The sequence below is a fragment of the Gigantopelta aegis genome, chromosome 10 (genome assembly GCF_016097555.1).
Source record: "Gigantopelta aegis isolate Gae_Host chromosome 10, Gae_host_genome, whole genome shotgun sequence".
Taxonomy (NCBI): domain Eukaryota; kingdom Metazoa; phylum Mollusca; class Gastropoda; order Neomphalida; family Peltospiridae; genus Gigantopelta; species Gigantopelta aegis.
Genome location: NC_054708.1, coordinates 85,219,010 through 85,347,315, shown reverse-complemented (window position 1 = coordinate 85,347,315; position 128,306 = coordinate 85,219,010). Strand labels below are relative to the sequence as shown.

At 37.8% G+C, this 128,306-nt stretch overlaps 2 protein-coding genes and 1 long non-coding RNA gene across 3 annotated transcripts; 1 reads left to right on the top strand and 2 right to left on the bottom strand.

Moving 5' to 3' along the window:
* Positions 1–17,774: 17,774 nt before the first annotated feature.
* Positions 17,775–83,842, bottom strand: LOC121383115 (tetraspanin-18-like). Its single transcript, XM_041512906.1, has 7 exons — positions 83,729–83,842; positions 67,367–67,576; positions 50,198–50,272; positions 43,103–43,213; positions 39,382–39,600; positions 28,664–28,747; positions 17,775–18,043 (listed from the first exon to the last, which is right to left on the bottom strand). Exons 1-7 carry the CDS (start codon positions 83,786–83,788, stop codon positions 17,963–17,965), a joined length of 840 nt encoding a protein of 279 aa, XP_041368840.1. The 5' UTR covers positions 83,789–83,842; the 3' UTR covers positions 17,775–17,962.
* Positions 83,843–109,903: 26,061 nt separating this feature from the next.
* On the top strand, positions 109,904–116,062 carry LOC121384246. Its single transcript, XR_005959365.1, has 4 exons — positions 109,904–110,509; positions 113,568–113,609; positions 114,024–114,072; positions 114,770–116,062. It is a non-coding gene; the product is annotated as an uncharacterized LOC121384246 (long non-coding RNA).
* A 300-nt stretch (positions 116,063–116,362) lies between these two features.
* LOC121383878 (putative nuclease HARBI1) lies at positions 116,363–120,894 on the bottom strand. The gene is made up of 4 exons (XM_041513975.1): positions 120,673–120,894; positions 118,900–119,267; positions 117,877–118,134; positions 116,363–117,026 (listed from the first exon to the last, which is right to left on the bottom strand). Exons 1-4 carry the CDS (start codon positions 120,892–120,894, stop codon positions 116,810–116,812), a joined length of 1,065 nt encoding a protein of 354 aa, XP_041369909.1. The 3' UTR covers positions 116,363–116,809.
* Positions 120,895–128,306: the final 7,412 nt, after the last annotated feature.

Sequence of the window (128,306 nt, the reverse complement as noted above, 5' to 3'; positions counted from 1 at the left end):
TTATGGAATATTTTGTATAATAATGAATTTGACAAGGTGGAAAATGACAGTGTTTGTGATCCAGATTTTTTTAGTTTTTCGCGTACGACTAACGATAATTTTACCTATAGATGCAAAGGCCTAACTAGTCGGGATTGTCGACGTGTAATATTCATCTGTTACTAGAATAAATTAATGTATAAGCTTATTATCATTCAGTACATGTTTTTATTATTTTTTAATAACTTATTTTCACTGGGTTTTTTTCTTCTATTTACCCTACGTCGCAGAGGACGGTCAAGCGTTCTCGTTACACGAGCTAGGTAAATCATTTTGGCACTGCGGTTATTCGGGGAATGCCCATCACGTGACTCAAAATAATACATCACACCTCTGCTCTCCAAATAGCCATTATTTTTCTCAAAATTATGGACCGTACCCATAATTCAATTAATTTTTTTTTATATATATCAATAATAAGTGTGATATGGTGGTTATGTAGATGGTTCAATAAAGTACTTTTAGGTACAAATCAAATGTATATATTATCATATAATACCTTGTTGGGTCAACAATTAGGTCAACCATCTGCGAGAGAGCGCGTTTAAAAACTAATGTAACCTCATGTTCCATAGAATATTGAATAGAAAACCAAACAAAAACATTGTTACTCTGATCCTGCCTGATCAACTGGGATAATAGTTATGGCAAGGAATGCTACTTAGAGTGATAATTTTGATGGCTATGCTGCTCTGATCTATGCATTAAACAAACCAATTGCAAACACATTTGTCAACATAGTTTTGGGAAATATTGATGGTTTCCCTATAGTTTGCATGTAAACAGGGGTCTACACGGCGAGTACAACACCCGCAATTGCGAGTAACTTTAGTTCATAGACGAATCTTTCTTTTAAAAAAAGTAGCCAACTGGCGACTACAAAATAATGGACCTAGTAAGCATAAACAAGTTGAAGATGCCTATGAAATCATCAGTTATTAATATCAGATTCTTAGTAATTTAATTATTAGTATAACAGGATTTCGAAACAAATCATATTTACTTCCTATATTACTTCACAAAACTCCGGCTTAGATCATCAGAATTCGTTGTAGATGCATTTATGTTTTTCACCTGAGCGCTTGCGGTATGATATTACGTACAGGAAGTTTACTGGGGACATAAAATATTATTTTATACAATTATATATTAGGTAAAACTGTGGCGAGTGGATGAAGAGATTTGACTAGTGAATATATGTCATTTACTAGCCAGCAGTAAGTGAAATAAAACTTCTGCTTTGATCCCTGGTAAATTGTAATATATGATGATCCATTATAATCTTTTTATGAAAAGCGAACTTTAAGTAGCGTATTTGTAAAATGCCCTACCCGCAAAGATCAGAAAAATGTTTAAAAACGTAATTTTTCCTAATATGACCCTAAATGACCTTAAATGACCCCAAACTGATCCCTAAGAGTCAATTTCGCATGGGTACCACCCCTCGCCATAAACTGTACCTACACTCACCATGTAAAGACCTCATTAAGCATGGGTACCCATTGCTAACAAACCATGACTAAAATGTGGACAAAATCCATTCGGAAATTATTCTCTTTGATTAAATTCTCTATCTGCTCCAGAAAGACATCATTTTGAGATCAGTCATGTTTCCCTATAGTTTGCATGTAAATTGTAATATATAATGATCCATTATAATCATATTTATGAAAAGCAAATTTGTAAAAAGCCCAACTCGCAAAGATAAGAAAAACAAAAAAACCCTCAACTTCCACTAATTTGATCCTAAATGACCTTAAATGACCCCCAAAATGACCTTTAAAGGTCACCTATGTGTGGGGACCTACCATCACCGTAAATCGCACCTACCCTCACCATAAACCATACCATGTACAGACCTCAGTAAGCATTGGTACCCATTTCTAACAAACCATGCCCCAAAATGTGGATGTAATAATTTCCTAAATTTCGTTAAATTATGGACCTGTACCTGAAATTCAATAAGGAAGCAACCCCTACTAGATGTGTAATGAATATATTTATAAACCAAAGTCATAATATGACCATTATTGATCAATATTATTGGAAAGAATGAAAAGAAACCAATGATTTGTGTCATTTACAGCATATTATATATTCAGAAACAATGACCTTCATCTGACCTTGAAAATGTAGGTCAAATTGACCAATTATGAAAATCAAGCAAATCAAATTGAAAAGTTTGGAAATTTACTGTCACAAAAAACGTTTTTAAAGAGTTTAATCTCCACTATAACTGAAATTTGGAGTCTGTCCCGTGGACTGTTGTTTGTGGGTAGCAGCAGATCGAACACAAATTGACTTTGACGTACCATTAAAACTATGCAAAATCCCAATTAACGTCCAGGTTTAGGCAAGTAAGAGTTGCAGATCTGTTACATAAGAATCAAGGTTCAGACTTTCCTGACTCTCTGACATAGATAAATCGACCTGGCCCCCGTACTATGACGTTGTGTCTCCAGTCCTAGCTCAGACTGTGTATTTGAAATATGACGTCATCTCCTAGTTGTGGCTGAAACATTTCGAGTTGGGTCTTGTTATTCATAAAGACAACAACAATAATAATATGGATAATAAAGAAATCATTACACTCGCGTGTGAGTCGTACTGATTTTACGAAACTCGTGTCAGGATTCATGTATTGCTCTCGCTCGGGCAATATAGAAATCCTGACACTCGTTTTGTAAAATCAGTACAACACACAAACTCGTATAATAATCTGTATTAATTAACCCGGTTAATAATGGTATGCAAATGTGCAAGATCTCTCGGTAATGTGGGTCATTTGCTTACAAGCCAACAAATCTTGTATACCTGAGCGTAGATTTAGTTAAAACGAGTGATGTTAAAGTAATGTGTGTTAATCGTACCGATGGCAGCGACTTTAGTACTGTGATTTACTAAAAATTGAATTAAATGTTATTTTAGAAGTGTTATAGGATAAATAGAATTTGCTACTAGTGTTTGTTTGTTTTGTTTGTTTTTTAATATGTAATACCGTTGACACACTAAATACGGTTCTGTCCAATGCGTTTCGATGAGTTTGCATACTGGTCCGCATTAGGAATCGCCACTGACACACCGCCGCTCAGTGCAGATCAAATTTACGTCAGGATTGTGGGAAACTGGGGAGTTTTATGAAAAAAACTTACGTCACTACAAATATACTGAACAAACTATTTAATGCCTATCTAAACTTTGATGAAACATATACACATAGAGTACCCCCCCCCCCCCCCCCCCCCCCCCCCCCCCCCCCCCAGTAAACTCCCAATTCACATACCAAATACCAATATACTAACTGCAGTTTAAAACAATCAAATATATTGGGGAAAAAACTGCATCAACATAAAGACGAAGGTGAAGGTTGACCTACTTGTAGGTCAACCGGTGTTAACGATATTTCACTTCCGGTGCAAAGGGAATATGTTCCTCATATATTTGCGTGACTACAGTTTATGAGAAAAATAACTAACGTCACTACAGATATACTAAACAAAATATTTATTGCCTACCTAGAGAGAATAAAACTAGTAAAATATGAATCATAGGTGACACATGTACAGGTATAGGCTGAAATAAAAATCAGCAACACAAAAAAAAGCTTGTACAGACTGGCCAATATTGGACTAAGAGTAAGAACCAAATTCAAGATCGATGGAACGACTAATGATTAAGCCCTCAAACCTGAACACATCTTTCGCATAGGATTCCTGTACCACGGGATATATATATATATATGTATGTATGTATGTATGTATGTATATATGTATATATATATATATGTATATATATATGTATATGTATATATGTATATATGTATATATATATATATATATATATATATATATATATATATATATATATATATATATATATATATATACTGTTCCCTAAAAACTTTATTTGTTTTTCAACGACCAACTATCGGGATTAGTGTTACATTTTATTGTGGCTGTGGCACCAGTAGGGCAGAAAGATCTAGGTGTGAACCTTGACCACTTAAGCCACTTAAGTTTATGGCATCCTGCAGAATACTTGCACCCTAAATAGCATGGTACGGTTTACGTAAGGTCAACAACACTGGAGTTTTACCACACTCTAAACGATGAGCTGAAGTCTCATGAATATAGGCCTTTAAGGCTCCCACAGGATCCGAGACAGATCATCTATACCCAGAATTATAGTAACTTGGAATCCAGATATGTCTGAATTATTCTTAATGCCAAAACATATAACTGTCGAATGATTATTGTCACCAAACGCAATCTGATCAATTGAGGAAACAAAGTGATCCATTTCCTGTGAAATAGGGTCGAAATAAAAACCTTTTGATGCCAAATTGGATGAACGAGCCATAAAACATAAAGCTAATAGTGTCACTGCACGTAATCGCAGCTGCTGAACCGATAAAGTCTGTGATGCCCATTTACGAAACGAGTTGTAAAATTGTAAACACGGCATTATAGGAGTTCTCAGCGATGGACTCACAGTTTCTGATTTTACCAAACCTTGTTTCAGTAGCACATCATGATTCGTTGAAGTTTGTAGTCCTAAACCTGCATATAAACATGACATTGCAGCAGACATGTTCTGAAGTATAGAAGCTGGTCTATTTGAAGCATCTGCTACCTCACAGAAAAACTCTGCTAAATGATTTGGTTAAACTAACTAGATCGAAATCTGTTGTGCATCACAAAACAATCTAAACTGAGCAATTAGACGGTTATACAAATCTAATGATTAGACCACTGTTGATCAGTCAACCGATTTCTCCACAAATTATACAAATCTAATGATTAGACCACTGTTGATCAGTCAACCGATTTCTCCACAAATTATACAAATCTAATGATTAGACCACTGTTGATCAGTCAACCGATTTCTCCACAAATTCTCCAAGCATAAATTGTCCACCTTGTAAGTACTGAAGTGTGCCATAAACTGTTTCGCGGTAGTCGAATTGGAGGAAGAATACACAACTTGCGAAGTTTTTGGGTCTATGTCTGACCTGGCCACCATGGGCCAATTACTGTTGCTGTTGCTATCTGAGACACAATTGTGTTCAGTACTTGAGGAATAAGACGGAAAAGAGGATTCACATAATTGTTGTGAGCATTCCAATTGTTTTGTGCCAATGCATCGATCCCTGAAGTAGGCCATCGGTCTACAGGCTGGTAGGTACTGGGATCGGATCCCAGTCGAGGCATGGGATTTTTAATCCAGATACCGACTCCAAACCCTGAGTGAGTGTTCCGCAAGGCTCAGTGGGTAGGTGTAAACCACTTGCACCGACCAGTGATCCATAACTGGTTCAACAAAGGCCATGGTTTGTGCTATCCTGCCTGTGGGAAGCGCAAATAAAAGATCCCTTGCTGCTAATCGGAAGAGTAGCCCATGTAGTGGCGACAGCGGGTTTCCTCTCAAAATCTGTGTGGTGCTTAACCATATGTCTGATGCCATATAACCGTAAATAAAATGTGTTGAGTGCGTCGTTAAATAAAACATTTCTTTCTTTCTTTTCGATCCCTGAAGAAAATGGGTCCATGAACCGGAATACATGGTCAAAAGAACAGCCATAATGTCTTGCACATTTGATAGTTGGTGAGCCATCTTGGTGTTCCAGAATCCTTGAGCAATCAACTGATTTGAAACTATACTCTTCAAAAGAAGAAACGCAAAACCACATTGTCGTAACATTTGGAGAATTGATTTAATTATTGAATGGTGAGTCCGATAATTACCAAATGTTGCAGGATTGTTCACAATTCACTCTAGTCCATTGTGAGTAAGTGATAGGACACACCACCAAGGTCAAGGTCATCTGGAGTCAATACCGGGTGTGGCCTCCGCGTGTGTTGACAACTGCCTGGCACCGCCTGCCCATTGAAGCAACCAGAGTACGGATGACGTCCCAGGGGATGGTGGCCCACTCGGCCTGCAAGGCTGCTGCCAGCTCGGGCAGGGTCTGGGGCTGTGGTTGTCGCTGTCGGAGGCGTCGGTCCAACTCGTCCCATAGATGCTCAATTGGGTTCAAATCCGGTGATGTCGATGGCCAAGGAAGGACATTAATGTTGTTGTTCTGTAGGAAAGCCGTTGTGAGACGTGCTGTGTGAGGCCTGGCGTTGTCATGTTGGAACACTGCGTTGGCGTTGGCCATAACTGGAACGATGTGTGGCCGGAGGATCTGGTCAATGTAGCCCTGTGCATTCAGGTTGCCCTGCACGTGGACCAGGTCAGTTCTGCCAGTGTGTGAGATGGCTGCCCACACCATGACACTACCCCCGCCGAATCTGTCCACTTCCTGCACGCAGTTTGCCGCATAACGTTCACCACGACCCCTATACACGCGACATCTTCCATCATGACGTCGGAGCAGAAATCGGGACTCGTCACTGAATCACACCTGTCTCCATCGCAGTTGAGGCCATTGTCGATGAATCTGGCACCACTGCAGTCGGAGTCGACGGTGTTGTGGTGTTAAGATGACACCTCGAACTGGACGTCTGGCACGAATTCCTACCTCACGTAGGCGGTTCCGTACGGTCTGGTCGGATATCCTGCGCAAACCTGGTATTGCTGCGGCTGTGGAGGTGGCAGTAGTCAATCGTTCCCGAAGGTGGCGTACCCGGATGTAGCGGTCCTGCCCGGGGGTAGTGACCCGTGGTCGACCGGATCTAGGGAGGTCACGTGTTGATCCATGTTGCTGGTAACGGTCCCACAGTCTGGAGATGGTGCTTGGGGACACATGGAATGCCCTGGCAACGGCCGTTCTGGATTCGCCTGCGTCTAGTCGGCCGATGGCATTGTTTCTCTCCGGTTCACTGAGACGTGGCATGTCCTGGATTGTCAACTGTCGGCCAGATACAGAGGCCAGGCAAGCGAACACCCTGCACTTTTATACTGTCGGTGTTCATGTTGCACGTGCAGACAACGCACGTGCAGTGGTGACATGGTTTGCACGTGGCTGCGTTTTTGCGAATATTCACATTTTGGAACTTTATTGTACAGTAGCTGCGTTTTATCGAATGTAACCGTGGGAATGTGTTTGGGACATGCAATGACCTTATATTCACAAAGCATGAACCGGTAGGAAACATAAAATCGGAGTTATAACCCATTTGTACCCTTTTGCGTTTCTTTTTTTGAAGAGTATATATAGCCACCCCAGCCTATTGGACTTGCATCACTTATTGTTTGAATATCAGTCAAACTATTCCATGAATTCAGTGACTCGAGTCACCATTTGAGATCTAAAACAGTGCCACTGTCTAAAAGAAGTTTGACGGTCCATCCTGACCTTGAAGATAATAATATTAACATAAGCTTTGCTGGCAAAATCATTTAGCCATAGAAATGCACAAATGAATGTCTAGATAGAGTCCAAGTAATATCATGTTTACGTTTTTGGATAAGAGGTTTAGGTATACATATCCACACATTGTTGTCTCTGAGTTTTTTGTGTGGACATTATATAACCTATATATTCCTTGGACGTACTAGGAACCAAATCAGATCTATCAAAATTAACAACAAATCCTAATTCAGACAAAACCAATAACAAAAATTCTTTGTCAACCTCAATGGATTTGCTTTTGAGAATAAAATATGCAGAAACCCACAACAACTTCTCACGGAAATAGGTTACAACACATCTAATAAGGTTACAAATATAATACGGGCTTATTGATAAACCAAAGGGTAAACCAGTAAAATCATAAGAGACATTATCCCAAGTAAAACAGAGGTAATCTCTATAGTTAACATATGCAGAAACATGGTAGAACTCATTTTTAATATCCAAAGTCACCAGGTTATTATCAGCAAAAATGTTTTCTAAAACAGTTTCAATGTCCTCATATAAAAAATGTGGGGCAGTTATACAATCATTTATGTGTCTCAAAACAATAATAAGTCTGAAAGATTTGTTCTTTTTTGGAACATGTAGAGGTGAAATACATCTGGGAGTGTCAGTTTCCTCTATCACCGTGAGCTTCAGTAATTCACAAATCTCAGAATCCAGACAATCGTGCTCCTGTTGAGAAAAATACCTGTTATTCAATTTATAATGTTCAATTGATTTGGTGAATGGTAAAGTTATGTCATCTTTCAACCAAGTGATAAGCATGTCATTTGCACCAATTTGTTTTCCAAAACTTAACTTTATCTGGTAGTTTATCAAAACAAAATCAAACTGAATCCTAGTCCTGACCATCTGAACTTCCAACATTTGGTAATGAGCTCTCATCGGCCTTTGGTTATGCGTTTTGAAATTGTCAAAAGCATCCGACGGTCTTGAAAATCCAAAACCACGTCTTGGAAAGTAACTACGAGTGCGTAGTTTGTTTTGTTTAATGACACTATTGGAACACATTGCTTAATTGATCATTGGCTATTGAATGTCTAACATTGGGTAATTCTGACACGTAGTCATAAGAGGAAACCCGCTACATTTTTCCTAATGCAGCAAGGGGTCTTTTATATGCACTCTCCCACAGACAGGAAAGAACATACCATGGATTTTGTCCAGTTGTGGAAAGAGAAAACCCAATCAGTGGGCAAGCACCTCAAGCACACAATCAACTGAGTTAAATGCCCCCGCCAACCCCACTTATTACAGTTGGCAGAAACTTATACTTAGTATAATACGGAAGCAATATAAAACTGTATGTTAAGAGAAAGCGGTACCATGGTGGAATAGGGTCTGGATTTAGCTCAGTCGGTTGAGTGCTCGCTTGAGATACTTGCGTCGCAGGATCGAACCCCCTCGATGGATCCATTCAACTGATTGGTTTTGTTTCTTGTTCCAACCATTGCACAACAACTGGTATGTGCTTTCCTGTCTGTTTGAAAGTGTGTATAAAAGACCCCTTTCTGTATTAGGAAAAATGTAGTAGGTTTCCTCTGATGACTACGTGTCAGAATTACCAAATGTTTGACATCAAATATACGTTTATATTAATCAATGTGCTCTAGTGGTGTCATTAAACAAAATTCTGCATAGTCCACGGATTTGTGTCACTGTGGTTGTTACTGTTGTGGTTCGATTTGGAAATTGACACACCCAGATGTATCGATCTAGAGTGGCGATGGTTACACTGGGGCGACCTGACCTTGGCCTGGCATTAACATTGTGAGTGGTGTTGTACCGCGCCCATAAAGCAGAGATGGTCTGTCTAGAGACGCCAAAGTGCCTTGCCACAGCTTGTTGAGTTGCCCCTACTTGCATTATTGCGTTGAGCTGACGTCATTCTTGGCATTATTGCGTTATAAACAGTGTCGTTATAGGTCTGTTTGAATCCCCGCTGATGTGGCCGTTTATGCCCCACCAATGGATGGTTCGGCATGCAAAGTTACAGAACTTCACGATGCACGAGCTTCTCTGAGGATTGCGCTTTTGCGTTTCAGTACAATTGTTGACCATGGCTACGTTTATGCGAATCGAACGTGTTTTATGTTTTTGCATCACCATTCGCTCACTTACTTGATTGTCTTTACGATGTCTTTGATTCTGTAAAAAGAATCCTATAGCATTATTTTTACCAATTTTGTTTCTTTTTTTGAAGAGTATATAAACCAAATTTCGTTCTTTTATCATCAAATAGATGATTACACCATTAAAATTACTATAAACGTTATTTTCGGTTATAAACGATAGGTTCTTCATTTTATAGTAAATGCTTCTTGTGGTATTAGTTTTTAAGACTGACAACAACAATAACGAGCAAGCACATGTAAACGCACAAAATGAAGTTTATTGCAACAAACCTCTGTTTAACATGAACTAATAATACATTTCACATGGCTGGTCAGGGCCGGTGAAACACGTGTATTTATGTTAACCTAAGTTAAAGGGACATTCCTGAGTTTGCTGCATTGTAAGATATTTCTGACTAATAAAATATTTCTACGATTAAAGTTACACATGAAATATCTTTTGTTATTTAAAAAAATTTTTTTAGGAAATAATATGAAATTTACCCCAGTACCAATATTAGAACGATCAGAAACACGTTGAATATAAAGCCACTAATATTTTATGCAGAAAAATATATTTGATATGTAATTACAATCGTTAAAAAGTATGTGTTAGTCGATAATATGTTAAAAATTGCAGCAAACTCAGGAATGTCCCTTAATATATTCATATAATTAATGTATTCTGGCTCGGATCCAGGATTTTTTACAGGGTGGGGTTGGGGGTCCAAAATTACTTATACACGAGAACAAACGGAAAAAAACAACGTTTTGCGCTACAGATAAGCACTTTACCCCCCCCCCCCCCCCCCCCCCCCCCCCCCCCCGTACTCTAAAGGCTAGGAAATTAATGGATATCTTTTTTTTTCAAAAATAATATTTCCATAGATAATAGTAAGAGATTTGCTTTTCAAAAATTGTTAAAGCACATGGAATGCATTGTCAAAACATTCAAAGTCATAACCACCTAGTAGAGGCACTTATAGCCTGTTTTGTTTGTATTATGTGCCCTCAAATTATTTTCTGGCAAAATTTGAGACCCCCGAACTACCCTCAGGCCTGGATCGATGCCTGCTATCACATTCACATGCTATACAACAAGTAGTACAACTAAAAACTTTATCAATATCTAAACAGAAAAATATTACAAACAGATATTAAATTCCGAAATGTACAGTATTTTTACACATCAGGATGAAAAACTAATAAGTTATACCCTTTATTTACAAATGCACATTAGACTAATAATTTAGCGGTTTGTAATAGAACCCAAGAAAACCTCATTTACATATATGGATATTGGGTTTTGTTTGTCAGTTAATACTAATATACATTTTACACTTATACGAGAGAGGGATGAAATGTTTTTAGCCTAACTATGATAGAGTGCTGCTAGAGCGATGAAACTTGGTAGGCATATAATTCAGCTCTTCTGATGACTAATTACCCATTTTGTTTCAAGTTCACAACATCTTTGGTAACTACAGCAGGACTTTGAAGTTCAGAGGCATCAACTTTTCGTGAAAATGGAGAAACTGAGTACCGGGCCGTCATCAAGTATATGAATTTGAAAGGGTAAATTTCCACGCAAATCCATGCCGACATTGATCATGTGCACCAAATGGTGAAGGATGATAGACGATTGACTATTTGCTCCATAGCTGCTGCCATTGGCATCTCCCATGAGCCAGTCGAGAACATTCTAACCAAAGAACTTGGAATGTCAAAGGTTTCTGCTCGATGGGTACCACGCCTTTTGAACCCTGATCAAAAGCACACCAGACTGACCATGTCTATGAAAAACGTGGCACTTTTTGAAGCAGATCTGGCTGATTTCATTGAACGTTATTTGACTTAGGATGAGTGTTAGGTCCATCACTTTGAACCAGAGACCAAGAAACAGTCCATGCAGTGGAAAACCCCGGCGTCACCTCCTCCGAAGAAGGCAAAGGTCGTATCATCTGCTGGAACAGTTATGTCCTGTTGTTTTGGATGCCAAGGGGGTTGTGTTTGTGGACTACCTTCCAAAGGGCCAGACCATCAATGGGGAGTACTATGTCAACTTGCTAAGGCAGCTGTGTGAAGCTATCAAGAAGAAATGACCGGGGAAGTTGACTAAAAAGGTGTCTTGTTCCACCAGGACAACACCCCTTCTCACAAGTCCGTCATTGCAATGGCGCTGTGTCCATAAACGTGGGCTTCGGCCTCATTCAGTATCCACCATACTCCTCTTATCTGACACCCTCGGACTTCCATCTCTTCCCAAACATGAGGAAACACTTAGCTGGCAAGCATTTTCATGCTGATGATGAGGTTAAAACCGCCGTTCAAGACTTTTTTTGAGGAGCAAGAGGAAACCTTTTACAAAGCAGGGATCTAGGTGCTGCAGCACCGCTGGCAGAAATATGTGGACCGTCAAGGGGACTACGTTGAAAAATAACTAGTAAAGAAACTCATTCCAAAAATGCAGACTTCTGTACTGACTCTCGAACAATGAAGTTGTGTTCCGAGAACGTGGTGATTTGTCTCTCCCCCCCCCCCCCCCCACCCTAGGGGCTGTGCTGCGTACGCTTGGGCCTTTGTCCAAGTATCGCATTGAGCACAATGGCGACTCAGCGACTATCACGCTACTCTACGGCGCTGATAGGAAACGACTCTCACCCAGCAGAAGACGGAGGAGGCGACCTAAGACTACGCAGGGGGGGGGGGGTCTAACTTGGCGTCTCAACCGCCAGGGGCGGCCCCACCTGTTCCGAAGAGGAGGACGAGACCCACAGGGGCAGTGCAGGGTGACCCAATCCCGGTGGCTAAACCACCGGGGGCGATTCATTCTGCACGGCCGCACCCACCTACTCGACTGAAGCACTCGCCAGGACCGGCCCAGGGGGGACCAAAGCTGTCAGCTCCACTGACAGTGAAGCTGTCAGCTCCACTGACAGTGGCGGTCCCTCCTGTAGACGTACCAGCGGAGATGGAGACGGGACATGTGGTCATTACTGACCCCCCAGCCAGCCCATCAGCACCTCCGGCAGTTGTTGCTGTTCCAGCGGCGGTCCAACGGGAGCCCAAGAGGAGGAAGGTGTCTGCGGCTACCGTACCAAAGACATCCGACCATCCCGACTGGACTCTCATTTGCGACCAGCTGTCATCAAGGTACCGGGGAGCGGTCATCGGCGATTTCACCGACTGCACGCACCTTAAGGGACCTTGGGCTGACATGCACTGGTGCCATCTTCAAACTGGACAAGGGAAGTACCAGATCCAGACAGCCCTACACTCAAATCAACTCTACGTAACGGCACAGCAGGACGGACTGTACAGGCAGGGACTCCTGATGCAATCAATGTCCAACGCCACCATTCACCGCATCTTGAAGATGGTACTGCGGGACATATATCCAGGAGCCATCGACAGAAACATCAAGCTGTTGACTGAAGGACTCCCCAACTTCAGGCCTGAACAGTCCATCACTTCGCCATGAGTCCTGCTACGCCAACCTTATCTAGGGATTTTTTGGGCTTAGTTGGACTTAAAAACATTTTGGCCGTGGCTCAAAATTCTTATGTTTATTTTTTTAATTGCTCAAATCACCTTAAAAATATTTAGGCCGAGCTGTCAAACTTACTTTTGGATTTAACTTCTTGGTCCGAACATGATTGGGATGCAGTTATTCTCCTTAGACTTAGGTTTTCCCACAGGTAGAACCAAGGAATCGAACATCAGCCAATTACATCGCAGCTTTTACTTGGTGTCTACTTGTCAGTCCGCGCACTCGCTGGACCTTTACTAAATGGTTTTATTCCAAATTCTACCCACTTCAAACTTACCTGACTTCTGTACTGACTCTCGAACAATGAAGTTGTTCTGAGAACGTGGTGATTCCCCCACCCCCGCCCGCCCCAGGGGCTGTGCTGCGTACGCTTGGGCCATTGTCCAAGTATCGCATTGAGTACAATGGCGTTCTCGGCTACTATCACGCTACTCTACAGCGCTGATAGGAAGCGACGTTCACGGAGCAGAAGACGGAGGCGACCTAAGACTACACGGGGGGGGGGGGGGGGGGGGGGGGGGGGGGGGGGGGGGGGGGGGGGGGGGGGGCGGGGGGCAGTACCAGCTACAGACAGCCCTCCACCCAAATCAACTCTACGTGACAGCACAGCAGGACAGACTGTACAGGCAGGGACTCCTGATGCCATCGATGTCCGACGCGACCATTCATCGCATCCTAAAGATGGTACTCCGGGACATCTATCCAGGAGCCATCGACAGAAACATCAAGCTGTTGACTCCCCAACTTCAGGCCTGAACAGTGCATCACTTCGCCATGAGTCCTGCTGCGCCAACCTTAACTAGGACAGGTAACCTCCTTTTCTGGGCTTAGTTGGACTTAAAATTTTTCGGCCGAGCTTCAAAATTTTTATGTTTAGTTTTTTTATAAATAGTCCAACGCACTTCATTTTGGCGCCCATTCAATTGATCAAATCACCTTAAAACCTTTTAGACCGAGCAGTCAAACTTATCTTTGGATTTAAATTATTAGTCCGAACATAATTGGGATGCAGTTATTCTCCATAGACTTAGGTTTTTTACAGGTAGACCCAAGGAATCGAACTTCAGCCAATTACATCGCGGCTATTACTTGGTGTCTACTTGTCGGTCCGCGCACTCGCTGGACCTTTACTAAATCATTCCCAGTCTGGAGCTCCACGCGGTAAGACGTGTTTGTTTCACTTGTGCACACTGCACATGCTTTCGTGTGCTCGACTTGGGGGTCCTTCATTTCGTTGTTTTTGTCAGCGAAATGAAGTTTACTACTGGGATGTATGCGGCCATTGGAACTGATTGAACGCTGGAACGCTCCTCGTTTCGACAGTCTGCACCACCAGGATGGATTCTTTTTTAGCGAGATTCCTTGCCTCCACGTCATTTCTCCATCTGACTGTCGACTTGTTTTTTTTCGTAACTCGTATGACGGCCATTCTGCAGAACGCCACGGTTATTCGCGTTTAGTCTCTACATGTCCGAGCCTGTCCTAGCAGCACTGGAATATTGACCGCCCCACTCTAAGAAGAAATAGGAAGCGGGGTCGGCCCCTACTACTCTTTTTCTAGACTTTACCTTGCTTTATAGTGATACCATCTCATATCCTCCGGAGTCGGGCCCGTCCGCACCACTATACCAACCCATGACGACTGGACTATACCCTAGTCTGATACTCTGTCTCGTTCAGACGGATCCGGATTTTCAAGATCTGTATTTCAGCACAGCACTAAACCTTCAACGTCTATCGACTGTCAATCTAGTGGTTTTCTTGACGGGATGCAACCCATCTCGTCCCTTTAAGCTGTGCACCCAAACGGCCTTATCGAGGCCACTCACATGGACATATTGATCAGACTTTATACTTTTAGATCTGCGTTCAAAATTTTATGTCAAAATTACTTCTTTTTTTAAAAATATTATTAAATAGTCCGATCCTCTCTTCTTTCTCTTATTTAGTTTTGGACTGTCCTTCTAAAATGCTCCAAATTATGTAAATATTCGGCCGAGTAGTCAATTCTTTTTATTTTTGGCTTGTAACCTTTTCCTTTTTTTTTGATTTATTCTATTAACTTTTTTACTAATTGCTATTTTCAAAATTCTGCCCATTTTCACCCCCCCCCCCCCCCCCCCCCCCCCTTCATCCCGAGTCAGGCCACCGATCTTATCGGAGGTCGGACTCGGGATGGGCGTTTTCGAAACCCTAGTGGTATATGGGCACGTTAAACTAGTTATCATCATCATCATTTACTAAATGGCTTTATTCCAAATTCTGTACACCTCAAACTTACCCCCCCCCCCCCCCCCGCCCCCTTCCTGTCCTGGACTCAGTCACTGGCGAAGTCAGAGATTAAGCCCATGATAGGCGTGCGTGAAACCTTCGTGGTATATGTGCACGTAAATCCTTATTACCTACCTACCTATCAAACTTACCACCCCCCCCCCCCCCCGTCACTGGCGAAGTCAGAGATTAAGCCCATGATAGGCGTGCGTGAAACCTTCGTGGTATATATGCACGTAAATTCGTATCAATCAATCAACCAAAAATGCACGATAGTTAGGCTCAAAAGGTTTCATCCAACCCTCGTACAATGACCGACTAAATGAAAATGAATTAAAGATCAATATAACAAATAAAAACAATCAACGTCTTTGATCGTAATACAATAATATTATGATTTTACAAACCACTGAACAGGCGCGGGTCCAGAAATGTTTTGTGCTAGAGTGTGTGTGTGCGCATGCGCGCGTGTGTGTCTGTCTACATACAGCTACTTAAATGGAAGTTGTATATTATTAGTGAATGCTCTTTAAAATAAGAGAGAAAAACTATTATTTCCTTCTGAACAGGGGTTGAGACCCCCTGGATCCGCGCCTGCTGAAATATGAAGCACACAGAGTGTATTTGTAAATCCGTGACCATGCTTACCACCCTAAATAACATCGTGGCTGATGCCCATTGCTAAACACAAAATAATTAAAATTTAATCTCCTTTTATATTTTATAAGGGGGGGGGGGGGGGGGGGACACAGCACATACTGTCCTGTGTATGCTATATCAATAATTTTTAAATGGTTATATTTATTTGTATTTTGTTATGTTGTATATATATATTAATAAGTAATAATACACACCAAAAACTAAACACACAAAACAATATCTCTTGAAGTTAACTAATGAGAGTTTGGTTTTGTTCATTATGACTGATGACTGCCACTCAAATGTTATGTTTGGTCGATTATTTATGCAAACAAGCATCGGTAGTCTGATCGTAGACGTGGTGATATTTTAAAGGTGAGACACAAAACTTGGCTTATTGAATAGCTGGCAATCTTCACAGGGGAATCTTCTCCATTACTGGTTGTCTTCATACAACTACGAATCTTCAATTATTAAGGATATCCAAGTGTCTTGTTAAGTGATTGTATTTTTGGATTATATGATTTTGACCAAAAAAGAAAAGGAAAAGAAGATAAACAATGGACATAAAGGTATAATACGATTTAGTTCAAAAAAGTCTGCATAATATGCATTTTATTGCTTGACATATTCTAATACCTATGTATTAAATATAGCAGAAATATAGAAGTTTGACAAGACACTGCATTAATGATACTAATATATCTCAAATACGAATTACATATAAAATGACAAAGATAATTATATATTAAGGGCTTTAACTAATTTTAATATGTTAAAGCTGCAGTCTTCGTCGTTTGATTACAATACATTATCAATAAGTGTATAGCGCAAGAGACAGCCTGAGTGAATCTGTTAATGACCCACCTGTTCGGACCGATGCGGTCATATAGCAAACAACTGAGACGGAAATGTTCTAAATTTTGGAGTGAAAATAAATTCTTATACAATGTATGTTCGTAATGGTGTATGTTGTCAGTGCCAACGAGAACCCGTTCTACTGGTAATGTTCTTTTGAAGTTGGGCAATTTAACATGAATTTCAGTGTCAGATGAGATCTGTGTAGTGAGACCTTAATGAAAAACATAGAATTACTGTTTATCCCGAAAAACATGTTTAGCAAGCCAAAATCAGAATGTACTAGTGTAGCATCCTTATAAAAGGTCATTTCATTGCTTTTGTTTTTAACCAAGCTTATGGGGGCCCTCTTATTATTATTTGTTTTGTTTGTTTTTTGTTGTTTTTTTTGGTAGGGGGGGGGGGGGGGGGGGGGGGGGGGGGGGGGGTCAATAATTGATATGCTAGTGTTCTTACATGTAATATATAAATAGACCTAAGTGTCTAACACTGAGTTTCTCATTGTATGAGGTCAAAGTTCAAGTTACAAAGTCAATATCCAAATTCACCCTAATGTCTGTGATTTTATGCATAATGCATTTTTTGGAATGTAGGCCTACAGTCATAGTGACAGTTTTGATGGTATTGTGAATACATAACATAGTATTCTACTATCAAAGTAGAATTCGTATCCGCCATTAATAATGTGTGAATCTTCAGGCTGAAATATACAGAACCCCCCCCCCCCCCCACCAGGATTTCAACACTTCATTGTGAAATGAATGTTGCCCATAGCAACCATTGATGAAAACTAATATTTTTAATGAACTAACTAGATAATTAGCTTCTTTGTATGTTCCTTATATCAGAACTACCAAAAAGGTCATACATTACCATGTAGTGGCTGTTTGTTTGATGGCCATCTATTGAGTGGATGATCAAGGAGTAACAATGTGATATGAAGTTTTATTGGATGGTATGGTGCATCTATCTTTTAATGTATTGTTTAGAATTTTTAAATGCAACTTTTAATTCTATAATATAATGGTTCAACACATAACTGATTGCCAATTTGCTCGAATAGTTGCGTTGCTGACAATCGAAAAGGACGGTTCCCGCAAAATATTGAACCCCTTTTTGTTGTAATTACTATTCTCTCATTATATAAAAATCTTCTGGAGACTTTTTGACTTTCGGGAAGAGGAAACAAGCAGCAATCATAGAAAACAACTGAAACGAAAACAAAATAATATCCATTCAATTTCTGTGGAAAATAAAACAAATATGCATGTAGTAGTAATCTGCCGTCCTATGTTTCAATCAAATTATTTTTGTTAAAACACCATTACAATAATTCATTAAACCATGGGGTGGGACGTAGCACAAAAATAAAGCGCCCGCTTGATGTGTGGTCGGTCTGGGATCGATCCTCGTCAGTGGACCCATTGTGCTATTTCACATTCCATCCAGTGCACCACAATTGGTATATTAAAGGCCGTGGTATGTGCTATCCTGTCTGGGATGGTGCATGCAAAAGATCCCTTGCTACTAATGGAAACATTTGAGTTGGTTTCCTCTCTAACACTATATGTTGAAATGTTTGAAATCCATTAGCCGATGATTAATAAATCAATATACTCTAGTGTTGTCGTTAAACAAAAAACATAAAATCATTAAAACATAAACTAAACATAAAACATAATATAGTAACTTGAAAAATTGTATTATCACAATTTTTACCCAAAAATAATTTGCAAGTTTTTTTTTCCTCATTGGATGGCACTGTTGTCATTAAGCAAGTTTGGCAAATGTTTTTCACGTGCCACATAGGAAAAGTAAAAGTGTCACAAGCCCCCACAGTTACAAATAAAATACACTTAATCTCTGTTACAGTATGTTCCAAAACATTAGACATTAGATCTGAGCCCCAGTCCACGAAGCGATCTTAGCAGTACTGTCGCCGTAAATACCTACCATATGTTCATATTATAGACCGGGAGCCAAGTGAGATTTAATTGTTGCGAGAGTTCCAAAAGGTTTGAGGTGGTTGAGGTGTAGAGGGACCCCAACTGACTACAGAAACCCAATTCTTAAGTAAATATAGTGCGGGAGTAAATAGGGGGCTCTACTGAAATTACCCCCAAAATGGGATTTAATTGTTGTGAAAGTTCCATCCAAAATTCCTTTGCTACTTATTACAGGACATCTCACTGAGCCCAAATCCACAACTTAAGAAAAAATATTTTGCGGGAAAGGCTACTTAAGAAAGACTCTAATTGCTGCTAATTAGGGATTTAATTGTTGTGAAAGTTCCATCCAAAATTCCTTTGCTACTTATTAGAGGATATGTCACTGAGCCCAAATCCACAACTTAAGAACAAATATTTTCCGGGAAAGGCTACTTAAGAAAGACTCTAATTAGTGCTAATTAGGGATTTAATTGTTGTGAAAGTTCCATCCTTGGAACCAAATGTAAAATGTAGAGTATGCTCACCCGATTCAGAATTACCAATTTAAGATAAAAAATATTGCGGAAAAATGCACTTAAGAAGAGGTCAAATGCTAATTAGTGCTAATTAGGGATTTAATGGTTGTGAAAGTCCCATCCTTGGAACCAAATGTGAAATATAGAGTATGCTCACCCGATTCAGAATTACCAATTTAAAAAAACTATATTGCGGGAAAGACAAGATAATGACTTATAGCATCACTGTGAAAGGTGGGGTTTTTTCTTTAGAACATGGATGTAGTATATCAATGGATAGCTTTTGGTGAGTATTGTACAGATAAGTCAATATTATGCATGAATATGGTATACAGAGTCATAAAACATGTTAATAGCCATTTTCTAAAATTAAATATAGTTTTAAAAGGTCTCTATTTTTCCTTCTAAAAACCTATGCGGATTTAGTTGATATTACCCGGTATACAATTTATACATGCCTAAATTATCTCTATTTCTTAGGTAAATTAAGAGAATATACGACATTTTGTATTATAGTGAGCATACTATATTACCTGCCCATAAATATTATGTGTGCATTTCAACTAAAAGGTTTCACTCAATATTAACATCATCATCCAATTCATCATCATCAAGGACAAACGTGTGTCTTTGATGATAGAAACATGCCATTTTACATTTTAGGACATATCTTAGGAAATATTTTTGAAATAGCAACATTGGAGGTTTATTCGGTGATTGTTGTGGCAGCCATTTTCAGAATGGTCATTTTGGCTGCCATGGAAGCCAGTGTAGGTGTCAGAATTGAACATACGAGTATTTATTGCTATATACACACTTAATAACACAGATTTGCATATATAAGTCCGTTACACATCTTGTAGTTTACTGCTTAATGACAATTTCATGTTGTTTTTTCTTTAAATAGCTAACATAGTTTATACTAGACTAGTATTTCAAGGGCAGCATCAGAATTAACGCCATCAAACACTGATTATTGGAGAGCACCTCTTGGTCAATACCGATGCACTTTAGAAACTATCTATGGGGAACCAAATGTGAACACCACACAATTCATCAGGAACATACAAATCCTGATCTAAATTAAGAGCCGTAACCAACAGTGTTTGAACGCAGAAGAAGAAGAAGAGAAGTGTTATGTCCACCATATCTCTTTGGGGAAAGTGACTTACATATTTAATTGTGTTGCGAACATCGCAGGATTCATATTACACTGGTTAGTACATATGCCCAATGCACATATTGCAGGTATGAACCTCGTAGGTCACATGAGTCAATGTACCAGGAATAATTTTTGAATGGTATGGTTTTGACGAAGATGAGATTATTTCGTGGCTATATTCCACGATAACCATCAGCCAGGGAGTACCACCCCTGAGAGGAATGTGCCTATCGTTTCTCTTGTATTCCTGTTTTTTGTAACGCTGCCTATTCATCACTCAATGTGTGTAGTGAAAACGGAAGTTCGCATTCTGAATCCCAACCAAATATTCATAATTATCCTGGACCACCTTTTGAATGCCAATGACAAACGTATTGAATGTATATGTCTATGAAGTTATAGTGAATATCACTTAACTGTGTTTCTCACTTGCCTTCATATGAAGATGGCAGCATTCAAAGTGGTAGCAGATCTATATTATTGATGGTAGTGAATTAGTGGATGTCCTAGTATATATATAGACTCCTTTCCCAAAAGTCACCAATGTGACGCATCCCCACCCTCCTACAGTAGAAGACATGTATGATTTATACTTCATCAGTCAAAGACTGCTGCAATGATAGAGCCGAATCATGAACCCTGTTCCAATTTTGTTTTTCAGTTCTGCAGTTGGAAATAAAAATAATGCTCTTTCTTTAAGCATTTGAAAAGCAAACTTCATTTTGCATACAAGTATTTTATCAGTATTGGTTTCTTGAAACAACACAAACTAGGTGACTTTCAGTGCATTTGCAAGATTTGGCGACACTTAATGAATAAAATGTTGATGTATATGCTGAATTTTGGCAGGGTGCTTCACAATTAAAAAACCCCATGATAACCATTCTTTGCTGTTGCTATTGACCAGGAACATGAGGAGAATAATGCTTCTATGAAAGGTGGTAGCAGAGCTGGAGTCATCTATGAAGATTAGTCAAAAGTTGAAATATCTCAGACACAATGAATAGACCAAATACACACAGAAGACATTTCTAAGAAATAGCAGATTTGGACATATGGAAAATATATTTAAAGAAAGCAGCAAATAGATGAGGCATTGAAGTCCAAGCTTTCAATGATATGATGAACAGACTTATTAAGATGGGCAATGACAAGTATGGTATATTTATGAAGGAATGGCTTGTTTCTTAGATCGTTTCGAGATTAATAATTTTTTCTTCAAATGACTTCTAGTTTATAATAAATCCAAAGAACAACAGCATCTGTCTTGAAGGAAGACTGTTCCAGGCTTTATTACATTTCTTGTCAAATACAGACACATTTTGCTTTAAGTAGGTGATGCTGTCAGTGAAGGACATTCTAATATCCAAATACACACAATGGACAGTTTTCTTGGTTCTGCCTTGGAGTAACATAGAGCTAGAAAGTTTGTTTTCTTCAATGACTGGCTAGTGCATGTCAAACATTTGGTCATATAATCTAAGAGGAAACCACTATAAGTTTTCGTTTTGGGTACCAGGCGCGGGGCACTGGCTGAGGCAGGAAAAACCATTCAAAGCTTGGGTTCACCTAAGGGATTCAATCCTTTCGACTCAAGCATCTCAGGTGAACGCTGTACTTACTGAGTTAGATCCTGCCCCCAAGGAGAGGTAGAAGTCAGTGTGGACAATTCTACTGTAGGCCATTAATGCATGTCAAAAATTAAATTTATGTCGCTGCAAGAAATGGTGTTGAAATGTTTCAAGGCTTTTCTATTATGCAGAAATATGTGAAGTATGTTACACCAGCAGATCCTGGTGGTACTGGGTGTGTAACCACTTTTATGACATACTAGTATTTGCTTTATTGTGACAGGCTGCACGGTCGAAAACTATTTGTTATTAACTCTTTTAAAAAAATCTTTAATATATTTTGCCTTGCAACAAGGGGCCATCTATAAAGTACATTTGCCCAGAAAGGGGGGGGGGGGGGGGGGGGGGGGGTTAAAAGGGGGGGGGGCTCGGGCATTACATGGGGAGGGGTACATACGTCAAAATGTATTATTTTATTGGTGTCAGATGGATGCAGTCCATGCTCCTAATTGTGTCCGATGTACTTTTCAGCATTGATGACAAACATCTCAAAATGGCTATTAACATGTTTTATGACTCTGTATACCATATTCATACATAATATTGACTTATCTGTACAATACTCACCAAAAGCTATCCATTGGTATACTACATGTCCATGTTCTAAAGAAAAAACCCCACCTTTCACATTGATGCTATAAGTCATTATCCTGTCTGAATCGGGTGAGCATTTCACATTTGGTTCCAAGGATGGAACTTTCACAACCATTAAATCCCTAATTAGCATTAATTAGAGTCTTTCTTAAGTAGCTTTTCCCACTAAATATTTTTTCTTAAGTAGTGGATTGGGGCTCAGTGAGATGTCCTCTACCAAATAGCAAAGGAATTTCGAATGGAACTTACTTTTACAAGAATTAAATCCATAATTAGCACTAATTAGCATTTGACCTCTTCTTAAGTGCACTTTCCCCACATTTTTTTTTTCTTCTTAAATTGGTAATTCTGAATCGGGTGAGCATACTCTACATTTTACATTTGGTTCCAAGGATGGAACTTTCACAACAATTAAATCCCTAATTAGCACTAATTAGTCTTTCTTAAGAAGCCTTTCCCGCTAAAAAAAAAAAAATTCTTAAGTTGTGGATTTGGGCTCAGTGAGATGTCCTCTAATAAGTAGCAAAGGAATTTTGGATGGAACTTTCACAACAATTAAATCCCATTTTGGGGGTAATTTCAGTAGCGCCCCCTATTTACTCCCGCACTACATTTACTTAAGAATTGGGTTTCTGTAGTCATTTGGGGTCCCTCTACACCTCAACCACCTCAAACCTTTTGGAACTCTCGCAACAATTAAATCTCACTTGACTCCCAGTCTATTACAATAAACCAGGGAACTAAGAAAAAGATGACACTGGTGAAGAAAAATTTTAAACAAAGAAACTAAGAAATTGAAAACACTAATTGAAAATCTACCACGAGAACTGTATTTTAAAAAAGTGGGAGACTTAAAATTATAAATGACATCAAATGTGAAAATGGGAGGTTTTCCTTACGAGAAAATGAACCATAAGATATATGTATTGATATGTGCCATTTTCTTTCACTCAAACATCAATTGTACATTTTAATTTGTTTGATAAGTAATGCAATGTGTACCTGTTTTAAGTTGAGACTCACAATACTAGTATTTATCATCCATTAAAGGCTTTTGTAGGAGATATAGCTGCACTACAATTTGCGATATCGCCTGCGATATTCTCCGAGGAGATATCGCTTCTTATAATCTTGATTGGTCAAATTTTAATCACAAGACAATATTTTGGTACATCACTGTGTATATTTCAGCGCTAAACTATCATTAGTGACGTCACGCCACTGTCGTTTTGCTAGTTAACGAATAGTTTGCTAGCTGCAAAATATAGTGACATTCAACCCACATTACTGACATTGTTTACAATTGTCGCAAATGAAAAGAATGATAATGAATGATAAAGAGAATACCTCCCTCGTGTCTTGTGATATCATACTTTATCAGCACTTGTTGATAAAAGTATAAAAATCCTCGCCAAGCCTCGGGGAGTATCCTCTATTTATCCTATACCTTACCAATACTATCTATGTCATAAACCCATGGGATAATTTAGTGTATTAACCCAGTTAATAATGGTATGCAAATTTGAAAGGTCTTTAGGTAATAATGTTTGCTGGCAATGGGTCTTTTGTTTACAAGCCAAGCAGACCTGTATACCAGAGCGTTTTCATAAGATTTAGTTCAAATGTGTGACGTCAAACTAATTTGTGATAATCGTGGTGACATCATATTACTGATGGAGTGGACTTTAGTACTGTAATTTACTAAATATCGAATGAAAATGATATTTTAGAATTGTTATAGGATAAATAGAATTCGCTACTCGTGCTTTTTAATATGTAAAATATCAACCTGATCTAGTTAATCGGTATGGTATTTATCTCGGCAGAGCCGCGACAAATACCGACAGATGCACGTACTGCAATGCTGCTATGTTTTAAGTATGAGAAAAGCCTCAAACATCCCATTCTGTGAGTAGAGATGTCAATCTCTCCCTCACAGAATCATGGACAGTTATCGGCATTTCTCGTCTACTTAGAGAGGACTGAAGAACGATTTCAATAATTTATGGATTATTCCAATACTGGAGGCCATGCGCATCTTTGAACCACAGAACTGGGCACAGGAAAAAAAAGAGGCTTTGGATAAATTTGGGGAGGAGAAAGTTGAAAGACTGTTCTGTAATTTTTAGGCCATTCTGGAAAAGAAAGGATATGACAAGTTGGAAGCAGCACTGGAGTGGTCAGTTCTGAAGCAGCATATCCAACGTTTACAACTACTTGAAAATAAGTCATTGCCACACCTCATGCTTTGGCAGAGAATCATGAAACAAGATCAAGGAAACAATAGATTCCGTAATATCCTAGCTCTTGTCGAAGTCCAGCTGGTTGTACCCATCTGCACTGATGAATGTGAAAGATAATTTTCTCTAATGGGTAGGGTCAAGAATGACTGGATAAATCGTCTGAAACCTGTGGCTGGACTCATGTTGATTTCATTGAGTACTGAAACTGTCGACTATAATACAGTTATGCACTTGCACTGTGGTATAATGTAGGGAAGCAACACGACGCCTTGGGGTAAGGCCTTATGGGCCAAGGGCAGTGAAAGACCCCACAGACGGTCAAGATGCATGGGTGTCAGATCATGAAATTGATTAATCATTCAAATATCTATGAGCAACAGACAACATAACTTGCAGACAATAAAGTTCATTTACTTGATATAAGCTTAAAGTAACATAACTGTGAATAACAAAATTGTAATCATGACCAATAAACATTTCCCAGAATGATACATCTTTCTAAGTCTTACACTGCCTGCAGAAGTACTGTGACTTCCAAGACAGATTGCTTTGACAAACAGATTAAATTGATAAAGCCATTATTGTTGTTTCAAAAATGTCTTCAAGTCAAGGAAAAACTCAACACATTAATCATAGCCAGTTTTAATGTCATCATTACAGGTAAGAATGTTCGTTTGCAGGTAGTCATAATGAGCAGGTAGTTAAAACAATGTATTTCGAACACTGCCTGTACAAGGATGACAACACATTATGATGGCAAGACACGTTGCTGGTTTGAGGCATTGATAAACAAATAATTTTAGAGTAAAACAAGTAGTGAGACTACAGGAAGGTGGTCAAGACCAAAACAATGCTATATCTACGGTACAGATGTTGTCACCAACTCAACACGAATGTAAATACACAAGCTTTCGCCCGTCAAATACAAAAACTGTTGACAAGTTCCATATAAATGGTATAACAGGCAAGTGTGTTTAGTATTCTATGTGTGAATGAGATCAACAGTTCAAGATAGGTGAACACCATTTGTGAAGAATAGGTTTGTGTTCTCACCGACAAGGTAGATACTTTAGATTTAAGGGTAGACATTAATTGAATGAATACTAATGAAGTTATACTTTAACCTTCTGACTACTGCAGGCGAGATATCTCGCCCGACGTCACGTCAGTCGATATACTGTACACTGTATACAGTGCATTCCCCAATTCATATTTCCCGCCGTTTTGCACACGACACTCACCGGAAACGGAAATATAATTAAAGAAAAAAGATTTTTTTTTCAAAATGGTGCTTTTGTTTTGATTTTTTCAATTGAAAATACCTTGAAATTTTGAGTTCAAAAAGTGGTTTTCGGCAAGTATTTTCGCTTGACAACAATGGCGGCACGTCGCGGTCATTTTCAGGGATCGATAGCTGATTGTGACAGCTAATTTGATAATAAATTTGATCGTTTTACCAACAACGAAAATTACCAAATACTGCAATATGAATCTTAGTTCGGGTTTAAAAAAAAATTCTGGTCAGAAAACCACTGTTATCGGGAATAATGGACATAAATACTGGACAGCTGGCCACAAATGCCCGTAAGTAAACGCAACTTTTTCAATTTTTTGCCTAATTTTAATCACCATTAGCCGATCTAAAATAATAAAAATTACAAAAAAAGACACGAAAATAATACTTACCGATTAATATATGAACTTTATTTCATGTTTTTATAAAACATATATGTGAGTAAAAATTATAAACTTGTACCCACTCAACGTGGTTTTAGTTAAAAATTAATCCAGTAGTCTAAAGGTTAAGCACCCAATATTTACTGTACACATATAGATGGAGTTTTCAACAATAATATAGTAGTTATTGATCTATAGAAAGATGAAACTGATTCAGAGGTCTTGGAGAATGACATTCCATCTTACCGTAACATGATACAGATGAAAAGAATTTACATGATGTACAGGGCCCGGTTCCATGAAGCGATCTTAGCACTACTGTCGCCGTAAATACCTACGATCGGGACCTTAATTTTTGTCTATGATCGCCAGCCTGTTTCACGCTAGGCGTACCCTACTATTGTTGTAAATTACTGTGAAAATTTAAAATTGGTACGAGGCAGTTGTAAACTACTAACGTAGATGTCAAATGGCAGTTAGACGATGATTTTCTAAGAAGGATGCTAACTGTTTGTGTAAAAATGGATCTAATATAAATCAAATACGTTTTATGAAACTCGGCGTTCTATGAAAAACATTCTAGACCATACCTTCACACGAAAATACGAGAGATAACTCTCATGTTTTATACATTCGGAAATTATCGCTTTGGAAATAAACTGACAAAGTTACTTGATGAATGTCCGATATCAATGAATACATCCAAGATGTTCCGAAATATAACATCAGCAACAGAGTGAGAACACTGATGAACACTGACGAGTGTTCAGTGGGGGAAGGGGGAGAGTACTCAACACTGCAACAAGCATAGCCAAACCACATAAAGATATGATTTCACAACCTGGAATATTTAGGTAACTTGGTATGTGAAACTAAATTATAATCACTTTCAGACAGTCAGAGTTCCTAAAAGGCATTAAGATCCTAAAAGAAAAACCGATAAACGTTCCAGACCTTGCGAAATATTTGTAAAATATTAATATTTATGGTGAAAATGTGTATAGGATACTATTTTACCCCAACATCAAGCGTCTAATGAATAATAGCAGAAGTTTTTTTTTGATGTAGAAATTTATTTAAATGTACTGTTTTCATCTGGCAACGCTCCTCGTGTAACCAATGGTCGACACATTAACAAACATTGCGACGGTGTGTGTGCTCTCGTAATATGTGGGATACGAACCCAGTACCTAACAGCCTTAAATCCGATGACCCAAGGAAGATGTGAAGAATACACCCAAAATGAAGAAACCTTTTCGATTCAAAGTGTGAGACCATGTGCAACTAATTCATCTGAGAAATTAATTCACTGGGGAATATGATGAGAGGTGGTAAGGAGAAACCTTCACCATCAGACAAACCCTACTATGTGGCGGACTACCTCTGTATTGAGTAAAGGACTATGACTTGGGAATAAAAAGTATAATATTATCAATGTCATAAGAAAATTATACAATTGATAAAACGTATAGGTTGGTCACAAAATATTCTCTAGTGTCCGTAACCATACTCACAAATGAACTATTTTAAAATAAATATGTCTAATTGATTTTGTTTCAACACTACCAGCTGATACATCCGGTCATAAACAATCAGATCTGTAGCTGATGAAATAGAAATCATTAATAATCACCTATCTGAAACTTCTCCTTTTTTCTCCAAATAAAGGACATGTTATTAGTTTTGTTTTAAAGAACCTTTATATTGATGTATGAATGCTTTTGTTCATTGTATTAGTGTTTACTTGGTGTTACTCAAATCTTTCAATTTTACAATGATTATTACACCATTACTTTGTTGGAATACATTAAAATAATTAAATAAACAATGATTTAGCTAGCTTTTTTTGTTAACCCCCCCCCCCCCCCCCCCCCCCCCCCCTAAAAAAAAAACCGCAACAAAACATACATTGTGCAATGATGTTATTGTATCAGTACAGTGATGTTATTTGAATGTCACTGGATTTCCATGATTTTCAGTTACAGAAACTGGATTCCCAGATTTCTGTTGGGTATTTTTTTAAAAATAATCCTTGGATATAATTAATGTTATACTAACCTCAACAACAGCCAAGGCAACGCCAACTACAATGAGGTATGCCACGAACTGGTTAATTCTGTTCGTCAAAGCAGCAAAGCAACCCTAAAAATAATATATAGATATAGATATATATATACATATGCGAAATGACACGGATGGTCACAGAGGACATGCACCAAGTCAAAGTTGATGACAAAATAACTGGGATGTGGAGGTGGACAGATTTTAAAAATTGTTTTTATTAAAGATATGAGCTGCCAGATTGGGAAGATATGAGATGGAAATCACAGGAGAGAAAGGAGGCAGTATGGTGTTTTTTTTAAAACAACAACACAAAACAATCAGAAAACAAAAACAAACAAAACATTAACAATGAATATAGAATCACAGCGGTGGTGCAATGTCTGCAAACATTATTTAAAGGGAAACCATATTATTCGGTCAAAATAAGACATTTTATCTTTTAAAAATTTTCACATATAAAGATATCCATTTATTACTGAATTGTCCCAAACCCCCCAAAATGTATAAGTCACCATACACAATGTTTATCAATGGGCCAAGTGTTCTAGCTAACAATAAATATAAGGGTGCTGTGCCATGCCGCATTTTGTGCCGCCCTGTCCCTGATTATTGCTGCCCTGCCCTAATTCATTGCCAAACAAAAGTAAAAATCATGCTTTTCTCTCAAAACGGGTACATAGAGAATACTAAACGCTTCCAGTGTGAGACATTTATATTACAACGAGTGTTTTTAATCTAGTGTAGGGCGCACGTTAGTCAATAATATTCTTATACACCTGACCTGACCTGACCTGGCCACATTTGATTTGAACGCGTTTTTTTTAAAATGCTAAAATGTTATTCCTTTGAATTGAATTCTATGGATGGAATATTCCTTTGATATACCAGTCGTGGTGCACTGACTGGAACGGGAAATAGCTCAATGGGACCGACGGGGATCGATCCCAAACTAACGGCACATCAAGCAAGCGTATTACCACTCGGCTACCAGCCACGTGTAGATCATGTTCAACAACATAAAGGTTTTTCATTTATCATCTTAGAAACAAAGTAAATGTGACTAATGCATGTATGCATATATAAAATATCTTTATTAATCATGTAGGTTACATTGCTGGTTATTTCAGGGTACACGGACAAACTGATGGCCATGCTGTGTGATGGAGTGATATCAAATCCAGCAGAACTTTCCTCTATCTTGGACTCTTTAACATTCTCAGCTTTCTATGTTCCAACTTTAAGTGACCAGACATCGAAGAAACCATAGCTACACGCAGTGCTGTATCCATAATTGTACATTTTCCACAGTTGCACCTAATTACAGAATATTGATGTTTGTGTTCACATTCAGTTTAATTAATTTTATATCACTGAAGAGTTAGAATGCTACATAAAAGGTACTCGTGTGTCAACAACTAAGACTTGCCTGTTTTTTTTTTTCTCCAAAAAGTGTTTATTAAAATACCAAGTGAAATAATATGGAATGACTAAATTGGTACATAGTTTAATTCAATGCTATTGGTGATGTTTCAATGAAGGATTATAACAAAAACATTATATTGTTCTACCAATGTCATAATAGATCCTAAAAATCCAAAATCGATTGTATGGGAAAAATTAATTTTTTATGGCTTTTATTCTGTCCCAAGCACTGCCCCATGGCAGATTTTCTTTCACTGCCAATACAACAAAATATTTTACATCCAACAGACAATGATTAATAGTGTTCAAAATAGGCACTTGTCCTTTTATCCTGACAAGTCAAAATGCAAGGCATGAACAAATGTTAGCAACTTATTTCGAGGGCTGTAGGAATGTGTTCTGACAAAAGTTTTTTTTAGTACAAATAAACACTGACGTGAGCAACGGAACTAATTTCACCTAGATAACACACATATACAGAGTGGAGATGTTAAATGAATCTTTCGTTTAAATAGTTTTAAATATGTCAAGTATTTACTGATAATAAAATCATATCCATTTATTGCTTTGCAGTTGCAGAAATCATTTCTTTATGTACTTTGTCCTTATATAATCAAGTGATAGTTTAATTTTCATATTATATAACAGGGCTAGATCTGGCACTTGCCAAATTCGCCAATTTCTGAGTTTCTTAAACATTTTAAGTTTGATAGATAATTTGGCGAAAGTTTCTGATGGCCAAGAACTAGCCCTGTATACAGTGTGTACCAAGTAATATATAATTATGTAAATAAATATTCCAATAAAACTGTTAAGAATCTTGTCCTGTTTTCTTTTGTACACATTATTATTCATTATAAATAATGAAATCTGCATGCTGTCAAGTTACTTGTATTATTACTACTACAATACTAGGCATATATTCTCAGATGTCACCCACCCAATTGCTAAATTTTGAACAAATTGGCTAAAAATATTTTGTCTTTTGTTGATGGAACTACAATGACCCAAACTAAAATAATCACAAAAAACATTTCCAGGTTTTGAGCGATTGTGGGATAGCAGCCTACATGTTTAAATATCATATACACGAAAATATGTGACCATTGAAAATGTCTAGACTGAGATATTTTGTCTGAAAATATGACCCTATATTGGCAATAAATTAAATATAACGGGGACCAGAAAAATACATTATTTGACAATGTATACCATCTCTATAATTAAGATCAATTCCAAATTTGTCTTACCAACTTTCAAGATCGGTGAGTCGTCTTTCGCCATCTGGGTCTTTTTTGCTTACCACTTCAATACGTAGTAATTTGGCTCGCTGGATCATCGTTGTTGTATTCAGGCTCAAATTGATTAGGAAGTACCTCTAACAAATTTTCTCCTTCTTCCATTAGACTAGATGGACAAATGTGATAAGACCAAAATGTCCAAACTAGCGTTCATTAAGAATCAGCTGTTTGTCGAAAAATCATTCTCTGTTGTCGCCATGTTGACCTACTAACAGAATGAGTGGAATCCGCCGCATGCTATCAACCTGGGCAGTGTTTTTATATCCCAAGGTATTTTATATATATATATATATATACACACACACACACACACACACACACACATACATACACAGTGTGTTAATGCTCCATAAGCCTGGCTCTTTAAACAAACACTACTATAATAATATTGAAAGCTAAACAAAGTTATTAATTATGCTGCTCACATTAATTATAAATTAATTATAAGAATTGACAGCAAGTATTTTTTCGCGTATAAAAATATGAATCGAAAGAACTATGCGCAGTCTGAATTCCCAACTCTCACTCTCTGTCTCTCTCTCTGTCTGTCTCTCTCTCTCTCTCTCTCTCTCTCTCTCTCTCTCTCTCTCTCTCTCTCTCTCTCTCTCTCTCTCTCACCCCCTCTCTCTCTCTGTCTGTCTGTCTCTATCTCTGTGTGTGTGTGAGCGCACGCGTGTGTATGTGTGTGTGTGTGTGTGTATGTGTGTGTGTGTGTGTGTGTATATATATATAATGTATGCTTATAAACTAGAGTACGTCGTATTTATGCCATGAAGAAAGCAGGATCAATCCCAGAAAGTTTGAATAGCTTGCCCATTACGGTATTAATAGAAATAAACATGCAATGATTCATCCCTTTTTAGCGTAATCATTTGGAGAAAACTGAAACTGACGGCAAAGTTCGTTGCTATCACTTCAAAAGATTGTGGTTTCCTCTACTCGACAGGAAACACAGGCGCGGATCCAACGAGGTGTCACAGCGGTCACGTGACCCCTCTGGAACATTTTAAGGCCTGCTGTGACTCCTAAATATTTAAAAAATACATTAGTCTAGGCTCAGCAAATTGAGGAAGCACCTACATAAGGAATCCCATTAAAATGTTCCTAAATATAGGGTGTATACTACCAAATCAAATCCCATAAATCCCTAAAAGTAAATCAGAAAACATGGGGTTCAAGCTGCTCATTTCTGAGATAACGCGTAGCGTCTATGACTACCCTAGTTCCGCACAAAATTCGAGTACGTTTTTGTACAGGTACCCCATACATGTTTCAAACACAAGGCTACTTGACACAGTGGTACTAGATAAAAATAAAATTGCATACATTTTTTTGCCCAGATGAAACTATTTTTTTATTTTTTACAACCAACACACTCACATTTATCACCAATCACAGGACTTGTGGTGTTTATTTCTCTATCAAAAGTTCGGTGCACCTGAAACCTTGACCCAGCCGAAGTTATTTGGTTTAGTACTACTTCTAGGTGGGTTTTTTCATTTATTTTTATTTTTTTATTTGTATAACAAATCATAGTCATTCTCTGATGTAGACAAAATCAATGAAACAGCACCACAACCTAAAGCTTCAGCATGCTAAAGCCATATACCTCAGAACCAATATTGGAGAGACAAAACTGCTGCACTCTACCTTGAAAAGGACAGCACCAAATAATGAAAACTTACAAAACAACAAAATGAGGAAGAATCCCATGGACAGAAGATCACCCTAATGGAGGATGGAAATATACTCACAGGTAAGAAATCTGCTAACCTTTTAACAAAGACCTATGCCAAGGAAAGTGACTCAACTCTGATGAAAGAAGTACAAAGGGAACAACAATAAATGGCAAGTAGAGCTACCGCGAAAGATTCCATGATGAATAGTATAACTCTACCAAAACTTGAAAATGGTATCAAACATAAAAAAAAAAAAAAATTTCCAGGACCGGATGGTATTACTAATGAAATGCTGAAACACCTAGGCAATACTGCGCGATCCAAACTGTTGGAAATTTTCAACCTAAGCTGGTCTGAACGCAAGGTGCCACAAATCTGAAAAGAGGCGGTGACGATACCCATACTGAAAAAAGGTAAAAACAAACAAAGAGGCAAGCAGCTACAGACCCATCAGCCTAACTAGCTGTGTCTGCAAGACCCTAGAGCGCATCATCAACCATCGGCTTCAACAGTTCCTTGACACTGAGAACATCATCACTCAAGAACAGGCAGGATTTAGACAATTGCACAGCGCAGAAGACCAGGCAACCTACCTGTCACAAGTAATCGAAGATGCTTTCCAAGCACAGAAGGTTGTTCTTGCCTCCTTCATTGATCTGCAAAAGGCCTTTGACAAGGTCTGATGGCCAGCTAGCAGAGCTACAAAAACGGTATATGTGGCAACATGTACAGGTGGACCAAGTCTTATCTTCATAACCGAAGGGCGAGAGTAATGGTAGATGGCCAACACAGCAAGAAAGAAGTCATATTCCATGGAGTACCTCAGGGAGGAGTACTGTCACCTACTCTCTTCATCAATGACCTGATCACATAACTACCCAAAGCACTATATGCAGATGACCTAGTTTTGTGGTGCTCGGAGGAGTATGCAACAACAGCAACATATCGCATGCAGCTTGCCCTTGTCAGTGTTACATCTCGTGACTGCTGCATGACAATCAACAAAGACAAGTCAGCTGTCACTCCTCTCACTCTACACAAAGCAGGAAGCAGGCAACCTAAAACTTGATGACACGCCTCTCCAGTATGAGAACCAACAGACATACCTGGGGGTCACTTTTGACAAGAGACAGACCTGGAAAGCACAAATGGAGAAAGCCGAGGCCAAAGCTTGAAGAAAACTTGCCATAATGAGAAAACTAGCTGGCACCAAGTGGGGTGCTGATCATAACATACTGAAAAGTGTCTACTAAGGACCATACGGATCCAGTGCATGGTCAACAGCAGCAAAGTCACATTAACAAAAACTAGACAGGGTTCAAAACCAAGCACTCAGGGTAATAACTGGAGCAATGAGGTCAACCCCCATCGAGAAAATGGAACAGCTCACTGGCATCGTACCACTCAGCAAACGCCGGAACTCCAAGCTCGTGATACAAGCCACTAAGTTCAAGTCACAACACCCAACGAATAACAGAATGAATGGCTATCCCTGCAACAGACTCAAAAGAACTAGCTTTCATAAACAGAGAAAATCACTCCTGAGGCAACATAAGGGACAACTCCCAGATAAAAGCCATCAAGTTAGTACTGTCAGCTGCATCCCACCATGGGAACCACAACTGGACAATGTAAAGATCTGCACAGTGGTCCAAGACTTCACCCCTGGGGAGGAACACAGTAAACCATACAAACGAGCCCTGACACTGGCCATAATTGATGAACAGTACCCAGAGACATCATGGACACAGGTATATACTGATGAGTCTGCAACATGCAGTGTAAAACGAAGGGGCTGGAATATACATCATGGACCCTAGTGGCTACCGAGAGGAGGCACATTTTCCAACAAGGAAACACTGCACAAACTATGCTGCAGAGGTTGAGGCTCTCATTTATTACGTAATCCTCAAAGACTAACAAAACACACCACTTAAAAAATGTTTCATAATTTCTTGTCAAGGAAATTAAAATCGCTGAATATTTCAAATTATAATAATGATAGCATAGCAAATGTAAAAATTAAAAAAGTTGTAAAATTGTTTGAATGGAATTAATGAATTCATTACTCAATAAAATAAAAATGTAAGATCAGATTACAAAGATGTCTCCAAATGTTAGTATATGCGTGTCCCCCACGTGCAGCTATGCAAAACGTACATCTTCTTCTCATAGAGGTGACAAGGTTTTGGATGAATGTCTGTGGAATTCTGTTCCACTCTCGCACCAAAGCGTCCTCTAATTATTGCACAGTCTGTAACTGCTGTCCTCTGGACAATTGCCTCCCAATTTCGCACCACATGTGTTCAATGGATGCCATATCAGGTGACATTGCAGGTCATTGCATGACGTTGATGTGTCTGCGTTGCAAAAACTGCATGCATACACGTACAGTGTGCGAACAAGCATTGTCTTGCTGCAAAATCTGTAATTCTGGATGGGCACGAAAATGGGGGATAACTATCGGCCGCAGAATGTGATCTCTGTAATTCACAGCAGTAACACGTTCTCTCCAAATGTACAGGAGAGTCTGGTGATGGTAGCTGAAACCTCCCCAAACCATTACGCTGCCCCCCCCTCCCCCCCCCCCCCCCCATCTGTTGGATTCCAAAACACAGCAATCTGCAAAACGTCTCGCGCGTCGTCTCCAGACGTGTTGTCGACCGTCAGCATGATAGAGATGGAACTTGCTTTCATCTGTGAAAAGGACATGCCTCCACTGCAATCTACGCCTGTTGTGATGTTATTGTGCCCACTGCATTCGCTGCTGACGGTGCCTTGAAGTACAAATTGGCCGAACGTAAGGTCGTCATGTACGTAGTCCAGCGGCTTGTAATCGACGATGTTCCATGTGGGCTATTGTGATGTTCGAAAATGGCCGCGTAAATGAAGCAGCCCTATATGACAGTCTTGGGCTGGTGTTGTAACGCATTGGGCACCTGGTCTTGGTCGACCCCGGGTAACTCCAGTCTGTCTATACCTTACATCTAAATTAAAACGTCTGGCCATCTCTCTGACAGAAATTCCTGCTGCTAAAAGACCTATTGCTTGGTTGCGTTAGTTTTTAGAAAGTCTAGGCATCGTGGATTTGTTATGGTGAAAGTTAGGTAACCTAACGGCATAGATTCTTGATTGTGTTATTATGTAAAGGAGAATGTTGCACGAGAATCTCGAATTGCCACATGAACTTGACTTTCAAGTGAAAAATACGCGTTTTGCCATTTTGGCATCTAGGATTATTGTCACGTACATTTACATTAAAAACAATTCCGAAACAAATGAAGGTCACGATTATGAATTACTGAAATGCATTTCCAGTTTAATAATTTGCTTAAAACAACATATATGCGCACAAAAATAGGTGGTGCGTTTTCATAGTCTTTGAGATATATATATATATATTGTAAATCTCGATGATGGGGATCTGTACAGTCATACACGCGCCTTAAATTTGGTCTAGTACAAGTTGGATACGTTTTTCAACATCAGTGTCATTGAAAGTACATGAGATATAGTTGGAATTTTGGGGGAAGCCCCTGCAATCCATGGGAATCCACTATGTGATTCTTATGTGGGCTAGCTGGAATCACTCCATGATCCGATCGAAACAAATCGCATGCATTCCCGAGCAGGCGCTGTACAAATTAATAGAAACACTTATTATAAAACCAATGGTGTGCGATATTTGATGCACACGTACCCGCACCGTAGCCGTATTAATGGAAACATAGCTTGATGCACAGTCCTAATCTAAAGTTTTTATACACAGTGTCTGGGGGTTTTCCTGACATCACAACTCCGAACATATCTGAACAAGTTTGAAACGATTCTGTCTAATTTCCAGGATTACATTTTAAACATGTCATGGCTCCCATCACATTCTGATGATCTTCTAGTAAGTATGATATCTCTCATTTCAGGCACTTACCAACTAAGCATTCTTGGAGCTTTTCCCACTGTTCGCCATTCAATTTAACACCGCGACGTGAAGGTTTCAGTTCTTGTCCGAAATCCATTCACTGACGAATGTTCACACCTTTATAACTCGTCTCGACATAGATGATACCGCCGAGATGCTGTGATGTGTTAAAGTCCCGTTTGAATGTCGCTAGTTCCAATCACTGTTTCATCGTCAGAGGGATGCCTTTCTTGGTAGAAAACTGACGAATGTGAATAACGATTTGCCATTCCACGTTTTTGCCACCATGAATATGTAACAACCAAAATCTATCTGACATCTGGTTTCATTGCCTTCTGTAGTGCTTGTTGAATATCCCGATGCCATTTTATATATAACATTATATATTGTGATGAACAAAGTTGTACGTCTTTCCTCTGCAGTTCTGCTGAGTGAATGCCAAGCGCTCTAACTCTGGGATTTTTAAGCACTGATAATGACGTACCCACGCTAACTCGAGGTCAGCATGCGAACATGTCTCAACACATTTAAAGAACTAGTTGAAACCAGATTGTTCTTATTCCCTTTCCCACGCTCACCCCTATAGATGCAAAATCCATTAACCTAGTTTACAATGAGGTCACCTTAGCGGTCAGCATCCCAACCCCAGAAGGTCTGTGCCCCCCACGCTATCTTGACTTCTGAAAAGTCAGATAACCCCTGCATAAGCCACTCTACCCACCCCACAGACAGGATAACACATACCATGGCCTTTGATACACTTTGAACATTTCTTTTACAGTCTTATTAATATGCATTGACCGAACCAGGGTAGAGCATGGGAGCCATGATCTGAGTCACATACCCCCCTCCACCATACACACGCAAACAATATATATCAATAGAGGTTGGTTTATTTGATTCTTTATCAGGACCGTTGAAGTCGGAGTTGGGGTGCGAAAGTATTGGTATAGCGAGGGTTTAGTACTGAGGGGCCACCCACATTGTTTGCGTGTGTATGGGGGGGGGGGGGGGAGTATGTGACTCAGACCATGGCCCCATGCTCTACCCTGGTTCGGTCAATGTATATTAATAAGACTGTAAACATTTTCCAAGTATATCAAAGGCCATGGTATGTGTTATCCTGTCTGTGGGATGGTGCATATAAAAGATTCTTTGCTACTAATGGAAAAATGTAGTGGGTCTCATGTAATCAGAATTACTAAATGATTAACAAATCAAGGTTCTCTATTGGTGTCGTTAAGCAAAACAAACTTTTAACTTTATTTTCATTTAGGTTCAGTCTCATGGCCCCAATTTGTAACATGGCAATTTCAGGTTTGTCACCCTATTAAATCAAGCATTTGTTCATAATTTCATGTGGTTATCCTAAAAAAACATTATGTGAGTTTCTGATGAATATTTAATTATCTAAGTGACATTTATTTCTGTCTTCATACTTTTATCAATTTTAGAGGTGGGTAACGCAATATGACATAATTTGGGAGAATGGCCCTTAAACAAAATAACAGGTTTTATACACTTTATTATTAAAGTGAACAAGATAAACATATGCTTGTTGATAAAACGAGGATACACACTCACATACGCTGAAACACACAGACACAAAATATCTCTCAAATAAACACAAGCACATGCCCACACAAATGTATACACAGATGAACAAAGGAACGCGAGTCCCATTAGGATTTAAAACTTTAGACGAGTTTCAAATTGACCCGTTCAAAAGCTCCGACATATTTGAAACTTTAAAACTGAGTTTCAAATCTGCTATTTAGTTACAAATCTGCGGTTCAAGTCCCATCTAAATTGAAACTGTCCACTACTTTGACGCTAAGCTTCAATTTAGTGGTATCTTAGAGCCAAGGAAGACTATTGTAAACAAACAGTTAGATGTTTGCTAATAGGGTTCCCTCCCCAGGTGATCATACCGGACCAGTTCTCTCTAGCATGTCAACAGTGTTAGAAATTTGTGAATACGTACTTCTGTGTAACTGTCTGTGCGCGACACGGGGCAAGTTGGTGATCAGTCTGTGACCAGTCCTCTCTAGCATGTCAATAGTGTTAGAACAATGTGAATACGTACCTCTGTGTGACTGTCTGTGCGCGACACGGGGCAAGTTGGTGATCAGTCTGTGACCAGTCCTCTCTAGCATGTCAAAAGTGTTAGAACAATGTGAATACGTACCTCTGTGTGACTGTCTGTGCGCGACACGGACACGTTGGTGATACTTATGTGACTAGTCCTCTCTAGCATGTCAATAGTGTTAGAACAATGATAATACACACCTCTGTGTGACTGTCTGTGCGCGACACGGAGTACGTTGGTAATAATTATGTGACTAGTTCTCTCTAGAATGTCAATAGTGTTAGAACAATGTGAATACGTACCTCTGTGTGACTGTCTGTGCGCGACACGGGGCAATTCGGATCTTTAAGAAAGTCCTTTATGATGTGAACTTCCTTCATAGTGATCAGTTCCATTGCCTTTTCAATGCTATTAATCTTGCAGCACGAGAATGGGATTTTTGCGTTTTCTATCTTCCATGGTGTGTCCCACTGACCCATCGTGCTGTAGTCATCTTGACCTGACACACCACAACACTGAAGCTACAACAATAATATAAAACAAATTAAAAATGAAAGAACTCCAAGATGTCCACATGTATACATGGTACTGTAGCAGGGCATAAATGTCATCATGCCACAGCACATATAATGAGATTATTACAAAACCAGAAGTGCCGGACAAAATGTATGATACAAATGGGAATTGCTTTAAACAAAGAGATTGTCCCGAGGTTGCTGCTGCCACTGTAACATGCTTCTGGCTACCTAGGGCTAAACAGGGACCTTCCATTGGTTAAAATTACATTTTAAATACATTTAAAATAATTTTGTTTTAGTATATCAGTGTCTCATGTATATGCAATGTGTTTCAGTAGTGCGTGTGCGTGTGCGTGTGCGTGTGTGTGTGTGGTTATGGTATTTAAGCAAACGTACTAAGGTGACACCCAGTAATTGATATATGCATTAATACCAGATGCACTAGTTTATTTTTATGTAAGGATATTCAAAATAACATCATTCAAGTTTAAAAATGTATGAACATTCACTACATTTTATGAATGGGCCATAAAACATGCAATATTCTTTTAACTAATCACAATCGAACCTGAAATTTGATATCGATGTAAAACATGTATTGATCGTGACTAGTACAATACACATCAATGTTAATTCAGCTTAAATTATATTTTAATTCTCAAACTTACATGTACGTATTTTGCCTTTTGTGACTTGCTATTGAGTTCCCCCTTTCTTTTGTGAAATAGAAAGCGAAATAAATAATTTTATATTTAAAATATATACTCTTCAGTTCAAAATATTTTTAAAGAGTTCGTGGGCTAAATAATGTAGTCGTTTCACTATCATACAAGCAAATGTGGCAATTAATTAAGAGAGCTGCTGTTATGTAATACTGTCCTACTGGTTGATGGTAGAGTTTAGGATTTTTTTTAGTAATCCAAGAACGCTAATTTCAAAATTATTTGGTCAAATATCCACTCGACAGAAACAAGAACCTGCGACATAGCTTTGATGGATTGTTGCTGTTTTGCAGTCAAGCTAGCACCTAGAAACAGGAACCTACGACATAGCTTTGATGAATTGTTGCTGTTTTGCAGTCAAGCTAGCACCTAGAAACAGAAACAATCCTTCCTGTTTTGCAGTCAAGCTAGCACCTAGAAATAGGAACCTGCGACATAGCTTTGTTGAATTGTTGCTGTCTTACAGTCAAGCTAGCACCTAGAAGCAGGAACCTGCGACATAGCTTTGTTGAATTGTTGCTGTTTTGCAGTCAAGCTAGCACCTAGAAGCAGGAACCTGCGACATAGCTTTGTTGAATTGTTGCTGTTTTGCAGTCAAGCTAGCACCTAGAAACCATAACCTGCGACATAGCTTTGTTGAACTGTTGCTATTTTGCAATCAAGCTAGCACCTAGAAACCATAACCTGCGACATAGCTTTGTTGAATTGTTGCTGTTTTGCAGTCAAGCTAGCACCTAGAAACAGGAACCTGCGACATAGCTTTGTAGAATTGTTGCTGTTTTGCAGTCAAATTAGCACCTAGAAACCATAAGCTGCGACATAGCTTTAATGAATTGTTGCTGTTTTGCAGTCAAGCTAGCACCTAGAAACCATAACCTGCGACATAGCTTTGTTGAATTGTTGCTATTTTGCAGTCAAGCTAGCACCTAGAAACCATAACCTGCGACATAGCTTTGTTGAATTGTTGCTGTTTTGCAGTCAAGCTAGCACCTAGAAACAGGAACCTGCGACATAGCTTTGATGGACTGTTGCTGTTTTGCAGTCAAGCTAGCACCTAGAAACCATAACCTGCGACATAGCTTTGTTGAATTGTTGCTGTTTTGCAGTCAAGCTAGCACCTAGAAACCATAACCTGCAACATAGCTTTAATGAATTGTTGCTGTTTTGCAGTCAAGCTAGCACCTAGAAACAGGAACCTGCGACATAGCTTTGTTGAATTGTTGCTGTTTTGCAGTCAAGCTAGCACCTAGAAACCATAACCTGCGACATAGCTTTGTTGAATTGTTGCTGTTTTGCAGTCAAGCTAGCACCTAGAAACCATAACCTGCAACATAGCTTTAATGAATTGTTGCTGTTTTGCAGTCAAGCTAGCACCTAGAAACCATAACCTGCAACATAGCTTTAATGAATTGTTGCTGTTTTGCAGTCAAGCTAGCACCTAGAAACCATAACCTGCAACATAGCTTTAATGAATTGTTGCTGTTTTGCAGTCAAATTAGCACCTAGAAAAGGAACCATATAATGAGGTCTTAGAGGATAGGCTGGCTCACCGTATCTGCAGTAAATATCACCATCAATTGTCGTATGTTCTTAGAGTTCTGGTATTAATCTACTTAACCGTAGCACACCTGCATCATGCCGTTTTCCTTCTATCGGACCATATAGATTTGCTATCATACCACTTGGAGTTTTGATGCTTTGAAACTCAGAACCATATGTACTCTTTTGTGACAATTGTAGGAAATCGTTTGACGATAAATCGGTTGAACGGTGCCATCAACGAATCACCAACATCTGTGAAGGGGAGCACCGATTTGATATAGCGTTAGCAAATTCGTGCATGTGACGTACTGACAACCATTCCTGGTTCATAGTCGATAAGAGGTATTTCTTCTTGTCATAAATGGTGTCCAAAAATGTGTTGAATATGTTTAAAGGTCCTCTACTGGTCTTCCAAACATTGGACTTATGTTAAACTATCTACTCTGGTAGGCCAAACGCCGAAGCAGAAAACATAAGTTTTCAATACCAGGTGCAACAGTGCCGTTGTTACACACTACTCTACTGGGAATTTGTAGTAGGTTTGTCAGATTTGCTAGATCAGCTTTTTTAAATCGAAACATAGATCGACATTCAGCATTAGAAAAATAATTCAAAGAAAACATCGTTTTCAGGTTTAGTCAATAACAAGTTACGGTAATGGTAATCACCATCATTATCGTCACACAGATGTATATCGATCGCATCCATATTGGAAAGCATAAACATTTGTCAAAATTTGATTGATCATTATCAAAATAACTGGTCCAATCATATGCAAGTTGTGTTACACGTACGCGTGCGATCAACGTCGTTTATAAGTAGCGTTTCTACAAGTTCATGCAACATAACGTCACACGTACCCGTACTCGTACACGTAAGCAATCTAAACCTCTCTAATAACAATGCATTTTGCAAAATGACGTTATATTTACGTTCATCGAGAAATGAACAAACTCGAGTTATTACGGCATGGCATTAAATTAATCAATGTAACGGAAATGTAATTGTTATGTTATGATACTAATCCTTGCTCAACAGCAAATCTAAAATTACTACGTCTAAACATTGTATAAGTTACATTAGAGGATATAGCAATGTGAGCTGTTAGTCTAATAACCAATTTCAGTACCCAATAGATTATATTTAGGGTTTTTAAAATTTTGGTGAAGGGTGGGCACACCTGCAACACTTCAATCTACACCTGGTAAGACAGTACAATACTTAAACCTGTTTCTACATACTAAAATTTGTGCTGCATTCCATGCCGTTGATATCTCACTGTCTGTTTTAAATGGCCCAAGGTATCCTTCGGTGATAGCCTTAGTCATAGAATCCTCGCCTTTCTCCTTAAACTAAAACAACACAAATAAATGGTAATCATATTACTGAACTGTTAAATCCATAACCACACTACATAATGATGAAACTAATAGTAAAGCAACGTAAATAAATAAAAATTATATTACTGAAATGTAAAAAACTATAACCATACATGGGCGGATCCAGGAAATATTTTTAGGGGGGGACCAAAAAAGAAGGGCACATTGACTCGTCAAAAGGGAACCTTACTACAAGTTTTGATATTTACAATTAATATGAATTCCTACAGTTCTACGTCATAATATACTAGCAATAATGAAGTAAATTGGCGTCACTCGCGTTAGAACCTCAATGGGGCCCCATTGAGACTCAATAACACAGACACATATCTGCAAGCTTGCGCATGTACACGAAAATCTTGATTTCATTTATCTACAATATAATTATTGTTTACTTAAAAAAAAAAAAATTCTACAAACAAAAAGGGCACTTGGACATTTTGAGGGCACTTGAAAAATTTTTTGGGGGGGACGCGTCCCCCTGGTCCCCCCTCCCCCCCCTTGGATCCGCCCATGCCATACTACATAATTATGAAACTAATGGTAAAACAACATTAATAAATGCAAATCATATTACTGAAATGTAAAAACCATAACCACACTACATAATGATCAAACTAATGGTAAAACAACATTAATAAATGTAAATCATATTACTGAAATGTAAAAACCTAACCATACTATATAATGATCAAACTAAATGTAAAACAACACAAATAAATGTAAATCATATTACTGGAATGTAAAAACCATAAGTGTACTCCATGCAGATCAAACTAATAGTAAAACAATACCAATAAATGTAAATCATATAACTGAAATGTCAACACCATAAATGCACTCCATACCGATCATAACTGGTACAAAAGCAGACATACCACTGAGCTGAGTATAAAACACTACAGACATACCACTGAGTACAAAACACTACAAACATACCACTGAGTACAAAACACTACAAACATACCACGGAGTACAAAATACTACAAACGTACCACCGAGTACAAAACACTACAAACATACGATTGAGTACAAAACACTACAAACATACCACCCAGTGCAAAAACATTACAAACATACCACTGAGTACAAAAACACTACAAACATACCACTGAGTACAAAACACTACAGACACACCACTGAGAACACAAACACTACAGACATACCACTGATAACAAAAACACTACAATCATACCACTGAGTACAAAACACTACAAACATACCACCGAGTACAAAACACTACAAACATACGATGAGTACAAAACACTACAAACATACCACCGAGTACAAAAACAATACAAACATACCACTGAGTACAAAAACACTACAAACATACCACTGAGTACAAAACACTACAATCATACCACTGAGTACAAAACACTACAGACATACCACTGAGTACAAAACACTAGAGACACACCACTGAGAACACAAACACTACAGACATACCACTGATAACAAAAACACTACAGGCACACCACTAATAACACAAACACTACAGGCATACCACTGATAACAAAAACACTACAGACACACCACTGATGAAAAAAAACCCACTACAGATATACCATTGACAATAAAAACACTAGACATACCACTGATAACAAAAACACTACAGACACACCACTGATAACAAACACACTACAGACATACCACTGATAACAAAAACACTACAGACACACCACTGAAAACAAAAACTACAGACATACCACTGATAACAAAAACACTACAGACATACCACTGATAACAAAAACACTACAGACATACCACTGATAACAAAAACACTACAGGCATACCACTCATAAGGAAAACACTACAGACACACCACTGAGAACACAAACACTACAGACATACCACTGATAACAAAAACACTACATGCACACCACTGATAACACAAACACTACAGGCATACCACTGATAACAAAAACACTGCAGACACATCACTGATAACAAAAACACTACAAACATACCACTGATAACATAAACACTACAGACACCCATGAAAACAAAAATACTAGACATACCACTGATAACAAAAACACAACCGACATACCACTGATAACACAAACACTACAGACACACCACTGACAACAAAAACACTACAGGCATACCACTCATAAGGAAAACACTACAGACACACCACTGAGAACACAAACACTACAGACATACCACTGAGAACACAAACACTACAGACATACCACTGATAACAAAAACACTACATGCACACCACTGATAACACAAACACTACAGGCATACCACTGATAACAAAAACACTGCAGACACACCACTGATAACAAAAACACTACAAACATACCACTGATAACATAAACACTACAGACACCCATGAAAACAAAAATACTAGATATACCACTGATAACAAAAACACAACCGACATACCACTGATAACACAAACACTACAGACACACCACTGAGAACAAAAACACTACAGGCATACCACTGATAACAAAAACACTACAGGCATACCACTGATAACAAAAACACTACAGACATACCACTGAGTACAAAACACTACAGACACACCACTGAGAACACAAACACTACAGACACACCACTGAGAACACAAACACTACAGACATACCACTGATAACAAAAACACTACAGGCACACCACTGATAACACAAACACTACAGGCATACCACTGATAACAAAAACACTACAGACATACCACTGATAACAAAAACACTACAGACATACCACATATAAGGAAAACACTACAGACACACCACTGATAACAAAACCATTACAGACATACCACTGATAACACAAACACTACAGACATACCACTGAGAACACAGATATTACAGGCATACCACTGATAACAAAAACACTACAGACACACCACTGAGAAAACAAACACCACAGACATACCACTGATAACAAAAACACTACAGACACACCACTGAGAACACAAACACTACAGACATACCACTGATAAAACAAACCCCACACTACAGACATGACACTGATAACAAAAACACTACAGACATACCACTGATAACAAAAACACTACAGACACACCACTGATGAAAACAAACCCACTACAGATATACCATTGAGAACACAAACACTACAGACATACCACTGATAACAAAAACACTACAGGCACACCACTGATAACACAAACACTACAGCCATACAACTGATAACAAAAACACTACAGACACACCACTGATAACAAACACACTACAAACATACCACTGATAACAAAAACACTACAGACACACCACTGATTACAAAAACACTACAGACACACCACTGATAACAAAAACACTACAGGCATACCACTGATAAGGAAAACATTACAGACACACCACTGAGAACACAAACACTACAGACATACCACTGATAACATAAACACTACAGACACCCCTGAGAACAAAAATACTTAAGACATACCACTGATAACAAAAACACAACAGACATACCACTGATAACACAAACACTACAGACACACCACCGAGAACAAAAATACTACAGACAAACCACTGATAACAAAATCACTACAGGCACACCACTGATAACACAAACACTACAGGCATACCACTGATAACAAAAACATTACAGACATACCACTGAGTACAAAACACTACAGACACACCACTGAGAACACAAACACTACAGACACACCACTGAGAACACAAACACTACAGACATACCACTGATAACAAAAACACTACAGGCACACCACTGATAACACAAACACTACAGGCATAGCACTGATAACAAAAACACTACAGACATACCACTGATAACAAAAACACTACAGACATACCACTGATAAGGAAAACACTACAGACACACCACTGATAACAAAAACATTACAGACATACCACTGATAACACAAACACTACAGACATACCACTGCTAACAAAAACACTACAGACACACCACTGATGAAAAAAAACCACTACAAATATACCATTGACAATAAAAACAGTAGACATACCACTGCTAACAAAAACACTACAGACACACCACTGAGAACACAAACACTATAGACATACCACTGATAACAAAATCACTACAGACATACCACTGATAACACAAACACTACAGATATACCACTGATAACAAAAACATTACAGATACACCACTGATGAAAAAAACCCACTACAAATATACCATTGACAATAAAAACACTAGACATATCACTGATAACAAAAACACTACAGACACACCACTGAGAACACAAACACTACAGACATACCACTGAGAACACAAACACTACAGACACACCACCGAGAACAAAAATACTACAGACATACCACTGATAACAAAATCACTACAGGCACACCACTGATAACACAAACACTACAGGCATACCACTGATAACAAAAACACTACAGACATACCACTGAGTACAAAACACTACAGACACACCACTGAGAACACAAACACTACAGACATACCACTGATAACAAAAACACTACAGGCACACCACTGATAACACAAACACTACAGGCATACCACTGATAACAAAAACATTACAGACATACCACTGATAACACAAACACTACAGACATACCACTGATAACAAAACCGCTACAGACATACCACTGATAACAAAAACGTTAGACATACCACTGATAAGGAAAACATTAGACATACCACTGATAAGGAAAACACTACAGACATACCACTGATAACAAAATCACTACAGACATACCACTGATAACACAAACACTACAGACATACCACTGCTAACAAAAACACTACAGACACACCACTGATGAAAAAAACCCACTACAAATATACCATTGACAATAAAAACACCAGACATACCACTGCTAACAAAAACACTACAGACACACCACTGAGAACACAAACACTACAGACATACCACTGATAACAAAATCACTACAGACATACCACTGATAACACAAACACTACAGACATACCACTGATAACAAAAACACTACAGACACACCACTGATGAAAAAAACCCACTACAAATATACCATTGACAATAAACACACTAGACATACCACTGATAACAAAAACACTACACACACCACTGAGAACACAAACACTACAGACACAACACTTAGAACACAAATACTACAGACACACTACTGAGAACACAGACACTACAGACATACCACTGATAAAAAACCCACTACAGACACACCACTGAGAACACAGATATTACAGACATACCACTGATAAGAAAAACACTACAGACACACCACTGATAAAACAAACACTACAGACATACCACTGATAACAAAAACACTACAGACACACCACTGAGAACACAAACACTACAGACATACCACTGATAAAACAAACCCCACACTACAGACATGCCACTGATAACAAAAACACTACAGACATACCACTGATAACACAAACACTACAGACACACCACTGAGAACAAAAACACTACAGACATACCACTGATAACACAAACACTACAGACATACCACTGATAACAAAAACACTACAGACACATCCATGAGAACAAAAATACTAGACACACCACTGATAACAAAAACACTACAGACATACCACTGATAAGATAAACACTACAGACACCCCTGAGAACAAAAATACTACAGGCATACCACTGATAACAAAACACTACAGACATACCACTGATAACACAAACACTACAGACACACCACTGAGAACAAAAATACTACGGACATACCACTGATAACAAAAACACTACAGGCACACCACTGATAACACAAACACTACAGGCATACCACTGTTATTTGATAACAAAAACACTACAGACATACCACTGAGTACAAAACACTACAGACACACCACTGAGAACACAAACACTACAGACACACCACTGAGAACACAAACACTACAGACATACCACTGATAACAAAAACACTACAGACATACCACTGATAACAAACACTACAGACATACCACTGATAAGGAAAACACTACAGACACACCACTGAGAACACAAACACTACAGACATACCACTGATAACAAAATCACTACAGACATACCACTGATAACAAAAACACTAGACATACCACTGATAACAAAAACACTACAGACACACCACTGATAAAACAAAACCCACTACAAATATACCATTGAGAATAAAAACACTAGACATACCACTGATAACAAAAACACTACAGACACGCCACTGAGAACACAAACACTACAGGCACAACACTGAGAACACAAACAATACAGACATACCACTGATAACAAAAACCCTACAGGCACACCACTGATAACACAAACACTACATGCATACCACTGATAACAAAAACACTACAGACACACCACTGAGAACACAAACACTACAGACACACTACTGAGAACACAGACACTACAGACATACCACTGATAACAAAAACACTACAGACACACCACTGAGAACACATATATTACAGACATACCACTGATAACAAAAACACTACAGACACACCACTGAGAAAACAAACACTACAGACACACCACCGAGAACACAAACACTACAGACATACCACTGATAAAAAAAAACCCACACTAGACATGCCACTGATAACAAAAACACTACAGACATACCACTGATAACACAAACACTACAGACACACCACTGAGAACAAAAACACTACAGACATACCACTGATAACAAAAACACTACAGACATACCACTGATAACACAAACACTACAGACATACCACTGATAACAAAAACACTACAGACACACCACTGAGAACACAAACACTAAAGACATACCACTGATAACAAAATCACTACAGACATACCACTGATAAGACAAACACTACAGACATACCACTAATTACAAAAACACTATAGACATACCACTGATAACAAAAACACTACAGACATACCACTGATAACAAAAACACTATAGACATACCACTGATAACAAAAACACTACAGACATACCACTGATAACAAAAACACGATAGACATACCACTGACAATAAAAACAATACATACATACATACCGATGATTTGTAATGTATTGCCACTGCGACCGCACCACACTGTACCGCCACAATTATCATCATTAGAGCAATATACTGAAAATAAATCCGGGCAAAATCAAATATTAATTCACATTAAATGAAATCATTTATTCTAAATGAATATTGTGGGTTTTTTATATTTTAATACTAACAATTGTAAATAGTGGATTCCTCATGACCGATTTGTAATATATTGTGGAAAATATCAACCGAGTCTATGTTGATCGGTATTTGTCGAAGCTCTGCAGAGACAGATACCAATTAATTTGACGAGGTTGATATTTTACATATTAAAAAACACGAGTAGCAAACCCTTCTAAAATAACGTTTTACTTGATTTTTAGCAATTCAATGTACTAAAGTCACCTCCATAGGTAATATGACGTCATCACAGTCAAATTAGTTTTACGTCACGCATTTTAACTAAATCTTATGATAATGTTACCCACAGGTATACAGGTCGTGTTGGCTTGTAAACAAACGACCGATTCACAGCAACACATTATTACCTAGAGACCTTTCAAAGTTGCATATACCTTTAAATTTGCATACCAGTATTAGCCGGGTAAATACATTAAATTATCACATGGGTTTATGAAATGGATATCATGGTTAAGTTATAGGATAAATAGCGAATTCGTCACGAGTGTTTATCAACCGATTGTATGTTAATCGGTGTCGAGGCTCTACCGAGACAAATACCGATTAACTAAACAAAGTTGATATTTTACATATGTTAAAAAAAACCCACGAGTAGTGAATTCTATTTTCCTATAACACTTCCAAAAAATAACATTTCCATTCGATATTTAGTAAATTACATTACTAAACTAGTGAAGTCACCTCCATCGGTAATATGACGTCATCACAATTAGCACAAATTAGTTTGACGTCACGCATTGTAACTAAATAATACATAGAGGTTATTACCAGAGTGTTTTTCGGTATCGTCAATATCATATAGAGGCTCGCATAATACATTATTTTTATTCCTAATATTTGATATTGACGATACCGAAATACACGAGGGTAATGATCTCTTTATCATATAAGCTCAAGCTTAATACAACGTGTTTTGGTAAACTGTACACCCAACTTTAATTCCAGTCCAGTTCAAATGACGTAAGAATATGTGGCGCGGTGTATTTTTGAATGGAAATGACGTCAAACTCGAATGACGTCATTTTGGATGTCCTTACATCAAAATAAAGTCATGGTAACGTTTTTTGTTTTCTGAAGGCTGGACAGCTTTCAGTGTCAAATTGCCATTGTAATGTTTTTATTTAATGACTATGAATGCATAGGTCAATCATGGAGTGTCACCCAAGTACGTTTGCTTAAATGTCAATAACCCTAGTGCCGAGACCTCGACTAATTTACATCTAATTTGCAAAGTTATCAAATTCTTAAAATATGTGATCTGAAAAATATCACATACTTTGATTGCACTGAAAATGTAAGATATTATATCATAAAAAAACGTTACGCTCAGGTATACAGGTCTTGTTGGTTTGTAAACAAATAACCAATTGACAGCAACTAGAGTTTGAAACATTGCAAATTTGCTTATACCTTTAAATGTGCATACCATTATTAACCGGGTTTTCTTACACACCCATTGGTGAGAACATCATTCGTTATTTTTGATAACACATATTTGTTTACACATGTACGTGTGTTAACAATTTCAAGACATACAACTGGCAGCTCTGAGAGGTCATGACCCAGTAACCAAAGCGATCGAAAGTGGAGTAACTTCACTTTACATTCTGACTCCGGTGGAAATGAAATGGGGTGACGTCACTATACACTCCATACGCCATGACCCAGTTAGGCTACGTTCTGTAACAACATAATTTAGTTCATTATATTGTTTACATTTTCATTTTTTCGAGGTATGTAAGAAATAGAATACTACATTCGTGTCCGTTTGATACCATTTATCTTACAACTCGTTGTTTAAAAACAGATACGTTTTAAAACAACTAGTTGTAAGATAAATGGTATCAAACGGAAACTCATGTATTATTCTCTATAATGCATAGAGAATTCGTCATGAGTATTTTTTAATATGGAACATATTAACAGACTACGTTAATCGGTATTTGTCGAGGCTCTGCGCAGACAAATATCGATGAACTAGACGATGTTGATATTTTACATATTATAAAACACGATTAGCAAATTATATTTATCCTATAACACTTCTAAAATAACATTTTAATTAAATTTTTAGGAAATATAATGTCATCACGATTAGTTTGACGTCACGCATTTTAAATAAATCTTTGAAAACGTTAGCTCAGGTACACAGGTCTTGTTAGCCTGTAAGCAAATGACCCATCCACAGAAACACATTACCTAGAGAACTTACAAATTTGCATACCATTATTAACCGGGTGAATACATTAAATTATTACCCCAGCAGGCAATAGACCTACCAGTGTTTAAAAATACTCTTTTTAGAATTATTATGGGGGAAAGATACAAAAATTATTTACAAATTTATACAGACGGCTCCAAGAACCCCATAAATGGAAGAACTGGTATGGCCTTTGCCGTCAAGGAATTAAATGGATATAGTTATTATAGAGCCAGACTGACTGATAATGTTTCGGTATACACCACGGAGCTGTTGGCTATACAATATGCCCTGGTGTGGGTTTTAAATAACCATAATAAACTGGAGGACCAAAATAAATGTATAATATTATCTGACAGCTTGAGTGCCCTTAATGCCATAGATGGTTCCCACAGTGTCAGGCCCGAAATTGTTAAAAATATTATCAGCTTTTATAATAAAATTGTTCAGGCAGGGGTGGAGGTCGTCTTTGAGTGGGTACCCGCTTATGTGGGTATCCATGGCAATGAAATGGCTGATCAGTGTGCTAAAAGAGCGGTTTTGGATGAGGAAGTTAAGGTTAAAATTAAGTATAATTATAGTGAAATTTATTCAATAATTGTGCCATGCGTTGACCGTCTATGGCAAACAGAGTGGAACTATAGGACGAGAGCATGGCACGCTAATATTAAACCTGTCATCACAGGGTCCTATATCATTTCATATTAAATCTACTAAAATAATTACTAGATTACGTATGGGTGTATCTGTCGCTTTAAACCTAACTAAATTTAAAATGAAAAAAAGTAGCAGTCCTAATTGCACCCATTGTAATGTGGCAGAAGATGTAAATCATTTTTTATTCTTCTGCAATAAATATACAAATAACAGAACTAAATTTAAAAACTTTTTTCATAAAAACAATATTGTTTTTAATCCAAAACATTTATTAAATCCAAATAAACAGTATAAATTAACTATAGATAGGTTATTAATGGCCTATGTGATGGAGATAAAGGTTAATATCTAAATATTTGATTTACCATGTATCATTTATTTGTAATATTTTATCTAATTTTTTGTTTCTATAAATTACATCTGGGCGTCGGGCTCATAAGCTGGTAAACAGCACCGAGCGGCGGTCCTGGAATCGCATTTGGAAAGTTCCCGGGGGTCGGGGGGGGGGGGGGGGGCAATACTTGGTTGTTGCTTCTCTGGTCTTATTATATGCACGTAATGTCCATTAGGGTATGCGTTTTGGGAGTGCTATCTCGCTTAGTCCGGTACCTGGATGAATTAAAACTATTAAAATAAAAATAAAATTAATATTTATTTTTCCTTTCTTACCCCACAGTCGCTCTCCCCGGAATTTAATAATTTATTTAATTTTTTTTTTTTTTAAATTATTAATTAACCTTATTTTCTCATTATAATATTAAGCTAGGGGTAATTCTCACCCTGTTGTTGTACAATTCTAGGGTTATACTTGGGATAACACTGGGTATCTATAGGCTAATCTTTTTGGCTACTTGTTTATTGTAGTTTTTAATATATAATACATTTTAACTGTATATTACTTGGTTTGATTTGTATGCCCGTTGCCTCCCCCCCCCCCCCCCACACACATTTTAGTGGGGGGTGGGGGTGGGGGTGGTGCAGTTAAATATATATATATTTTTTTTTTTTTATAAATTATATTTAAATTGGTTGGGGTTTCTCCGCCTTGCCCCCCGTTTTATTTGGGGGGCCGGGCGGGGTTTTATTTTTAGCCAATTACTTTTAATTTTTGTTTTGTTTTGTTGTGTAATGTATTAGATTGGTTGGGGTTTCTCCGCCTTGCCCCCCCCCCCCCCCCTCCCCGTTTTGTCGGGGGGAGGGGGCGGGCGGGGTTTTATCTTTAGCCAATTACTTCTAATTTTTGTTGTCTTGTTTTGTTGTGTAATGTATATATTATGTTGTTTGATTGAATGTGTGAGTGTTGCTCGGATTATGGGGGGAGGCTTATCTGGCAGTAATCCCCTCCCCGTTCCGGAAACTGCACCTTATACATGTATATAGTTCGTCTTTTTTAATTTGTTTAATATCTATTTTAAAAATAAAATAAAATAAAATATAATGTAGGTTACTGGCATGCTCGCTCATTTAATCTGTTTCATATTTTTTATCATTATTTTAACTATGTTTTAAATTTTTAATTAAACAATTATATAATTCAACAGGGCAGGTAACTGGGTTGGGACACTCTCCTAGTGACCTTCTACTAAAGCTTTAGGTCACTCTACTAGTGACCTTCTACAAATGATTGCCATGACTGGATCGAGCTGCGGTTGGACACGGTGGGGTGGGGGTGTGTGTGTTTTTTGGGGTCATAGGGCGTAGGCGGTTTGGCCGTAGGTTTCTGTGAAAGTTCCTGCCCCCCTTCTCGCCCCTCCCCCCCCCCCCCTTCCTCCTGGTCACACCAAGGCCCGAAATACGACTGGTAATCTTTTTAAATAAATATTAAATTTAATATAACTTTTCTGTGGGCCGGGCTTACCCCCCTACCCTTTCCCTTGCCTCTGGGGACTAAATATTTTTTATTTTTTTTAAATAAGTTATAATTTTTGTATTTTTATTTTTAGACTTCCCCATCTAAATTTGTGTTAATTTTAAATAATTATATAGGTGTAGAGTAGGGATTTCTGTATTTCTTTTGGGAACGCATTCAAAATTATTAATGTCGACATAATATATTTACTCTTTTTGACCTCCAGTTTAAAATTTCAAAATTTTATTATAGTTAGGTTTTTCCTGCCCCGAGTCAGACCACCGATTATATCGGAGGCCGGACTGGGGATAGGCGTGCTCGAAACTATAGAGGTATGTGAGCACATTTAAAACATATCTAATCTAATCTAATCTAAAGCCCAGCAGGCACTCAAAACGGGGAAAATAAAAATCATTTCTCACTGAGAAATTATCATGCATTGGCCTAACGAACAGTACTATTGGCAGTATTGGATGATTTGACGCTTACAAACCAATGACCTTGTCGGTACTAAATATGACGTCATCACGATTTGCTCAGCACAGACAATGACGTCATGTAGTTTAAAGAGTTTGCTTTTATGGCTGTCTGTTTTAGGTGTTAAATTTATAACAAAATGTCATTTTTATGCAATTCGTCATAGACTTTGTACCAGAATAAAGATAAATTTTGTTTTTGAAAATTATCTATGAACATGAGTAAATAACAAAGTTATAGAAATACTCAGAACAGTACCTAAAGTGGTGTATATCGTTTCTATACATGTACGTGCATGTCTGTCGAAAACAAAGGCTTTTAGAGAAACAAAATAGTTCAGGTAATAAATAGAATAACAAACTCGGTACCAATTATTATCAAATTTATGTCCCTCGTGAAATAATTTTCATTTGTCACTGGCTAAAGCTCGTAACAACTCATAATTATTTCACTCGGGACATAAATTTGATAATAACAGGAAACTTGTTTATTATCCTCTATTTATCACATGGGTTTGTGACATGGATATCATGGGTAAGTTATAGGATAAATAGAGGTTATTACCAGAGTGTTTTTCGGTATCATCAATATATATTAGGAATACAAATTGTATTATGCGAGCCGCGAGACGCTGGTGAGTATAATACATTAGTTTTATTCCTAATATATTATATTGACGATACCGAAACACACGAGGGTAATAATCTCTTTATCATATAATCTCTACAACGTGTTTTTGTAAACTGTACACGCAACTTTAATTCCTGTCCGCCTTTACTAGATATTCAAATGAGGTAAGAATATGTGGTGCGATGTAATTTTGAATGGAAATGACGTCAAACTCGACTGTCGTCATTTTGGATGACCTTACATCAAAATAAATTAGAGCTTAACGTTTCTTGTTTTCTGAACGCTGGACAGTTTTCAGTGTAAAATTGCTATTGGGATGTTTTTTATTTGTTGACTATGAATGCATACGTCAATTATTGAGTGTCACGCAAGTACGATTGCTTAAATGTCAATAAACCTAGTGCCTTGACCTCGATTAATTTACATGTAATTTGCAAAGTTATCAAATTGTTAAAATATGTGATCTGAAAAATATCACATACTTTGATTGCACTGAAAATGAAAGAAATTATATGATAAACTAAATTATCACATGGGTTTATGAAATGGATACGGGTAAGACCGTCTATATTACAACAAAAGTATTTTAATCGTACATCACGAGCGAAAGATGCAATATAAACGGTCTCATACAGGGACGAGTATAGTAAATATAGAATACTAAACGAGCTTGCCTGTTATACCTTCTTTTTTTTAAACGAGTGAACAGTTTTGGTATCTAACGAGCGAAATCAAGTCAGATATCAACACTGTTCACGAGTTTCATAAAATGATATGACACGCAAACTAGTTAAGTATTTTATTTATTACAAACCAACTGAAAAAGCCGCAAGGCAGAAGTAAGACAATTTCGACACCTACTACACGTTAATTTTCTACGAATTGGGTCAGAAGTGATCTACGCCACATGTAAATTTAAACGACCTCACAATGGGCAACGAGACGTCAACAATGTACAGTTTAGATTTTGGCGCGAAGTTTGCATTAATTGTTAGTTAATGAGGTGTTGAAATTAGCAATAATGACTGAATTGTTGATCGGACCAGCAAAGACTGAGTTCAATGAATGGGAGTGACTAGATTTGACGCTGACATTTTGTACATACAACGGTAAAAATGTTAAAGTTTGTTTTGTTTAACGACACCACTAGAGCACATTAATTACGTAATCATCGGTTATTTAGCTCGAGTCACACTAGCCTGTTATTGAAATAGATATGTAGGGGAAGGCTATAGAAAACTATGTAATGTGTTGGCAATCGTCGAAAACCAAATGGTCGTAAGCTACTGTGTCTAAAATTCAATTTTTTTCCTAAATCTTATGCCACAAAGCTTTAGTTTGATTATTCTCGAGTCCAGTCATGATATTAAACTTACATGTTGTTAACCAGTGCCAACGTTAAACGAAGAAACCCAACGCCCCTTTACGAAAGGAGCTTGCGCTGTACTTTCTTTTGGTGACGTAGAACAAGGTGTGTACCCACGTGACACGTTGGCTTAGTATTCAATAGAAAACCTCAACTTTAACATCAGTTTTCTGTTCGATAGATTTTTCGATTAAAAAAAAAGAAGATTTAAAATAGAATATCGTTTTACCAGAGAATCAAATGCACCACCATGGTTATTCCATGTATGTTGATGTGTTGCGTCATATTTCAGTGGTAGTCGGCTTTTAAAAGTTTGTGGGGGTTACCAGAGGTGATTAAAGGTCAAGGGGTACAAATTCGAAGAAAACATTAAATTTTCATTTTCTTTTTGTGGGATTACTTTTAAACAAAAAAACTAAACATTGAATTAGCCAAACTGTTTCTTTAAAATTTCGATTTTGCAAAGCATTCAATTCAAAGTCTTTTTGCATTGCACTGCGATATCGTAAAGTTGTGAGAGTTTAGTGAATTAGGTCTCTTTACTCTAAGTACTTGGACGGTGACACCACCAACATGGATTCAATGCCGGGCGGTATTCAAGAGGGATAGTTCAAGTGCTTCCCCGACGGCAGTGAGGTGGCGATCCACGACCCGGACCTGAGTGATGGGACTATCTGCCATGTGGTGACGTTGCGCCACGATGGTCTCTACAGACAAGGGATGCTCTTTAGGGACATGGACAACACCAGTGTTGAAGATTATCGCTGGCGGCCACTACGTCAAACCAGCTAAAATCCTGCTAGGTCACAGGTGGAGAAGCTTGTACCCCAGTTCCATGGCAGACAGTTCATCAAGTCACTTTAGGCGCCAACCTTTTGACGAACTTTCGCCTCCAGGTAAGGGCTTACTCAGACTTTCAATTTTTTGGCTGCAGTTCAAAAATTTATGTTTATTTTCTTTTTATAAATAGTACGACGCACTTAATTTTGAGTGAATCAGGTAATTTTTGGTCTTAGGTCTCTGACCTAACTTCTAAATTTCTATTCCAAATTCCTCCCACATCAAACTTACCCCTACTCCTGTCCCGGACTTAATCACTGGCAAAGTCAGAGTTTAACCCCTAGCCAGGCATGTTCGAATCCAAGCGAAGGGGTGGGGTGGGGGGGGGGGGGTGGGGGGTGGGGTGGGGGTGGGGGGGGGGGGTGGGGGGGTGGGGGTGGGGTGTCTTGTGGTATGTTGGTCAGTACGATTAGGGAGATAGGACAATAAGTACAACCTAAACAAGTAATTATGTTCAACAAGAATACAGCACTCATATTAATTACATCACTATCAACTTACGGTGCACTGACTAATAATAACAATGCACCCGAACACAAATAAACAAAATAATGTCCCATCACGTACTGAAAGGAGCCGGACAAAAAAATACTGGCTCCTAGTACACAATTGCAATCACCCACAGGGGGTTTGGACAGAAGAATACCAAACGGACTGGTTAAAAATGCGCTAAATTTCCTTTTCCCCTTTGGCATTAATCCTACGGGATATTCCAAATTCCATAGTACCAACCCCCCCCCCCCCACACACACACACACACACACACACACACACACACACGCGCGCGCGCGCCTGTTACTGATTTTTCGGACTGCTGGTGCTATCAGTGCAGCGGTCCTTACAACCCTTTCCTGTCCTGGATAGAGTAGCAGGCCGAGGCCGATACCTGTGCCCATGGCAGGCTTGCTCTGAATGTGCACGTTAAACCCTATAACCTGACCTGACCTAAAAATGAGCCTCTCCATCATCCATCACGTCAATTCTCAATATATATATATATATATATATATATATATGTATGTCTATTCAACACATTCAGAAAATGCCTTGAAATCTGGAGATAAAAAGTGTCTGCCAAAGCAACTGGAGAAAGACTCAAGAGGAGGACGATGCAACCATCGCGAGGGAGGCAGCCAGACAAAGAGAACAAAGCAGATAAAGGGATGACAGATAAGGGGACAACGAGGAAGATCTACGAAACAAGCACAAATAGCAAGTACCTTTGACAGTATCGGGGTACATATTCCTCCAAAATTGAGGCGGGAGGGGGGGATATATAGAGCTGAGCATACTCGGCAAAACCAGCCAGGAAATGGAAGCCAGGGGGGGGGGGGGGGGGGGGGGGGGGTAGGCGAGCTTGGGTTTCAGGAGGGTGGGAATAGTAATTAAGAAACAAACACTGAGTGGATAATTTACGTCCAGTCATGCTTGGACCACAAATAGAATGCTGCCCCTAGGAGGCACAACAAATGTTAAAATGTATGAGGGGTATTACAATGTTGGCAATCAGAAGTACGGCATGGCCATGGTACGATGAAAAATAGTGCATAAAAGAGGCTAGACACCAAGACCATTCTTAGGAAGTTATCAGTAATGAACTATGGCTACTCTATATGCCAGGTCGGAGTTAGGGGATGAATGGCAAGGAGGTGTGGCTCAAACAAATGCCAGCGGGCAGTATAACCAGCCCATTCGGACAATCCAAAGGGCAAACCATGAGTGGAATGAATGAATGAATGTTTAACGACACCCCAGCACGAAAAATACATCGGCTATTGGCTGTCAAACTCTGGTAAATGCAAACATATTGATGATCAACATCAATAGAAAAATTCAAGATTTAAAAAAAAATACAGTGTAAAGAACCGTGCAAAAACACAAATATCACAGATAGATACTGACTTTTACTCAAAATTTATTTGTGGTGTATTAGCCATTCTCAAAGAGAATGTTACACCCCTACACCACGGTGAGGTTACAGCACGCGTAGGGGAAACCATGAGTGGAGTGGGGGCAGAACATGTTGAGGGTTCAACAAGGGGAATTGCTCGTTTGCGAAATGTAAACTCATGGACTTTGTGGAAAACTGGGAAGAGGTCATTCGTCTCTCCAGTACAAATCATAAGGACAAAAACGATTTGTATGTACGAGGATAATCCCTAATACAGACCAACGTTTTTGGTTCACCACTTAACAGATCATCCAGGGGAAAAAATGGTGGCACGGGAATTACTAGAAGGCTATACAGAGGGTTTTACATTAAAATACCTAGGGAGGCAACAAAGGCAAACAATTTCAAAAGTGCAACACAGGCCCTAGAAGTATTTAAACAAAAAATTGCAAAAGAAATTTCAGGGGGCCTTTCTAGAGTGCCCTTTTAAAAACTTGAGAATTTCCCCGTTGGGTCTGGTTCCCAAAAAGGAAGAAAATTTTAGGGTTATTCACCACCTGTTGTATTCAGACTCTGGGTCTGTCAATGACTTCATTCATCCCAATTGTTGCTCCGTACATTACGCAAACAGGATGCAGTGCACAAAAATTCAAAAGGTTGGGAAAGGGTATAAAGGGAGACTTTTAGGCTTTACAATAGATGGCATGTACTATTTTGATAAATGTCTATCCGTGTGGGCATCAACCAGCTGTGCAGTATTTGAACAGTTTTCAACCTTCATTCAGTAGAAAGTTGAACAGCAGTGTTTGCATAAATCACCAGTTATGATACATTATCTTGTGGTTTACTTTTTGCGGGCGAGATGGGGGGGGGGGGGGGGGGGGGTTCAAACGAATGTCACATGGTGATGGACAGCTTCTGGAACACATGTTCCACGTTAGGAGTCCCAATAGCAGAAGAGAAAACCGAAGTCCCCAGTATTGTTCTGATTTTTTTCAGCATAGAAATAAACACAAAACACATGATATTGCTGGAGTTTGACACAATTTATAATGGTTATGTAACAGAAAAAGAAAAAATTAGCACTTTCGTGCATATCGCCTTTGCCACTTGCAATTGATCAACTCACGATACCCTTTAGATGCCTCTAGCATCACTGACCAAAAAGGAAACCAGTCAGGTTCCTCATCTTTAATCCATCCCCAGTGACTGCAAGTTCAGGGTTAGCAATTTAGGTCAGACCCCAGATGGTTTGACAGATTGCTCTCTTCACATCTCTTCCATTGGCACATTCGAGAGGCAGTTGAACACTTGCCCCACGTTTGGCAGGAATTTTCATGCATCCCAGGCAGTCTTCTTTTTTTCAATTCCACACAAGGAAGAGACGGTATCACATCCTGAGACAGCATGTAGAAACAGCACCAAGGCGATCAACAATGGTATGAGCAGCAATACACCGTAGCATTGTTCCATGCCCAAAGTCTAACAACAGTTCACATGCATCCATGACACTTGTCACTGCAACTAGGTATAACTTAAAGCAACAAAGAACTTGTTCAGGAAAATGTTTTCTTGATCAACATGATCAAGCATGATAAAATTCAAGGGATGAGAAGACGAGCTGCTGAGACGTCAAGTGGGCTATCCCACATTTTGGGCGAAAATTAGTTAGGTGTACCACGGTGCATTGGGGGTCTACACATCTTTTAATCATATTGTCATTTTCAATATTGTAATATACTGCTATATATTATTAATAGAAAAAACAAACATTCTCAACATGTTCTTGGAATTGTGGTCGAACATGCTGCCACACCTCTAATGGCATGGGGCAGACCATCCGAAGCAGGTGGACAAGGCTCGGAAAAGGGTGAACAGTGCATTGAAATCACTGGTCCTAGTGAGGGTAGGAGCAGTTATGCGGTGGTGGTTAAGGAATTGGAGTTGTTTTGAAATGATGGGGTGCACCTGTCAAATAAGGGAAATGGATTTAATGTGGGGTACTATGGATGTACTGCTTTTGAGGGGTGGGAAGATTTTCCCACAGTAGGTTTTAGGGGTATGGGTGGTGTGGATATAGACTCACATATATGGCGAGACCCTCGGGGGACAACTACAGAGCTAAGGTTCATCTAGCCCAGGGTTTGGTCCTACCTACTGGAAAGTAGGGGAGAGGTTAACATACAGGATTCACTCGAAACTGCCTGGGGGGATCTGCTCCATCTTCTGGGCGAAGGTGAGTGTTAGCCCACCTATGAGTTTCAGCTGAGGGGAGTTAGTAAATAAGGCAGTTACAGATGAGGAACCTTGGCTTGTGCCCACTCTTTGATTTAAATGCCAGGGCCACATTCCACGAAAGAATTGTAGCTAAGGTTCATTGTAGTGACTTAAGGTGACTTTTACAACTGGCGCCGTAAACTTTACAGCCGTTCCACAAAGCAACTTTACGGTAGTCGTAAGTGTCTCTTTAATGATTAAAATCTTCTTTTGGAAGAAGTGCGTATTAGTTAAATAATAAATTGGTTACCAACTTGGATGTATTTACTGTTATCGGACATCAATGAAGTAACTTTGTCAGTTTATTTGCTAAGCGATAATTGCTGAATGCATAAGACATGAGAGTTATCTACCGTATTTTCGTGTGAAGGTCGTACGGCCTAGAATGTTTTTCATCGAACGCCGAGATTCATAAAAAATATTTGGTAAATATTAAATCAATTTTTATACAAAAAGTTAGTATCCTTCTTAAAAAATGATCAAATCATCATTTAACTGTCATTTGACAGCTTCGTTAGTGGCTTACGACTGCCTCGTACCTATAGTAAACATTCACAGTAATTTACGATAGTAAGCTTCGCCGCGTCGTGGTACGGGCTACCGATCGTAGAAGAAAATCAAGGTCGCGATGGTAGGTATTTACGGCGATAGTAAGCTACGCCGCGTCGTGGTACGGGCTACCGATCGTAGAAGAAAATCAAGGTCGCGATGGTAGGTATTTACGGCGATAGTAAGCTACGCCGCGTCGTGGTACGGGCTACCGATCGTAGAAGAAAATCAAGGTCGCGATGGTAGGTATTTACGGCGATAGTAAGCTACGCCGCGTCGTGGTACGGGCTACCGATCGTAGAAGAAAATCAAGGTCGCGATGGTAGGTATTTACGGCGATAGTAAGCTACGCCGCGTCGTGGAACGGGCTACCGATCGTAGAAGAAAATCAAGGTCGCGATGGTAGGTATTTACGGCGATAGTAAGCTACGCCGCGTCGTGGAACGGGCTACCGATCGTAGAAGAAAATCAAGGTCGCGATGGTAGGTATTTACGGCGATAGTAAGCTACGCCGCGTCGTGGAACGGGCTACCGATCGTAGAAGAAAATCAAGGTCGCGATGGTAGGTATTTACGGCGATAGTAAGCTACGCCGCGTCGTGGTACGGGCTACCGATCGTAGAAGAAAATCAAGGTCGCGATGGTAGGTATTTACGGCGATAGTAAGCTACGCCGTGTCGTGGTACGGGCTACCGATCGTAGAAGAAAATCAAGGTCGCGATGGTAGGTATTTACGGCGATAGTAAGCTACGCCGCGTCGTGGTACGGGCTACCGATCGTAGAAGAAAATCAAGGTCGCGATGGTAGGTATTTACGGCGATAGTAAGCTACGCCGCGTCGTGGTACGGGCTACCGATCGTAGAAGAAAATCAAGGTCGCGATGGTAGGTATTTACGGCGATAGTAAGCTACGCCGCGTCATGGTACGGGCTACCGATCGTAGAAGAAAATTAAGGTCGCGATGGTAGGTATTTACGGCGATAGTAAGCTACGCCGCGTCGTGGTACGGGCTACCGATCGTAGAAGAAAATTAAGGTCGCGATGGTAGGTATTTACGGCGATAGTAGTGTTAAGATCGCTTCGTGGAACGGGGCCCTAGAGGGTTATAAGCAGCCAGCCACGTTCGTATACCGTTATGGCACTGAAGGGCCACATACTCATGCGTGAGGGCAGTCAGTATGTCCCCATGTGTCCCCCTGGTGTAGGTAAATGTGTAGCTGCAGCCACGTTCGTATACCGTTATGGCACTGAAGGGACACATACTCATGCGTGAGGGCAGTCAGTATGTCCCCATGTGTCCCCCTGGTGTAGGTAAATGTGTAGCTGCTGCCAGGGTATATACAAAACGTACGGGATTATGGGTGTGTGCACCTGTACATAATGTAAATACTTGTATATATAAAGGGTGGTTCACCTGTACATGAAGTATATCCCAGTGATTTGAATATGAGTAGTGTGTAAAAAGTGTGTAAATATTAACAGAAGACTGTAACTAAATAATATTATATAATAAGATTGTGGTTATGTCTTTAATCAAGGCATTAAAGGGAAAATTGATTATTGGAAACTTGAAGTCATCTCTTTTGTCATGCAGCTTAGTTTGGAGACCAGTGTTGCTTTGAATCTCTTTGCATAGATCGACGTCGAAAATCGATTGCTAACTTGTGGGTAAACCAATGGAAAGTAATCTGTAACCCTGATATTATTGAATGATATAAGATCATCAATATAGCGGGGAAAAAAGTTAAATGTTTTAGCCAGATTCCTTTGTTTTGATTTAATCAGATACTATACGTTTATAGCTAGCTCATCCAGACACCTTAGATGGCAACCGTCCACAAGCATGTTCATTCTTCTAAATTGAGCATTTCGGACGTTTATTTTGGAAGGCCGTCTAGCAGGACATGTAGTTGAAGTGGGATGCACACCAAAGGCTGAAGTATCAGCTTAGTGTTTGTTTTGTTTAACTACAATAATAGAGCACATTGATTTTTTTAATTAATCATCAACTTTGGATATCAAACATTTGGCACATAGTCTTAGGAAATCCACTACATTTTTCCATTAGTAGCAAGGGATCTTTTATTGGGATGAAATCTCCAGTAAAGACACTTGACAGAGCTTCATGGAATCAACCAATGTTTTGTCAACTGCCCATTGGACTCTGTACTGTGCTAAGTAAGGTACGGCCCTGGTCATATTTATAAGATATTAAACGAGTTTCCATTTCGTATCCAGAGGCGGATCTGGGGGGGGGGGGGGGGGGCAGGGGCCCGACCGCCCCCGCCCCCCTAAATTTTGCGATAGTTATAATTTTATTATATATTAATTTTCATTTTTTGTTTTACGATCCCCATCCAAACCTCCTCCAAAGTTCCCTTGACATTCCACCTCATGTCAGTGACCCCCCACCATATGGATTTTCTAGGGCAGCCAGTGGTGTCATGTTTATGTCCCGAGTGAAATAATTTTCAGTTGTGACGAGCTTCAGTGAGTGACAATGAAAATTATTTCACTCGGGACATAAACATGATACGAAATGGTAACGAGTTTAATATCCTATTTATATCACTCATCTCGTTTCCTTGACGTTGCTGTAAGGTTGTGCGCCAATTGGTGACGTCATCGTGTGACGTCAAAAGTGTAACAATACTGGTAATAAATTACCGTTTTGTTATAAACACCATCCCACAAACATGATGGCACATATCGCGGCATTTGGTATACCAGTCGTGGTGCACTGGCTGGAGCGAGAAATATCCCGATGGGCTCACAAACGGGAATCGATCCTAGGCTGACCACGCATCAGTTGAGTGCACTACGCCCCACAGCTGAGCAAACTGTTACTTGGACTTTTCGGTCACCAGTTAGCTAACAGTGATTTCTCCGTGTATGATGGGAAAAGATATGTGCTGATCTAGTTTATTTACAACTGTCACGAACTTTACGTTCACATAGAGTTACAGTCTTGTGCTTTTACGTCGTCTTTTCATTGGTCAAAAAGTGAAACATTTGTCTCGTGCATAGGCGTAACGCTTGTTTTCATATTAGAATTACTCCAAAGCAGCTATATAGGGTTGAAACGAATCACTATATGGTTTACATGGATCACAACTCATTGTGCGGGCATAATAATAGAAATACTTGGGAAAAAGGCTTCAGGTTTGCACATTTTGCCCGAAACTCTCTATGGTTTTTGCCCGAATTTGAGGATTTGCTCGACCCTCCACCCCCATCCCCCGTCTTGTACGCTTATGGACCCGTGAGGCTAAATACATAAAATATGACAGACATTCTCCTCACCAAATCATCCATACTCCAGCATTATCAGCTGAGCACAAGGAGTCAAATACACTTTTGCTCAGGTGATAGTTCTTGTGGTAGTTTACAACACTATTAAAATAGTTCAAGCTAAAGTTCTTGATTTGCCTCGAGTTTTACATTCATCAGCTGAATACATAACATAAATATAAAACATAGGTCTACAATACACACGTGCAAAACAATGGTGGGCGTGGTTTATATATAATTATGGACAGATAAAGTGATATAAGTTACATTTATTACATTAACTATCATCCTGCATTAACTGATCTCTAATTGTATTGGCTTGCATTAAATATTTTTCTAGGTTATTCAAGTCCTTATTTGTTACTGGTGGTTAATAACTGTTAAACACTTGGCCGCTTACAGGCCCGTACGCAGAAATATATATGAGGGGGTGCGTAATCGACTGCCGAAAGGGCCGGAGTTGCTAGGAGGGTCCGGGGGCATGCCCCTCCGAAATGTTTTTAAATCTAGTATGCAGGAGATGCATTTTCCTGCATTCTGAGAAGTATTGTGAAACGTTTCTTTGCCTCAAAATATGTCAAATATATTTTTTACACATCCACGGACGGACCTCGGCAGACTATGGGAGGTACGTACGCACCCCTCGCACCCCCCCCCCCTCCGCCCCTGCGTACGGCCTGGGCTTATAATAATATTTTTTTATATATATTTATAGCGCAAACCTCAACGTGTAAACTAAATTAGGGAATTGATTATGGGGAGTCATTTAAGATATTACCATACTGATACCATATAAATTCACATGCTAAGGAGAGGTAAAAATTAGAGGTGGGGGTGAGGTGGCGGGGACCGAGAGTGATAGTTTCGCTTATACTGCGAGATCTAATAAAGCATCATTTTGATCAACAAAAAACACAAACAATATTTAAAGTTCCAACTAATTAAGAACATTATAACTTACTGAATAGAAACAGCCTCTGGATTCTGTGACACATGTAGCAGTACAGCATCCCATAATAGACACTACAAACAGGAAAACGCCGCAACCTATGGTCAGATAGGCCGCTATCTCAAGAAAGGAAGCGTTGTCGGATAAACGAATCAGTGGAGAAGTGATTGAAGTTGTTATGACAATCCAAGCTCCAAGACCAATATTCGCTGCAGCCAACACCTTCAATAAACAAAGTAACAGGTATTTATTTACTTCTCTATTTATTATATATCAAATGCATACTGTCACGGATTTAAGGACCTTATTTCTCTAAAAATGGATAATAAATAAACATTACATTAATTGTTGAAAACCAAATCTAGCTATTGCATCACCTTAACCGAACCATGATAGAGTGAAATCCATGTCAACCCTCTCGGCAATTTTATTTTTGGAATTATGGACCATTGCCATAATTCAGTTATTTTTACAAAATATCATTAATAAATGGAGTATGGTGGTTATGAAGATGGTTGAATAAAGTACATTTAGGGACAAATGAAATTATTTTTGTTCAGGTAATACTTTGTTAGACCATTAAATAGGTCAGTGGTCTGTGACAATATGCCTTCAATATCAGAAAATGACAGTCAAATACGTACTATCAGTCTGTTATTGAAAGTAGAGAAGTTTCGCAACAAGGTTTATTATTACGGACAGTGATAGTTGGCGATATCGCATAAACATTACATAAGCACATGGATTTACAGGCGAGATATATTTATTTTAAAGCAATCGGTTTGCTTTTTGAAAAAACCAAAAAAACATCTATGTTCTTAAAACTGTTTACATGTGAGTAGAAAAGATTTTTCACGACTGGTTTGTCAATCTTCCAAAATTCTATTTATTTGTATTTTTGTATAGATATGCAAAAAAAAACAACACCCAAAAACATGTTCATTTGTGGCAGAAAGTGTGAAATTTCGTATAAAGTGGTATTTTGGTCTACTAAATTAAAAAAATGATGGATCCAAGAAGTCTGGCAGGCTGGTTGAATTTAAATTTTGCAGCCATGACAAAATACCAATTGTTCTTATTTCGGCTTCTTAATCACATGGCAGATTGGAATTTTGACAGGCAGTTCATTTTATGAAATTAGTATCGGTATATACAGATATGTGGGAATATCGACACATCCCACCACACACACACACACACACACACACACACACACACACACACACAACCTCCGCCCAGACCCTGAATTCTTTTAATAAAAAATAATGTTATTTGTACCTTTTGTGTTTTTAAAGACATCGATGATTACTCCAATGAAGTTGTTTTTAAAACAAAGTGCTCAAACGATTTATGGTGGAAGTTTCATTAATTTTTATCAATGTATGGGGTATTTCAAGCTATGACTGTAAACTAGTTTCATCGGTGACAGTACATTTTTATTATCTCATATTGATTTACTCGTCCAGTATTACTATCTGTGCAAAAATTATAAAGGTGTAAAAACTTTTAGATCATGTATACAATTGTAAAGTAAATAGACAGTAAATGATTTTTAAAATCACTTTTTCCTTTCGTTCCAATGTATTTAAAACTTCGTGTTAGTAGTGAAGATATGTACGTTAGCCGCTACTTGTGTGTCTGCTGGATGTCATTGTAAGCAGCACAACTAATGTTCTCTTTGTTGCATTACAGAAAAGTTTTAATTAAATATGATATAAATGGATATAAAACATGATTAAATCGACTACACACGCAAAAAGGAAACCTCATAGTGATTCATACACCTATTCACTTTATGGCCCGTGGATCAAAAGTTTGTCCGGTGACCTATGATTATTTTTTGGACGTCCGAGTAATATACGGATATCTTTATAATATTTGAAAATTTCAAGAAGATGTAATGACTTTTTAATTTTTACCGAATAGTATCATTTCCCCTTTATACCGTTCATACCAAAACCGCGCGGACAAATCTTTGAAGGGAAAACGTCTCGTTTTCTGTTGGAATCGCTCGTCGACTGTAGCTGGATCATCCTTTAATTGGTTGGTGATACGAAGTGCGTCTTTTTATCCATTGTCCATAAAGATATTTATTTTATTGGGTGTCCAGCCATATTGGCATCTGGAGTGATGAAAAGGCAGATTCAGCTGCCAAGTCTACTTTGGTTTTGCCTCATGCCAGGGTTGGTGTGCCTTACATTGGTTTTAAACATAGTATCAACCGATTTATCTTTTCGACATGACAAAATGATTACGGTGCGGTTGCGAACAAGCGTCATGCTATCAAGCCAGTCTTGGGAGTGGCAGTCCTCCTATAGGCAGTGCAGGAAGGATGAAATAAGCCTTGTGTCGTGTTCGTATCGGTCATACATACTTGACCCATCCATTTATCTTGAAGAAGGAGCCTCCACCTCAGTGTCACCACTGTTGGTGGAGTGTAAAGATCTGACAAAAACTGGAAGATATATTTGGTCAAAGAAATGTGATGGAATCATTTCGATTCCATCCAGAACTTATATTACCAGTTCTACGTGATACTGACTTTTATTCTAAATTTTAATATTACCTATCTGTGATATTTGTATTGTTTGCAGTTCTTTACACTGTGTTTTTATTTAACTGTTGCATTTTTATATCGATGTTGCTCGTGACTTAAGGTTTGCATTTACCATAGTTTGACACCCAACAGCCGATGTTTTTTTCGTGCTGGGGTGTCGTTAAACATCTAATCTACTATCGCTTGTCGACTGATTGGAGCGCTGTTTTCACGCGACGTTCTTGGCCATTTTCAACTTTAGGTCAAACATTTTCAGGATAGTTGCAGAATATCTATAGTAATAACATATCAAAAGTCCCAAAGTTTCCGAGGTGTGCTAACTTTATTACAGACGTAAATGTATTTTTATCGTTCTGTAACCTGATTACAATGTACGTCAGCAACCTATTTTCGTCTACAACCTTTGAAAATCCGTAATATACTATAGGACACCTATCGCACGCACATTTTAAACATTTGATTGGATATTTAAAACCAAGATAAGAGTACAAGTTTTTAGTAGTATAAAGTTAAAAACAAAAATAAGAACAAAAATGTTATTGTAAGGATATTCGTTTTTCCTGTTAAATTATATTGAATTACGACGATGGTTTAAACTACTTACACATTTATACATTTTATTTAAATAAATACATAATGTGTATTTAATTATAAAGATAAATAATTTGACATTTTTACAGACCTAAACGTGCAAACATTCTTTAGCGGTTTCGAATGAAGAAAAGTAGGCTACATTTGATTAAAACTTACAATTTTCTTCATAAATAAAAACATTTGTTTTGTCGACTTAAAATTTTACAGTATCATAGACTATAATTCATATTACAATGTGATATCAGGGTTTCTGCCAGAGGGTAAAATGGGTATGGCGCCATACCCAGATTTGTTTGCATATTTAATTTTTTTAAGTTGACCTTCTGACAAAATTAATTACTCTTATCATTACTGTATGATTTTCTTAACCTTAACCCTAAACCTAATCCATTTTCTTTCTGGGGGAGGTCCTCCATACCGCCTACACACATTGTAAATATTCAATTTCATAACGCCATACCCAAAAATTTCTTTCTGGCAGAAACACATGATATGAATATTTGTCATATATGAAGCCATATAGGTTTTAATGGAAGTGTATATTTCCAGGAATAGGAAGGAAGTTGACGCAGAAATTATCAAAATTAGATATTTTAGTTAGTACACACAAATTTCACACCATCCAATTATTTGTATTGACCATTGATATTTAAGGTGGCTGTTGCAAACCCTGAAAGTACAAAAACCAAGTACCATGTTTATATTAAAAGAGGTTTTTTTGTCTACCTCAGGCTTTCTGCCAGAACATAATCTGAGGGTACTTAATAAAAACAAAACAGATCATAACTACCCTTATTAGGTAGTTATGATCTTGAAATCGTTTGAAATTGGATAGTGTATTTCACAAATGTTAAACATTTTAAAGAATAATTCTCTTACTATAATCTTTCTAAAAATATTTTTTTTAATATATCCATTAATTGTAGGGTACGCAATTTTATCGTTCGTACCCTCTGTCAGAAACCTTGTATCTGTAGTCTGATTCTTTTCCTAATGCCACCCCACTTACTTTAGGGTAGGTACGACCTTGTGCACTGATATCAACACAATCCACCCCACTTTAGGGTAGGTACGACCTTGTGCAATGATATCAACACAATCCACCCACTTACTTTAGGGTAGGTACGACCCTGTGCAATGATATCAACACAATCCACCCACTTACTTTAGGGTAGGTACGACCCTGTGCAATGATATCAACACAATCCACCCACTTACTTTAAGGTAGGTACGACCCTGTGCAATGATATCAACACAATCCACCCACTTACTTTAAGGTAGGTACGACCCTGTGCAATGATATCAACACAATCCACCCCACTTACTTTAGGGTAGGTACGACCTTGTGCAATGATATCAACACAATCCACCCCACTTACTTTAGGGTAGGTACGACCCTGTGCAATGATATCAACACAATCCACCCACTTACTTTAGGGTAGGTACGACCCTGTGCAATGATATCAACACAATCCACCCACTTACTTTAGGGTAGGTACGACCCTGTGCAATGATATCAACACAATCCACCCCACTTACTTTAGGGTAGGTACGACCCTGTGCAATGATATCAACACAATCCACCCCACTTACTTTAGGGTAGGTACGACCCTGTGCAATGATATCAACACAATCCACCCCACTTACTTTAAGGTAGGTACGACCCTGTGCAATGATCCACCCCACTTACTTTAAGGTAGGTACAATGATATCAACACAATCCACCCACTTACTTTAGGGTAGGTACGACCCTGTGCAATGATATCAACACAATCCACCCACTTACTTTAGGGTAGGTACGACCCTGTGCAATGATATCAACACAATCCACCCCACTTACTTTAGGGTAGGTACGACCTTGTGCAATGATATCAACACAATCCACACCCACTTACTTTAGGGTAGGTACGACCCTGTGCAATGATATCAACACAATCCACCCCACTTACTTTAGGGTAGGTACGACCTTGTGCAATGATATCAACACAATCCACCCACTTACTTTAAGGTAGGTACGACCCTGTGCAATGATATCAACACAATCCACCCCACTTACTTTAGGGTAGGTACGACCTTGTGCAATGATATCAACACAATCCACCCACTTACTTTAAGGTAGGTACGACCCTGTGCAATGATATCAACACAATCCACCCACTTACTTTAGGGTAGGTACGACCTTGTGCAATGATATCAACACAATCCACCCACTTACTTTAGGGTAGGTACGACCCTGTGCAATGATATCAACACAATCCACCCCACTTACTTTAAGGTAGGTACGACCCTGTGCAATGATATCAACACAATCCACCCCACTTACTTTAAGGTAGGTACGACCCTGTGCAATGATATCAACACAATCCACCCACTTACTTTAAGGTAGGTACGACCCTGTGCAATGATATCAACACAATCCACCCCACTTACTTTAGGGTAGGTACGACCCTGTGCAATGATATCAACACAATCCACCCACTTACTTTAGGGTAGGTACGACCCTGTGCAATGATATCAACACAATCCACCCACTTACTTTAGGGTAGGTACGACCTTGTGCAATGATATCAACACAATCCACCCCACTTACTTTAAGGTAGGTACGACCCTGTGCAATGATATCAACACAATCCACCCCACTTACTTTAGGGTAGGTACGACCCTGTGCAATGATATCAACACAATCCACCCCACTTACTTTAGGGTAGGTACGACCTTGTGCAATGATATCAACACAATCCACCCACTTACTTTAGGGTAGGTACGACCTTGTGCAATGATATCAACACAATCCACCCACTTACTTTAAGGTAGGTACGACCCTGTGCAATGATATCAACACAATCCACCCACTTACTTTAGGGTAGGTACGACCCTGTGCAATGATATCAACACAATCCACCCCACTTACTTTAGGGTAGGTACGACCTTGTGCAATGATATCAACACAATCCACCCACTTACTTTAGGGTAGGTACGACCTTGTGCAATGATATCAACACAATCCACCCACTTACTTTAGGGTAGGTACGACCTTGTGCAATGATATCAACACAATCCACCCACTTACTTTAGGGTAGGTACGACCTTGTGCAATGATATCAACACAATCCACCCCACTTACTTTAGGGTAGGTACGACCCTGTACAATGATATCAACACAATAAAATAATAAGAAAAGTTTATTGTTAGAAGCATAAACAATTTATTTTAAGAGGAAGCCGACGAAGTGAGACTAGACGAATGTGGCCAGAATTAAACTTGTCATACCTATGGTACAGGTACCGTTACCAATTGAACACAGTTGTATATGGGTGATATAATGGGAGACATACAGAACCAAGGCGGAGTTCAGCTTATAATGAAGCAGTATTATTTTGAAGTACTGGCACCCTGTACATATCCTTATTTTAAAGAATATTGCTTGTAGTGGACTTGTAGTTAGGAAGAGCCTAGCACCTAACGTTCATCTTAGTGGTCAGACTCAGTTTGGTCCCTTAGCAGATGGACCATGTTTCATTAATATGGTACAAACTTGGTGCATAACACCTCCTGTATGTAACATAATATTGGGTAAGATTAAAGGTGCAATACCACCATATAATCCTGATTCAGAGTGGGAAGCTCTTGGTGTCCAGGCAGTACAGACCTGAACACTATAGGCCTACACAGATATAAATATAATATGTAGATATGAACAGTTGAAATAGGTGAACACGATTTGCGGTTAAAATGGCTATGTGTTGTTACTAACATGGTAGGTACTTTAGATCTTCATGTAGACATTACTGTAAAGAGTACTCCGTTTCATGTCAACCTAAAGTCCGAACCAAAATGTTAACAACTACGATAAATTGCTCTCCTACTATTATTTTTCGTTAGATTTTACTCACATTTTGAAAAAAAAACATTACAATGACACGGATTCCACATACTAGATGATAACTATGTCAGCTATATCGACTTCGCTGAGATCGCACAGGGCAAAAAGCATGTAAGTTTGTGCCGGTTGCTATTTTGACTTTTTATGGAATATTTTGCAAAAGGGGTGAATGAATGAATGAATGTTTAACGACACCCCAGCACGAAAAATATATCGGCCACCGGGTATCAAACTGTGGTAATGCAAACAAATAAAGTGATGATCAACATCAATATAACAATTCAAGATTTAAATAAAAACAGTGTAAAGAACTGTGCAAAAATACAAATATCACAGATAGATACTGACTTTTACTCAAAATTTCAATTGTGCTGTATTGGCCATTCTCAAAGAGAATGTTACACCCCTGCACCACGGTGAGGTTACAGCACGCGCAGGGGCAAGAGGGGTGAAAGGATATGACTTAATCTAACAATGTTATAACATGTGATGATATAAAAGCAAACGTGATGACATTATATTATTATTTTTTATTTATTAATATTTGTTTGTTTAAAGATACCACTAGAGATCATTGATTTTATATTAATTATGTCACATACTTTGGAGGCTTTCACCCCTCTTGAAGAGTATTCCATAAAAAAGCAAAATGGCAGACGGCAGAAAACTGCATGTATTTTGCCCTATGCTATCTCAGCGAAGTCGATACTGGTGACATCGTTACAGTCTCATATGTGGAATCTGTGTCACTGTAATGTTTTTTTCACAACTTGTGTCTGGACAAAATTTGGGGGAAATGTAACAGTAATTAAATGTAGGAGAGTAATTTATCGTAGTTGATAACAATTTGGTTCGGACTTTAATGAAATTATACTTTAGTAGACCCAAAATTCTTTGCACATATACCGGTGTATTTTTCATCAACAATTTTAGTGATTATTGATCTACAGAAAGATGAAACTAAATCAGATTTCTTGAAGAATGACATTCCATCTTGCCCTAACAAGATACAGACAGAAAGTCTTTATGATGTACAGGTAAGTGAAGAACGTGTATGTAACCAACAACGGACAGTTACACAGCTTCTAAAACAAAATCCAGAATCTTTAATGATATACGGACTTGATACATCCTAATATTTAACCTAAGCGACTAGGTAAGACACTTTTATCAGTGCTGGGAAGTGCTATAGACTACAATAAGCAAACTCACAGCCGAAACATATAAGTGTTATATAATTATGATTTTACAACCTGGAATATTTAGGTCATTTGGTATGTTAAACTAGATTACGACTTCCAGACAGTCAAAATGGCAGTATTCCATAAAAAAGGCAAATTGGCAGCTGGCACAAAAGTGCATGCTTTTTACCCTATGCGATCTCAGCGAAGTCGATATAGGTGACATAGTTATCATCTAGTATGTGGAATCTGTGTCATTGTAATGGGTTTTTTTCAAGATTTCTGTCTCACTAATTATTAATGCACTTGGATGTATTTGAAGAAAATCTTGTAATTAAACATGTCGGCAAGATAAATTCGTTGTAGAAGCACCACGAGGGGTTTATCGTTAGTTTGGCCGATGTGACTATGTGTTCGACATGTACTTGGATGACCCGTCAGTAAAGGACAATGAGAGAAGGAAGCGCACCAATACTGTACGGTACCAACTGAACACAGTTCCATCGAACCAGGAACACCTCTACCAAAACAGACGTTCTGGCGTTCAAACAACAACAAACTTCTTCTGTCTTCTGGAGAAACTAATCTGTCGTCATCTTCGTGGAAATACTTCTGAATCTCGGCAATACTCCATTGTACTCTACCAGGTAACAAGAAAAGATATTCAGTCCTTTCTACAGCCACGATTCGCAATGCTGAGCATTATTTGGTCACGGTGCTAAGATACCACAAATGTTATATCACATGTTTCTGTGCCCTCCATGCCGGTTTTAGATTTCAGTAAAGGCAGCTTTCTCGACAACCTGCCCCCGACCAGTAACGGTATTCTGCCTCATATCCAGCGTGCGTTCTATAATGCCCACACCACCATGCATGCCTTGCAGAGCCATCTAGACCCTGAAATTGTTGAATCACTGAAACCAATTTGTGGAAGTCTGCTTACAGTATTGGTTGACTGAGAAGCCATTAGACGTTGAGCTACTTTCAAATCTAAAGCGATTTCCGAGTAAAAATATATAAAATAAGGTCATTGTGTACCCCCAACCCAGGTTTATGGCAATGAATAATGCTAAAATATAATCAGTAACACCCAAACAATCGAAATAAATCAAAATGAATCATCTATGGGTGTCAAATAATTGTTAATTGCATGAAACTCTAATATCGTCATTTTAGCCTGTTCGCGGCCAACCAAAAATCATAAATGTGCTCTGCTGAGAAAACGTACTTAACCTGGAAGAGTTACCCAAACGTCTTCTGAAGACCTTGGTATATAGAACAACAAAATGTAAGTTAACTCTCTAAAAGAGAAATGTATGCGAACTCCCCCCCCCCCCCTCCCCCCGCCAGAGCCAGGACTAAGATGTTTGTATGTCACTGCCAAAAACCTATCCATTCTCGGTTTTAAAAATTTAATTATTTATATATTATTTGAATAAAATCTGGTTGAAATATTATATTTTCTTCATTTTATATATGCTATGTGGACATTTGTTTATTTGTGTGTTTTGTTCACTCCTTTTTGGTGAGGGGGAGGGTTTTGGTGGGTTCGTCCTACACCATGGCATTGATCATGTTTGCTGTCGATTATTAATTAACTACTTTATTATTTTTAATCAATAATTTCACAACTAAAAGAAAAAAAGTGTTTTAGAAACAACACACTTTTTTTTAAATTCTGTACAGGGCCAGCGGAGTTTATTTGAAAGTGGGGATGCGGGTGGTTCGGAGGCATGCTCACCCAGAATTTCTAAGTTTAAATATCAGATGCTAACATACCGGAAGGGCCTATGGCATATACAGCCTTTTGAGCACAGAAACAGGAAAAAAGAGAGGAGACCACCTCTTTCGCAGCCCCTAATCCTCAATTTGAAGAAAAAGAAAAATTGTTCGAGACATATAAATACCATACAATATAGACATAGAATAGTGAAGATGTGGTGTGCTCATTAAAGCAGTTTTCAATTGCTGTTAATTTCATTATCAGTGGAAATCATGGAAAGTCATGAATATGCTTGGTACATAAGTGTATGAACCATGATTAAGATAATTTACAGTGGACTTTTCTTGATGTAAGTACTGAAAAGTAGAATATTTAGATACCGGTATGTCAAATACATATATGTTAAAACAGGCTCGGTGAAATCAGAATTCCTATCAGATTTTATGTCATTTTGTACACATAAATTAAATTATTTACATTAACAAATTATAAATATTGCAAAACAATACCACTATCATTTCTAATTTCATGTAAATGTGCATGAAAAAGCATGGTTATATTTCTACTTACATGTAAAAAAGAAAAAGAGAATTAACAACAAAAACCAGTATATTTAATATTTTAATTATTTATTTTTCATCATTTGAAAATTTAATATTTATTTCTGTGACTATATGTATGTTATTGATTTTATTTTATTTTATTATATGTATACATACATAATTTTTTAATTTTTTATTTTACATTGAATATATATGTATAATATTTATTTGTGTCACCAACCATAACTTTAAAGCGGCAGTATCTAGAATAGTTTTATTATTTAAGCATATAGAACAGAAAATCCAATTACGTTTGGTGAATATATGACGCCGCACTCCGCATTGGTTTCACTACGCTGGTTAATCCAGGTAAAAAACAAAGCCAGTATTTCGAAAGTGGGACACTTTTGACGGGCTCCTACCGATCTCGGTTTTCATTGGCTTATCACAAGTGTGGAATTCCCCAACAAGAGATCACGTGAGATTTCGCAATTTTTGTACAAATTTAATTGTCTTGATTGAGGGGTCGTCTCATATCTGCCAAACATATTTATATCCATAGAGGTATGGTACAACGCCTTTCCAGGGGTCGGTAGGTGGGGGATTTGCCTTGAAATTTTGACAGTTGCCAGCTGTTGGCATATGCGTTACATGTAAGGGGGTGTTACTAATTACGTAACGCTCTAGGGGTAGAGGAAGAGGGTACCGTGTTCGAGTTACGTAACATTTTTCAAGACTATATGTTATTTTTTATTCATTACTTAGACCTAAAAAGGTTTTTTTTTTTAATGCGCGGTCAGTCTAGGATCGATCCCCATCAGCGGGTATATAAAAGACCATGGTTTGTGATATTATCCTGTTTGTGGGATGGTACATATTTAAACGATCCCTTGCTAAAACAAAATGTAGGGTGTTTCCAAGGCGCGTGTGCAGGGATTTCAGCGGTTTTGGGGTTATAGACTGTTTTGAGCGAAGTTTATATGGGGCCATGCTCCCCCAGAAAATACATTTAAATTTTTTATAAGCTTGGGCAAGTAAGGGTTTCGACCTCAAATACCCTCCCCCATGCACATGCACCTGATTCCTCTCTAAGATTATGTCAAAATTACCAAATGTTAGAAATCCAACAGCAGATGGAAGGAAGGATAGGATATGTTTTATTTAACGACGCACTCAACACATTTTATTTACGGTTGTATGGCGTCGGATGATTATTAAATCAATATGCTCTAACTTTGATGTCGTTACCCCCCCCCCCCCCCCCCCAACTTTACCCTTTCCAAACGAAAGAATATTTATTTGAACTTGTCGATTTTAACACGTAAAATTAAGAAGTGAAAACGTTCATTGTCTACTTTAGTATATTTTATTTAAAAAATATATACATGATTAATGTGTTACTAGTATACAAACTAAACTTTGAAAGTTCTACTAACACTTTATAAAATATTAATTCTGAAATAGGAAGGTACGATTGTCGATAATACGTTGTCAAGATCAAACCGTTTTTAACGAAAGACTCTAGTACCGTATCCTCAACCGAACGCTTCGTACAGCGCAAGATTTCTCTTTTAAATTCTTTGAGACGAACCCTACAATTTGAAATCGGCAAACGCATGTGTTAACTGAAACTGACAACAGGTTGTCGTTTGTGCTTTGCCGAGCTATGGCGGCACAGCCGACGAATCAAGCGTATACTTTTGACGATCTCTGTTCATAGCGAACACACACGATTTTTTTCAAAGTGCATTTGAGCTTGTATTTCATATTTGTACATGATGTTATAATATGGTATCCAGAGACTGTAACTTTAATAATTTTGTTTGGGTTGGTTTGGTTTGGTTTTGTTTTGTTGTTTTGTTGTTGTTTTGTTTTGTTGTTTATTTTCATTGAAATAATTTATTAAAAATAATTATGTTGACAAATTTGGTTGAATAATTTGTGGTTTTAAAGACGTATATCTTCATATTAAATCACGATAACAAACACTGAATAGAACCCGGAAGTAAACGGCGAAGGGGCCATTCAAATATTACGTAACGCTTAGGGGGGTGGGGGTGTAAGTCCAGGCGTTATGTGGCGTTAAAATGTGTGTGTGTGTGTGGGGGGGGGGGGGTGGTATGAACAGCGTTACGTAACACAATTTCGTTTTCTTTTAGACGTGTCATGCCATGACAAAAATATATAATGAGGGTTTTTAGAGGTAAATGTAAACCCAAACAATTTCTTTCTCAACCATAATGGTGATCAATTAAAATGGTGCAAGTGAAAGCCAGCTGTTTTTTTCTCCATCGTACAGCTATACGTCAATTTAATGACGTCATCGTGGTACACATGGTTATAAATAAACATTGCCACGTTGCTTTGTCTGTGTTGGGGGGGGGGGGGGGGGTTGGAGGAGGGGAGTATCTGCGAGCGTTACTTATTTTAGGGGGTGTATGGTCTAGCGTTACGGGGCGTTACAAGGGGGTGGGTGGGTGTCTGATTTTGACAAAAATAGCGTTACGTAATATTTGAACGCCCCGGAAGAATGGAACGTGGCGTTTTACAAATTAAAACTTTATTAAATGCTGTTACCGTTTTTTATTACAAACACTCAATTATTATCAGTACCAATGACGTCACTTTGCATCTCCTTACAATAACAAACTGGGTACATGACGTTTCAGTTTTAAGAATGCTGGAAAAAATCCAATGTAAGATTACTACAGGTGATGCGCCAGTTCCGGATCACTTCCGGATCACCTGTAGTTACCGATCAGTCTGTCGGTATATTCAATATTTAGTCATTTCTATTTAAATTTTATTAAACAAATATTATAACAAACAAATAATACATGTTTCTTGAAATTGTACGTAAAACAACTGTAACAGTATATAGTCTTGGTTTTATTTTGGACGGCGATACATAACCACTACTAAAACTTTACACGAGCAGACGACATGAAAAAAAGAAGACGTTTAAAAAGAGATGAAGTTTTTGATGTTTTTCTTTTTATATCCTTTGAAATTTTATAGTACGAGTAGGGGAAACATATATAGATTGTGCATGACTAGTTTTATGGAAAGTGATGCTGCAAACGACTTACTGTAACTCATCAAAGGGGACACACTTGATACGCCAGTTGCGGATCACTCACAAAACGGAAGTATTTACGTTGTAACTGCCGCTAGATGGGGCGATGAACGCAGGGTTTATCTCAAGACTCAAAAACGTTGAACACGGTGGAATTTTTGTCTCCCACTTTTCCCCCTTTCTTTATAACAATAATGATGATGATAATAATAATAATAATAATAATTATTATTATTATTATTATTATTATTATTATTTTTTTCTTCTTAAACCTCTCTTGATTCGTCATTTTAACCACTAGTTCATAATAATTCGACTCTGTATGTGTCGGGGCCCATGTCATAGTAGCCCTAGACTGTTCGTCCCATGGCCAGTCATCCTCTACAAAATATTATATTAATCGTTGTAGTTCCACCTATTTTTTTTGTATTATTTTTGTTTTCTACAGGTAATGACAATATGTATATAATGTAAAGACACGTATTTTATAAACTGAAACTACGATTTTAGGTGTTCGTCCACTTGTCTCTCACGTTATATTTGTAGGCCTACATGTAATTAGCCATTCGTACAAATACCAGCCGCAGTCATTCACAAATATGGCTAATATAAATAAAATGTAGTTTTTAAAAATTCCATTTTCGTTTAATTCGGGCAGAAATCAGTCTGCCCTGCCCCCTACAAAAATAGGAGCCCGTATGACCTGTTAGATCGCCAGTCTAGAATCGCTAAAATCGCTGCACACGTGTCTTGTATTTGCCCCATAAGAGTATTCAGTAATGTTGCCCATCCCCCTCAGTGTGATAGCCGTCCACCCCATTGCTTGCTTGATTGATTGATTGAAAAAACACACAAAAAACCCACATTTTTTACTGTACAAAGAAAAGAATCGGCACAAGTTTGACATGAGGACCTTTATAAAACCATGCCACCGCCAGTGGTCTGTTTCGCATGTGCCATTGCACGTGCTTTTCGCATACTCGACTACTCGACTGCTCGACTTTGGGAAAGAGGGGGAAGGGGTCCTCTATTTGGTTTTGTCAACGAAGTGAAAATATCTTATTCGGCTTAATTATAATTCGCATTTAAACAGTCTGTACCACTTTGGATTATTTTTTTCAGTGGAATTTTTGTTTTACACAATCGCATTCTGATGCAGGAGAGTCAGTCGGCCACTGATCTGTGTATTCACACGGTCAATCTGAGTTAGCCCTAGCCTTTAGGCCGTCGTAGAAAATAATTCTGTATTCAGGAGTAGATCCAGGAATTATTTTGCGGGGGGTGGGAGACTAACCAGAAAAGGGCAAATGGAACAACACGTCAAAAATAATAATTAATAATCCACTTTTGTGACTGTTTAGTGTGTGTCACTATATTAATATTTATCATTATTAACTAGGGGTCTAACCGTCCTGCTTCAAAATTATTTGCTTAATTTTAATATTTAAACAGGGGCGGATTATATCCGGCTAAAAAAAAACCCCACCCCCACCACGTAGATAACCTGTATAATTTATAATTTCAAATTATAAACATTTACATATCATTTCGGCCCCCCCCCCCCCCACCTAAAGCATAATCCGCCCCTGTATTATGATAAATACTAAACAGTCCCAAAGTTGATATTTTACTGATATGTCATTTCTTTCTATTTTCAAGCCTTTGTTCCTTTCACAAAGAAAATGTGACTTTTAAAAGTCATCTATATTATAATAATATTATTATTATTATTATTATTATTGATATATACGATAATAAATGAAAACAATTATTTATTATTAGTAATAATAATATTAATTATTATTATTATATACTAGAATGCCAGAAATCAAATATAATTCAACTTGTTGAAAGTACACAACGAAAATAATAAGGATCGCGCACCTTTACTTTTGACACACGCCCAGTATATCTGACGTCATGGGACGCCATCGTTGATTTTCAATCGATTTTAGAAATTGCTAATTAGGGGCGTAATCAGGGGGGTGGGAACCCTATGGAGTTGCAAATGATCATAAAATATGTCTGGCAGGATCCACGAACATGCTGAAAGTTCTAACATGTTGGAAATAGTGTTCTTGAAGGCGTAACCCTCAATTTTTCGAAAGTGATCCGGAACTGGACAAAGTGATCCGCAACTGGCGTAAGTACGCCAGCTCGAACAACACTGCTTTTGGTGCCAAATGTTTACCTAAATTTACATTTTATATCACTGTTTATTTATATGGTTGATTATCTTTATTACCAAGAATTTCTTTTAAAGTCATACGCGCGCATATTGACAGAATTCACAATTTTGTTTGAAGTGATCCGAACTGGCGCATCACCTGTATTGAATTTATTTTATTAACAACATTACTAACATTGCACCTGAATGTGTTTGAAGAAAATCTTGTGATTAAAAACGGTACCTTCTAAGAAATATGGATTTCAAGTGAAATTACGGTAAGATATGCTATATTTATTGTGTACGAAACCAAAACAAGGGTGCGAAAAGTGACTGTCGTCGACATGGGCGTATTGGGACTCTTTGATTTAGGGGGGCTGGAGGGGTTGATTTGCCCGAAATTTTACCCAGATAAAATTTGCCCGAATTTTCCCCACTGTTTTGCCCGAATTTGGGGGGGGGGGGGGGGGGGCATGGTCGTCGACCTTAGGGCTACAGCCGAAATTAAGACTCTTTACCCACTAAGATTTGCTCCAGCAATGGAGTGGACGGGGAGTGGGTGGCTCTACAACGCATTCCGAATATTGTTAGCTGCCAGGTGCAACTTCAATTAAATAACTTTTCTGACTTCAAAATTAGTATTTCACTTACCAAGAATACGACACTGGTTATTACTATTACACATGTTGATACGCAGTTACCGCAACCCATTTTGTTCCAGGAATGTTTTTCAAAAAGCAACAGACGCCACTTACTCTAATATCCAAACGTTTGAGATCGAGGCTTGGTGCTGCGCAGGACGTTGTGCCGTAAGGTCTCACTACATAGTTAAACGTTAAGGTTTGTTTTGTTTAACCACACAAGTCTAGGCTAAAGAGCACATTCATTAAATAATCATCGGCTATTGGATGTCATGTATTTGATAACTGCGACAGATATTCTTCAGATAAGACCCACTATATTTTTCCATTAGTAGCAAGGGATCTTTTATAACAAAGGAAGACACAATGTCACTGAGCCTAGATTGAAAGGGATGCCATATCCTTTTAACTTTTCAGTTTTGAGCACTCGGCAAGATCAGTAATTTCCACACACACACACACACACACACACACACACACACACACACACACCTCTTCCTCCAAGTACATTAAGTACATTTATAAGAATTTTATAGTGCATTATAAATAATAATTTAGTCAGTTATTTTATTCCATGAAAATGTTTCATCGATAATGTAGAACCTCAAAATGTTTTTAAAATAAATTCTAATTATTCATTATATATTTTATTATCTCAAGTATCAAAAACATAAATAATCACATTAAAAAAACAACAAAAAAACATTGGACTAAACTAGTGATAATGTTATAATTACACGTGTATGTTCGACCTGGTTTGTGTAGACTTATTACTGAAAACAAGAATGTGTGCCAAGCCAGGGCCGTAGCTAGGATTTTTTTTGGGGGGTGGGGCAACTGAGTAGTTAAGTCTAAAACTCCTTAAACAGTTGAGAAGAGAATTTTCTTTAAGATTCTATAATGCCCCCCCCCCCCCCCCCCCCCCGCTAGTTACGGCCCTGCAAGCCTAACCTTATCTTATTAGAAGATAAAAAGTGTTACAGGTAATAGAAGATGAATGTAATTTTGTACTAACCTCAGGCCATAAGATTTAAAACTTCACGAGAAACACTTTTTCTGGTTCCGTGACTTGTATCATTTGAACCCATCGGAAACTGTTTATATTATTTTTGTCGAATAGTTGTACTCAATATAATAATCATGAGAAACGAAATTTCGGTTCCGTCATTTTACCGACACGCTACCTACACGGTACCGGAATGGATCGTTATATATATATAGACCATCGCTGCTATATATATATATATAGACCATCGCTGCTGTTACAAAGTGAGGGGGGGGGGGGGGGGGGACACATCCCCCCCCCCCCCGCTTCCGCTTCCTACGCCATTGATACTAATACTCGGGTATTTAAACATGTTGAGGTATTTCAACTAAGGAATAACAATAGGCCTATATGCTATACATGTATGTACAACTAGACCTCCCAAAGGCTTTTAACGCGCCAAAACACGTGGAAATATAGATCGGACTTGACCAGCGGTCAAAATGTTATATCAAAATTACTTCTTTTTTAAATTAAATTATTATTATAATGTTCCACAACAATAACTGTTCTTTGCGGAAGTGCAACTGTGCCTTAAAACAGTTCTAAGGACTGACACCGTTTTGCACCAACACAGTTACAACGTACCGGGTGAGGGGATTTCTTTGATGTATACTTGACTTGTAGCAATTCATTGACGAAATAATTTTACTTATCTATAGGTATTAGAACCCACTTGTTTCTATAATTCTTGAATAGATTGGTGAACTTTTGTGGGAGGGGTAGTCCAAACAGAATAATACTGAGATTATTAGCAGCATAAAAAATACTATACTACTCTTGTGTTTGCTTCTTGCCTATGAAAACATTTACCTGCTCCTTACGTAAAGGGACATTCCCGTAAAGGGACAATCTTTTTTAGTGAATAAAATGAAATTTAATCTAGTACAAATATTACAATGATCAGAAACACGTTTAATATAGAGCCACTACTATTTTATGCAGAAAAATATATTTGATATGTAATAACAGTAATCAAAAATCTCTCTTAGTCGATAACATCTTAAAAATTGCAGCAAACTCAGGAATGTCCCTTTAAAATCTTAAACACTATATTACTTAAAGAAGAACTTGCAGTCGTTATAGGTTACATTCGTATCAAGAAGATGGAAGGATTTAAAGGGACATTCCTGGGTTTGCTGCAATGTTTTAAGATGTTGTCGAGTAATAAAATATTTCTACCATTAAACTTACATATTAAATATATTTTCTTGTTTAGAATATTAGTGGCTGTGTATTAAACGTGTTTCTGATCGTTCTAATATTTGTACTAGGTTAATTTTCATTTTATTTCCTATTTGGGCTTCTTACAAATATTAAGACAACCAGAAACACATTGAATATACAGACACTGATATTCTAAACAAGAAAATATATTTAATATGTAAGTTTAATCGTAGAAATATTTTATTAGTCGGAAACATCTTGCAATGCAGCAAACTTAGGAATGTCCCTTTAATTAAAATGATACAATAATAGATGAAACAATTTCAGGGAATATGTATAAAATAACTGACTAAATTTCAGATATTATGTATAACATCCGAACCTTTCGTGGAGTATATATAATTCCTGAGTGAATCTGATATTAGACATATTACGTGAACATTTCAGAACACAGGAATACTTTCAAGATGTGATGTCTTGAGCAAGTTAACATTCTAACTTGACATTTCTTTATTTCTTTTAATCAGATGGGGTGGGGGTGGGGTGAGGATCGGGTCGTAACCCAGTGGTAAAGCGTTCGACTAATATGCAGTCGGCTTCGGATCGATACCCGTCAGTGGCCCATTGGGCTATTTCTCGTTCCAGCCAGTGCACCACGACTGGTATATCAAAGGCATGGACATGTGCTGTCCTGTCTATGGGATGATGCATATAAAAGATCCCTTGCTACTAATGGACAATGTAGCAGGTTTTCTCTCTAAGACCATACGTCAAACTTACCACATGTTTGACATTCAGTATATGGTAATAGCCGATGATTGATAATTTAATGTGCTCTAGTGGTGTCGAAATACAAAACAAACTGTTTTCTTTTAATCGCCATTTTGAATGTCAGTGGTCGTAGAGCTGATGGTCGCGGTGTTGACATCCCCAAATGTAAACCATCCTACACCTAATTCGGTAGGGATGATGGTCGCGGTGTTGACATACCCAACTGTAATCCATCTTACACCTAATTCGGTAGAGATGATGGTCGCGGTGTTGACATCCCCAACTGTAATCCATCTTACACCTAATTCGGTAGAGATGATGGTCGCGGTGTTGACATCCCCAATTCGGTCGCGCGGTGTTGACATCCCCAACTGTAATCCATCTTACACCTAATTCGGTAGAGATGATGGTCGCGGTGTTGACATCCCCTTAACTAATTGTAATGGTCGCGGTGTTGACATACCCAACTGTTCCACTTACACCTAATTCGGTAGAGATGATGGTCGCGGTGTTGACATCCCCAACTGTAATCCATCTTACACCTAATTCGGTAGGGATGATGGTCGCGGTGTTGACATACCCAACTGTAATCCATCTTACACCTAATTCGGTAGAGATGATGGTCGCGGTGTTGACATCCCCAACTGTAATCCATCTTACACCTAATTCGGTAGAGATGATGGTCGCGGTGTTGACATCCCCAACTGTAAACCATCCTACACCTAATTCGATAGGGATGATGTTGTCCCAAACCTTTCACGTGTAGACACGTGATGTAATATTATGTTGATATTTTATATAATTTGATATTTTAATTAGCATATAAGTTGTTTGTTGTATTGACACACAATAAGCATGTGCTTCAGGTATATTAAACTTACTTTGAAGCATTAAATTTGTTGACGAGTCCATGATAAAAATTGTTGTTACTATTCATATAAAATGGCTTCCAGTAACTTTTGTCACATATGATGACGGTGGTAAAATGATCAGTAAAAACGATACCCAAGAATAGTCAGTCAGAGTTGTAGAGTTGACCGTATTAATTTATTTTCCATTAAGATTGAAAAACACCACATGTATGCGGTTCAGTAGAAATGCCAATGAGGAGTTTTCAACTACCTGATGTACTTGACAACACTGGGGCGCGAACGATGGATAAAATACTGATTAATGACTTTCCTTATTCCATATGTTTTGTCTGATTCAGTGCATGCATTTTTGTGTTGATGTCAGTAAACATGTTAAATTGGGGTGAAAATAAAAACAATCATAAAACAACTATAGTCACTTTATTTCCGAGTCACGATTTTCGAAGTTATCTTAGCGGTTCGATATCGTACTGACGTCTTTCCTTACGGCGCATTGGCGGATCCAGAGAGGGGTCACAGGGGTCCCGAGACCCACCCTCGTCATTTAATGTGCCCTTTTTAAATGGCTTTTTCTTTAATTCATCACCCACTAAACAAAGATCATTGGCGGATCGCCCCCACGTCCTTTGATGCACCCTTTTTAAATGGCTTTTTCAAAAAGTATTATTCATAATCCACTAAACAAAGTAAAGGATTATTTTTTTATATATCGGAACACTTCGCTTTATGTCGTAAGCCGTATTTTCGCTGATTTTCGGCAATTGCCGACAACAGTTACTCATTCGGATACAGTTTTTCCAGCTTGGAAATTAAAAACATGCCACACCGGTGCCGAACTTTGCCGAACTTTGCCGAACTCGATGGATTGAAAGGCATGACGCATTTGAAGTAATGACAGAACTATACCCGGCTATTATTACTTGCTTAGACAAATTGAGAACTGGAATCGTGACACCATCGATGATGTTGGTTGTTATTTTCTGGCAATGACACACTCCAAATTTATCATGACACTCATTGTGACAATGTCCTGCATGGCATACATACGAATCTTAATCGTCTGTCTTCAGGGCAAATCAGTTGACATCGTGAAAGGCTACCGATATATTATTTCCGTTCAGAACACACTCCAAAGTGTGCGTCAACAAATTCAACAAACATTAGTACAACCAAGCTGTTAAATTGTTTAATACCATTTCTGTCGGTCCATCAGTTCCGAGAAGCTGTTATGTAGAACAGCATCGCCGCAATGCGCCTGCCCTGGACCCAGAGGAATATTACAGAAGAAACCTCACCATACCGTATTTGGATCAGATCATACAACAGTTATCGGAACGTTTCAGTGAGTCACGCTACTGCAGTTAAGTCTCTTCACCTAATATCTGTCACGAGGCAAGGATTAGTGGAATTGACCAAGCCTTTAACTGAATACCACAGAAAATATTTACCCAACCCATGTGATGCATCAGCCATTGATGTTGAACTAGATTTATGGGAAAGACACTTAGTCCATGAGCCAAGACCCAACATTTGACCAATTGGTATCACCTGGGGGGGGGGGGGGGGGGGGGGGGGGGGGGACGAATGCTCAGTGATTTTTGTTAGGGTCTACATCCCTAGGGATAGAAAATTTATGAAGTATTGCAGGACTCACAGCGTTCTATGAGTATTACCCGTTGTGTGACCCAACCCCTATTTCTATGACAGTTATATATTTACAGAATTGCTAAAGGGTGACTATATTAAAAGCATTGTAAAATATTTGTCAGGGCATTTAGGAATACAAAACGTGGATGATGGGGAGTTAATGGACTGAAGAATTTAGATATGTTACCAATATTGAAATGATTTGAGGATTAGGGTATAAGACGTGTTTTTGTAACGTTAAAAAATAGAATTCACACAGTTTTATTTTTCAGTAGAAATTTGACATAAACTTTAGTCTCAGCACCTCAAATATTCTTTTTGAAGGATATTATTGCAGCTAAAGCTTATAGTGACATCTAATTAATATATATATATATTTCTTGGAAGTGTTTCTGTGTAACGACGCTTATAATAACCCTACCCCTATTCCTCAAAAGCAGTATTTCAAAGGAATTGTCAACTGAATAACTAAATGAAATCATTATAAAATATTTATTAAGATGTACATGGCAAAACTAATAGTAGATGAAGTTAGTACCGACCGACCCCTCTGGCTCATGGACTAACTAGTCGAGAGTTCCACAATCAGACAAAACAGTTCTACTTTGGCCACTTTGAAAGAAACAGATGTGATGATATTTCTAAATATTCATTGTTTGATACGTTTGCTCTGTGTCATTCCATTTACAAGTTGCGAGTGTGAACGTTCATTCAGTGCACGGTGTCGCCTGAAAACGGTTTTGCGTACAACTGACGGAGGATCGATTTTATAGACTTGCACTCATGCATATTTACAAAGACGTCGATCAACTCAGTGATTGACATTTTAGCAATGAAATTTCCAACACGCATACAATTTGTCCATATTGTTCACCCCTCCGTACAGCGTGACTGACAACATTACACATGTTGTTTCTTGGCTGATGCTTGCTTTCAACTTCCCATTAAACCATATTATATATAAAATTCAGACATTTTCCAAACAGAACAACTAGCAAACCAGTAAATTGCCTCGACAACGTGCCTCTGAGCATCTGTTTTAAGAAAGCATGCCCCCAGATCCCCCTACAGATGTCGATCCCTTCTGGAGCTCGGGTCGTTTATTTTCGGCAAACTTAATGGTGCTCTTTTTATAATTTTGGGACCCCCTCCTTACGAAATCTAGGGATCCGCGCCTGCGGCGGTTAATGGTGACTTAGCGCTAAGATATCGTCAAAACTCTCAAGCCAGGTCCATAGTGCATATAATGTGGAGTTGTGAACTCTCAAGCCAGGTCCATAGTGCATATAATGTGGAGTTGTGAACTCTTAAGCCAGGTCCATAGTGCATATAATGTGGAGTTGTGAAACCCCAAGCACGGTCCATAGTGCATATAATGTGGAGTTGTAAAACTCTCAAGCCAGGTCCATAGTGCATATAATGTGGAGTTGTGAAACTCTCAAGCCAGGTCCATAGTGCATATAATGTGGAGTTGTAATGTGGAGTTGTAAAACTCTCAAGCCAGGTCCATAGTGCATATAATGTGGAGTTGTGAACTCTCAAGCCAGGTCCATAGTGCATATAATGTGGAGTTGTCAAACTCTCAAGCCAGGTCCATAGTGCATATAATGTGGAGTTGTGAAACCTCAAGCCAGGTCCATAGTGCATATAATGTGGAGTTGTGAAACCTCAAGCCAGGTCCATAGTGCATATAATGTGGAGTTGTAAAACTCTCAAGCCAGGTCCATAGTGCATATAATGTGCATATAATGTGGAGTTGTCAAACTCTCAAGCCAGGTCCATAGTGCATATAATGTGGAGTTGTGAAACCTCAAGCCAGGTCCATAGTGCATATAATGTGGAGTTGTCAAACCTCAAGCCAGGTCCATAGTGCATATAATGTGGAGTTGTGAAACCTCAAACTCTCAAGCCAGGTCCATAGTGCATATAATGTGGAGTTGTAAAACTCTCAAGCCAGGTCCATAGTGCATATAATGTGGAGTTGTCAAACCTCAAGCCAGGCCAGGTCCATAGTGCCAGGTCCATATGCATATGTGGAGTTGTGAAACCTCAAGCCAGGTCCATAGTGCATATAATGTGGAGTTGTCAAACTCTCAGCCAGTCCATAGTGCAGGTCCATAGTGCATATAATGTGGAGTTGTCAAGCCAGGTCCATAGTGCATATAATGTGGAGTTGTAAAACTCTCAAGCCAGGTCCATAGTGCATATAATGTGGAGTTGTCAAACTCTCAAGCCAGGTCCATAGTGCATATAATGTGGAGTTGTCAAACCTCAAGCCAGGTCCATAGTGCATATAATGTGGAGTTGTAAAACTCTCAAGCCAGGTCCATAGTGCATATAATGTGTTGGAGTTAGTGCAAACCTCAAGCCAGGTCCATAGTGCATATAATGTGGAGTTGTAAAACTCTCAAGCCAGGTCCATAGTGCATATATGTGGAATGTGGAGCATATAATGTGGAGTTGTCAAACCTCAAGCCAGGTCCATAGTGCATATAATGTGGAGTTGTCAAACTCTCAAGCCAGGTCCATAGTGCATATAATGTGGAGTTGTGAAACCTCAAGCCAGGTCCATAGTGCATATAATGTGGAGTTGTGAAACTCTCAAGCCAGGTCCATAGTGCATATAATGTGGAGTTGTAAACTCTCAAGCCAGGTCCATAGTGCATATAATGTGGAGTTGTGAACTCTCAAGCCAGGTCCATAGTGCATATAATGTGGAGTTGTGAAACCTCAAGCCAGGTCCATAGTGCATATAATGTGGAGTTGTCAAACCTCAAGCCAGGTCCATAGTGCATATAATGTGGAGTTGTGAAACCTCAAGCCAGGTCCATAGTGCATATAATGTGGAGTTGTCAAACCTCAAGCCAGGTCCATAGTGCATATAATGTGGAGTTGTAAAATGTGATAACAGTGTTTGAGATTTAAAAAATTTGGCCATTATCCCAGTTGAATACTAACATTTCAAAATCTGGTGTCCCACCTGAGAATTTAGTATTATATGGTATCCCGGTGGGATACTGGATTCTTGAAGTCTGGGATCCAAAATTAAATTCTGATATCCACGGGATATCGGGATACCGTTAATCTCGAACACTGGTGATAAACCCGCGAGGAGCAAGCGTTTGTAATGTGATTGCATGACATTACACAACTTTGGGAGAAACTGTTCGATGTACTACCAAAATTCTAACTGAAATGTTAGCAGCAAAATGTGCCAAGCTATCCAGCTAATTTAAGTATGAGAGCGCTTTAACTTTGGTATCCATTGCTGTGCCTTTTCTGTTTTGGTAATATGTGTTGTCAAAGTAATACAGATTATGATTAAGAATAATTTCTAAAGGTTTAAGTATGAAGTCATGCTAAATGCGACAATTAGTCTTGTCTGTACCACTCTGAAGCCAATAATTTACAGCCTCAATTAATTTAGTTATGCAGAATGTAAGTATAAACTTATAACATCGAAAGTTACTTGTTGTAAGTTGTGTTGAAATTGTTTTGGCAATCGAGTAAAGAAGTCAAAGATATCCTTGATAAACCTTTTCACAAAAAAGAAAACAAAATTGGTTTCAAGAATGAAATGTATAAAATGGGCTAGACGCTGAGTGGCACCGTTGGGTCCAAACACAATAGATACGAATATTAAATCACCTGTGTTCTCCATTTTAATGTATTTACAATCTTGCTCGTTTATAGCTTTACTTATGATTGTACTTTTATGAATATTTTTACTAGCCATAAAAATAGCATGTAATATCGTGTGAGAACGCACTAAGATAGTAGACTTCGTCGTCATATTTTGTAACGAATTCTTTGACCAGCTTACGTATAGTACTATCTGCATCAGCTGAGATCCATACATAAAATTCTTCATCCTTAAGGATAATTAATATCTTGACAATAGTAACCCGATAGATTGCTGGTCATAACGAGAAGAGTCCTTCCTTTTTCATCTGCCTTGATGATCATAATAATAGTGTCACAGAGTAACATTTACAACTATATTCAAATGTAATTTACATTTTTAGCGTGCATGTATGATTCAATTAATTTTTATGGTGTTACCTTCCAATTGCAATAACTTGGACTTTAGTTACTTAGGGGCTAGCAATCAGACTATTAAGTGTGAACTAAATTACATCATTTCAAGAACACCACGGATTTTAATTGATGCCCCAAGCTGATATCCGGTCTGCCAACAAACATACCTATTACTTATTATGTCAACAGTTAGCGATTACAATTTATCATGTGACAAATTGATGAATATGTGCTGACTAACGTCACAATTCACAATATAGGCGTGAGTATACTGCCTAGAGAAACACCATTGACGGGAAATAAATTCCCAAGGAACATTAAGACGTAACCATTTGAGCTGGGTCTTATAAAAGAAAAGCAGACAGTTGCAATATAATTAAAATTAGCTCCACTATTACATGTGGATCTAACAGCAGCCCGTTGGAGCTCATGTCCAGTTGACCTTTCATTCGACCAATCAAAACCTTACTTGCAAAATCATGCCAGTGATTTGAAAATAATTTGAAAACATTCGGGATTATACCGAGGGTATACGAAATGATTCGGGTGAATTACGAAGTATGCCAGAAACTAATTTCAATATAACATTTTATATAAAATTCGTTTCAAGACGGCAAAACACCCCGTGATGGTATAGCCATAAAATCTGTTTATACCAGTATACAATCCAGTTTATTACTGAACTTTTCCCCCTGTTTTTTTCAATGTTGAAATAGACCAATAAGTTCGCCTATTGCATAAATAGTTTTGCCCGATATTTTTAGAATTTGTATGCTCCCGAATAACGCTATGAAAGGTGAAGTGTAATTGGTCGATATTTAAATTGTTATTTATAGATGAAATGTCACCTGGACATGGGAGTCCACGCAATGCTGTTAGATCTACTGGTATATAACAGTAGAGCTAATTTTAATCATACTGAGACAGTTACAGACCCATATAGAGAACCGAAGCGGGGACCCAAGAACGGCAGCTCTGTTGTCATTCCCTTGAGGTTCTCAGTCGCAGTGTAAACTATATCGTTCACCTAAGAGCTTAGACATATATATGTGTTTGTCTGTATCACCATGCTGTTAACTTATTAATCATGTTTTATGTGTAAAGTGAAATAGAAACTACATCAACAACTTGTGACTTCTCTTCCTACATTTAACATTCCGGTAAAACCAAAGAAAGACAAACTACTCTTTGTTAAAGGGACCAGGTGTCAAACTAGCCATGTTAGTTAAATCTATACCACATAGCCGTTGTTTAACAATGGACTGGAGTGTCGGTAAACAAATATTGCTTTCTTTTCCTTTTATTTCCTTCAGTACTGTCAGATGGAACATGAAGCAGAAATACCAGGGCCGCAACCTAGCCTAAAATTACAAGACATAACTAAAGGGTCAGAATGAATGAATGAATGAATGAATGAATATTTAACGACACCCCAGCACGAAAAATACATGGGCTATTGGGTGTCAAACTATGGTAATGCAAACAAATAAAGTGATGATCAACATCAATATAAAAATTCAAGATTTAAATAAAAACAGTTTAAAGAACTGTGCAAAAATACAAATATCACAGATAGATACTGACTTTTACGCAAAAGGTGCCCCAAAAGGGGAGTTGTGCTGTATTGGCCATTCTCAAAGAGAATGTTACATCCCTGCACCACCGTGAGGTTACAGCACGCGCAGGGGCTAAGGGGTCAGATATAAATTTGTTTTTAAAAACATCAATGCACAATAAGGGATCCTTTATATGCACGTTCCTCACAGACAGGACAGCAGTAAGATTTTCTTCTGGTTCTTATCAGTAGTTAGAACACAGGGTGTGTACCGTGTTTTTATCAGCAAAATATCGCCTAGTATCAAACTGTATACAGAATTCGAGGCAAAAACAGAAACCTCGTATAAATTTTAACTCTGTTAGCAGATGTTTATTTTATTTTGCGAACACGCACCGAAGGAATCTCTCGGTCATCCTCATTCTGTGCATATTAACAAAAATGAATGCATTTAATGTGTTCTGTGCATATAATTAAAAAACTAGTTCATCTTCTTTTCTCTTTTTTTTAAATTAAGTACAATTCGCTAAAATTCATCTTTTGTAAGTTCTATGTAATAGTTTACTGATCAGATGTCAATTAATAGTTCACGGTGTGATTTGAGCTTTTGGACAACAAACAAATGTATTTCTTAATATACATGTCTCCAATAAAATTAATAACTTGCACACAAAAATATAATCTGTATTTAAAACTGATTTGGTAAAGAAGAGTGTGGTGATTATCTCAATTGTTAATGAATGTGTGTATCTGTGTGCACGCGCGCACGGACGCTGTGTATGTATAGATATGTATGTATCATTTTATTTCTACATCTATTCACTGTATTAAGAAAAGGATCGTTAGTACTATTTTTTTTACAAGACATTTTTCTAAAACAGCATAAAACATTTTTTCTCTAACTTTTGGTAAATGGGGTTCATTGACCAAACACCACACACATTTTGGAGGTGGAGTTCGTAACAAATTGCATCAGTTTGAGAACTGCGTGCCTCGGCTTAGTATGATGCATCGCGAATCATACCCCCTCCCTCACATTGACGCCGTTCTGTGGATGTAATTAGATATCGTACAGTCGTATTATTCATCATGGGGGGGGGGGGGGGGGGTGCGGTTTCGTGACGTCAGCGATCTCATCACCTTGCATCATTTACTGCACAGCTGCTCCTAGATTATGTAATGCATGACATTGAAGCGACTGACGGGATAAACCCTTCGAATGAGTTATTTCATTTCATGAATCAGCCTAACAATTTATTAGATATAGAAATTTCCCAAGAAAGAAAAAATCAGGACATTGGAAGACCAAATAGTCATGGATATAAACTTATTGAATTTTGCAAAAATTGTAATATGTATATTTTAATGGAAGAGTTTGTGAGGGAAAAATATTGGTAAAGTTACATGTAAGGGAACCAATGTTGTTGATTATGCTATAGCCTTGATATGTGTATTAGAGAAAGAAAAAAAACCCGTTGAAGTTCTTGATTTTGAACCTTTATTTTCGGACATTCATAGCCCGCTATTTATTTCCTTGAATGTTTTAACAACGAACCAACAAGATGAAGAAGATCATGGGGAACATGAATTGGAGACACGGAAATGGAATAAACACCTGGCTGATAAACATAGTGAAAATATAAACTGAGAAGCTCTCAACTCTACTAATGCATAGATTTTGATATAGCATCTTTAAAACACAACACAAAAAACAAGTTTGGATCAATTCGGCCGCAGCAAACAGCTTTTTGTTTTTCAAGAACCGGGGAGACAACGAACAGCCTTTAACTTTAACCCTGGCATGAAGAAAGCCCTAGGTACCCTGGGTGCCCCACCTCTTTAGGCCCCACAAATAGGAGGATCCACGAGCCACATACCGCTTACCCCTATTAATATCTCCACCGTCTAGGTTTTCCCATAGAGGGCAACTCCAATACGGTACCGTAAAGGAGTGGACTCCACTGGTTCCTCAGTAGTAGTCCCCAATATAATTAGTATTAATAACATAATACACCCTCCCCTCCACTGTATGCCGGTAGAGGCAAATAAGGGCCAGTATGCTCGTAAATCCATATCGTGTCTCCCCGGATCTCGTCGATCAAATTTCCACTAACTAAGCGCAAATACAAAATACGAAAATGGATAAGAAAAAAGAACGTGTGCAGGTGAAATGGGAAATAAACATATCTTCATCTGAGAAGTAATCCACTTGTGTATTAATAAAAGTCACCGATATATATGCGCGAAAAACGAATACGTCCACGAATGAACAACATCTTGTAGAAAACAAGTCCTCTACACGTGTGAAAGCTGTCAAGTAATGTTCTTTTTCATGTCTTAACAGTTAACGAAGAAGTCCTTCAAGTTCAACACTAACCACCTAAAAATATATTCCAAAACAAATTCGGCAGTAACATGCAAATCATAAGAAAAAAAGAAGAAAACGATATACATGTAGCTTAAAAAATTGCATTGTGTATAAATAAAAACGTTGTAGAATATTATCAATAAACAGGGTGCATGGGTGTTAAATTTCCAAACACGTCTATCTGACTCAAGCTACAAACAATAAGAGGAAGTGACGTCATTAAATAAATTTATCGGATATTACCGAAGATTATTATTAATTCGGAACTAGATAAACTGAGTGAACACTTTTAAAAAGAACAGCTGAACGTCACAGTGGACAATATATATATATATTTATTTATTTATTTATTACCCCAGCGGTCACTCATAACGGAAAATATTTTCCATATTTTCTCAGTGAGAAATATTCTGCATTGGTCTAACGAACAATACTATTGGACAATTTGACACTTACAAACCAATGACCTTGTCGGTACTAAATATGACGTCATCACAATTTGGCAAACACAAAATGACGCCATATAGTTTAAAGAGTTTGGGTTTACGGCTCTCTGTATTTGGTGTTAAATTTATAACAAAATGTCATTTTAATGCAATTTCTTATAGATTTATATTTATAGCAATTCTCAGAACAGTGTGTAAAGTGGTTTACATCGTTTCTATACAGGTTGGCCTTCGTGCATGTTCGTCGAAAATAAAGGCTTTTAGAGAAAAAATAGCTGAGGTAATAAATAGAATAACAAATTCGGTACCAGTTATTATCAAATTTATGTCCCTAAAGCTCGTGACAAATGCAAATTATTTCTCTTGGGACATAAAGTTGTTAATAACTGGTAACTCGTTTATTCTCTCTCTCTCTCTCTCTCTCTCTCTCTCTCTCTCTCTCTCTCTCTCTATATATATATATATATATATATATATATATATATATTTTTTTTTTTTTTAAAGATTTATTGCCCCCAGAACATAAGCAGTGGACAGGTTGGGGAGCCGTGGTCACTGCCTTACAGAGTACATAATTAAACAATAGTATCTAAACAAAATATGCTATTTAAATATGTTAATGCTTTGTATGATATTTATAAGACGGAGAGAGAGAGAGAGAGAGAGAGAGAGAGAGAGAGAGAGAGAGAGAGAGAGAGAGAGAGAGAGAGAGGGGGGGGGGAGAGAGGGAGGGTGTCAGTGGACAATATTAGCAAACTATTTGTGGACAGCAGTGTCACGGGGATCATATAATACCCGTAACTGAATAAAACACGATTATCCAAATATCGCTCCTAACTGTATATCTATTAGATCTCTCTGTATCGGGCAGTGTATACCCGAGTAGCTCGGCTCTAGGTATAAACAGAGATAAGATCTTATATAAAGTATATGTAATATAGCACGTTTAGTTCACTAGAAAACACAACAAAACGCAATACACTTTGGAATCTGTATTAACCTTACGCTGACAAATATATTTGCCGCAGTTAATTACTTACAACAACAACAATAATAATAACAACCCAGAACAAATCACTTAATTAGTTAATCACTAGGTGTCTAGTTTACACAATATTCTAATCACTTCACCGTGATACAACACACACACGTGTGATAATTGAGAAACGCTGCCAGCGGAACTTAATTAATAAAGGAATTACAACTATTTCTAACTGCTTAATTTTTAATTAACCCTTAACTACTCATTCAGTAACCTTGTAATACAGAATTAATACTGGTACCTATCACAATAAAGACAATAACATACAGTTTACCTAGGTCCTCTAGGATGACCGGCTAAGCTTTATATTTTTAGAACAGTGAAGCCTACAATTTACTTCGTCAGTTACCGGAAACACTGTCTAAATAATATTGGTATGATACAGTATTAAAATATTTAAAGTCACATCAATCACATCAAGGTTATACAACAGAGCAGAAATATATATTTACCAGTCCAAACGGACTAACGTTCCCTGGAAGCCTTCTAATATGTTTCTCCCCGATATCTCTAAAATCCTATCTATTTATTCAAAAATCTGAGAGACAGCGAATATCGCCTGGGGGCACAACGTGGCACCTCACCTATCATGTGAATTTGCCCCAACTCCCAGAGACGGTATTTTGCCTTAGATGGCCAGACTTACTGTCGCCTAGTTCGCCAAAAATCACGGTCATAAAACCGCACTATCGGAGGTATTACGTAACTACTGGCCACATGGCCTCCACACCTGGTCTAAGTGTGTATTGGGGGGGGGGGGGGGGTACGGTCGCGCGGAGGTATTATGTAACCAAGTGCACACAGCCCTCTGAAACAATTAACATCGCCACAGGCGAAAAAAATAAATAAGAGCATGTTCCGTCACAAGCAGTTAATACATTTGGCTACACACGACGTAATGCTAGACCCAAACGCAGAAATAACAAGGCATGGTTCGGCAATCAATGCAGGTTATTTAGAAGAAAATACACTGAGGCCAGGACAGCCTACAAGAAACAGAAAACAATTTGTAACAAACAACGACTTCTAAATGCCAGCAAACAGTACAAGAACATAATAATGAAACACTTGAGACGACACAACTGGAAGACTGAACAGAAACTTACAGATCTTAACCAATATGACACACGAACTTTTTGGAAACTGTTAAAGGAAAATATAAATGACTGTAATTCACCACCTTTAGAAACACTTCATCAGTACTTTAAAGATGTAAACAGCAGTGATGACTCCACTCCTGAACCAGAATATACAACAGAGTCGGAAAATAACAGTACATTAAACCCCCCCCCCCCCCCCCCCCCCCCCCCCCCCCGCCCCCCCCCCCCCCCCCCCCCCCCCCCCCCCCCTCCATATTACAAGAAGAAACACTGCTGTAAAAAAATCTTAATAACAAAGCTTCGGGTTTAGATAAAATAATTAATGAATATATTAAGCAAACTATTGATTGTATGATTCATATATATATGTTAAACGTTTTAATTCAGCATTTGAAAACGTATTTTTCCTGACTCATAGTTAGCTGGTATAATCAAACCAATTTACAAACGTGGCGATTAAAATAATCCAGAAAAGTATAGACCTATTACATTACTAAGCTGTCTTGGAAAACTCTTTACCGCTGTGTTGAATACTATTCTAAAACTGTATATTGAAACAAATAATATATTATCTGAAATTCAAGCAGGATTCAGGAAAGACTATTCTACAAATGACCGTATCTTCACACTCAATGGAATAATTGAACTGATGAAAGCACGAAAGAAAAAACGTTTTTGTACATTTATAGATTTTAGCAAAGCATTTGATTCAGTTTGGAGTATTGGACTTTGGGGTAAATTAATTCAAAATGGTATAAATGGGAATTGTTTTCAAGTAATCTTTAATATGTATCAGAACATTAAGTCTTGTGTCAGCGCACATAATTCACTACCAGATTATTTTCCCTGTTGTGAAAATTTATCTCCCCTGCTATTCTCCTTGTTTCTTGACGATATAGAAGACACCTTTAAAATGAATGACTGCCATGGCATCGGTATAAATGAAATGATCAGTGATTCCTTAATATGTACGTAAATTTTTCTCTTTGTTTTACTCTATGCCGATGACACGGTACTTCTTGCAGATAATTACCAAGATATGCAAAAATCACTAAATGTCTTTCATTCTTATTGCATGAAATGGAAACTAACAGTAAATTGTAAAAAGACAAAAGTTTTAATTTTTAAGGCAATAAAAAATTTAAGAAAGTGTTTTATCTTGGAAATACGAAGCTTGATAATGTAAAAAGCTACAAATATCTTAGTATTATATTCCACAAATCAAACAGATTTTCTAAAGCAAGAAACATGTTATATACACAGGCACAAAAGGCTATGTACTTCGTTCTGAGACAAGGCAGATATTATAATATTTCCATACAGTGTCAGCTAAAATTATTTGATTGCATGATTTTATCAGTCCTGTTATATGGTAGCGAAATTTGGAGTTTCGAACTTCTGTCATCAATGGAAAAACTATGTAATCAGTTTTTAAAATTGTTATTACCTGCGGGGAAATGTACACCATTGTACATGTTATATGGAGAACTTGGACGTTATCCAGTTTATATCACTGAAAAATTAAGAATGATTTCTTTCTGGTATCGATTAAACAGTCCAAGTTATCATTACTAGTCTATAAATTATTACTAAATGATGTGAACAATAATGTTTTAATCAAAAAGGGATTATGTTTGTAAAATCAATTTTAGATGATGTTGGTTGTACATATATATATATGGTCCTTACAGTGCAATGGTATTATAAGTTGTTCCTTGTTGAAAAGATCTATTTCCACAAGGCTTACAGATTAATACTTACAGTCATGGTACACTCACGTTAAAATTAGAAATTATTAAAAAATACTGTTGCATTTGAGACATTTCACACTTATAGAGAAAAAACACTGGTGTCCATTCATTACGATTCAGATTTTCAAATCATAATCTTCCTATTGAAACTGGCAGATGGAAAAATGTATCACTAAACAATCGAATATGTCCATTATGTAAAAATTATGACATCGGAGATGAGTTTCATTATATATTTACGTGTATGTTCTTTAAGAATGAAAGAAATCGCTATTTACCCGCTTTCTGTCAATCAAAACCAAATGTATATAAATTTTATAAATTATTTAACTCTAAAAAAAAGCCGGTGTCCTTAGAAAACTTTCTATATTTTGTAACTTAGTTATGAATACTTTCACACCCTCTGGCTGATTTTCTGTGTGTTTTTGTATTTATGTATGTTATTGTACTTTCACCAACTTCTCACAATGTATTAATTGTTCTATGTAAACATGTACTCATATGCCGTAGACTACGGTCTGGGTGCAAATAAAGTTCAGTTCAGTTCAGTAGTTTGGCGGCCATCTTGGATGACGAAATAGTGAAATCGATATCCCCTATAGTGAGGGTATTACTACTACTGGCATATCCAGAGGGGGGTGTCCCCACCTGGCCCTCCAATCCCATCATTCAATCGCAATTGTCCACTCCCCACCGCCTTCTATATTTTTCTGTCGCCACATAACAACTTATAGTGTGGTTGCTCCCCCTCCCCAATATAAAATCCTGGCTACGTATGTGTCAGATCATTTCGTCACCAGCTGCAATGTGCGCACCTTGGAATAGGCGATTTAGTCTGGACTGTTAAGTCATGATTTGGGGGTTTCATTAAAAAAAATTGGTACATTTTGAATAACTATATTTTTTTATATTATTATTTTTTCAATAGAAACATAAATCCATTGTTGGCATTTTTGCCCTTCACAATTTTGGCGGCTATCTTGAACTGAATAAACTGAATGTACAACACTAAGAACAACATTAAGTCACTTGTATGGATCTAAATATCTACCCATACCTTTCCTGCAGTGAGGAATAATAGTGGGGCGGATATGTGACAAGGTTGTGCACTTTCAGAAAGAAGCATGAAATCTTGCCCTAGCAGGGTTTTGAGTATACCGAGTCCAAACAATGCGGGAACCACGACGTCATTTTAACGGTTCCCGCCAAATATTTGAAAATTCAAAATGGCCGTCAAAAAACACGTTTTTGCCCATAAAACGGCTCTAAGTGCCCCGATTACCATGATCTTGGTGTTTACACCTATGTTTTGGAGATCAAGGAATCCAACAGAACGCATGTGAAACATCATAACATACATCTTCATGGTGAAAATTAAAAAAAACCCAATGTTCATAACATTAATTTGTCACATCAACATATATTATGGTCAAACTACTTTGCCAGCTTACAGTTGCCTCCTGCAATGATCACTCTACTTCCATTATTTTGAGATGGTGCACACTCACCCGCTATGGTTATGCAAAGTAAAGTGTTTTATTTAACAACGCCACTAGAGCACATTGATTTTTTTATCTTATCATCGGCTATTGGACGTCAAACATATGGACACGCCGACAGTTTTTTTTAGAAGAAACCTGCTGTCGCCACATAGGCTACTCTTTTACGACAGGCAGCAAGGGATCTTTTATTTGCGCTTCCCATAGACAGGATAGCACAAACCATGGCCTTTGTTGAACCAGTTATGGATCACTGGTCGGTGCAAGTGGTTTACACCTACCCATTGAGCCTTGCGGGTTTGGAGTCGGTATCTGGATTAAAAATCCCATGCCTCGACTGGGACCCGAACCCAGTACCTACCAGCCTGTAGACCGATGGCCTAACCACGACGCCACCAAGACCGGTTACTATGGTTATGCATGGAATGAATATCATCCAACAGAAATTAAAAAGATTCTAAAACATGTTTTTCTTTAAAATAAATGAATGCGTCAAATATGTATGGCCAATGAGGGCACGGTACAAGTGTACCTCATCCTTCCTGTACCGCCTGTAGGAGGACTTCCACTGTTCCAGGACTGGCTTGACAGAATGAAGCCTGTTCGCGACCGCACCGTCCCAATCATTCTTGCTAGTAGTAGTACGTAACCAGGATGATAAATAAAACTTTTTTCTCTCTTTTTTTTCGTGAACACCATACATATACACTATTAAACATAAGTAGGGGATATTTCATTTCAAATATCAATAATTATAGAATGAAATGAAATATAAAACTCAAAATAAGTGCACAATGTGGGTTAATGTTCCCACTCAAAGAGCACAGGAAAACGCACCGATTGTTTTGATCGCGAAGCACGTGACGTGACATTGCACGTTCCAAGGGTGTGATTTGAAAGAGATTTGTGTGTACGTTGTGTGCAGTCTGTGGCAATATTCTTTCTTGTTTGTTACTGGAACACTAAATCATAACCTTACTGTCACATTCTTTACAACATTGTGTAACTTTTCAACAATGTGATGTCTAATGTCAGGAACATCTCAGGCATGGGCGTACATAGGATTTTGAAAAGGGGGGTTCCAAAATAGATTGCAGAGATATTGGGCATATATTTCTATGTTGAGTTTTGAAAAGGGGTGTTCCAAAATAGATTGCAGAGATATTGGGCATATATTTCTATGCTGAGTAAATATAATAATGTCAGATATCAATGTCAGATATATTAAATTATAAAAAAAAGCGATTTCAGGGGGGGTTCGGTCGAACCCATCGAACCCCCCCCCCCCCCCCCTATGTACGCCCATGTCAGGGCTGTAGGCATGCTCCAAGTTGGCACCACCCAACGAATTTTGGTCCGTAGACTTAATGTGTCACAACTAGTCATTAGCCGATTGTGAGCCCGATATCAACAAACCAGAAATGTGGATGATCGTCGCCATTCAGGACGGCCACGGGTCCCTTATGGTGTGGGGTGGCATCACCATGACTGTCAGAACCCAGCTGCATATTGTCCATGGGAGGGTCAGAAACCATGACAACATCCTTGCACCGATCGTTATGCCCGTGCTCACTGGAGTCTGCTGGTCACTGCGTATCTGCAGCAACAGAACATCACCACACTACCGTGGCTAGCCCTAAGCCCAGACCTTTCACCCATTGCACACATGTGGAACATCATCGGACAACGTCTTCGAGGACGTCAACGTCAGCCAATCCAACTGAATTAGACGCTGCTCTCCAAGAGGAATGGGACAGAATCCCCCAAAATGTTATTAGACGTGTAATCAGGAGCATGCCATGTCGGATTTGTGCGTGCTTGGCGAACCGCAGGGGTTTTACCCATGACTAGTGCAAATGTTGAAAACGTCAAATTGACAAGCACCACCCTTGTTGTCTGTCTCTCCTCCGGACCTACATCACTATCCTGGCTAGTGTGTTACTATCAATTAATATTGCAATAAAAATTAATACATCTCTGTTATATTTTAATATACCATACTTATTTTGAACATTATATATGGATGACGAGGTAAATGGTGAAGCCACATTATTTCACTTTAGGTATTCCAGAAAGCCATGCTTCACACTTGCTGTTAGTTGAGCTATGTCAATATCACCCGAGCCCGGGTTACACGGAACCTGCAGTGCATGCTGGGTAATCGACCAAATATTCCACTCACATCTGGATTCAGTTTCATTTTACAAGCAGAAACGTGTACAACTAGAAATGATTCGCCAATTGCAACTGTTCATTCTACAATATTAAAAGAAACTGATTTATCACCAGTTTCTATGAGGAGCTCACCAAACGAGGGCAGGATGTTACCATTGCCTTCAAGGAAATATTGTCTAAACCTTTTCTATATACGTAGCTGACTACATCTGGACCCATATTAAGAAAAAGGTGTAAATTTACGTATACGACTAGCACTTACGTCTGCCGTAGATTTACGTTTACGTGCAAGAAGCACCTTATTCTCGAAGATAGTCGTAAACGTAAACGTAACTTAGTTGGACGTAAATCTACGATTGTAACTCTCTCAGCGAGAATTTAAAAAAAAGCATTAGAAACGGCGGCTTCCGGGTAAATAACACATGCGCAAAACGCACTTTCGTTTGTCGTCTGCTAAAAATACAGGTGTCACATCGCGAACTATGGCAAGTATAAAAAAAACCAAGAAAACCGAATTGGTCCGATCTGGAAATGACAGTCCTTGCTGAAGGCATTTTTGATCGACTATCTGTCATCAAGGGCAAATTTTCACCTTCAAACAACAACGACAAGAAGAACGCCGCCTGGAACCAAATAACTGAAAAGTAATGTATCGAGAAATAATTCTTATGATTTGCTTTTCTTTATTGTACATGTAGGCCTATTAGTTGGATTAAATATTCAATATTTAATACTTTTATAATATATAATAGAAAAAAGTAAACATGTTACTATTATTATTATTAGTAGTAGTATTATTAGACCTATCTGTTGTGGTCTTGTCCGCATTTTGGTGGGGATGTGCATCAAGACACGAATTTTAGGACATTCTAAAAAAAAAATATATAATAACTTAGGAGAATTTTTGTTTTATACGTGGCTGTGTTCGGAGAATATCTTGTAATTAAAAAAGTGTACTATTTACGAATATGGATTTGAAGTGAAATTATGGTAAGATGTGTTATATTAATAGTGTACGAAGACAAAACAAGGGTACGTGTGAAAATGGAAAAGTGACTGAACATTGTCGAACTTAGTAAAAAATAACCACCCCAAAAAACAACAAACCAAGCCCCCCACCCCACCCCCTTATTTCTCGTCCCCACGCTCTTCCTTTATTGACTACTGCCTCTTTTAAAAAAAAGTTTTTGTTAAACCTGAAATGATCATTCACGTGTGATTTTCAGTAGCCTGTAATGAATATGCAATGTAAACAAACGTTATTTTCTGATATTAACTTAAACTTACTATAAGGCCAAGTAAAAAAAAGTTTGGTTCCTGTTACATGCCAAAAACAAATAGGGTAGGTAGGTAGGGAAAACTTCTTTTTTTCTCCCCCCCCCCCCATTTTCGAGCTACACTTTTTACACAGCCTTTTTATTATTTGTTAATGTTATTATTACTACTTCTACTTGATTTTTTAATAAAACGTACATGTATATACATAATTTATTTAGGGTCAATGCAGTAAGTTTTCTGTGCACAAGGACAGCAGATGAAGTGAAAAAAGATGGCAGGACGCACAGTCAGTTGTGAAGAAAAAAGAATGTTGCAGACTTAAAGATAGCAACAAGACAGGAGGGGGACCAGCCCCAGACGTCTTCTTCAGGCAATGGGAATTAATAGTATGTATTTTTATAATCTTAAAATATTAACCTTCTGGATACTGCAGGCAATATATTATATTGCGGCACACAACATGCATTGGCTTAACTAATTAAAATAAAAATTTGGCCGATTTTCACAATTGTTTTAGGAGAGACACACACTTATATATATATATATATATATATATATATATATACACACACACACATTAAAATTTCCATTAATTTTTCTAAATATTTCCTGAATAGTATAGCAGATTAATATATTAAAAGCTCTTTCTTTGTGTTACAGTGCAACTGACAATACATACTCTAATGAGAATCATTAATTATTTTCTATAAAAAAAACCCATGTCGAAACCTAGTCAAACCACAATCGGTATTAATGTAAACACCACCCAAGTCTAATACTACACGGTAAGGTTATAAACTACGATAACACTAAAATAGCACTATAATTTGTTCATTGGAAAAAAGTTTTAATATCAAAGATCTGATCCACAACATGGTTACACCCCCTCACAACTACAGCAGCAACACTGATCTTCCCGGCCTATTTCATTGCCAGTATTGCAGTAACAAAATGTACATCATGAACACAACGAAGATGTCAATAAAAATTAACAAAATAAGTTAACAAAAAGATCTCCATACTAACTATCCTCATAGCAGAGATATCAAAAGAAAACAACTATTTTCAGGAAAACAGTTTCCCTTTTGGTCGTCCATAAGGACACTGCACAGTATCTTTGCACTGTTGACAAAGAGGTAAAACAGGTTTGTATTTTTGCTTTTAAAGGTCTGATCCACAACATGGTTACACCCCCTCACAACTACAGCACTGCAGACGCTATTAAATGTGAAAAGAGTTGTCGTTTCTTAAGGTTTTGGGTACTACCAGTTCATTTCAAATGCCATGGATATCATCATATTTAATAATAAATACAGGGGTTATTTGTCAAACAAATGCAAAATATTGATAGAGTTGATGTCTAAATATTTAATTTAAGTAATCTTTTCAGCATAATCGGCTATTTTCATGTTTACTCTTTATGTTTAACATTGAATCGTAACTCGGTATTTCTAGAAGTTCGATTACGTTTTAGGGAATTCCCCTTCCAAAATAGACTGGAAATTTGTATCATTCTGCTTTTTAACAGTAAACTAGCGTAACATTTTGAAGATTGGATTCACAAGTTCCGAGTAGTTCCGAATGAGTACGAGAACACGTCCGAGAGCCAATCGGAACTCCTCGTACATTTCTACGAAATATAAACTCGGACACAATGCGTCACCATTTTGGACGGAACTTTTTTCAGTCACATGATCAAAACATGGCCATGGAGGTTCCATTAGACCAAATCAATTCCTATTGCCGATAATGTTAACGTTTACTAATAAAACTGATATAAGCAGCGTTTCAACACACCCAGGAAGTACAGCAATAGAAAGTGTGGCACCTCGCATCTAATCTAGCTGCAAGAAAATGGGGTGGGGGGGGGGGGGGGGGGGTGTCACGTATCATTTAAGAGATTTAATTTATGTTTTTAATAGCAACCGTCATTTTTGCTGAAAATTGCAGTTCCATTTTTGGGGGTACCCCGCATTAGTTTCAACCTCTGGTATATACTGCATAACAACTGTATAACAAATAAAAGTGTATTTATTTATTGTCAATGGATAATAGTATTTGCACAAATAATCAATGTCACATATTACTACCAATCACACCCACAGCTGCTTTTACTCCGTAAATATTTCACCACGCACCTCGAACTTTGACACGGTACTCTTTTCTTTGGTACTATGCAACCTGGAATATAATTGCTTATTCTGTGCTTCAGTGAATAGACAACTACATACAACAACAAATGCATCGAAGAGAATACGCGAGAATGATATAATACAAAAGATAACAGACACATTAGGCTTTAATCCTATTGACAGTTACAGAATATGTGACAGATGTGTAAATAAAATTATTAAATTCCAAAATAAATTTATTACAATTTCTTCAATTTTAACTATAATTAAATATGTTGAAGTAACCTTTTTCAAAAGTTTCTAAAACAGATTGAAAATACAAATCCATCACGAAACAATTTTTTAGTCGTCATATCTTTACCTTTACTCATGAACCACGGTTAAATCTATATCACAGTTAATGTGTGCAGTTGGCGAGCATGTTCCATAGAAATAGTGACAAGTCAGCTTTTTAAACAATCCAGCGTTTTCACATTTAAGGACAATTTCATCAAAACATCAGTCTGTTTAATCAGCTGTTTCTTGGTACAGATTGCCATTAGGTTCAGCTCCTCCAAAGAACTAAGTGGGGCTTTTTAAAATAGTTTATTGTGATACTGGACATTTAAAATACTAAACCATAGAACTCTTAAATGTTATAATTAAAATATTGCATTACACATGCGCTTGCATGCACCCACCCACCCACTGTCCATGTTTAGCAACATGTTAAAAAAATATTTTAAAGGTCCAATATCAGAGTTAAATTAAAATATTATGCTATTTTCACATGTGATTGTAATAAATAACTACAATTTACTCGATCCCACACATAATATTTTGCTTAAGTAACTCCAGAATAATAATTTTATAATTAAAAAAAAGTGTCAAAAGATGTTCCATATTTGATCGAACTACATTATGTTACGAACTTCGTCCTGACCGCGTCACCAAATACATGAAAATTCGGTGTATTCCTACAACTTGTGTCCGAGCCTACATCTAGCGTAGCGGAATGTGTCGAGGTGTTCCGATTGGTCCGAGAGCATGTTGTGTCAATGGCGTCTTCCATTTACAGAGTAGAATGTCAAAAATGTGCTCATTCAAATCAAATAATATTATTTAAATCAATTTCAAATGAAACGACATTCAAGGAATCGGAACACCTCGTCACATTCCGCTACGCTTGTATTTCGTGGAAATGTACGAGGAGTTCCGAATGGCTCTCGGAAGCTTTTTATTTGGAACTCTTCGGAAGTAAAATTGCGCGAAGTGTTCCGGGTCTTCTGGTAACGAGATCTTGGACTGACAGATCTCGTGGCATCTCTCTGCAGTTGTTTTTAGAGTCGACGAAAATTAGGATTGATAATAATGGATTATTAAATAAAACAGGTGGAAAAAAAGGGGGGAGGGGGGAGGTTAAAAAACTTTTTGGGTCGGCACCAAAAATCTAGGGACGGTCGGGTAACCGGAACCAAACCATTTTTTTTACTACGCCTAATGTTTATAAATCATCCACACTTATCATCTACACATGTCACCCATCTTTAAAGAAAATAGTAAATAGTTTTATAGTAAACAGCGTAAAGTCCTCCCACTTTCTTTGAAAAAAAAACCCGAAACATTCGGGACAAGAAACTTTATTTGTTATTATAATTTGTTTTTTTTACACAGCCTTTTTATTATTTGTTAATGTTATTATTACTACTTCTACTTGATTTTTTAATGAAACGTACATGTATATACATAATTTATTTAGGGTCAATGCAGTAAGTTTTCTGTGCACAAGGACAGCAGATGAAGTGAAAAAAAGATGGCAGGACGCAGTCAGTTGTGAAGAAAAAAGAATGTTGCAGACTTAAAAATAGCAACAAGACAGGAGGGGGACCAGCCCCAGACGTCTTCTTCAGGCAATGGGAATTAATAGTATGTATTTTTATAATCTTAAAATATTAACCTTCTGGATACTGCAGGCAATATATTATATTGCGGCACACAACATGCATTGGCTTAACTAATTAAAATAAAAATTTGGCCGATTTTCACAATTGTTTTAGGAGAGACACACACTTTATACACACACACACATTAAAATTTCCATTAATTTTTCAAAATGTTAACCTCGCAATTAAATACTATTATGTGACTGTTTATTATTTATATAACCACAGCAACATTTCTGTCACCATATCGTGAAATAATAAAGGTTTAATGAAAACTTTGTAATTATTTCGTATTCAAAGTCTATACATAGATGTTATCATAATGTTATAGGTGCTTCATCTTCATAAATCAAGGCTAATATTCGTTCCTCGTATTCAGCCTTGATACATGTCGTCAAGAAATCGTGCCACAAAATGCTTACATTTCATTGGATGCGATGAGATCTGATTGCAACGAATCGCAACGCTCCTTATAGATTCCCTTGTTATTGTAAACAAAGATGGCAGCGTCAGCGTCCGTGGAAACGTGTCGTGTTTGTCACGATATGTTAAAAAAAAGGTTTCGGCGGTTAATTTTTGATATTGCTTTCAAGATTGTCACATGTTACCGATGCTGTGATTGGTCAGCGATGTCATCGTGTAAGGGACATAATCGGTGTTACAAATTTTCTTCCAATATAGGGCGCTAGTAGTGGATATCAGTAATCTTGACTACATGTATCAAGGCTGAATACGAGGAACGAATATTAGCCTTGATTTATGAAGATGTAGGTGCTTAAGACACACCAGTGAAGGCATTTCCACAATGAGTAATAATTTCTTAATATTGAATGTTGTTACAGTTATACGTTATAATCATTATCCACATATGCTATATGTAGAAATCATAAAACCATCTTATTTATAATATTAATTTAAGACACCCACATGTATTGATTATTTAAAATGCACAACCAACCGATGCATACATATAATGATGAGGCACATTACATGTAAATGGTAGTAACTAAAAATAATTTGCATAACTTTGTTGTGTTATTTTTTTAAAGTGAATTGTTTTAATTTGTAAAAAAAATTCTTTTTAATATCAGTTGCTAATGGTATGTTATAATTTAAGACCATGTAAAACGAATCGAAATACGGTAATGCTTTTAATTTCCGGCAGTGCGTTACAACTGATGGGTTTTAGTGACGTCAAGTAATCCTATATTGTATGACAAGCAAAGGAATACGGAAATAAACATTTGAAAGATAACCAAGACAAAAATCAAATTTGAGACATTATAACCAGTAAGAGTGTCAAAATCATATTAATACCAAACTAAAACACAAAATGTGATAAATCTGAACATACATTTATACTAAACATATATATATATATATATATATATATATATATATATATATATATATATATATATATATACTTAACTCCAAAAGAAACGCGAATACGTAGATTGGAGGTTTTAGTGCACTCATTGAAATACGTCCCAAAGTTCTTAAAATAATCGTTTCTATGAAAAACTTAAACAATTCGTAAAGATGAGATTTCATGTTATTGACATGTTAAAAATCGAGGTCGCATTGTCATTTGAAATGTCAAGGCCATGGCGCTTCTTCAATGGCGTCACATGCCACTCAAACATGTCCACTAATAGCGGGTGTGTCCGCCATTGCTGGCCATGACCGCCGCACACCTCCTACCCATGGAGAGGAAGAGGTTCCTGATGAAGGCCCTGGGCACGTTGTTGTAGGTGTCCACGACGGCCTGGCGGAGCTGCTGCTGTGTCACCACGGGAGCAGGGCGTTGGTTCATCATGCGCTGAACCTCGTCCCACAAGTGCTCGATGGGGTTCAGATCCGGGCTTAAAGCTGGCCAGTCCATTGTGATGATGTTGTGCTGTGCCAGGAATGCCTGGGTGGCCCGTGCCGTGTGTGGCCTGGCGTTGTCGTGCTGGTAAACCATCTGACGGTGACCCGCGAAAAAAGGCACCACCACAGGCGTGAGCACTTCGTCGATGTAGCGCTGTGCTGTGACGCCCCTGCCGCGTCCTCGGCCGTTGTTGTCGAAGATGACAGGTTGTACACGACGTCCCCAGGATATGGCACCCCACAGCATGACGGAAGGCCCTCCCCAACGGTCCCTCTCCATAACACACGCATCTGTGAAGCGCTCACCTCGACGCCTCCACACCCTCATACGACCGTCGGCCCTATCTAAGCAGTAGCGGCTTTCGTCGGAGAAGACGATGTTCTGCCACTGTCGGTTCCGCCACTGTCGATGCAGAACAGCCCAGTTGTGTCGTGCAAGGCGGTGTCGCTGTGTGAGACGTTGTCCAATGTACGGTCGACGACAGTTCAGATGGATGGCGATCAGACGACGTCGTACCGTGGTGTAGGAAACGGGGCGGTTGTGGGTTCCCACTGTCTGCCGGGCTGTTGTGGTGGCTGGTACGAACCGATCACGCATGTGAGTTCGGACGATGTAACGGTCCTGGCGCTGTGACGTCACTCTGGGACGGCCGCTACGTGGACGGTCGACGACGTTGTTGTTCTGTAGAAATCGGTCTGTGAGACGGTAGATTGTCGAGACATGGACACCGAAAGCACGTGCAACCTGCCTGGCATCCATTCCGGCCTCCAAATTCCCCAAAGCTCTATGTCTGGAATCAGCGTTAAGTCGTGGCATCGTTGTATCGCTACTCGTAAAATGAGTTGAACATTGCTGTCTGGCGTTTCTTTTATACCCAGGCCTGGTAGTGTTTCACGTGCAATTCGCATCTTTCATGATCCACCCGTTTTGCATTCCAGATCGATTTTGGTCGTCAATTTCAGCACGTGCGTGACGTCACACTGTACTCGTGGAACGTGGAATTGGATACGCTGACAAGATGGCTATTGGTCAACTTAATCGATTTGTACATAGTTTATTCAAATGTGGGTTTTTTAATATTTTAAAATTTTCGCGTTTCTTTTGGAGTTAAGTATATATATATATATATATATATATATTTTGTTTGTTTGTTGATGTTGTGTTTCAGTTGGTGAATCAGCTTGTGATCCGATTGAAGGTTCAGTGGAAGGTATGTATTATGAGAATTACATGACAGTGAACATCAATACGTACTTCACATATTAAGTGTATTTCATCAACACATAAATAGGTATTACATTAACATTAGAATATTTCGATATCAAATCGTGTGCTACTGTGAAATTGTTTCATATTTAATAAGTCCATGAAGGCTGTCATTGAAGTATTCCATAGCACAAAATATTTTTAATAATGAAACAATACATTTATAGTTGTAAATATATAAAGAATGTCCTAAAATGAAGGCGTTAATATGTAAATGTACCAGTCGAAAACAAAAAAAAATTCAAAAGAAAAACCCATAACCAAAAACCTCGGACTATACATATGTGACCATAAATAATTATATAGAATATTAATAGTGAATACAATATTTGAAACACTATGTTGATTTGTTTTACAGAACACACCATTTTTGTCAATGTGAACTCAAGACCAAGGTGTTGAGCAAGGTATGTGTGACATATTAAGTGTGTGTGTGTGTGTGTGTGTGTGTGTGTGTGTGTGTGTGTGTGTGTGTGTGAGGGTGTGTATAAGAAATATTAATTAAATTTTGGTTGATTATTATTAAATAATATGAATGTTATACACAATAGTTTGCCTCATTATAAATGCAAGCTAAATTCACATATACATTTTCAGGTTGCTGAAAAAATATTTCAACGGACATTGATTGCAAGTGGATTATATAACCAATCCTGATATATCTGGAAACATGTCACAAATACAACTTTGTACATGGAGAAAATGCTAATATACAAACACTAAACAGTTGAAATGATCAAAACAATTTTAAAAAAACCTGTCACAATTTTATATTATTTATTCTCAAAAGTATTAGCCTGAATAATGAATTGATGCAGGAATAACTTCATACTGCCAGTAGCAATGTTAAAAACATGAGTCAGTAATAAATGAAATAATGTAAATGTGCTAAACTTTTCAATGTCTAAAATGTAAGAATAACTTAAAACTTTAATAATTTACAAGCATGTATGTAATAGATTTCATTAAATATTTATGTACCAGTTTAATGGTTAATCTTCTATACCTAGTGACTATTTATAATCCACATTACATAATTATGAGTCATAACATACAGTTCAACAAAGCATAAATGTACATTTGTAAAATAACTAAATGTTTCAGACTCACCAGTGAATATGACAAGACAAAATAACTAAATGTTTCAGACTCACCAGTGAATATGACAAGACAAAATAAGGGAATGAGCTATAAGAAAAGTGGTGAGTAAAATCGTAAAATCAGGGTTTCTGCCAGAGGGTAAAATCAGGGTTTCTGCCAGAGGGTAAAACGGGTATGGCGCCATACCCAAATTATTATTTTTTTAAGTTAACATTTTCACAAAATTAATTATTCTTATCATTATTGTATGATTTTCTTAACCCTAACCCTAAATGAAACCCATTTTCTTTGTTGGGGAGGCCCCCCTGACCCTCTGTTAACTGTGGCTGCATTCAATTTCATAGCGCCATACCCAAAAATTTCTTTCTGGTAGAAACACTGAAAATGGTTGTATTTCTTGCAGAAATTGTTTTTCCATTGACACATTTAATTGAAATCACAAATTCAAATTATTATGAAATATAACCATTAACCAATAAACACTGATATACATATTACATACATACAGTAGCAATAATTGTATGAAATGTCTGAAATGAGTAATAGTTGGGAACAAACTACCTCGCAGTGAACAGGTAAAATTGGGAGCAAACTGGTTTGTGGGTGCAATGTCCAGTACCCCCAAGACACATGCAGGCAGAGAAACAAAAACTTGTCCCACCCAATATCATTTGTTGTGGTCATTAATTCACCTTTATTCATGTCATATCTCGTTAAGAAATGCATGTCTTATTTAATTTCATATAATACTGACGTGTTATTTGAAAATTTCAGCAGAATGGATCTCAGAAGAGTTTCTAAATCTGAAACGTAGAAAAGTTGAGAATGAAGAAGCTTTCCATCAAGAACTTTGAAAAGTGCAGGCTCTTGAAGGTATTGCAGGTGTTATGGAGTCCATAGAAAACAATACGTCATCACCATACAATGTGTCTCCATTTATAAAATTTTAAACATTAAAAATATAGAGAATATTTTGTTAAAGCTGCAGTGTTTGGAATATTTTTTATTATTTAAGCATTTAGAATAGATGATCCAGTTCTGTTTGGTACATAACAGGTCCACCACATCGTTATATGCTCGGTTATCTACATTATCTAGGTCAACTGCAAACCCAATGGCCAGCTTGTTGTTCTTCAATTATCAGGACGCCAGTTGAAATGGGAATTTATGCGATTTGCGCAGACGCTGAGCTTCTCACGTGATTTTGAACAAATTTAATTGTCTTGATTGAGGGGTCGTCTTATACCTCCAAAATATATTTATATCCATAGAGGTATGGTACAATACCTTTCCAGGGTTCGGTGGGGGATTTGCCTTGAAATTTTGACAGTGACCAGCGGTTGGCATACGCGTTACATGTAAGGGGGTGTTAATAATTACGTAACGCTCTAGGGGTAGAGAAAGAGGGCGGTATGTTCGATATACGTAACATTTATGAAGACTAGGATCGATCCCCATCGGCGGGATTGTTCCAGCCAGTGCGCCATGACTGGTATATAAAAGGCCATGGTATGTGATATCCTGTCTGTACATATAAATGATCCCTTGCTAAAAAAAATTATATATATATATTTTTAACATGTATATAGGGCCATGTTCCCCCAGAAAATATATTTTCTAAAAGTGTAGTTGAACTTATATTTCATATTTGTGCATGATATTATTATATGGTAACCAGACACTGTAACTTTTAAGTTGTTTTGTGAAATATAACTGATACATCATCGAGTGACGTTTCCAATTATATTGCATAAGTCACAATACTATAATGAAACTGTTACAAATAAATAGTTATTCTACCTCGACTTTGGCCACACTTATACAGTGATAATCAGCAGTCATAGACCAACACAGGACTAGCTCCACCACTTGATTAAATCAACAATTTGTTTTTTTAGAATTATTTGGAAAATTTTATTTCAATAATTTCATGTAATTATTGATACTTTGCTGCAAAATAATTGTCCTGCATTTTTCTAAAGTTCAATAAATAATTAGGAAACAAATTCTGCTAGCCCAGTGACAGCATTAACATATTTCATATTAAAATCTATATATCAGTCTTGCTCTAATATTTTGAGCATTTCCCTGAGCATGCTCTCTTAAAATGTCATTGTGGCATCGGTTTACTACCTCTCCTCCATGCAAAACAGGGATCCTGTCCTCAATAGCTTTGCTGTGCAGTCTGAAGGCAGTCTCGATAATTTTTGCACATTTAAGTGGTGAATAGGCCAAGGCACCTCCAGTTTTATGGATACACCTGTAAATAAAAATAAGCGTTATGGAGGGTGACTGAGGGTGATATACTACAAATATTTTATTCACTACAAGTTTATCGATTACAGATAAGATACTTCAAATAAGAAATTTCATTTCATATGTAATTTTATTCGTTAAAAGGCCCAAGCAGAAGAAAACATGTTACAATAGTATAAAACTCATGATAGTGTCCTTAAAAAAAGACTTATTTTTAATATAACTCTAATGTGGACATCTTAAAATAACTGTTTGATAATGTTTAATTTAATACTACAGACAATTGTAGAATTAAAAGGTCATCCTATACTAGGCTGCCACAAGACCATATGAAACTGGCTTGACCAAGTTTCAGTTATTTTTACCAGATTTCTTCTTTTTACTGGGGGGGGGGGGGGGTCTAGCTATGGTCCTGTTTGTGCACTAAATAATCTTTCATTAATCTTATGAAGCTGACAGTGTTAACTTTTCCCCGCCCAACTGACCCATTTTTTAAATTAAATTTTAGGAATAGCTGTTCTGTTCAGTTGTTAACATCTAAAACAAATTCACATACATAGGTAAGCTAGGTATAATGACATTGTTATGTTCAAATTTCATTGCACCTTACAAATTAATTCTTACTATTTGTTACAAATTGAAATGTAATAAATAATAGTATTAGTTTACTATGCTGTGCAAAGTGATTTGTAGACTAGGTTGTTGATTAAAATTATATTTATATTACGCTGCATTTTTCCCTGTACCACATAAACCTTAGTTCACTTGAAATTATTTGTTGTGGTCATTAATTCACCTTTATTCATGTCATATCTCCTTAAGAAATCATTGCTGACTTTAGTTTTATGCTATACCTGAATCTTGACTTCAGTACACCAAACGATCTCTCAAAAGCAGTCCTTGTCTTGCAATGTGCGTTATTGTAACGCGTCTCTTGCTGGGTTTGTGGGTTGGTGAGTCGTGTCATCAACCATGTCTTCAGAGGGTAGCCAGAGTCACCGACAAGCCATCCTCCCTCAGGTAGGTTCTCCATGATATTCGAAACACCTGAGCTAGCCAGTATGAAGGCATCGTGGGTAGATCCAGGGAATTTGCAATTGATGTTAAGAAATCTGAATATGTTGAATGCTAATTAAATTAGTTTGAAATAATTTCAGTGCATTAGCAGAATGGATTGAATTAAAGTTAGTTACAATTAACATCCATGAACATAATGCCGAACAAAGTTTTGTAAAATATAGATATTTTTATTGATAACTATAAATAGTATGTGCTGGTATCCTTTTGTCATTACTTTGGAATTCAAACTATATTGTACACCTATAATAATCATGTAAAATTTGCATGCGTTTGTTTTTCTCAAAACACAAGCCGATGATTACTTAATCAGTGTGCTCTAGTAGTGTCGCCGCTGCGCGTGCTGTAACCTCACCGTGGTGCAGGGGTGTAACATTCTCTTTGAGAATGGCCAATACAGCACACATTGAAGTTTAGAGTAAAAGTCAGTATCTCTCTGTGATATTTGTATTTTGCACAGTTCTTTACACTGTTTTTATTTATATCTTGAATTTTTCTGTTGATGTTGATCATCACCTTATTTGTTTCCATTACCATAGTTTGACACCCAATAGCCGATGTATTTTTCGTGCTGGGGTGTCGTTAAACATTCATTCATTCATTCATTCATTCATTCTAGTAGTGTCTTTAAACAAAACAAACTCAAAACATGATTTGGTACTATAATGAAAATGCATTATCATTTACTGAAAGAAATGTCTAAAAGATTGATACTGCCTTGTAAATGTCATGATATATTGTTATGTAATATGAGAATTGGTATGAATGATCTATGCGATAGGTATTTTTGAATCGCATACCTCATGTTAGCATCCTCAACACCTTGTATATTAAGTGAGTGGTAACCCTTCCGGCACACGTAGATTTTTTCATCATCACCTGCCATTCCCTGGATAGAGATCAGCGTACCATCTAATGCTCCCACAACGTTCGGAAATCCACATATGTTATAAAATGCTCCTTTAATACTTCTTAGGTCTGCTGCACCTTCAGGGAAGTTAATATTGTCTAGTCTTCTGCACAATGTCAAGCAAACATTAACAGAACTCTGTGAAATTCCATGAATGTCGCCAGTTTCAGACTGAAAATTCCCCTTTGCTAAAAAACGAAGTGTTGCCAACACCTGAAAGACATGAAGAAGAAGAAAATGAAAAAAAACCCCAACATTAATACAAAGTTATTGATGGTGGCAGGTTTTAAAATTTTAAGTGAAAACAGCATATCAACAGACAAAGAAAACGCCACATACGTCTGTCTATTGAGGTGTGAATTAGTAGGCTACAGTATTTAAAATAAAGTTAATGTCAATAACAGCAACATACTGATAACTGTAGGTTTTATTGTTTTAATGATTTTATTATGCACAACGCACATGCACCTAAACTTTTGGCTAGGAGCTGTAGGGACATGCATTTACCTGTCTTTACATCTGACCTCTGACCAGGGACAGTGACGATCAACCAATAGACTGGCCAGCTGTGTTTGACCCAGTTGGTGGCTATTCACTGTCACTCACCTGACATTTCTTGACACATCACGAGCTGCACAGGCCACGCACTCATCTGCTTTCAATCTTACACTGGAATAATTGGTGAGTTATATTTCTACTTTTCTAATTCACTTTACTATTTTACTAACATATAAAGTACAGTTTATAAATTACAAATAAGGTTTAAATAAATAACTACTTCAATTAACATTTACTTTGATAAAGGAATAAACTGAATTAATGTAAGTATTAGAATTTGGGCGTGGCACTTACGCTGTAACAATAATGGATATTCCTATAGCCAAGCCATAATTAAATGAGTCGTTATTATTGTTTTAGAAATGTATGTGAATAGTGTGTATGTGTGTATATTAAATTAGAAATGTATTCGTTTTAGTTTACTTGTTTCTTGTAGACGTTTGACGCTTTTTCATCATGTTACCGCCCTAAAGCCCACAGCTAAAGGTATTGGTATTTCAATGGGTCTAGGTAAACCGTATCACCTGTGGAGATAATGTTTTGTGTAGCTTACCTTTATTTTATTATACTGTATATCGCCATATGTGTAATTGTTTGCTGTAAATAATGATTTAAGATTATCGGCGATTGATTAATGTTCAGTTGTTTAACGTACGGTAATTCTGTATGTGTATTATGTCTATATTTGATGTTTACTGTGGCGATGTTAACTATTGCTCAGTGTATCGTTCTTTCTTTTGTTCAAGCGATTTGCTATTATTTGTAGATAATAACTAGACTGCAGAGTATTTATATATATTTTAATGCGTTTGGTGTTTTAAGACTGTTTATGTATAGTGTGAATGTATTTTAATAATGCTATTTTTGCTTATAGGGTTTGTTTGACTATATATCCTTATTCTCCGGAATAAAGAACCCTGTTAAAATATCTTCACCGAGTCCAGTTGTCTTTTCGGGGAAGTAACAACTGTATATTGTGTTTGAACCACTTTCAGTTTTGCATGGATACAATATCGTAGGTAACAAAATTGAAGGTCACTATTTCAAACGTAACAAAATAAAATGTCACCGGTTTCACCAGGGCAGGTAAATATTATTTACATACCTGAATATGCACTGGCAGCGCACAACATCTCGATGTTGGTCTTGCAACATCATTCTTTATCAGTTCGATGAGCTCGATAATACTGTTCCTTGGAAACCAGTATTTGGAAATTAATTCAAAATCGTTACTGGAGTCTAAAACCTCCGTTCGTTCACGAAAAATACGTTCTATCCGTGGGCGTTCGGCATCTCGAACTGCTTCGATTACTACAAGTGCTGCCATTTCCCTCAAATAATTGTAAATAACTGCGATCGTGCATGATTTATTATATGTACACGACTTACGTGCAGCGTTAGTTGTAACCGGAGGCACTCTTATATTTACGTCCAACTTTACACGTAACTTACGTTTACGTTGTTTCGTGAATAGCTCTTCAGTCGTAGATTTACGTTTACGTGTAAAACTAGACTTACGATTTTTTGTGACTATGGGTCCTGGCTTGTAAGAACGTTGCCAAGTGGACTTCCTTTCTTCCATTCCTTTAGTAGTTGTCACTTTAAATCTGCTTTTCATAGAAATGTTTGTAATGAAGCAGCCTCTATAAAATATTCTAACTGATTTTTGATGCGGATGCGTATGGTACTTATGTATTACTAACCCAGTACAGGAGTTAATGTTGCTGATATTAGACATGTTAATACGTTCAAAATCACAGAATATTTGACTCGAGTTTCCTCAGGATTTATTTAAAGCAGCTCAACATGAACATGTGTTCCAAAGGATATAGCTCACCAAGCAGACTGCACATGGGGTCCAGCTTCAAGTCCTACTTAAAGAAGTATGCACCACAATATGGACAAATATTCCACTCATTACAAAGTTGCCAGAAAATAATATAACACAGAAGCAATATAAAACGTTACGTACTATCAACAGCAAGCGGTATCACGATGGACTAGGGACTGGGTTTAGCTCAGTCTGTTGAGTGCTCGCTTGAGGTGACTGTCTTCTTCTCGTTCCAACCAGTGCGCCACAACTGGTCAAAGGCCGTGGTATGTGCTTTCCTGTATGTTTGAAAGTGCATATAAAGACCCCTTGCTGCATTAGGGAAAATGTAGCAGGTTTCCTCTGATGACTACATGTCAGAATTACCAAATGTTTGACATCCAATAGCCGATGATCAATTCATCAAAACCAAACTTTAAAATTTAAACCACGTGCCCCCAAAGAATTAAATTCGCAAAGACTGAATCTGACAAAATATCCAGTCAAGAATATGGAATAAAACCAAGTCATTTGTGGAACAAGTCCTGGTCAATGAAGCAAATAAGATTTTACGTGTTTGGCACGTAATAGCCACGTTATGTCCGTCTAAACACACATTTCCTATTTCGTTCTGCTCTGGAATTTTGTTTTGTTCGGGGCCAGCCATATTTAAAAAAAATATATATATATTTTTTTTTTTCTGTATAAAATATTAGTGGCTGTATATTAAACGTGTTTCTGATCGTTCTAATATTTGTACTAGGTTTAAAATAATTTTTTTCGTTTCTGATCGTTCTAATATTTGTACTAGGTTTAAAATAATTTTTTTCGTACGTACGGAATTATTTGAAGATAAAATCCAGTTTGGGCTTCTTACAAATATTAAGACGACCAGAAACACATTGAATATACAGACACTGATATTCTTATGAATGAAAGGCCGATGGGCGGAGCCTAACCTCACTTCTGAAGGAACCAAGTGTTTTTTAGACAAAATTGCACACGTTTTCGGTGATAATGGCATGAAAATTATTCAGTGAATACGATTAAGCGATATAGGTAGAAATATTATTATTCTAGGAATCGATTGATATAAGTTTTGTGGTGTAAATGTATTTTTTATATTTTAGCGATGGGTGTGTGTCTGATCGATCTTCGTTTCCTACCGTCTCTCTAGACATGAACAACGGCGTTGCGCGCATCGATGTTCCATCGACTAGTACTCATCATACACCTATAACCACAGATCAGGACCCGAACGCCCGTGGTTCCTACATGGTCCTGTATGCATCTGTATGCAAGATATGGTCCGGACAAGAAAAAGTTAACAGACGGACGTACTGACGGATGGACGGACAACGCTATACCATAATATTACCCATCATTGATGGGCGTATAAAATGACAACAACAATAACGACTACCCATTTATAAACGCACACAATGAAGTTTATTCCAAGAAACCTCTTTTTAACATGAACTAATAATACATTTCGCATGGCTAGACAGGGCCAATTAAATACATGTATTTATGTTAACCCAAGTTAATATATTCATATAACTAATATATCCTGGCACGGATCCAGGATACTTTACAAGGTGGGGTTGTGGGTCCAAAATTACTTATCCATGTACATAAAGGAAGGAAGGAAATGTTTTATTTAACGACACACTCAACACATTTTATTTACTGTTAAATGGCGTTGGACATATGGTTAAGGACCACGCAAATATTAAGAGAGAAAACCCGCTGTCGGCACTTCATGGGCTACTCTTTTCGATTAGCAGCAAGGGATCTTTTATATGTTAATCAGTAGATGTAAGGTGGCTATAGGGCGTCGGCGGTTTCGGCCGTAGGTTTGGTTTAGGTCTGTTCTGGAGTCCCACCCCCGCCCTCTCCCGGTTTCCCTGATGGGTCACACTGAAGTTCCGGATATGAGCAGTTATCCTTTAATTACCCAATAAATAAACCTGTATGGCTCGGGCCCAACCTCTCCTTCTTTCCTACAGGGCTTAAATTTCTCTTAATTGTAATCTATATTTTATTAATTTTATCTTTTTGAACTGCCCGCTCTAAAATTGGCATCTAAAATATTAATTTTTAAAATTATTTAGGGTTATATTGTTATTTATTTTTGGACTTGTGCTTTTAAATTTAAATATTACTAAAGTCCCTAGTCCCAATTTTGGTTTAAAAATCTAAATTGTCCCTTAGTATTCTGTCCTGGACCAAGCCACTGGCTATCCAGAGACTTGGCCCGCGACCGAAATGCCTGAAACCTTAGAGGTATATGGGCATGTTAAAAATACTCACTCACACATACATACTCACAGACGGCCGCTGTTATCAATATCCGAGCTGAAGAATCACTCTCCTCACTTTTTCTAAGCCAGGGCCACTAATCTTTCACCCCTGCTTGACCAATAAACTTGTCATTCTTTTTAAATAACTTGATTAAGTTGCTTAAAGAAACACATATGCCTCACTGTCCTACTTCAGACATGGGGGCTGCCATCTTGGATGCAAATGGCCAATGATCTAATCTGATTGGTCGGAATAGTTACTAGGTTTGGGCATGGCATAAGTACCAAATGAAAGCACTTGCTAGGTTTCAACAGGTTGATACACCAGGGCTGTAGCTAGGATTTTCTGTTTGGGGGGGGGGGGGGGGGGGCGCAACTGAGTAGTTAATAGTTTAAAACTCCTTAAACGGTTAAGAAGAGATTTTTCTTTCTGTTTCTATAATACTTAACGAATTTTTTTCGGCCCCCCCCCCCCCGCTAGCTACGGCCCTGTACACGGGAAATGAGTGATACATTTGCAACAACAAGTATGTAAATATGAAGCACGTAACCTAGTAATTACAAAATTGGTATCAACTTAAAGTTACATTCTCTGGTTACCATATTATAACATCATGTACAAATGTGAAATACAAGCTCAAATGCACTTTTTAAAAAGTCGTGTGTGTGTTCGCTATGAACGGATATCGCCGCCTGTGCTCGGCAAAGCACAAACGACAGCATGTTAACAGTTAACACGTGCGTTTGCCGATTTCAAATTGTAGGGATCGTCTCAAAAAATTAAAAGAGAAATCTTGCGCTGTACGAAGAACGTTCGGTTGAGGATACGGTACTAGAGTCTTTAGTTAAAACCGGTTTGATCTTAACAACGTATTATTGACAGTCGTACCTTCCTATTTCAGAATTGATATTTTATAAAGTGTTAGTAGAACTTTCAAAGTTTAGTTTGTATACTAGTAACACATTAATCATGTATATATTTTAAAAATAAAATATACTAACGTAGACAATCAACGTTTTCACTTCTTAATTTTACGTGTTAAAATCGACAAATTGAAATAAATATTATTTCGTTTGGAAAGGGTAAAGTTACGGGGGGGGGGGGGGGGGTGTTTAAAGGGACAATCCTGAGTTTGCTGCAATGTTTTAAGATGTTATTGAGTAATAAAATATTTCTACGATTAAACTTACATATTAAATATATTTTCTTGTTTAGAATATTAGTGGCTGTATATTAAACGTGTTTCTGATCGTTCTAATATTTGTACTAGGTTAATTTTCATTTTATTTCCTAAAAAATATTTTTTCGTACGTACGAAATTATTTGAAGACAAAATCCATTTTAGGCTTCTTACAAATATTAAGACAACCAGAAACACATTGAATATACAGACAATGTAATTTCTTTCGTTTGAGATCCGAATTAGAAAGAAATTTATTTCTCCTAGTATACGGAAATAAACAAGGGCGGTAATATGTATTTATAGAGGGCGTTATGTATGTGGTATAAAAGGCAATGTATCATGTGATGAGTTCTCTCAGTTCAGTGGTCGGCAGTCAGAATGATGAGCGAGCAACAGGATATCAACGAGAAACTGGACGCCATCTTGAAAAAAGTTGAGTCGACTAAGCTTGAATTAGAACAGTCTGTGGCGCAAAGTATTTTTAATGTTCGAGAAGAATTTGTTTTTAATTCTCGCGAAATCAAAAAACTGAAAACAGAAAAGGAATATAAATGGTCTCGAGAAGGAAACAAAATTCAGTTTCAATTTAATTCCGAAACACTTTAAAATTTAGCACAAATTCAATTTGCTATTAAGTATAATAAATTGGAATACGCTTCTGAAATTCTTGATATTGAAAGCAAAAGGTTAGAGCAGAGGAATAAACACATTAAGATTGCGGATACTTCGGAGGGAGGATGGGAAACTGTTAGGCAGTATGTATCTAATGAACTTGCTTCTGATTCAGAAGACGATAAACGTTTATCGAGAGCGGAGAAGTCGGCTGTGTTGAAATTAAAAGCCAAGCGCTCACGTTTTGCACGTTCTACATCGGTTAGTAGATCAACAACACGTCATGCGGTAGGAATGTCCAGTGCTACGCCTTCTACTTGTGCTATTTTTCAGCCAATCAGCAATCAGACCTTTCGGATCAGAGGTCAGCGATTCACTGATAGAGCGGGGTCGTGTTATCATTGCGGAGAGTTCACTCACTGGAGAAGGGATTGTCCATACGTCAATTCAACGCAAGCGAAAACTGGACCAGGGCGTGGCAGTGCAACGATTAGCCAGTAACAGTGAAGTTGACGTCAAGAAGGAAGAAATACAAGATAAGTATGATAATGAAACGTTGCTTACTGATGAATATTTTGAATATGAACAAGGTTTGGCAGAGATTATTGTCAAAGGTAGACTAAAAACGAATATTGAATTTTGGAGAGAAACTGGAGCTATTGAATTTGTAAAAGATATTGTTAAAAATGGTTATAAAATACCATTTTATACCACACCATTGTCAATGGAAATTAAGAATAACAAATCGGCTCTTGAAAACAAAACGTTTGTTACTTCAGCCATAAATGATTTAGTGTCGAAGGGTTTGGTTGTGAAATGTGAAACTAAGCCAAATTCAGTTAATCCTCTTTCTGTGTCTGTTCAGTCATCTGGCAAAAAGAGATTAATATTAGATTTGAGTTTGGTTAATAAACATATTAAAAAAGCTTCAGTTAAGTATGAAGACTGGAGAACTGCTTTAATGTATTTGCAACAGAATGATTGGATGATAAAATTTGATATTCATTCGGCATATCATCATATTGACATGTGATCGTCATACAGAATTTTTAGGATTTGCTTGGAATGAAAATGCGGAGAAAGTGTATTATAAATTTACAGTTTTACCTTTTGGTTTAAGCTCTGCGCCATATATTTTAACAAAAATAACACGTCAATTAGTAAAGAAATGGAAGTATGAAGGAATCAAAATCGTAACTTTTCTTGATGATGGCATTTTGTTTGGATCATCGGAGCAAAATATGTATAAAATGGGAGGAATGGTTAAAGGTGATTTAATTAAATCTGGATTTGTTCCGAAGGTTGAGAAATCTTTATGAACCCCTTGTCAAGTTTTGGATTGGTTAGGGTTTACTGTTGATACTAAAATCATGGAAATGTCTATTCCTCAGAGAAAAGTTACTAAATTATTAATGAGCATTAATTTGCTATTGAAGCATAATGGTAGACTTTCTGTGAGGAAAGTTGCCTCTGTTGTGGGGCAAATAATTTCGATGAAAATGGTTATAGGATCTGTAAGTCAGCTTATGACTAAATCTCTGAGTAGTGATATACTGTTAGCCAAACACAGGAATGATAAGATTGTAATATCGGCTAGAAGTAGGGAGCAATTGAAGTTTTCGAATGATAACATTCAACATCATACCACAAATAAATTACAGACTCATTCTAAAGTTACGCGTATTGTATTCAGTGATGCAAGTAATACTGGCTTTGGAGGATATTGTGTGTCTGTTGATAATACTGAATCTCAAGGTCAGTTTGAACTCGTTGATCGAGACAAAAGTTCCACTTGGAGGAGTTGAAAGCTGTGTTACTAGTTTTACAGAGTTTGCTTCCGTTTCTAAAGATGCAGAAAGTTAAGTGGTTTACAGATAATCAGAATGTTGAATCTATAGTCAGTAAAGGCAGCATGAATTTACATTTACAGGATATTGCACTTCAGATATACACGATGTGTTTAAAATATCACATACAGATTGATATGCAGTGGATACCTAGATTAGAAAATGAGAAGGCAGACTACTTAAGTAAAATTGTCGATTATGACGACTGGAGTGTAGCGGACTACGTGTTCAAACAGTTAAATGAATTATGGGGAGTAAACGAAGTTTATAGATTTGCATCATATTACAACAAAAATGTTGAATGTTATTTTTCTAGATATTGGAATCCTGGGTGTGAAGGAGTTGATGCGTTTACGTATAATTGGAAAGGTGTTAATAACTGGATTGTGCCTCCTGTCTGTCTGGTTGCAAGAGTCAGTAAGCACATGTCAGAATGTAAAGCTTATGGAACTCTTATTGTTCCAATTTGGTATTCTGCTAGTTTCTGGCCTTTATGTCCTAGGTCACAGTTTATATCACAAGTTTATGAGTGGAGATATTTATCGAGAGTCAAGGAAGCTTACGTGGAAAGTCGGCATGAATGTGGTTTGTTCGGTGTTCTCGATTTACACTTTAATATGATAGGAGTTAGATTCTAATGAGATAATTTGTTTTTCAGGTTTATTTGAAAGTGTGTTTAATGATGAAATGGAATAAATGCCAATTAATTTAAAAGCGACAGTGGCTGAATTGCCGGCATTTCTTTCTAATGCACGAGCCGAATCTACTAATAAGAAATATGAGTATGGTATTGCAGCATGGAGGAAATGGGCAGTAGCCAATGGGATGTTGTGTAGATTACCAATACTTCCATTGAAATGTGCTATTTATTTGTTATATTGTGTTCAACAGAACCAAACTTTAGGTTCAGTTTTAACTGCTTTTCGGAATATGACTAAATGTAGAAGTGGATATATTTTGCGGGAGAAAAATTGTCCAATGTC

Bases quoted from the DNA above. Each gene is read 5' to 3' on its own strand.
- LOC121383878 (XM_041513975.1), bottom strand. From the start codon at position 120,894: ATGGCAGCACTTGTAGTAATCGAAGCAGTTCGAGATGCCGAACGCCCA. The intron at 118,135-118,899 runs GTATGCGATTCA...CAACATATTCAG, and splicing joins GTTGAGGATGCTAACATGAG to ATTTCTTAACATCAATTGCA. The intron at 117,027-117,876 runs GTATAGCATAAA...TTTTATTTACAG, and splicing joins GTACTGAAGTCAAGATTCAG to GTGTATCCATAAAACTGGAG.
- LOC121383115 (XM_041512906.1), bottom strand. From the start codon at position 83,788: ATGGGTTGCGGTAACTGCGTATCAACATGTGTAATAGTAATAACCAGT. The intron at 67,577-83,728 runs GTAAGTGAAATA...TGTTTATTGAAG, and splicing joins TAACCAGTGTCGTATTCTTG to GTGTTGGCTGCAGCGAATAT. The intron at 28,748-39,381 runs GTACGTATTCAC...TATTATTTTTAG, and splicing joins GCACAGACAGTCACACAGAG to GGTTGCTTTGCTGCTTTGAC.